At 52.8% G+C, this 141,121-nt stretch overlaps 1 protein-coding gene and 2 long non-coding RNA genes across 10 annotated transcripts; 2 read left to right on the top strand and 1 right to left on the bottom strand.

The window, feature by feature from the left end:
* The first annotated feature begins 27,622 nt into the window (after nucleotides 1–27,622).
* Nucleotides 27,623–30,095, top strand: RHOB (ras homolog family member B). Its single transcript, XM_026519441.4, has one exon. The coding sequence runs from the start codon at nucleotides 28,004–28,006 to the stop codon at nucleotides 28,592–28,594; it is 591 nt and encodes a 196-aa protein (XP_026375226.1). The 5' UTR covers nucleotides 27,623–28,003; the 3' UTR covers nucleotides 28,595–30,095.
* A 34,021-nt stretch (nucleotides 30,096–64,116) lies between these two features.
* On the top strand, nucleotides 64,117–72,551 carry LOC123000348 (uncharacterized). 2 transcript variants are annotated; one of them, XR_008958274.1, is made up of 5 exons: nucleotides 64,199–64,556; nucleotides 65,430–65,513; nucleotides 65,798–65,956; nucleotides 69,573–69,732; nucleotides 70,950–72,551. It is a non-coding gene; the product is annotated as an uncharacterized LOC123000348 (long non-coding RNA). The 2 variants fall into 2 exon arrangements; XR_008958275.1 differs by lacking the exons at nucleotides 69,573–69,732; nucleotides 70,950–72,551 and adding an exon at nucleotides 66,665–69,517 and having other exon boundaries at nucleotides 64,117–64,556.
* A 31,098-nt stretch (nucleotides 72,552–103,649) lies between these two features.
* LOC113270305 (uncharacterized) lies at nucleotides 103,650–135,950 on the bottom strand. Of its 7 annotated transcripts, XR_007190787.2 has the most exons (9): nucleotides 135,135–135,950; nucleotides 130,488–130,574; nucleotides 129,139–129,215; nucleotides 126,471–128,320; nucleotides 122,253–122,687; nucleotides 119,678–119,836; nucleotides 116,784–116,976; nucleotides 113,401–113,541; nucleotides 103,650–113,145 (listed from the first exon to the last, which is right to left on the bottom strand). It is a non-coding gene; the product is annotated as an uncharacterized LOC113270305 (long non-coding RNA). The 7 variants fall into 7 exon arrangements; XR_003321782.4 differs by having other exon boundaries at nucleotides 130,488–135,950; XR_008958177.1 differs by having other exon boundaries at nucleotides 113,401–116,976; nucleotides 121,989–122,687; nucleotides 130,488–130,577.
* Between the last annotated feature and the right edge of the window lie 5,171 nt (nucleotides 135,951–141,121).

Raw genomic sequence — 141,121 nt, 5'->3', positions numbered from 1 at the left:
AGCGCCTGGAAAGGCTGGGGGTGCAGCTTCTGTGTCCATCGGGGGGGGGGCACTCAAAAAGAGGAGGGGCGGGGACACTGCTCAGCACCTCTCCTCCAGCAGCTGCACCGAAACACCTGTGTATGGCTTTCTTTTTATTACTCTGATATGGAAAATGCTCCCACAAGCTCTTTCTGTTAAGCTTTCTTCTCATATCAATCAATTCCCCATTTTTCCAACCCCAACTGGCTGTCCAGTGATTCCGTTCAATTCTGACACTATCTGAGCGTTAATGCAGACCTCCAAAGCTGAAGGGCTCAGGCAGGTGCAGACACCAGTCTCAACTACGGGGTCCCTAGATCACCCATGCTTCTGCCCAACGTGGTTAAGCCCCTCCCTCCATGGTCGATCACTTTCTAGAATGACTCAGGACTCTGGAAAACACTTTACTATTTTCAGTTCGTTGCAAAGGATACAACTCAGGAGCAGCCCAGTGGAAGAGATGCATAGGGGAAGGGGTGTGGAACTTCCATGCTATGCTCTCTTTGGATATGTCACCCTCCTGGCAACTTGATGTGTTCACCAACCTGGAAACTCTCTGAAATCTGTCATTTAGAGGTTTTTATGGAAGTTCCATTTATGTAGGTGGATCAATCATTGGCCATGGTGATTGAATTCAATCTCCAGCCCCTTGGCCCTCTCCAGATGTCAGGGGCGGGGGTGGGGCAGAAAGTTCTAACCTGCTCATCTGTCTTGGACTTTCTGGAAACCAGCCCCCATCCAGAAGCTATCCACCAGTCATTGCATTAGCATAAAAAAGCACTCATCACTCCAGAGATTCCAGTGCTTTGGGAGCTGTGGGTAAGGAATGGGGATGAAGACCTAATATTTATTTTTTGTTATGCCATCCTTCTGAACCGTGAACTCTTTATCAGTGCTGTTCCTGAGGACACATTGCCTGTGAAATTCTAGGAAAATCTTCATATCCCTTCCCCAGCAGCACAGCCTACCTTAGAGAAAAGAAAATTATAGGAGGCTGGTTCTATCCAGTTCCTTGTCAAAGGAGACCACGGATCAGTCCCCAGGAAAAGCTCTGAACACCCAGAGGACGAATTAGTCCTTTCCTCTTCTGGGTGCCCCCAAACTATGCCTTTGTCTCTCATGAGTCTCAATGAGCCATGGACCCTAGTGCTTCGTTGCGTGTCGTGCTCCCCCCTGGGCTGTGGGTCTGGTGAGGGTGGGTTGTTCTTAGACGTGTTTGTACCTCCGTCATTTCCTATCATGCTCTTGGGCTCCTTGCTGACCAATAACGTTTGGTGAATTATATTAATGAAATATTTGTTGATCAATGAGGGAATGCATCACATTTATACTTTTTAGGGTTTGCATGCATGGTTGTCTTCCCCATAGTGCCTGCTCTGGCCTGGGCTCCCAGGCCCTGTCCTGAGAAGGTTCTCTAAGGAGGGACATTTCCCAAGTCTTGCATGGTCACATACAGCTGGCAGTGGATACATGCCTAGAGGTGGAAAGCAGAGAGAGGAGCTGAACTACCACAGGCTTGGCCTTGGATCATGCACCCCAGTTAGGCTGTGTCTCTGTGACTCGGTCTTCTCATCCTTCGCACAACCAACTGCCTTTTGGTTCACAGGCCTTTTGTGACGGTGCAAAGTGTCTTCAAGACCAGGCTCTGGGAGGGCAGCTTCCTGCTTCTTGCAATTTCCCGGGACATCTTCCCTGAGCTCCTGTTCTGCCCCAGACCCTTTCCTGGGCCCCAGAGTAGTAGCGGGGAGTGATCCTAGATGGAAATCTGAGATTTCTTAAGAAATTAGTATGTTAGGCTTCCTTGCTCTGAGTCAAGAGCATGATTTCTATTGTTACTTATCTTCTATAATCAGAGATGACATAGTAAGTGTCATGATGCTGGCCTTTGGATAGAAGAAAAAATGTTCTGAGTCTTGGGGACCAGGGTCAGAGTCCTCTTTATTCCTTCTAGAGAAGCAATAAGTTCCAGGAAATGTGTGGGGCAGGTGTTGCCTGGGTGTCTGGGGGCAGGGCAGTGTTCTTTAACCCTAGGTCCACCCAACAGCATCTGGATGTTTCTATTTGGGGCAGAGCCTGGCTACTCCCAGTCATAAGCACTCAATTCTTTGGACTTCCTTTTGACCATTTACACTGTTTTTTGCTGAATACTTAGAATGGGGGACACTGAGTCTCATCAACGAATTCATGCAAATGAATGTCATGGTTAAATTCTCAAACACTACAAAGGGTACAAAGGGAAAGTCAACATTTCTTACTCCACACTCCCCATTTCCAGCACAGTTTCCTTGCTTACTTCCAGAGAGCTTCTGCACACACATGTAAACCATGCTTTGCTCATTAGAGTAATCACAACCTCTTCAGTTCTTCCTATCGAGGGGAAACAGTTCTCTTTCCTTATCTCCGTCCCCAGGGGTCTGAGTCCCCTACTGTGGTGGTCATACATACCGTTCACTATCCTTTAGCCCTCCTTCTGACCACATGGTAGGGTTGCAGTCCCTGTGCCCTTGGAGTTAGATGTGACCATAGGACTTTTCTGGTCTATAAAATTTGAGTTGAAATGATGTACGTTCCTGCTACAGTGAGGCTTCAAGAGCCAGTGCACAATTTCTAGCATTTTCCATTTCCCTCTGCTTTGGTGTCTGACAGTGTTCTCATGGCTGCTCTGTTAGTGTGGGTCCTGATATAACAATGATATGGAAGAGGGCCAGCCCCCAGCTAACCCTACATGGGCATGTAGTGTGAGCAAAATTAACTTCTGTTGTTTAAACCACTGAGATTTGGGGGATGTTTGTTACTGCAGCATAATCTAGTCCATCCTGACTGTTCATCCCTCCTCCGTTCAGGAGTCTTACAAGTGCCCAGGACTGCTGACCAATTGAGATGGGCCTCAATTTGAGAGTTCCCAAGGAAAGCACATGTGATATGAGCTCATCCTCTCCCTGGCCTCTGGGCTGTCTCTCCTCCTCCCTCTCAGGTCATTCCTGTCATTCCTTATCTGCCTTCCCTGTCCTTCTCCTCCCGGCCACCCCTCCCCCTCCCACCCCGCTCTCCTTTTCTTCCTTACTTTCCATAGTCACACAGTCTTATTTTGCCTCTGGGGGAAGAAAAACTGGTTCTGCAAATAAGCCTAAAAGAAATTTTGCTAGTGAGGGCTTTTGAATCTTTGTTCCTGCTTGGGTGTGCACTGAAGAAAGAAAAACTGTCCAGCCCAGCCCTTGGGTACCAGTAAGAAAGACATAAGGAGATAAACACACATGTAAAAGCCAGCAGATTGTTACTTTCAGACATCATCCCAATGCACACAGGTAAGCACATACTAACACCATCCCTTTTAAAATAGCAATGGGCTATACTCTAGATTTTTCTAAAAATTCCTTAGCAGTTAATGTGGGAGAGCTTTTTTATATTAGTCTTTTCTTTTATTAGCACATCTCTTTTTAATGGATGCTTTGTATTATTGGCTTATTGTTCATGGATATTCCCTTGTTTCCACTTTAACACATTGCAAAGCAAAGCTAGAGGGACCACCTTGCTATATAAAAAAGTGATCATCCAGAAATAGGCACCCTCCTTCTTCCCGAATCATCGTTTCCTCTATGTTATAGTCATCCTCCTGAATTAGTGGTCGCCATTATTTTTTTTCTATAAATGAAATCTATGTTTTAGGTGTAGGAAGATACATATAAATCATAAAGTTATTGTGTGAGACAGACTGTGAACTTTGTTAATTACAAAGTGTCTGTGGAACACAGGTGCTCTTAAATTATCATTGTCGATTTGTTTCATTTATGTAAACTCTGCATTGAAACTTTTTGTAAAAGAAGACTCTCAGAACTTCCTCTAAAATACCTCCCACACTGACCCCCAGAGTGTGTCATGGAATCAGGACTCTTGGGAGTGATGTATAAAGCATTGGGGAACCCTTAAAATAGCCAAATAAATTAAAGAACAGAACTTTGCAAGCCATCTCTGACTATGTCCCCTTAGGAAACATCTTTTTTTGGAATAAAGTTTATATTTGTATACCTATGCTTTTCATTTTAGACCCAGAAATGCTATACAATTTTTTAGGTGGAAAATTATGTGATGTTCTATATATAAAAGAAAGGTCAGAATTTTATTGCTTTGGTCCAAAGGCCTTTTCAAGCCCTTTGGGAAAAAGGCCAGAAACAAAGCTATCTTTAAAACATAACCCAAAAGTAGAACAGAAAAGAGATTTCTGAATGTAAGAGCGTTTCCCATTCCGGGCAGTCACATCAGTCTATCACCCACGCCTGGGGATCTGGTCAGAGATGAAAAGGCAGAGAAACGGTTAGGTGGTGAGACAGGAGCCGAGTAGAAAGATAGCCATTTGTCACTGGGCCTACCAGGCACATCCTGGGCCCTCCCTCGGGCCGTGGGGGCTGGGAGAGGGACACACGAGGCTGGGTCACCCTGAGACCCTGCTCTGGGGGTCCCATGTCCACTGGGATTCATTGATCCTGGCGCTGCTCACGACGGTTAACTGTCACAGCCCAGGGAGTGGCCCCGTGAGTAGCCTCAGAGGGGAGAGATTCCACCCTGTCTGTCGGGGCCACAGGTCAGTGCTGAAGTCTGGGTCCCTGGCCTCAAGCTCCAAGACGGGGATGGGCCTCAGGCCGGCCTGCTCAGGGACTATAGCGGGGCCTGACGGGTGGCCCAGGGAGGGAAAGGCGGCGGGGCCTCTGACTCAGGTAAGGGGGCCCGAGAGAGGCATTGGGGCTCGAGTTCAGCCATGGCTTTGGAGCGAAGAGTGGTGGTCAGGAGATGGACCTGGCTCCTGGCGCTGAAAGGGTTTGAGGATGAGAGTGGCTTTGCAGGCGCCCAGGTGGCAGCAGGGGGAGTGAGGGGGCGGATGGGTGTGAGGCCCCCAGCCGGGCAAGACGGGCCTGGTCATCTGGACTGTGGGTCAGGGGAAGGGGATGTCAGCCATGACCCTCAGGGTTTGACTGGGTAACTTGGTGAACGTGTTATGGTTCATGGAAATAAGGAAGAGGGACAGATTTGGAGGAAAGGGAGGCTTTAATTTTGCTCAGCCATGGAATTTTCCTGTGGAGATAGTTGGGTGAGTTTGCATACCTGGAGCTCAAAAGCCTTGGTTAGAGAGTAAAGGTGGAAATCGAAGCCATGGGAGCAAATAAGAAGGTTGAAGACAGAAGTTTTCGATGCCACAAATAAGCTATTGACTGACCAACCTCCTAGAAATCCGCCAGGCCTGTTTTAATGGAAAAAAGTCTCTACGTCTACCACACACACACGTATGTGTACTTCTCACGTACGGGTCCCAACACTCACGCCCCATGCTGAAGAACCTCAGAGGAGCTCTTAGACAATTTCCTCTTAATATAGGGGCGGGCGCTTGGTCCATGCCACTCCCAAGCTACTCAGAGGATAGCCAGCTCCCCTGTTCGAGCCATTGCAGCCCCTCACCTGCCATGTTCAGAGTCCTGGCCCTGGGTCTGGCCTTGGTGACATGTGAACAGACCACCAGTGCTTGGAAGGCAGAAGGGGTGTTCGAGCATGTGGGTGCTTTGGTTCCCTGCCTTGGATGAGAGCTCCCCTGGCCCAGGCCCTCTGGGTTTGTCCCCACCTCCCAGGGCTCTGAGGACGCAGAGCACTGGAGGCCTCACTTCCGGGCTGTCTGGCTCTTGCTGGGAAGAGGCTGGCAGGGCAATGAACAAACAAGAAGGAGCAAGTCCCTTCTGTCCTCCTGCCTGCCAGTCTACTTCTAGAGCCCTCTGTTGGTAGGACCTGCTGACAAGGGTGACAGGGAATTTGCAGAGCTCCAGCCCCAGCGGGCGCGAAGCAGGAAGCGTGGCTCTGGAGCTGAGACACGCTAGCTTGTGGACTAACTAGCACCGTGCCCTCCCACCTTTCCTTGCTTGGCAAGCTCTTGCCCATCCCCGGGTCTTAGTCCCGGTGTGGTTTTCTCAAACCAGCTTCCTCTGGACCCAGCGTCCTCCTGGTTTCTCACAGAGTCCTGTGCCCACTTCTAACCGGCACAAGCCAACTTGGGAAAGCCCGCTTTAGTTGTCTGCCACTCACACTTGGCTGCGAGCTTCCGGAGGAGAGAGACTTTGGCAACTTGTAAACTCCCAGAAAGTCTTTGAACCATAGTTTCTAAGGTTGTAAGTGCTCCCTGGGAGAAAGCTAGGGAGTAAGTGGGGAGTGTTGGTTTTATTCCCAGTTCCCCCTCAAACAGGTTCCTCCTCAAACAGTTGGCACTTACATTTTTTTTTTCTTCGACAATAATGGTGAACATCTATCGAACACCTGGTGGGTACCAGGCACTCTTCTACACATTCCACATGTATCAACTCATTTAATCTTCATGACATTAAACTGAGGCACAGAGACATTAAGCAGCTTGCCTCAGGTCACACAGTTAGAAAGTGCTAGAACTGGGATTTGAATTACAGACAGTCTGAGTTCCAGAGCCTGGGCTCTTGGCCACTTTTTACGATAATATAGCCCAAGGATAATGGGAATTAGGAAAATGTGGTCAACTTATGCTGATGACAATGTTAAAAATCATACTCTTTAAAAAAGATTTTATTTATTTGAGAGAGAGAGAGAGAGATAATGAGCGGGGGCGGGGGGCAGAGGGCAGAGGGAGAAGCAGACTCCCTGCTGAGTGGGGAGCCTGACATGGGGCTCTATCCCAGGACCCTGAGATCACGACCTGAGCCGAAGATAGATGCTTAACTGACTGGGCCACCCAGGCACCCCAACAATCATACTCCTTATTTTTTTAAATTTTTATTATGTTATGTTAGTCACCATACAATACATAGTTCATTTTTGATGTAATGTTCCATGATTCATTGCTTGCATATTAACACCCAGTGCACCATGCGATACGTGCCCTCCTTAATACCCATCACCGGCCTAGCCCAGTCCCCCACCCCCCTCCCCTCTGAAACCCTCAGTTTGTTTCCCAGAGTCCATAGTCTCTCGAGGTTCATTCCCCCTTCTGCTTACCCCCCCTTCCTTCTTCCCTTCTCCTATCGATGTCCCTGCTATTTCTTATGTTCCATAAATGAGTGAAACCATATGATAATTGTCTTTCTCTGCTTGGCTTATTTCACTTAGCATTATCTCCTCCAGTCCTGTCCATGTTGCTGCAAATGTGGGTAATCGTTCTTTCTGATGGCTCAGTAATATTCCTTTGTATGTATGGACCACATCTTCTTTATCCATTCGTCTGTTGAAGGGCATCTTGGCTCCTTCCACAGTTTAGCTAAACAATCATACTCTTGATAAAACATTACTTCCATAGTAGATCGAGTTCCATCACATTGCTTCTCTCTAGGGAATAACATCTCTTTTCTTTTGGTGAACTGAGCCTCTCAGCTCTCCAAATACATAGATCTAGAAGAGGCCGCGGAACATCGTACTGGTATCCACCAAGTGAACGTGGGACCCAAGTGGGACCAATGAGGACTCTCTCTGGGATTTTTCAGGTTGGTCCTAATAGACGAGGGAGGTGCCTCTTGGGAGATGAGGCTGGGAGATGCTCCAGGCTTAGGGAGAAGCTAGTCTGCCAGAGAAAGAAGCCGGTTCCCAGAGAGACGCCAGCATGGGGGAAAGGAGAGTGCCTCCATCCTCTGCCCCGAGGCTCTGAGCTGGTCAAGTCCTCTTTGTCCTCATCCAGTTTGTCTGGTTTCTCACGCTTGTGAATAAAAGGGCCCTAACTAATAGCAACTTAGAGTTTCTAAAACCCTTTCACAGATATTTGATTCTTACTAGCCTGAGGAGGCAGGCAAGGTAAGAATCAGATCCCCATTTTCCAGAAGGGAAACTGAGGTTGGGAGCAGCTAAGTGAATGCCAAGCAGCAAGCAAGGGTAGAGCTGCCAAAGCACCAGGGGCGCGGGGGGTTGCCCCTCGGGCCAGGGTTCGGTCCATCCTTCCGCCTGGTGCTCCCAAGGAGCCCTAAGGAGGGGGTTTTGACGCCACACCTCTCTCAGTAACTTTGACCTGGCCTTTGCCTCCACTCATTCCTAGTCTGCCTGACGTGGGGCCGACGGGCTGGCGGCCTATCTCTGCAGGGCAGGGGCTGTCAGACTACCCTGGGCTCACAGGGCTGTGTGGGACAGAGGCACGTGGGGGGCCAGCAGCAACCTACACCCAGGGCTGGGGCGTCTACCCGCACAGGGCCTCACCCCCTCCTCGCACCTTGAGGGCCTGCAGGAAGCTCCTCTTGCCAAACGAGATTTGGGGTTCTCTCTCTGGTCTGGGCCCCAGCACGGGGAGGAAATGGGTGGAGGGGCCTCCTCTGGCCTGGGGCCTGGAAAACCCAAGGCCCCTCAGGGTCTGGAGCTTGGCGAACCAGTTTGGGATTGCCAAATGCAGCAGCGACTACTGCCCCGAATCCCAGGTTAGAATCTTCCAACCCTGGCAAGAAGAGCAGGGAGCCAGCGACTGGAGGAACTTCCTGTTTACTGTTGGTGTCAGGGATGGTCTGAGAGGGATTCTGTGGTTAATGTGGGCCCTGACATCTCCCACCCTCCCCTCAGGCTGACATCCCCCCCCCACCCCACCTGGTCCCGGCTGCGAGCCAGGCCTGTGCTCCCTTCAGCCCGGCAGGTAAGTTATGCCCAGGTTTGCTCCTTTGCTTGTGGCCTTATCTTGTGGCCTGAGGAGAGCAGCTGCGACCACGCTGACTATACAGCCTGCCCGATGCCTGCTCACATCCCCATGCCTTTGGGGCCCCCTGTTTCACAAAGAAAGAAACTAGGGTTGCCAAAGTTAGCAAAAAAATAAAATAAAAAAGAGGATGCCGAGTGAACTTTGAATTTCAGATAAACAAATCCTTTTCAGTGTAGTATGTGCTGTATTGTATGTGGGAGCTCCAGAAGAGCTCCAGCCCGGGGAGTGAGGGGGACTTCGTGGCTCCTGTGACTGGCAGGAAGGGTCCGGCCACTCAGCCAAGGGCTCCCTTCATCCCACAGCCTGCAAGCGCTCGAGCGTGGCCACCCCTGTGACTCCTGCCCCGGGGGGACACCTGCTCCCCTCTCGGTTTGAGGACGCTGGTGAGGGGGGGCTACCCATGTGAGCCTGCGGCAGCAGGGCCCAGCAGTACAGGCTCCATGACGTGAGCTTTCCGTGTCAGGCTGCCTGGGCCGGGGATGCCCGGACTTTCGGTCAAACATGATCCTGGGTGTGGCTGCGAGGGCGTATCTGGATGAGATCAGCCCTGGAGTCCGTGCCCCTGGAGCAGAGCAGATTGCAATCCCTAAGGGGGGGGGGGCTTCATTTGTCAGCTGAAGGCCTGAATAGAACGAAAAGGCTGACCTTCCCACCACTAAGAGAAATTCCTCCAGCCCGAGTGCTTTCGAGCTGGGATGCTGGTTTTCCTGCGTTTGGACTAAAACTGAAATGTTGGCTCGTCCTGGGTATCAAGTCTGCTGGCCTTCAGCCTGGAATTATGTCCTTGCTCTCCTGGCTTGCTGACTGTAGGTCTTGGAACTTCTCAGCATATATATTTCTTTTTATCATTCATATCTATCTATCTATCTATCTATCTATCTATCTATCTATCTATCATCTATATGTGAGAGAGAGGGAGAGACTTATTAGAACAAACAAGATACATATATATCTCCTATTCGTTATACATATATTTATTACAGATTTGTATCTCCTATCTGTTCTTCTCTGGAGAACCCTGACTAATACAGCATCACCTTGGACCTTGTGAGAAACGCGCATTTTCTCGGGCCCTAACGAAACCTATTGGATGGTAAGCTCTTGGTATGGAGCTTATCAGTCTGAATTTTTGAACAAACCCTCCAGGAAGTGCAGATGCTCATTGAACTTTGAGAACTGCTGCTCTAAAGACAAATGTTGGGGGTGGAAGAGCGCGCTCCAAGTCCTTGAGTGAGTTCTTTCATCTGTTCATGGGTTACTCGTGGGTGTCCCTGGGCATTCCGTTTGGTTTGATTCTCCTGTAATTGGGTCCTGGACACTGGGCTTCTAACTATCCCGGATTGGGCTATGTATGTCAGAGCCACACACGGTGAGTAGAACAGGGGCAGCGACAAGCCACTGGGGACGGAAGAGGTGCGGGCGGCGCCCAGAGCGCCCAGCAAGTAGGGGGTCCAGAAACCTCATGGCCCCCACCCAACGCGCCGGCGCGCTGCTCAGCTCCTGCCTTCGGCCGTGGGGAGGCTCCCAAGTGACACTCAGCCCTCCGATCGATCGCAGAGGAAGCCCGCGCTCGCTGTATGGTTGGTTCCCTTGGTTACTTGGGTGGAAACTGAAAATGGATGGCTGAGCGCGACAACCTCGAACCAACCAGATCGTTTAAAGCATAAAGGAGATCGCTTTACATTCATTCATTTCCTCATTTGTACGCCGATTTCATCCATTCATTCTCCGTCCCTTAAAGCACCTGTGGTTTGGCCCCGATCCCTCCGCGCCGCTCCCAGTAGGACTGGACACATTTTTCTTCTTTCTGGTGCGTCTCCAGCGCTTCCCTCTACATGACGCCCCCCCCCCCGCCCCCGCATTGAAAAATGCTTGCCTCTCTTTCAAAGAAAAAAACAAGAAAAAAGGAAAAACGTGACTCCTCTTCTCCCTGTCTCTGTTGCCTGTCTCTCTTCCCTTCCTTACAGACAGACTTCTGGAAAGAATGGACACCTGCTGTCTCCGTTTCTCACCTCCCTCCTGCTCTTCACCCCCTCCCCTCCAGCCAGGCCTCCATTGCTGTCAGTCTCTCTAAATGGCCCTTATCTCTGTCAGCCCCCTTCCGTCTATCCTGGCTGCCACAGCCGGACACAGGCCCCTCGCCTCCTCCTATAGCCGCGCTGGGGTTGACTCCTAACTTCCTTTCAGGTAACCACTTTTGTTCCTTGGGCCCGTCCCCGCAGAGCAACCAGGATGATCTCCTAAGGGCATACATCTCAGGATTCCACACGCTGTGTTGGTGGCTAGGGCTGCCCTAAAAATACCACACACTGGGTGGCTTAAACAGAAACATATTTTTTCACAGTCCTGGATCAAGGTGTTGGCAGGTTTGGCTTCTGGTGAGGCTTTTCTCCTGGGCTTGCAGGTGGTCGCCTTCGTGCTGTGTGTCCTCACACGGCGTCTCCTCTGTGCATGTGCTCTCTGGTGTCTCTTCCTCCTCTTATAGAAACGCCCGTTTCCTATGACTTGTATGACCTCATTTAACCTTAATGACCTCCTTAGGCCCCGTCTCCAAATACAGTCACACTGTGGGGCTCAAGCTTCAACATATGAAGTTGCTGGGGAAACAGTTCAGTCTAGAACGCATCAAAGTCCTCGACATGGTCTACAAGGTCCTGCCTGGTCTGGCCTTTTGCCTGTTCTCCAGTCCCGTCTGTTCAGCTCTCCTGCTTTCTCTGTGTATTTCTCAGTTCCTCAAACACACAGGCTTCTTTCCTCTCTGGGACCTCAGTACATGCTGTTTCTTCTGCTTGAAATATCCTTTTACCACCCTCCCCCATCCTTAGCCTGTGTAATGCCTCCTTATTCCTCAAACACTAGCTCACGTGTCTTCCACAAAGAGTTTTCCATGACCCCGATGTGGTCATGGTGAGGGCCCCCCACTTACGTTTTCTCTCTGTGTGCCTTACCCCTCCTGTCGCGCTGAAATCTCTGACTGCATAAATCATTGTTTAATGCCTTTTTTCCCTCTTCCACAGGATGACAGCTCTGAGATAAGAGGGTGCATACCTGTCTTGTTCGTTGCCGTATCCCCAGCAGCCAGCATAGTGTCCTGTATGTGCTAGGTGCTTTTAAAATAGTTATTTTAAGAACTAATTCAAAGAAGTGAAAGATAGGTTCTTTATTGGACTTTCAGGTGACGAGAAGAACCAGCAACATCAGAAATTTTAAAACTCTGTTTCTCTGTGAACCTCTTTCTAGCCAGGAAAGTCAGGCTGATGGGAATTATGTCATACTGACCTATTTCGGAAATTGCATGGACGACTCTAGCTAAGATCTCAGTGGTGAATGTTAAATTTCCATCTCTGCCCAAATTGCTCAGTTGTGGGAGACTGTTTCCAAAGATGGCTGTAGCAATTTGTCCTGTGCTCCTTTTCCATGTCCCGGGACTTTGCTGGGTGTCGGCTTGTCCTCCTCTTAAATTTGGACTGGCCTTGTGACTTGCTTTGGCCAACAGAATTGGACAGAAGTGATGCTATGTGAGTTGCAGGCCTTGCCCACAAGAGTCCTTACGGCATCTGCGGTGACTCTCTTGGAATGCTGCCCAAAACCACTGTGTAAGGAAGCTGGGTTCGCCTGTTGGAGGGAGAGACCAAGTGGAGGGGACTCAAGGGGACCCAGCTGTCAGCCAGCACCAATTTCCAGACATGTGAGTAGGACCCTCTTGAGCCTTCCTGCTTAGCTGATCCTCCAGCTGAAACTAACGGCCTGAGCAAGCCCAGGAGAGGCCAGCAGAGGAACCCATGTAATTGGGAGAATAGCAAATCTTTGCTGGGTGCCTTATTACACAGAAATGGCGAGCGGAACATCAGTCCTCCTGATTTCTGCATATTAATCCCATTTCCTTTTCCCTAAACAGTCATGCCCTCCCTCCTGACTCTCTCACTGTCACACTCAGTCTGAATCATCAGAACATTCCAGGGGGGCGCCTGGGTAGCGCAGTTGTTAAGCGTCTGCCTTCGGCTCAGGGCGTGATCCAGGCGTTGTGGGATCGAGCCCAGCATCAGGCTTCTCCGCTATGAGCCTGCTTCTTCCTCTCCCACTCCCCCTGCTTGTGTTCCCTCTCTCGCTGGCTGTCTCTCTGTCACATAAATAAATAAAAAATCTTTAAAAAAAAAAAAAAGAACATTCCAGAATGTCGCTATTTCCAATTATAAAATCCAAAGAGAAAACAGACAAGATAAATGATTCACAGTAGCATCTGTATGTGTGCCTTTAGCTGAGTCTGAATGTAGGGGCATTGTCAGGAACCTTATTCTTGGCAAGATGGCCACATTCACTCACCTAGGATGTGGGGCTCCCCAGGGTGGAAGCTGGAGGCAGTGTCATTGTGCACATTTCATATGCCCTCGGCTGCAATTTCTAAACTTGAAATGTAACCTAAGATTCATGTCCTACGAAAAGCTCCTTCCTGTGACAAAGGCCGATTTCCTAGAAACTCTTCTGGACAATACACACTGGCCTATCCAGTGGGCTAACATTGTTCGTGTTAAAAAAAATAAAATTCAACTGAGTGAATTTAAAGATCTAATTGGTTTTAGTCAACAATTCATGAATTGGGCAGCGTCGCATCCAGCAAATCGAAGAACGCTCTGAAGGGCTATACAAACATGGAAGGCTTTTATAGGCAGGAGGTGGCAGGAAAAGAAAGTTTCTTTTTTTTTTTTTAAGATTTTATTTATTTATTCGTCAGAGAGAGAACAAGCCCAAGCAGGAGAAACAGCAGAAAGAGAGGGAGAAGCAGACCCCCTACCGAGCAAGGAGCCCAATGTGGGACTCGATTCCCGGACCCTGGGATCATGACCTGAGCTGAAGGCAGGCACTTAACCGATTGAGCCACCCAGGTGCCCCCGTTATCTCTTTTTTTTTAAACAATTGTATCAGAAAAAACTTGGAAATAATCCAAATGCCCAAAAACAGAAGCCTGCATAAATATTTACAAAATGAAATACCGTATAGGTAAAGTGAATGAACAAGGACTACATGTATTAACATAGCCAAATCTCAAGAAAACCACTGAATAAAAACAGCAAAGTTGCAGAAGTTCTGTAAAGCATGACACTATTGGTATAAAAATTTCAAATATGCAAACACCACCATCTATCTTTAGGACACATTCGTATGTCCTACAGGAATACATATGTGCCTGGGGATATTAAACAACATATTTGAGAGAAGGAGGCCAGGGAGCAGGAATGGGGAGGGCTACACAGTGGTTTCATCTGTGCCAAAATGATTTGAAATATAGATGAGAAATTCACAGATTGGCAGAGCTGGGTAGCAGATAATTATTCTTTACATTTTTCTTATGCTTGAACCATCATATGATAAAAAATAGAAAAGTCCCCCTTTCCCTCTTCTCACTGGCCAGGTCTGCCTTTTCTTTGGTCCACTCTCTTCAACACTGGCTTTCTGGCAGCCCTCGGCCACCCCATGGGCTAGAGTCCTACAACCTGAAGAGGTCCAGGGCCTGCTTAGTTTTATTTTATGACAATAGAGCTCTAAGTCAGGGGGAGTTTCAGAGAGAAAGGAAAGAGAATGGCCTCCAGGGAGTGCTGTTTTCCCAGTGTGGGCTCAAGAACTGATCAGGACGGAGGGAGGGGATGATTTTGGCAGGACTTCCTGTACCCGCTGTGCCCTGCGAGGCCTGCCAGCCTCTCATTCGCCGTGGCAGCCACCGGCTGTAAAGTGCAAGGTCAACGCTTGATGAAGACATCAGGGAGTGTCTGATTGTGCAGACACTTGCCTGGTTGGAGAAGCTGATCCAGAGGCCGGCTTCTGGAAGGCGGGGGAGGGCTGGGTCATGGAGGGAAAGGACGATGAGGGGACAATTTGGAAAACACACTTCAAGAAAGGGAGAGAACAAAATGAAATTCACAACCCAGAGTTCTGGAGTCCCTGCTGTGTGTGATCTGGGCCACTAGAAAGCCCCTGACCCGGGTGAGCCTAGAAATAGCAGAGCGTTTGTGCTCCTCTGAACCACTGGGGTAGGTGCCAGCTGTCCATGAGCACAGATCGCTCAGTGGAATTTGGTTTTGACATTTACTGACAGTGCGACCCTCGGCCAGTTATTTAAACTCTCTAATCTCTGCTTCTTTATCTCTAAGTGGTGGGGATAATAATAGTGTAATACAAATAAAACTGGCTGGCTCCGTTCTAGCTCCCTTCTGTGTTGCTTCTAGAAGATACATAACTCCAGCTCAAACATTTTTTTGAAAAGAAATAGAAATTTGTATATCAGTCTCCCAAAGAAGTGCCTGAGAGGAGCTACAGCATGGAACCCATAATAGAAATCCCCTAAATGTCCTCTTAACCCAGAAAATTCCCCGAGCCCTGTCCTCAAGGCCGCCTCTCCCCAGATTCTCCTCTTATCCCCACTTCTCTCGTGACTGCTTTTCCGGCCTTCTGGACGAGCTGTTTTTTCCTTGGAGAAGATCCAGGGCCTTCAAAAATGTAAGTCAGCTCAGCCTTTCAGCTCCTTTCGATTCTCCTCCCCACTAATGATCCTAGGAAAGAGCCTGTGGTCCAGCAAGCAAACCCAGAATCTCCCAGAAAGGGGCGAGGGGGAGGTGGCTTCTGAATAGGCTGTCGATATTGACACCTTTTGTCCCTGTCACACTTCGCTAGGGCTTGTTGTGATGATTAGATGAAATAATGCGTGTCAAGAATTAAACAGTAGGGGCGCCTGGGTGGCACAGCGGTTAAGCATCTGCCTTCGGCTCAGGGAGTGATCCCGGCGTTGTGGGATCGAGCCCCGCATCAGGCTCCTCCGCTATGAGCCTGCTTCTTCCTCTCCCACTCCCCCTGCTTGTGTTCCCTCTCTCGATGGCTGTCTCTCTCTCAGTTGAATAAATAAATAAATAAATCTTTAAAAAAAAAAAAAAGAATTAAACAGTAGCCAACACCAAGTCCCCAAACTCTTAGTTGCGAGACCTACTGTTAATGATCATCACTGCCATTATTATTCCTCGGGGCTTCTTTGCTGTGTTTACATTTCAAGAACATCAGCCCAAAGTTTAAAAGGAAGTTCTAAATTCAACTGTGGTCAAGAGATTGCAGCTCACTGCCCATTTGAGATGCGCCGCCCTCTGGCCTCTCTTAACCGTGACTGGGGACATTGCTGGAGTTGATTCACATAGATGGGCGGGACGGTCGGGTCACCCTCTCATGAGTCTGGGAGCCACTGAAGGGCCTTGCCTTTCCCCAGGTCTCCCCCTGGGTGCTGGCCAGGAGTCCAGAGGGTTCCACATTCTCTCTGCTCCGGGCAGATCCTTCTGGGCGGCTTAGAATCTACTCCACCTGGGATAACTCGGCGGCAGCGCCTCTGGCGGGGCCTCGTCCCATGGCCATCTGACTGGCCTGCCCTGCAGCCCGGGCAGGTCTGAAGGCGCCAGGTGAGGCCATCCCTGGAGCCGTGACCTGCCCTCAGGAGGGTCCCTTAAGAAGGGCAGAGGCAAAACGCTGTGTGTTGAGAGGCGGGCGCCCAGGCGGGCAGCCAGGGCCTGCAGGGATGGGTCACAGGGGCCGGCACTGCTGGAGATGAGCTGGCTTGGAGAGGGAGTGCTTTTCCAAGAACTGAAGGGCTGGCCTAGGACAAGGGAGCAGGCTCCTTCTGTCACCTCATCCACAGCTTCCGGGAGCTACGGGAGAGGTCTTCTCCCATCAGGGCGATCCAATGAAGAATGGCTGTCCCCCGACCTGGCAGTGGGGGAGTGTGTGTGTGTGTGTGTGTGTTGATGGGGGGGGGGGGGCAGGACAAGCAGAAGCTGGATGAGCCTTCTGGAAGGACACCTAACAGTTTCCAGGGACGCGGCATGTTCTAAATACTTTACAAATATGAAGCAGGGCACACTACATCAAAAACTAAGGATGTACTGTATGGTGACTAACATAACATAATAAAAATTATTATTAAAAAAAATACACGCACTCACTCATTTAACTCGCAATAGCCTAGTGACGGAGGAGGCACTCTGAATGCCCCCTTCTTGGCTGAGAACTGACGCTGAGGAAGACGTCGCCCCGGACGGCACAGGTGGTCAGCTGCAGGCCCAGTAAAGCACACTCTCCCCTGACCGCCGCTGCCCTGCTTCCTCCAGCGCAGTCCACGGGCACAGGCTGAGGGCAGTGCTTCTCAAACTCCACTGTTCACACTGTGTGGGGCTCTGGGTTCTGATTCTGTAGAGGCCTGGGCCGGGCTGGGGCCTGAGACGCTCCGTCTCTAACAAGCTTGCGAGAAATGCTGCTGTTGCTGCTCGTGGGACCACAGCGGGAGCAGTAGGAGCCTAGGGCTCCTAGGATGGCTCTCCGCTTTGAGGTTCTCTGCGCGCCCTTGGGCCCTGCTGGCATTCCCGGCACCTCCAGCCCCGTGTGTATTGTGGTGGGAGGAGCGAGACCAGGGGTAGGGGTGGGGGACTCAGGGTTCCAGTTAGCTGACTCTACCTCCTGGATGCACACAGATCTAGCCCTCTCCTGCTTCTTCTCCTGCAGCCACAGGAGAACTGGAGTGGGAGCTGAGATGGCCCCAGCAGACAGACACAGACACACACACCCCCTTACCCTCTCTGAGGCTCTCACTGATGGGGAGGGGAGGTAACAGCCTGGAGGGGGAAACACACCTTCCACAGCTCCTGTTGTTTTCTTAAATACACCCCGTTCTCTCCATCCTGCCTCTGCCTCGTTGACTAGAGAGGTCCTCGAGTTGGAGGCCTACTTCCCTACTTGCCCCTTCTTTGGGCCCTCCCCTACATGCTGCTGGCATGGCCTTGTGAAACAAAACAGTATGTCATCCTTCTCTCTCTCCCACACGCACACCTAAAATCTTCAGTGGAATAATGTATTTACACTTAAAACAATTCAACGGCTCCCGAGTGCCTACAATGGGAACTATTATCTTCTGTACAGAAAGGAGTTAACACAGCAGCCCTGCTGCTTATTCTTACAAAGGCCTGCTCAGCAGGTTGCCCTTCATGGGCATCTGGGAACTGAGATTTTAGGAGGGTCCCCACCGTTAGCTGAGAGGAGCGGTTCACTCTGCTAAAATGTTTGTGCAAACACGATAGCCCCTGCTAAACACCTCCTTTCTTCTGGGAGTCTGGGGTTTGGGCACATGCCGGGCTGGGGCTACTTAGCACAGCTCTTCAGAGAAACAGAACCAACGGGATATACATCCATAGAGAGGGGGAGTGAGTGATTCATTTTAAGGAATTGGCTCATGCAATTGTGGGGGCTGGCGGCTTTGAAATCTGTAGGGCAGACTGGCAGCCTGGAAATTCAGAGTGGAGCCCAAATTCTGCAGGGCAGCAGGCTGGAAACACAGGCCGGGTGTCTATGCTGCAGTCTACAGGAGAATTCTCTTTCCTTTGGGACATTTCAGGCTTGTGCATAAGGTTTTCCCCTGGTTGCATGAGACCTACTCACATTGCAGAGAGTAATCAGCTTTATTTAAAATCTACTGATTTATATGTTAATCACACCTGAAAAATACCTTCACGGCAACGTCTAGATTGGTGTTTGACCAAACAACTGGGCACCGTAGCTTCGCCAGGTTGGCATAAAAAATCAAGCCTTGTGGCCCCCAGTAAAAATCCTGGGCACCGATTCTCTAGCGAGCTTCCTTGGTTGGCAATGTTTTACATACGTTGTCACAGCTCACTGCTGGGGGAAGTGAGTGTGTTCTGTGTGACTCCCTGGGAGAGGACGCAGCGGCCTCAAGAAAGACAATTTCCCTTGCACCTGGGTGTCCCCAGACTTCGGCCCAAGTGCCTTTCCTTTTGCTCATCTTGCTTGACATCCTGTTCTAATAAATCACAGCTGTGAGCCCAACTCTGCGAGTCCTGGGAGTCCTCTTAGGGAACCATTGAACCTAGGGCTGGTTTTGGAATTCCTCACCCATCTGCAGATGTTCTGCTCTGAGCCCGGCCAGTCTCCTCAGTTCCAGCAGTTGCTCCTCTCTACCTTATGCCCCATATGCTGGCCATATCACTCTGCTTAGTACCTGAGTATGTTATGCTATCTCACGCCTCATATTCTAGAATGCCCTTCTTTTCCTCTTTTGGCTTGGCTGACTTCTCTGCCACCATCAAGACTCAGCTTGTTTCGGTATCCTTTGCTGTGGAACGAAACATCCCAGCACGTAGTGGCTTACGACAGTAACAATTATTATGTCTCAGGATTCTGTGGGTCGGCTCAGGCTGTTCTTCCACTTCCCATGGTGTTGGCTGAGGTGTTAGGGAGGAAGGTTCAAATGGCCCCACCCACATAGCTGGCAGTTGGTGCCCACCACCAGCTGGAGCTTAGCTGAGGCTGTTGGTTGGGAGGGCAGTTCTCTTCCATGTGGGCTTGTCCACCTGGTAGATTGAGTTTCCTTAAAGCATGGCGGCCGGGTTCCAAGACGAATGTGTGAGTGCTTATCCAGCTGCAACTTGCAGGGCCAAACTCAGACTCATCATGGGAGGGGACCACACAAGGAGATGACTACTAAGGGGTGTGGTTCGTTGAAGGCCACCGAAGTGCCAACATACCACTTAGCTCAGGTCTTCTCTGACCGCCTCAGGCCGCTCCCCTGGGCCTAGCTGCTGTAGCGCTCACCACACCAGACTGAAGTATCAGTTTAGTTGTTCTAATTATTGGACTGTGTTGCCACCCATATTGATGGACTGGAGCTCCTTTCAGGGCAGGGGCTCTATCTGATTCCTCCTGATTGTGCCTCTGGTGGCACTGAGTATGTTCGCAGAGCAAATGACTGAATGAGAGCAGTGGCTGTCATCACTTCATATCTGCCAGGTTCGAGCCCTGCCTCTGCCTCATTTGGACACTGGCAGTTCCACGGCTGTGAGATGCCGCCTGTGCTAAGGTTCTGAGCTCCGCAGAGCTTGGCAACCCGGTCTCACACCGAGCGAGGTCCTGGCTTGCGGGAGGCAACTAGCACGTGTTGGTGCAATGAATGAAGTGCGGTCGCTTCGTCATAGGCCTATCACTGAGATTTCCAAATTCTAAACGCGTCTTTCTTCGGTGGCCAAGCTGAACAGCCACCGCACGGCTCCGTGTCTCAAGGATGAAGCAGTCCCAACGGAGCTGTCTAATGAGAGGGGCCTCCATGCTCTCCTTTCCGACTGGGGACCCTCAAGAAGAATGGCTTCTTTTGTTCAGCCATGTCCCACCCACCTGTGTGGCGGGAGTGGAAACAGAGGCCCAGGGATGGCGGGAGAAGCATATCCATCACTGACTCCTCACGATTGTGTTGTCTGCTCCCCAGATTCCGGGTCCGAGCAGTGGCACCAAATACAGGCTCTGTCTCGTGCTATAAATAGCCACAGGCACATCTTCGTTGGAGCCACATTGGAGTGTGGAAATCCATTGTGAATTCGACTCCGCCCTATTGCAAAATTCTGACATCATAAGTTAACACAAGAAGTGAATCATCTCTGTATAAATACTCTGATTAGATCATTTGCTTTCAAGACTGAAAACAGGGAAGAGAAAAAAACTTGGTGTTATTCACCTCTGGATTGACATAAGGGGGTAACACCCCCTCCCCCCTAACTGGAATGCTAACCCCCTTCCAGCTGTGAGAATATTCTATGTAAGACTACATTTCCCTTGATTCCATACTTTGGAATATTTCATCTTTTGGACCTCAGTTTAAGCAATTCAAAGAAATAAGGTCTTAGATAATAAAATTAAAATTTTTTTGCTTTATAATTTTTTTTTCACTTTATGAAAGGATCAATGATTTTATTTTCTGTAGGTGAGTGCCTTTGACTGATTAAAAATGAGATTTCTCTAGTCAGGTTCAACAAACTGGTTCTGCTGGCCAAATCTAGCCTCCTGCTTGTCCTTTTCAGGCAATGCGGTAGTTTGCTTTTCAATTCTGGACTTTGATAACTTAGATACAGCATGCTCTCCAGGTCCCCCCAGTTTCCACCACCGCCCAGTGTTACACACAGTTATGTGACCTGCGGGATCCCTGTGGACACCTGAATTTCCAGCCTTGGAGTTCTACCTCTCATGGGGAAACTGAGACCCGGAAGGGAGGGTCTGCCCAAGGCTGGGCGGCTAGGAACCGGGCGGGGGGGGGGGGGGCTCGCCAGCAGGTCTCCAGCCTCCTGGTGTGAGGCCCCCCTCCCTTTGGCTTACTTCATCTCCACACCACTTTCTTGGAACTTTTGCTAAAGTTAACAAACATATGTGCAATCTCAGCATTTGCCAAAGAACTGGCAAGAATTTGCCGGGGTGGATTTTGTAATGACAGTGGTAGATAATAGCACGTTCTTGTGACCTTTCTCTTTCCTCCCCCCCCCCCCCCCCGCCCCTTTCAGGGCAAGGCCAACAGCAGGAGGCAGCTGCCATCAGGCAAATCTCATGCATAGAAGGAGGAACATTTTTCTACTTCTGCCCATTGCTACTTCTCCCTTCTCATCAAATGGCTCTGATTGGAAGCTTTCTTCACATAATAGCTACACAGTCAGTGATTTAGATGGTGTCAATGGGCATCTCTTCCTTCTGGAAAAATCCTACTTGTTAGTCAAGGCTCTGATCAAATGTGACCTCCTGTGTGAAGTCATCTCCACCCTTCATTTACATATTAGTGATATTGCAACCCACCTCTGTGTGTGTGTGTGTGTGTGTGTGTGTGTGTGTGTGTGTCTTTACACGATGGTTCTATGCCCCACTTATCTTTTGGGCCCTTAGTTCCCCTCCACGCACCCCTCCCTGATCTGTGTTTGCTGAATTAAATTGAGAGGACTGAGGTTTAATATGAGAGTTCCAGAGAACAACCAACAGCCCCTGCTTTACTACCAAAATTGGGAAAGGACTGGATTTTGATTATTTTTTAGGAAAGGAAAATATGTCACCACGCAGAAAGGCCAAACAGCCTCTACTGTTCAAGAAAATACCTCCCGGTGTTGGGATGAGAGTTGGACATATTAGGGAGGGGGCTGCTGCTTTAGTGGGGGCAGATGAAAGGCATGGAGGTGCCTGGCCTGGAGAGCAGTGAGGGCAAAGAGGGTAGGGAGGCTCCAGATTGTCCCAACCACAGTGTTCAGCTGAGTGTCTGGGCCCTCTGAAACGAAACCCAGCCATGAGTTTGGCACAAATAAAAGGAAATCAAACTCAGAGGAAGATTGACAGGCTTCAGGGGGTTCATACAAAGTGACTCGCTGAGATGATGTTTGAGGGAGTAGCCAGGGAGCCACATGAACTTGTAGACGTTTTATTTTATTTTTTTAAGATTTTATTTATTTATTTGATATAGAGAAAAAGAGCACAAGCGGGGGGGGGGAGGGGAGCAGCAGAGGGAGAGGAAGAAGCAAGTTCCCCCACTGAGCAAGGAGCCCAATATGGAGCTCGATCCCAGGACCCCGGGATCATGACCTGAGCAGAAGGCAGACGCTTAACTGACTGAGCCACCCAGGTGCCCTGACTGGTAGACATTTTAGAGCAGTGCCATCTAAGAGATGTGTAATGTGAATCATGTGTGTGATTTTTTTTTTTTTTTAAGACTTATTTATCTGACAGAGAGACACAGAGTACAACATGGGGAGCAGCAGGCAGAGGGAGAGGGAGAAGCAGACTCCCAGCTGAGCAGGGAGCCTGATGAGGGACTCGATCCCAGGACCCTGGGATCATGACCCGAGCCAAAGGCAGACACTTAACCCACGGAGCCACCTAGGTACCCCACATGTGTGATTTTTTAAAAAGATTTTATTTATTTATCTGAGAGAGAAAGAAAGAGAGAGAGAGAGAGCACAGAAGGAGAGTGAGAGGGAGAAGCAGACTCCCTGCTGAGCAGGGCTCCATCCCAGGACCCCAAGATCATGACCTGAGCTGAAGACAGACCAGCTCTGAGCTGAGCCACCCAGGTGCCCCCATCTGTGTGATTTAAAATTTTCTAGTTGTCACATTAAAAACCATAAAGAGGTAAATTAATTTGAATTATATATCCAAGTATATCCAATATATTAATCTAATATATTTAAAAATATATTCACTATATCTAAAATATTATCATTTCAAAATGTAATTAACATAAAAATTATTAATGGACTACATTACATGTTTTTTACATGTTTACATCTTAATTCAGGTGCTAAATTTTCATTGAAAATACTCAATCTGTATTTAGACTCCATAAAATTTCCAGCAGGAAAAAGTAGATTCACATACCTAAGTTGTTTCAAACATACGTAAAAATTTCCCACTAACCCAATTAAATATCAGGTTTTTAAAAAAATTTTTTTTGTGGTCCATATCAATATTCATTCAATTCTTTCTTTTTCCGTCATTATTGAGATATAATTGACATAAAACGTGGCGTAAGTTCTTTTTTCTTTTTTTTAAGATTTTATTTATTTATTTGACAGAGATAGAGACAGTCAGCAAGAGAGGGAACACAAGCAGGGGGAGTGGGAGAGGAAGAAGCAGGCTCATAGCCGAGGAGCCTGATGTGGGGCTCGATCCCAGAACGCTGGGATCACGCCCTGAGCCGAAGGCAGCGGCTTAATGACTGCACCACCCAGGCGCCCCCGTGGCATAAGTTCTAGGTGGACAAGTTTAAAGCGTTGATATGATACACTTACATATTGCAAAATGACTACCCCCACAGCCACAGCGTTAGCTGAGCCCTTGATGACGTCACATAATTACCATCCCTTTTTTGTGGCGAGAACATTTATGCTCTACTCTCTGAGCAACTTTCAAGTATTAATACAGTATTATTAATGACTGTCACCATGCCGCACAGAAGATCCCTAGAACTTGCTCATCCTGTAACTGGAAGTTTGTACTCTTTGATCAACATCTCCCCATTTCCTCCACCCTGAATATCAGTTTTTCTATTTCAATTTCAATTAATTAAAATCAGATAACATTAAAAACTTAGCTCTTCAGCGGCGTGAGCAGCATTTCAAGGGCTCAACAGTCACACGGCTGCTGGAACGGGACACCGCACAGTTTCAGAGCGATTAGGAGCTGCCCACTGCCCACTGCCTACTCCCCTTGACCTGGCCTTGGGCTGGACAGACAGGTGTGCCTGTCTGGTCTGAGTTCAACGCCGGCATTCTGAAGTTTAACGGTTTAGCTGTGGTGGTTCTCCAGTGAGCCCAGCCCTCCCTGTCTTTGGCCTGGGTCCCATTGGACCACATGCCCAGGACGGGAGAGGGATGTTTTACCTGCTGGTGCTCATAGCTGAAGACCTCGGAAAGTAGCTGGATGGCTCAGCTACGTAACTCATGGCCGAATGGGCCCAAATGGACCAAATGGGACCACCTGGGTTTTCCCACATTGCAATTGCATGAATGGTTTTAGAAGAGCCTTTCCCTTTTCAAAACTCATTGCACTGAGATGGAAGATTGACAATAGTCCTAGAGACTTCAAGCTACTCCTTAAAGTGGAAAAAAATTTAAAAATCAGATGCTGTCAGGAATGTCTGTAGCATTGCTGATTCCCCGTAAATGCTTATTGGTAAATAAATCATTATTACTTCTAATTATACCAGAATATCCAATAATTGCTTTCTGAACTGGGGTAAAAAGAAGATGATTTTTGTAGTTAAAGTTGTTTTACATTTCTGTGTATTATATTTAGGGCAAAAGAAGTCCATTGTTATGTAAATTAGTGAGATTGCATAGCTTTTTATCTCTTTCTTCAAATCTCATTTAGAAGTTGTTATTTAGGGGCACCTGGGTGGCTCGTTCCTTAAGCTTTGGACTCCTGATCTCAGCTTAGGTCTTGATCTCAGGGTCATGAGTTCAAGCCCGGGTTTGGGCTCTGCACTGTGAAGCCTACTTGAAAAGAAAAAAAAGAAGTTACTATTTAGGAAGGAATTAATTTCTTAAGTGTATATGAAAATAGTTGTATGTGTGTATAAATATCTATGTGAAAAAATATATATAAATATGTATGTGAAGAATTTCTAAGTCTACTTGTAAAGCTCCAGGGTTTGACATCCCGTGAAAAAAATCTTAAAATAAAAATAGTCATAAAATGCATGCTTTTTAACTAGATTTTTTGTAATCATATATACACATATACTATGTGTGTGTGTATATATATATATATTTCTTTTTTAAAAAGGAAAGAAAAACCCTATTAAGATTGCCACAAGGTGGCACTAAAATCTAATGAACATTCCAGTCTCTGGTCTTGTCTGAGAGCAGTTGGGGGGGGGATTTACAGGATCTGTAGGAAACACTAGACAAGACAAAACAAAACAAAACAAAAAACACCCCAAATAAATTAAACTGAAGACTGGAGCTAGATTAACAACTTCCTTTTGGCTGAGGGATCATCTCCTTCTCTCACTGGTGTAGGTGTCTGTCATACGGTGAATCTATATGTTAATAAAGCTAATTTTTAGCGTGATTTCTTTTCATGGACCAATCCCTGCCCTTGCCCTTCAGTGGGAGTGTCCTGTGCAGGGAGAGGGGACACAGGGAGGAGCCTGTCTGGCACATCACCTAGTTTGGAAAAGTTTATCCTGTGAGTGGTGCAGTCTTCGAAGTAGTCCGTTTCCACAGAGTTTGTCAACGTGTCCTGGACATAAAAATGAACACCATGAAAAGAACTTGCTGCAGAACACGGATTTTTCTATTTGTTTACTTTGGCATATTTACCAACCGAGTATTTTTAGAAATCATTGCGATATTCAAGTTCAGGCTTGGAACACTCATATATTATGTCTGAGGGTCAGGAAATGAGTGAATTGAATCCCTCTTCCTGATTCTTTGTATTTCAGTTTTTCAAAAAATACATGGTACAAAGTTTTGTTTGATATTTTCTTAATATTTGAAGTTTAAGGGCACAGCCAAGATTCCTGAGCTATATTAAGATAAAGGAAAGCCGTGTTTTAACAATACAGCTATAAAAGATTTCAACTAAAACAAGAAAAATTTAGATAAGATTTTTCTAATAGGCTAACCAAAAAAAAAAAAAAAAAGAAAAAAGAAAGAAAGAAAGAAGAAGAAGAAGAAAAGGAAAAAAGAAAAGTTTCTAAACCAATGATTAAAAAAACCCCGTGTTTTCTCCCGTGGGATCCCACTGTGGAAAAATTATTTACTTGTTGACAATTTGGTTCCTTAGATCTGAAAACCAAAAGCAGTGAAGATTATTCCTGTATGAGTATGAGGGAAGCCCGTTTGGATGTTTCCATACGTTTCCTATAGCACAGGCTCTAGGGATTAGGGCACTACTGTCTTATTTGACTTGGCGTATCTGTGGTGTTCCTGTAGAGACCCAGACCTCAACATACGAATCACATGTGAAAACACGTCAGCTTAGTTACAGATGCCTGCATGGGCTTGGCTGGATGGCTGTTAAGGCAGAGCCTGGAATCTGAGGTAGGAGACCCCAGAAAGTTCTGAGTTCCTGAGCTTGTAGGTGAATTCCCCAGTCATTTACTGATTCTTTCATAGGGTTGGGCATTGTGCTACGTCTTCAAGATGTTGAGGTAAGACAGAATCCTGGCTCTCCACCAGCTTCCAGTCTTAGAGAGGGAGGCAGAAATATGAGGCCATAGCCACATCATAATGTGGGAGTCTCTCCTTTGCTAAAAAACCAATAAGCATCCCACTGCCTCTATGATGGATATGGCCCAATCAGCTTAGTTGGTACTTTAACCTTCCATGATTGGCCTCGACCTGAGTTTCATTTTTCTCTCTCCATCAAGTGCAGTCACACTAAGCTAGGCCCTGTTTTTAGCTTTTGTCTTATTCTTTCCCACCTCTCGCTTTTTTCACTCTTCCTTTTTGGAGCCAGGCCCCCCTCTGTCCCTCTCCTGTCTGGTGAAATCCTTTGCCTGAGGTCCTTCTAGATCCCACTCTGAGACAGATGAACCACGTTCTGGTGTGTCGAAGATCTAGCTCCCCACCAGACACTAATTTGCTATGTCCTCACCTGCAAGCTCCCAGTCCTCCCTTCTCTGTCCCCTGCCTCAGACCTCATCCTCTTCTTGCCTAGTGGGGTGGGAGGATTTTATTGTACTATTTACATCAGACAATTCGCAGCCTGACTACCAGGATCCGAATTAATCATGCAAACCAGGGCTGAAGCTGCGTTTTTCTGCCTTGTAACTTCCTCCAAGTGGACATAAAGTCCTGCAACCAGCCGCAGCCTTCCTTTTTCACGGTCCCTCCTTCCCCAAATCTTTATCTAGAGATGGGGGTGGGGGGTGTATGGAGGGGTGTGTGTGGAGGAAGACGGGAGGCGATAGGACTTGGAAGAGCTGCACGCTAGGCCCAGGACCACGCAGCTCACAGTCAGCTCTTGGCCTCAAGGCTCCAAACCTAGTGCTGTCCCAGGAAGAGTCCCCGGGTGGGGGAGTTGGGAGTGGCGGCCTAGATGAGGGAAGGGGCCTCTTCTGGAAGGAAATAACAAAAGCTTCCTTGGAAAAAAACGTGTGTCTCTGTGTGTGTGTGTGTATGCGTGTGTGCATGTGTTTATTTAAAAACAAAACCGCTTAAAGGAGCCGCTCCCTCCCCCAGAGGTCCGGCCACCGCTGGGAGTTTGCACGGAAGCGGGACATTTTTGAGTGGGAGGGAGTCGCCAACGCCCCACAAAGTGCTGCCTTCTCCCGGAACCGCTCGCCCAGGCCCGGCAGGATCCAGGCCGCCAGCTCGGGGCCTTGGCCCCGCGCGCAAAAGACGCGGCAAAGCGGGGGGAGCACTGGTGCGGCCAGAACCCCGCAGCGCCAGCGGAGGCGCAGACTCCCCAGTCGCCGCCTCTCCCAGCCCCGCGGCCTGGGCCGTCAATCAAGCTCGGCCGGCCCCGCCCCTGGGCTGCAGCGGGTGGCCAATCAGAGCCAAGCTCCGCAGCGATGAGCTCAGTCGGCTCGCTTCCCATTGGGCGGCTATATTAAGAAAGTGGCCGAACTCTTTAAATAGCAGGCGCTAGGGCCGCAGCCCGCATCTGCCACCGCAGTCTGGCCGCACTCGAGCGCTCTCCTGTACCCAGGGCGAGACCTACAGAAACTGGGGAGGGGACTAGGCCGGTTCCGCCGTTCCCGTCACCGTTTGCGCACAAAGGCGCGGACCCCGAGCCCGGGGCGAGAAGAGCGGCCACCGCTCGGGAGCAGCGCGGAGACGCACGGCGCGCCCTATGCCCCCGCGCCCCCGCCGCGGCAGCCGGAGCGCACCGAGAGAACGCGCCGCCGCGGGTCCCGGGTGCAGCTAGCGACCCTCGCTCCCAGCGCGCAGCCCGAGGTGAGCAGTGAGCGGCGAGCGGGACGGCAGCGAGGCGTTCGCGGGCCCCCTCCTGCTGCCCGGGCCCGGCCCGCTCATGGCGGCCATCCGCAAGAAGCTGGTGGTGGTGGGCGACGGCGCGTGCGGCAAGACGTGCCTGCTGATCGTGTTCAGTAAGGACGAGTTCCCCGAGGTGTACGTGCCCACCGTCTTCGAGAACTATGTGGCCGACATCGAGGTGGACGGCAAGCAGGTGGAGCTGGCGCTGTGGGACACGGCGGGTCAGGAGGACTACGACCGCCTAAGGCCGCTCTCCTACCCGGACACCGACGTGATCCTCATGTGCTTCTCAGTGGACAGCCCCGATTCGCTGGAGAACATCCCGGAGAAGTGGGTGCCCGAGGTGAAGCACTTCTGCCCCAACGTGCCCATCATCCTGGTGGCCAACAAGAAAGACCTGCGCAGCGACGAGCACGTCCGCACGGAGCTGGCCCGCATGAAGCAGGAACCCGTGCGCACGGATGACGGCCGCGCCATGGCCGTGCGCATCCAAGCCTACGACTACCTCGAGTGCTCGGCCAAGACCAAGGAGGGCGTGCGCGAGGTCTTCGAGACGGCCACGCGCGCCGCGCTGCAGAAGCGCTACGGCTCCCAGAACGGCTGCATCAACTGCTGCAAGGTGCTATGAGGGCCGCGCCCGCCCTGCCTGCCCCTGCCGGCGCGGCTCCCCTCTCGGGCCCGACCCCTCCCCCCAACCTCGAGCCCGAAGAAGGGGAGACCCGCGCCCCCCCCCAAGGACCCCACCGGACTGCCTGACGTCTGCCTTTCGGCCCGGCAGCTGTGACCCGGGCTGCTCTGGCTCTGGCGCCGAGAATCGGCGTGGGAGGCACCGGGCGCCCCCTTTCCAGTGTCTGTGTGCGTCCGGCTGTGTTGCACAGGCCCGGGCGCCTGCTGAGTGCCAAGGGTCCCCCGAGCACTCTTTTCTGAAGAGCCAAGCCCCTTCAGAGTGTGTGGCTGCGTGTTTGTTCGATCCCCCCCCCCACTTTCACCCACCCCCGCCTCTGGTCCCCGGAGAAGAGCTTGGCGCCGGGATGCTGCCGCGCCCCATCAGATGTTCGCCCAGAACCCAGCGAGCGCCTGCTGTCCCTTGTCTGTAACATAGACCGCGGGAACTGCGGGAGGGGAGGGCTGGGGAGGATGGGGTGTTATATAAATATAGATATAATTTTATTTTCGAAGGTAGGATGGTGTTATTTAATGGTGGTGGTGGGTGGAGTGACAGGGCGCCAGAAGAGCTCCGGCCCACCCTGGGTCGGGCGCCCATCCAAGCATGAACAGGACTTGGCCATCTTTCCAACCCCTGGGGAAGACATTTGCAACTGCCGTGGGCCTGAGAGGACACAGCTTCCAGACTCTCTCGCCTCCTGCGGGCCAGCCCCAGGCGAACCCCTCACCAGCCCTGGGCAGGAGGAGGGAGAGAGTGCTTTGGGTCGTTTTTTTTGCCATAAGCGAACTTTGTGCCTGTCATACAAGTGGAAATTGTTCAGTCCAAGAAACTGATGTTATTTGATTTATTTAAAAGCTAAAACTTGTTGGGTTTTTTTTTTTTTTGGAAAGACTTCTTTGCACAATTGTTTTATTGTTTGACACTTAATGCACTTGTCATTTGCATAAGACAGTAGCATTCTGACCACCCTTGTACGCTGTAACCTCATCTACTTCTGATGTTTTTTTTAAAAAGATGATGATGACTTTTAAAAAACAAGAAGAAAAAGAAACCACTAATTTTTGTTTTGTTTTCTTGAAAAAGTGGCAACACTGTTTTGCGGTTTTATTTGTGCAGGTATGCGCAGTATTTTGATAAAGGGCAGTAACAAGTATTGGGACCTATTTAACTCCCCCCTCCTTTTTTTTTTTTTTTTTCTTCACAAGGCAGTCTCGAAAGCTATGTGAAATTTTCTCTGCATCTCTGTACAGAGAATGAACCTGCCCCTAGTCTCTCCTTTCTCACCCTCCCTTCCCCACCCAGTGGTACTTCTACTAAATTGTTGTCTTGTTTTTTTATTTTTTAAATAAACTGACAAATGACAAAGTGGTGAGCTTATGATGTTTACATAAAAGTTCTATAAGCTGTGTATACAGTTTTTTATGTAAAATATTAAAAGACTATGATGATGACATTTATAAAATGGCTCCTGTGATTTAATAGCGTGTAAAAATTTATCCTCTTGAATTTGGGGCAAGGGGAGACTTATGCTAGGCAAGATACTTTCTTGTCACCACTCCATTTCCCTGATAGTGTTTGTGGTTAGATGAGGCTGAAATCCCTTGTGGGATGTGTGGGGGTTGGGTGGCCATGGGAGACCAGTCACTCCGGTCCCAGTCCCATCCCAGAGAAAGATGACTGGGGTACCCAGGCCCCCAACGCTCAAATCTTTGACCTAATGTGTACTGTCTGTATGTTTAAAACACCGTGTCTAAGTCTGTGGGGCCTTTGCTTCCTACTCCTTGAAACTTGAAAAGTTATCATCTGAGCATTTTATTTATTTTATTTTTATTTTTTTTAAAGATTTTATTTATTTATTTGACAGAGATAGAGACAGCCAGCGAGAGAGGGAACACAAGCAGGGGGAGTGGGAGAGGAAGAAGCAGGCTCATAGCAGAGGAGCCCGATGTGGGGCTCGATCCCAGAACGCCGGGACCACGCCCTGAGCTGAAGGCAGACGCTTAATGACCGCGCCACCCAGCACCCCCATCTGTGCATTTTAAATTTAGGTAACATTTTTTGTTGTTAATCACAGGTTTGGGGCCAAGCTTTCTGTGTTACATCCTCAAAGGGTTCCACAGCACCCCATAAGATTGTAGGTTGTTACTTTTGGGGCTGAAGCTCCGGGGTAGAAGTGGGGGAGAGCCGGAATCATAACCTGATTCTTCAATTATCGAACTTCCATCTGAGTGTGTCTACGGAAGCTAGAATGCTGTATTCTAACTTCAGAGAATGGCTACATCATGGACAGAACCCTGGATGTTTGGAGTGGCTGTTATTTAATGTTGGGGCAGCCACATTTTGAGATTTAATCAGGATGAGCTCCAATTTCAGACACTTAGCCAGCTGCAGGGGGTCTCAGAACCAGTGGGGGCAGGGGGCAGGGCAGAGTTTTACTTGGAGACCACATTAAAATCCTGCTCCAGGCGTTGGGGCTCAAACCTGCCAGATCTCAGCAGCTGCTAGGGAAAGTGGCTAATAATGCCCCCTTCTCCCAATGACTTAAGATGTGTGGGTTTTGTTTTTGGAATCAGCACTTTCTGGCTTTCTAGCATTCAGCTGCTCTTTCTCCCTATCTCCCCCTACACCCCCGGGCCAGACGGAGTCCTTTCCTTTTGAAGTCAGTTGCTTTAAAGCTTGAGGCTTCAATTCCCTGTCTTTCCCCAGGCTCCCGAGGGCTTCTGCTCTGTGAAGCCAACCTGGTTGCTTTCATCCACTTAAACCTGGCCAGAACAGGGCCTCCTTGGCAGCCAGGCCCATTGGCCAACAGAGGGGAATCGGCTGGGCTTCTCCCAAGTGCGGTGTGGGAGAGGGTCCACCCAGGCTGGCTTCTCCTCTGAGCCACTGCCTCCCCCCTTCCTTGGCCCCTTGGCTCCGCTCAAGCTCCATCCCCAGAACCTACTTTTTCTTCTTCGTTTTAAAGACAAAACTTCCTCTCGAAAAACAAAATGTTGATTTGCGGGTTTTACAGCTAGCAAATCCCTCTGTACCAGGGAGTGCTGGACTCTGTGGAGAAGAGCTCAGGCTTGGGCTCACTGCCCAGGACCCAGCTTTGTACCAGCCAAGAGCCTGGAGAGCCAGCCCTTTGAAAGGGCCTTTTCTGGGTTTCCTGCCTGCTCAAATCTGCCGGGTACCTATAGCTGTCTGCGTTTTTTTAATTTTTTAATTTTTATTTTGGGGAGACAACCACCCAGATGACGCATGGTGGCCTGAGTTATGCTTGTTTTAAAATGCATGGCATTTAATAATCCTGCCGGAACACACTCTTCTTGCTGCATTAGGATCCAACTGGAAAATATAAAGACGAAATGCTGGAGGCTGGAAAATCAATTAGGAAAAAGAGGTAAAACATCTGGTGTTACTCTTAGGATATGAAAATTCATTTTGCACATTTAAAATAAATGTGCTGAGTTCATCTAATTGCCTGTTGAGCTGTTTCGTAGAGAATGGTGGGGTGTTTCATTGATCCTGGGCATTTCATAGCAAGGGGCATTGGCTCGGGTTCTCGTTTAATCTTAATTTTAAATCAATCTGGATTGTATTTCCAAGTTCTTTTTCACATGTGTGTACTTTTCTCCGTGTACTTAGAATAGCGGTTTTCAAACTTAAGCCTGCCTCAGAATGACGTGGAGGGCTGGTTACAACACAGATGGCTAGGCCTAGCCCCCTGAATTTCTGATCCAGTAGGTCTGAGGTGGGGTCCAAAAACTTGAATTTCTAGCAAGGTCCTAAGTGATGCTGACGCTGCTGGTCTGGGGGCCACACTCTGACAACCACTGGCTCAGAATAAGGGAGCGTCCTTGTCCACACACAGGGGAGGGAAGTCATCTAGTAAGAAAGTAGCTAGAATTCCTCAGACTGAGGGGGATCTCTTCCTTACCCCAGCGGGTACAGCACTTTCTGGGAGCCTCCCTTCTAGGATGAACCACAGCTAACCCCTATCTTCTCTACATTCTTGTGCAAAGGGGGGTTTCAAGTCCTTCTAGAGATTTATTCTTGCCGCTCCTGAATTCAGAATGCAACAGCTCTTGGTAATTCATTCAACATGGCACCTACTTTGTCAGTGCTGCTGAGATGAGAGATACAAAAGCAAATAGGGAGAGGTCCTTGGCCTGGTGGGCCGGGCAATTCCGGGAATGCATTCACTAGTATTTTGAATACAGCATGCTCAAAATAGAGGCCTTAGGCCCAGGGCACAACAGGAGCCTGGGAAGTTGGGGAGGGCTTCATGGAGGAGGGGGCATTTGAACTCGGTTTTAAAACAGGGTCCAGTGATGGGTATGTAGGAAATACAGCTTCTTCGTATTACTGTGGGGCCTGGCCTCTGGGGAATAAAGCTCTCTTGGGTGAGAACTACCTTCTACTTCTAGGCCCTCTGGCATATATTTCTTCAGTGAAGAAAAATGATGTTACCCAGCCAAGACAAACACAGCCGCTCCCCTCCCCTCCCTGTCCACACACAGGCCAGGAGAGAAGTTTGGTGATGGTGGTTTCATTGTTTTCTCTGTGCCTTCCAGGGATGCGGGGTGGATACGAGGGCGCTTTGTGGTAACGTGCTCCTGGGAAACATACAGCCTGGGCTCCAGGAGGCTGGAATACCACCACGGGACCTTGTACTCCAGGCTGTTGGGGGACAGTCCCTTACCACTTTACTTGGTCCATCTTCTGGCTGGTGGGAGAACCTGGGCACTCAGGCTCTCCCCCCGCCCCTGCCACCCCCCAGCTCTCAGCAACCCCTTTTCTGGCCTGAGACGTAAGAGTCTGGAGGGCCCAGTTCATTCCTTCCTGCCCATTCTTTTACTCATCAGTATTTCCTGTTGATGCAAAGACTCTGTCTGTGCTTAGCATTATTCCAGGAGCTTGGGACCCAGTAGATAAATAGGCAGGTATCTTCCATCTCCTCCTGGAGCTTTCCATCTAGCAGAATGTCTGAACAAGTAATAATAATGATAATGATGACAGCTAATATTTATTGGCTCTGTATCAGGTCCTATTCTAAGCCCTTCCTCTGTATCGTTTATTTAATCTCTGTATTAGTTATCTGTTGTTGCATAACAGTTTATCTCAAAACTTAGTGGCTCAGAATATTTATTATCTCACAGTTTTTGTGAGTCAGGAATCCAGACATAGCTTCGCTGAGTCCTCTGGCTCAGGGTCTCTCTTAAAACTGTAACCAAGGTGTTGGCTGGGGCTGGATTTATCTCAAGGCGCCTCTGGGGAAGGTCTGTTCTCTGGCCCACTCACTTGGCTGCTGGCAGGATTCAGTTCTCACTGGCTGAGGTCACATTCAGCTCCTTGCCATGTAGGCCTCTCCAAAGGGCAGTCACAATACGGAAGCTTGCTTTATCAGGGCAAGTGAGAGAGAAGAGCCAGAGGGAGGGAGAGCGTGGGCAAGACAGACGTCCAAATCTTCTACAATCTAATCTCAGAGGTGACATCCCATGACTTTTGCCATATTCTATCTATTAGAAGCAAGTAACTGGGTCCAATGCACAGTCAGTGGGAGGGCATTGCCCAGGGCATGCACACCAGAAGGTGGGACCATTGGGAGCCATTTTATTTTTTTTTATTTTTTGGGGGGGCGCCATTTTAGAAGCAGTATACCACAATCTCTATGACAACACTCAGGTAGATACTGTTACCCTCACTTCCTGGTGGGATAACTGAGCCATAAAATGTTAGACAACTTATGGTCACAGAACTCATACAGATTTGAACCCAGGCTGTCTGGTTCTGGGATGACAACCTTACATAATAGTGGGATACTGATTTGAGAAAATCGCCCCGACTACCGTGTGGAGGATGGATTGGAGCAGGGAAAGCCAGAGGCAAGAAGGTCAGTGAAGAAGACTTCTTCCTGGTCCAGGTAGAGATGAGAAGGCCTGAACCAAGACACCAACGTGGGGAGGAGAGAGCAGATCGGAAAGGCACCCAGGAGATAGAAGGTATGGGAATATGAGTGGGGGGCACGGTGCTGACCCCCAGGATTCTGGCTTGGCTGACATTGAGGGTACTGATGCCATTATTTAAGACAAGAAGAGGCAGAGGATGGGCAGATTTGGAGGCAGGGCCCCGGAAGGCAGTGTGGAGTATGGCTTTATGTGCACCGGGTATGGGCTACTTTGGATAAACACCATCTTTCTGGTTTTCACCTTCCTTCTCAGACCACAGTCCATGTACGTTCTGTACAGTTAGACTAGTGTGTGCTGTTCAGGTCATGAGGAAAGGCTGCGATCTATCCGGATGAGAAAAGTCTCCCCTGAAGGGAGGGGACGTCCATCAGATCAACCTTCCTTGGAAGAAGGAAGTAGTGGGAGATAGGTCTTAGAAAGTGGCATTTAGGTAATAGAGAAAGGGGGACCCTTTGTCTCCCTGAGGAGCTGCTTTAGGTGATTTTAAGGTCTTGGCTGGGTGGTGATGCGCTGTGGGGAGGGGAGGAGACTTCTGCTCAAGTGGGTGGCCAGGTTAGGCAGAGACCCCATGAGGGCCATCCGGGTCAGTGGGCTTCAGAAGAAACCATATCCAACAGCCAGTTGTAAGTTACACCTGGTGGATTAAAAATTTCCTTCTGTTCTTTTTTTTTTTTTTTTTTAAGATTGTTATTTATTTATTGGGGGGGGTGAGTGAGTGGGGGGGAGGGCCTTAGGGAGAGGGTGAGAGAAAATCTCAAGCCGACTCTGCGCTGAGTGTGGAGCCTGACATGGGGTTCAATCTCATGACCCTGAGATCATGACCTGAGCCGAAACCAAGAGTTGGATGCTTAACTGACTGAGCCACCTCAGTGCGTGCTAGTCAGGTCGTGCTCCCCAGGGAGCATCAACTTCTAAGAGACCCAAGGAAGTGACAGAGATTGGGAACAGCTGCTGTGGGGAACAAGGGGAAGGACTGTTAAAGAATGGCTGGGCGCGTGGAGGTTCCGGGGTCCTCAGGTACTGGGGAAGAAGGAAGCAGGGAAATTGCTCTGTTTTGGCATGAGTTATGTGTGACGCAGCAGTGACGAGTAACCACCTATTTTTATCACAGGGGCTGAGTCCAGGGAGGTTAAGAAAGTGCTCCCATAAGGCAGGGCTTTGGGCCCTGACAAGAGCAACTGAGAGAAGGCCTTCTCTGGCCCCCACAGGGGGCTTGGCCCAACAAGCTCCCTGGGGAAGTACTCCCAGGGATCCCGGATGAGCAGTCAGGAGCAGGGGCCCGTTCCAAGGCTGTGGGCCACCCTCCCCAGGACCCCTGGGCGGCTGGATGTGCACAGCCGCAGTAACTTCAGGCTGGGCTTCGATGCTGGGGGCAGCTGGGTGGTTTTGGATTCTGGGTTGGGAGATTAGCATGACCGGCCCATGTTTTCCATTTTAGAAATTGTGACCTGAAAGTAGAATTCTAAGGGCTATGGAACGAGGCCTCTGGCTTTTATGACTCTAGGACCTCTGTCCCCTGGCCATCATTGAGACCTATTTTTCTTCTCTCTTGAATCCTGAAAAGGGAAGAAACAAATGTTACCAGAAGCAAGTTTCTCATCACTTTGTTAATGATTGATTTCATTTCATTCCAGAACTTGTTTGACCTTTGAATAAACAATTGAAACCTTCTGGAGGCACCTAAAAGGAATGCAGGAATGTATTTGCTATTTAATGGTAGAAAGATTATAAATGGGACTCTGACAGAATAAGAAGTATTATTTATATGAGTGCTAACAAAAAGTCACTTGTGAAATACACATTCTTCAGCAGTCGCCAAATAAGGGAAAGTGTGATATCTGGTCACATAACCAAGCTGACTCTGTGAATGGGAGCATCCGTCTATCTATCCCCCCTTCTCTAGGCTGAGCAATCTTGTGGCTACAAATTTCCTCTAAGAAAGTCTAGAATTGAGGGCCACATGGAGATCCAGACTCCATGCACGAGATAACACCAACATAAATTAGCCAGCCTGGTTTCTCGGAAGGTGTGTTTAGCTGTGCCAAGGGAGAATTGTTCAAAGTTTTTACTTCATGGGTAATGGTAGAAATCACAGACTGTAAAGTTGGTTCCCTGCCAAGTTGGAAAGAACAAATAGAGATGAACTGCAAGGCAGGCATAAACAACTCAAATGGAAAAGGGGTGCTAACCAGGCTTAGAAAGCCGTGAGTTTTCCAGCAGGCTGAGGTGGTTCAGCTTGCTTCCAGGACACGGTGACCAACTAGTAAGCAGCCTCACCAGTTAGCCAAGAAAATCAGAAGGCTCAGCACCATCAAGAGATTGACTTATGAGAGATTGAGAGAACGAGTGAGAGGAGGGACAGAGGGTAAAGCAGACTCCCTGCGGAGCAGGGAGCCTGACACAGGACTTGATCCCAGGACCCTGGGATCATGACCTGAGCCAAAGGCAGACGCTTAACCGACTAAGCCACCCAGGCGCCCGCATCTGTGCATTTTTGGGCCAATTACTTTTACTCTCTACCAGAAAACCTCAGGTTTTCTATTTGTAGGATGGAAATAATTTTGAAGATTAAATGAGATCAACCCAAATACTCAGCACAGAGCCCAGCTCATCCTAAGCCCTCCATAAATCTTGCTGACGTTCTAGTGGGTTCATCTCAGCACCTTAAGCACCAAGTGGAGTAAATGGTGCTGCATAAATGAGTGTATAACAATCTTTTGTTTGTCAAGGACTTTTTCAACTGTGAGCTCCTCGAGGCATCGCATCATACTTATTTTTGCAACCCCAGCATCTCGTGTAGGGTCTGGTACATAGTAGATGCTTGGTGAAGTTACTGAATGATAGCTTGAGTTCAGAGCGTCCTTGATAAACTGGGGATTCTCAGGATTGCATGGGATGAATGGGCACTCAGGAAGGAAGTACCCACCACGGGGGGCCCAGAGGATGTGGTAGTAGGAGCTAAGTCCCCTGAGTGCTGAGGGAGGTCGGGGAAGCAGCAGGCCTTCTTCCCAGGAGCACGGTGTTCGTGAGTCCTCAGCAGGGACTGGATGGACACTGTATCAGTCTGCTGACCCATCCACACAGGTTGAAGAGCAGGGTGGCTGGGGCACAGGGCCAGGGAGAGCCTGCCTAGCCTCACCTTGCTGACATGGATGGCCACAGATGGAAGGAGAGTTGGTAACTTTTACAGGTGAAGCAAATGCCAGGAAAAAAGCTGATCACTCCAGTGTGGTCAAGAAATGTATGCTGGAAAGATCCAGCTACTAGTAGTGTGTGTGTGTGTGTGTGTGTGTGTGTGTGTGTGTGCACGCGCGCGCGCAAGACCCAGGAATTAGCTGCTGCGTTTGTAACCTGAGAAAGCAAGTCCCTGCCTTTTATGAGCTCAGCAAAACCAACAGACCCCGCCATGGAAAGGGAAAACAAAGAAATGAGGAGACTTGATCATCTGACCACAGTGCCTCTGAGAGCAAGAGCCCAGAGCTTGGTTTCTGCAGGAATGTACCGAACTTGCATCGCCAGTGAGCTGTAATCGCTTTAAGTCTGGGCAAACTGGTTCTCCTGGCGTGCGGTGGGAGCCGGGCTTAATTAGACTGCAGGATTTGACTGCAGGAGAGGCCTTTGTTCGGGGTTGGCTCCAGGTTTGTTTTTGTTTTGTTTTTACTTTCTTGTTAAATAAGAACAAACATTGTATTGTCAGGGCAGGAGCACAGGGCAGGGGTGGGGTATGGAAATTCTCATTCAGAGGTAAACTCCCCACATTGCAGATTTTTCAGAAAGCCGACTCTGAACTTGAGTTTCTGGTAATACACGACCTTGATGGGACCTAGGGCAGTACCCTGGGGAGGGCTGGCTGGTGAATGGAGACTTGGCCCGCTCGCTTTGGCAGGTTTTCTCCAAGCGACTTGGAAATGGATGTCTGAATCGACTCAGCTGTGCCACATTCCAAGTTCTGAAGAGTCTGGGCCACACCTGGGGGTCTGCGGCCTGGTGGCCTCCAGGCTGGGGGAGACTGTGCTGTGGTGGTCAGTGGTGGGAGGCGAGGTCAGGCACGGTCCCTTGGCTTACCTTGTTTGGAAGCAGAAAGTCTGATTTCAGAGTTGGGGCTGGAGACAGGCATCTGGGATGGATCCCCGAGGGGGCTATGGACACATCCTCGTCAAACCACATGAAGGTTTGTCAGGCCCCTCCTTGGTGACTAGCCCAAGAGTTGAAATGTCAGTGGAGTTCCAGGAGATCTGAATTTGCCTCCTGCAGGGAGTGGCCCAGCCTATCAGATCCTGGGGGTCCAGGAATTGGAGAGCTAGAGGCTCAGCTGGTCAGGGCTACTGGGAATGGGGTTCAGGGCCGCAGGAAAAACTTTTTTTGGGTTCCCTCTCAAAGACAGAGAGTCTACGGGTGGGGTTTGATCCAGCTGCCATCTGGGGCCGCGGGCCTGGTAATTAGTCAGTTCCCCTGTCATCGGCAGCCCCACGACCTGCCCGTGTGCGTCTGGTGGAGGGTGCCAGAGCTCTTACAGAGTGAGGAGGCAGGTTTGGGGTGAGCACAGGAGAATGGGTTCCGGGCTCTGAGACGAGGGCATTTGAGAGCTCTTCTTCAAGGAATGGCCAGGGTTTCCTCTTTTGGGGAGACCTCCTGCCTCTTCTTATACACGGTCCTTCTGCCTTTAAGAGCCAAAGCCCATCTTGATCCAGCTCTTCCTCCTAAGCCTGTGCTGCTCGGGGTGCAGACCTGCTGGGCGGAGGAAGACAGGAAGGCATACTCTCTTCACTGCTTCCCAGAGTGAGTCTCCCGAGCCTACCCCATCTCCCCCCGTCTCTCACCTTACCCTGGTTCACCAACCTTTCCTGGCAAAGCTGGCTGGAAAGCTTCACCACGCTTGGGAAATCACCCAAAGGCTGTCTGGTCTATTCCACACACGTGGCTTACACACCTACTGTGTGTCAGGCCTGCGTGCGCAGGTGCCAGGGGACAGGAGAGCACCCAGCTAGACTCCCTGTCCCTAGGAGCTCTCTGTCATCATGTTCCTTTCTACCTCTGGGTATTTCACTGAACAGGGGCAGGGCTGCTACAATTAGAATCCTCTAGTATTTGTTTCTGGAGAATAAACATGGAATTTGAAAGGCAATAGTCTTTCCCTTTCTTGTGAGGAGTGGCTGTTTCTCTGGGCCTTTGGGGCCTAGCCGGGTGTGGTATGGCCAGGCCTCGGAGTAAGTATCATTTCCTATGGGGAGCCTCCTCTTGACCTTTCAAGACTGGGTAAGAGAGCTCCAGCACCTTGCGTTATCCTTATCTCTGCACTTATCCACTGTATTCCAGAAACCACCCACCAGCCTGTGAGTTCCTGGGGGCTAAGACGTTGCCAGCACGCTGGCCGGGACAGAGAAGGTGTTCGGTGTGCTTCCGGGGAGCGAATCAGTTATTGGTCAGGTCTGTGTGGGGCCTCGAGGGCAGAACCAACAGAAGTTCAAGAGGCAGATTTGGGCTCAAAAGAAGAAAGGAGACTAGAGCAGTCAGAACAGTCTAAAAGGTCATCAGGCAAAGGTCATGAGCTCCCTGTCATTGAACATGCTCACGCCACAGCTGGATGCCTCTGGTCCAAAACGTTGTGGGGGATTTCACGTACCAGATGGGTGGAGCTCTCAAGAAGCAAGAGCTGCCGAAGGCATTCCCAGGTGCTGGGGAAGACTAGGACGAGGGAAGGGGATCTGGACTTAGCTGGGGGTGCTCCTCACAGAGGTCCCCATGAAGGGACAGCCTGAGTTTTGTTCCCATACAGTCTTCCAAGCAGAGCTCAAATGTCATCTGGCTTTCTTGACTTCCTCAATCTCCCTCTTCTGCTCAAGACACATTGTTCCTGCCTTTCTTACCATCCCCATCCCTCTCTAGTGGAGTCTCTAATTACTTACATGGCTCCCATCTAAAAGGTGATCTCTTGGAGTCTAAGGACTCATCCTACAATTATTTGTACCCAGGGCATCTAGACCTGGGCCTGGCCCAAGCACTGAGTAAACTTTCATTGAATGACGGACTAAATGAGGACCTTCCATGTGACACCAAGAGCTGCTGGCCCTGCCGTGGAGACAACAATCAGAGTATGAAGAACCTTCAAGGAACGATTTCGTATTGAGTGGTGTGACTTTCAGGGACAGTTGTTTCATGAAGGAGCTACTGCGAAGTCTCCTGCTTGCGAGCCATCTCTGGCAGGTTTGGGGAGGACGGAAGCAACATGCTTCGTAAGTGCCACGAAGGCACAGGTCGGTGCTCAGTCGATGCCTGTAGAATGGAAGCATTGTAGCTGCGGGAGTTCGTTTTCTTCAAGCAGATAGAAATGGTGCTGGTGATTAACTTGTCCTCAAACTGTGAGGGTGAACTCCAACGGGAAGGACTTGCGCAGAATCAGAAGATCCCCACAGCCAGAGCCGGCTTCACGGGCACGCAATGCCATGGCCATCTTGAGATTTTCAATTTTTGTACAGGGAGCCCATGCTTTTTTTATGCTGAGTCCACAAGATACGTAGCTGATTCCGCCCACTGAAGTGGACACTGTCAATCCATGGCAGGGACCAGCAGAAGCAAGGAAGAATCTTTGGCTCTGGAAACTCACCTGGCAAACTGACTTGCCTTGTGGCCTCTGGGCTCTTTCTGGGGGGCTCCTGGGCAGCCATTTGCGTGCTGTCTCCCGTTTCCTGCCTGCTCTGAATTGCAGCTGTTTCTGCTGCTTAGCTCCATCTGACCTGAAGTGACTTCAGGGAGTGGCGGGGCAGCCATAGCCAGTGACCTCACACTTCTTGTCACTGCCAGCACGCTGTCACTGGCATGGGGAGGGCTCTCTCCCTACCGGCTGGACACCTGCGTGGTGGCATACTTTGTAAACAGTGGCCTCACCAACATGGTTCTCACATGACCCCCCCACCCCAACCCTTTCAAGGAATTTAGGGTATTTTGCTGGCTTGGCTGGAAGACATTAAGTGGTACCCCTAGAGTACCCTCTGCTGATGCCAATCACTTCCCAGTTCTTTAGGGCTGAATTCAAGGAATCTTCTAGCTAAGAATGATTTTACAAAGAACTTCTCAGGGTGGGGGTGATTTTTCTTTCCTTCTGGTTCAAGGAGTTTGATCTTGGTGGGCTGGAACCCAAAGCCATGTTTGTTTCTCTTAGCAAAGCCACCAAGTTTTCTGGCCTATAGGGTAGTGGGTGGCAGAGTCTCATAGGGAGAGCAACTTTCCATTCCATCCCAGGGATCTGAACCCACTGTGTGCCTGGCAGCATGGACCAGTCACTGGTAGAGTCACATCTGATCCTAAGAAAAGCCACCTTCCTGTCCCCTGGAACACAAGATAGGGAGGGTGGCCGGGCTTTGGAAAAGGGATTCCAGCCTTATCCACACTGCCCAGTTTCTGATGTTCACTGTTTCTTGCTACTCTGGGATGGAGGCCAGGATGGACCCAGCAGGGCTCATGATCTCCTTGAAAGGTGGTTTCTCTGAGTTTCCAGGTTTATTCAGGGTGTCCAGGGAGCAGTCATGATGAGTCCCTGGCATCGTTCTTCCTGGCTCAGGTAGGTCTCGCTGACAGGACAGGTGCCTATCAGGCTTTTAAAGGTGGCCCAGAGCAGTTCTTAACCTTTGCTACCACTTTTTGGAAAACGAAAAATGGGAATTCAAGTTAAGGAATAGAAAAAAGAAGGGGCGCCTGGGTGGCACAGCGGTTAAGCGTCTGCGTTCGGCTCAGGGCGTGATCCTGGCGTTATGGGATCGAGCCCCACATCAGGCTCCTCCGCTATGAGCCTGCTTCTTCCTCTCCCACTCCCACTGCTTGTGTTCCCTCTCTCGCTGGCTGTCTCTATCTCTGTCGGATAAATTAAAAAAAATAAAAGAAAAAAAGAAAAAAGAGGACTGCAAAGGTAGATTTTTACAACATCAAAGCTGATGTCATTAGAATTACTATTGTTTTCTGTAAAATAGTGTTATTTTTAATTCCATATACTACTGGATGTGGGAGGAAGACCAGAGGTCATTCAACCTGACCCCATCATTTTAAAGATGGAAAACTGAGGTCCATGGGGCTGGAGGGCTGCCCAAGGTCACACAGCTCATTTGGAGCAGAAATAAGAACCCAGACTGCTCCTGGCCCTGCTCTCTCTCCAACATCAAGTTCTTAAGCTACTTTAGTTATTAACTGAACATTCACAGTTAAAGATCTGAGGAGTAACTGGAAGGGCATACGTGTGCAACCGCCTTGTGCCAGGCCCTGTGCTCCGTACTGGGGATACCAAGTAGAATCAAATAGGGTTCGCATCCTCAAAGGCAACTTGTACTAGGAGTCCCTGTGTGTGTATGTGTGTGTGTGTGTGTGTGTGGACGTGCGCGCGCGAGCAGGCGTGCCCCTGTGTGCACACGTGCCTCCAGCCAGAAGCTCCCTCTGTAGTATCCTTCACAAGAGAGCACTTTTCCTTAGGATCAACACCTCCAGGGAGGAACTCTGCGTTGAGGGATCTGGTTCAGAGACTTTGGAAGTCCGAGGACTTAGCAGTCCCAGAGACCCATCAGGTGGAGGTGTCTTTCTCAGCTTTATTTTAAGCCAAAGCAGGAGGCGGATCGCTGCACCTGAGCACGCTGTCCAATTGGCTGATGGAGGCATCTATGCAAATGACTAGGCACGAACGTCTGTAAAATCACACCACACACACTCCCCATGCAGTGTCAGATGAGAAAATGGAGACCCAGCGCAGTTTAACCACTTGCCTAACTAGCTCAATTAGTTAATCCAGATAGCTAGTGGATTCCTCCAATGTTTAGTTTATCCGGGAACTGAAAAATGGGAAGGGGTTTCCCTTAGAAATGATGGCATCTGAAATGTCACGGCTTCTAAGATGACACCTCGCAGAGGCACCGAGATGGCATGGTCTCCTGCAGTCCTTCATAGAATCCCAGGAAGTCACGGCTCTTGTGGAGGATTTGAAGTGACTGGAGTCGAATCAGACTGTCCCAGATGCCAGCAGCTCCCCAGACAAAGGCTTGAGATGCCCCTGGTGCAGGTGTGGGGCGAGCCAGCCCGCCTCCCCCCACCTTCTAGCCCAAGCAGTCCCTGGGAGCTTGCAGGGTGGGGGGGCAGGAGCAAGGGTGTGTTCAAAGCCTGTGGCCCCAGCACAAGATGTTTTGGTTTAAGCGCTGGATTATTGTTCTCCCTTCAAAGCCCAGCAATGAAAGCTGCTCAGGATGGCCCTGCAGGGGCCGGAGGCTTTGATGCTGCAGGAAGGCCAGGACCCTCCCTCCCTCTGTCAGCAGCTCAGCCCATCCGCAGACTCAGAACACAGGGCTTCTCGAGTGGGAGAGACCTCAAGTTCAGAGAGTCCCAACTTCCCATGGACGGGTTATTTTCCAAAATATTCTGCCCCCGTTGGCATTCCTCCGGAGACAGGACATGTGCTCCTTTACAAAAGCACCGTTTCTGGCTTTGGACGGGGCTGTTGTAGGGGAAAGGCCGACTTCCCGTAATGCTTGCTGCCCCGTGGAGGCTTGAGTCTGGTGTCCCTGTGCTGCAGGCCAGTCACCCGCAGGTCAGGGCTTGGCCCTTCTTCCCAGACACGGCTGCAAAGCTCTCACCCTTCTCTGCGCAGGGGGCTCCTGAAAGGGTGAGCTGCAGAACTCCTGGAAAACCAAAAGCCAAAAACTCCAGTTCGAGACTGACCACAGCAGAGCTGAGTGCGGCTGTTTTCTCTGGTGTCTCAGACACTTCTCAGCAACAAGGAGCATGGAAACCACAAAGTATTTGGGATTTCCTACCTACTGCCTTGAAAACTGCGCCTTGCGGACATCTGCCTTCTTCCCTCGGGGGTTCAGTTAGCCGCCCCAAAGCTGGGCCCTGTTCCTCTCTGAGTCCTAAATTCTAGCTGGAGGCAGAGAATTTTCTCAGTATTTTGGAAACAGTTGGATACAGACCACCTCAGCTGTGGGCCCCAGCGTGGGGACTCAGGCCCCCAGGCTCCCTCAGTGCTATGTGCTGGTCGCAGGACCCTGTGGGTGGCTGAGCAGTGGGAGTAGACATAGATCTGTGGGTGGGGTAGGGTCCCCGGGTCGTGACACGTCAGGCTTGACCGTTAACCGTGGGCCATCTGACTTGCGTCTGGAGAAGACGCCCAGGCCGAGGCTGGGCTGGGTTGCAGGGCCGCTGGGGGAGCTCTGGGGACAGAGTGTGACCCCGATGCTCTAGAGGCGACCCTGCAGGGCTGTTCCTTAATGAGCTCTCGCAGGCACATGGCTCTGGCCTTTCAGCTCTTGGGCAGCATTCATACTCAGCACAGTAAGCCTGGAGAAAACGATTCTTCCACTGCCCGCATAACTGGACCAGCAGAGCCCCTGGGAGTTATTTGGACGAGAGTATAAATGATCTCAGGAATGTGACCTGACCTAGTAAGTGCAGGGAAAGTAAAGCAAAGCGTCGTCGAGGTCTTTGGGGGATTAAGTGGTGGGCATGACGGGTGGATGCACAGGGGAACCCTGGAATGGGTCCTGTTTCTTATGCACCAATAGGGGCACTGTCTTAAAGGAGGAAGAACAATAGGGCGCTCGCTGGCTCTGCTGGGGAATTGGGCGGGCCGGGCGCCCTTCGGAAAACGCTGTTTACACTTCCCTTCAACACACGGTAATGACTGAGAATTAATGTTTGTGCTTGGGGGATGTGCTTGGGGTGTGTGTGGGCGAGAGAGAGAGAGAGAGAGAGAGAGCGAGAGAGAGCGAGAGAGAGCGAGCAGGCGCTGATCATGACCCATCTGGTGACCTGAGAGAATGAGGAGGCTGTCTGCCCCGTACACCTGCGGAGAGGCCTAGAAAAGCCCCAAATGTTGTGCCCCTGAGCCCGAGCGCCACCTGAGTGATCCTGCTGACGGGCCGCCCAGCTGGAATTATCCTGTCAGGCCGACAATGGCGCGGGGCGGGAGCTACACGAAATAATTCAGGCTGGGAAACAGACTGCCAAGGATCGTGGCTTCTCCCAGATTCCATAACAGAGAAGAAACTGGAAGGGGCAGAGGGTCCTGGGGTCAGAGCCCTTTGTCTCTGCGCAGGGAGAGCGCTGGGGGTCTTCCTCAAGTAGGGAGGGAGATTCTCTCTGCAGACGTTGAACTGCAGAGTTGCTCTCAGGGAAAGTCGCAGATCTGAGCACAGCGCTGTGCAGCCCTGGGTCTGTGTGAAGAGGAAAAACCCCCTGAACTCTGCCTCTGCCCGAGATTAGAGTGGGGATCCTCCCCCAAACCGGGGACCTTGGTGGCAAGTGCTCTGTCTGGATCCCAGCCACTGTCAGCCCAAGGCCACAATCACCGGTCTGCCGAGACGCGGAGAGGTTGACTCCTGGCGGATGGGCCCCGCCGGAGCACTGGGTGTCTGCAGGCCTCCCACCGGCCACCGAGGGTCCGGGCCAGAGCAGAGCAAATTGAGTCACTGTGCAGCCAGAAGAAGAATTGGTTCCAGGGCTCGTTGATGGCTTTATTTCCCAACTTGTCTCCCCAGCTCCTCGAGCTGTGGCTGGTGCAGAGCTGACCCTCTGTGTATCTTTGCCCAATGGATTGATCCAACAGTACATAGTAAGTCAACTTCTTTACCTCCGTAAGCAGAGCTCAGACATCATAGACTCCCTTCCACGACTTCTAAAATTGCAGGGTCCGGGGATAACGCTCAGGAGGAAATAATGTGGAAAAGCGTTAGTTCTACCAGCGCGGAGCACTAGTTACAGCGTGACCTTTACATTTCTGCCTCTACTCTGTTTTATTTGCTGGTAAACAGAAATCATTATACAGGAACGATTTTTAAGATTTATTTATTTATTTTAGTGGCGGGAAGGGCAGAGGGAGAGAGAGAATCCTCCCTGGCGGAGAAGCAGGGGCTCCATCCTATGACCCCGAGATCACGACCTGAGCCAAAACCAAGAGTCTGGCGCCCAACTCCCTGAGCCACCCAGGTGCCCCAGAACCATTTTTATATTTTCCTGTATAATTCTTTTTTAGAGCTCTGTATGAGCTCACATGTGAATATGGCATTCGATCTTTGCAACAGTCTTGGGCGATAGGAAGGATGGTGCGGATTTGTTATTCCCATTTTCCTGCTCAGCATGTTGAGGCCGAATGTATCCCATTTCATATAGGTGAGAAGGAACTGCCCTGAGATTCCACACCTGATGCTTTTCTACTGCCCTCAACGGGAAAGCCGGGCCATCAGAGTGTGTAATTTTCCTTTTGTTCCACCAGATGAGAGGCGGCCTCCATCTGGTCCTCGTGGGAATGCCGTTAGAAGCCAGATGCAGGCCCCGAGCAACCCTGCAATTACCAGGGAGAGGGTATAATTTGGGGAACTCAGCCTGGGTGGGCTTTATTCTGGAAATCTCACTTGTGATTAACTCTACTATTATCAGACAGGATTATATGTGGGAAACAGAAGCGGTTGGTTCTGACTTTGTCCCTGGCTCAGAGTCAGGCTGCACTCCATGCCCCCTGGGGGGACACCCCGGGCTCGGTGTCTGAGGCCTCTCACCTTGAGCTCAGCAGGCAAGCTGTCCAGTGAAACGCAGGGATGATGGTCCCCATAGTGAGCCCTGCACCTGCTGGTCCCGGAGGGACCCCAGGTCCTGGTGGTGGCCACTCCCCCTCCTCCCCAGGTCCTTGGTGGTGCTCCAGGCCCGCGTAGAGCCTGGCCTGAACCCGCCAGTCTGTTTTGATCACCAGCAGTTAGTTGCTGTTGAAAGATATTCAGAAAGTACCAGCCCTGATGGGCAGAGCTGCGACTCCGAGTGGGAATCTGAGTTTCAGCCTCGGTGGATGGCTGTTTCACCTCTGATTTTCACTAGAAAATGTCCTTCTCTGTCCCTGTTTCTAACCTGTAAAAGGGGTGTTTGAGCCTCTGCCATGTGATAATCTCGTGGGGGCCGCGTGGAGCCTGACCTGCAGGGAGCTCCTGCTCTGTGCTCCATATTTATCTTCTTTATTCTTCAAAAGCACCCTCTGGGTAGATATTCATGCCCCCATTTTACAGTTGGAGGCATTTGTGCACGGGGAGAAAACAGAGCAACCCCTGACATCTGGAAGCGGGCCTTCTATTCATAGCTAGCCTGTGTTCACGAGTACTTTCACAGGATAGCAGCCGCACAAAAGGACACCCTGTGCCAGGGTAAGATGGGACCAAGCAAGGCCACTTCATTTTGTCTAAGCACAGGGACAAAGTCGCTATGCCACCCACCAGATACGACAGCCCTCAAATGAGTGCCTGCAACTTCTTTACGGCCGGATCTTCGCCATGGCCTTCCTTATAGACCGATGTACTGAGACACCCACTTGTAGACTTGTCCCCACTTTCTAACAACATCCAATCCAAAGCAAACTCCCTCTTTCTTAGACCCCCCCAAACCCACCCAACCAAACTCAGATCCTGTGATGGGTCCTTTCTAACTCCCTCTCACTGAGACATCCCTAGTGTGCGTTCCTCTTCACAGCAGTGAATAATGAGCCCAACTTATTTTATTATTATTTTTTAAAGATTTATGTATTTGACAGAAAGAGAGAGAGAGAGAGCAGGGAGAGCAGGAGAGGGAGAAGCAGCCTCCCCACAGAGCAGGGAACCCGATGTGGGACTCGATCCCAGCACCCTGGATTCATGACCTGAGCCGAAGGCAGACGCTTAACCCACTGAGCCACCCAGGCACCCCTAGCCCAACTTATTTAACCATAGGTGTGATCTTGGTGGTCTTCCTGGAGGATGTGGACACTTGGCCAGGGTTCACAGGTGATGAAAGATGACGACAGGATTCAAACTGAGGAAGCCGGCTTTTCCAGTTTCAGAGCCTGTGTTTTACCACGGGGGACCTCCTGTCTGGGAGGGCAGCGAAAACCAGTCATCTCAGCACAGGACAGTGCTCTAAGCTCCCAAGGGAGGCTCCCAGTCAGGCGAAGGCTCAGAGGCCTGGCAACCACTCATGGTGGCCTTGACCGTGGTATTACACTCTAAACTTCCCATATGCTCAGAAATCATGCCAGCTAGATGGCTTTCTACTTGCTGACTGTTTGAAAGAGGGAAGAGTGAACTCAGACACCCTAATCAGTCATGTGGTCACACCTGTCAGCCAGGCCAGCAGCATGAGGATGCCCATAGCCTGCAGAGTGACTGCCCCCTGCCCCCGGCCCAGCCTCTTGGTGCCTGGCACATGGAGCCTTCCATGTGTTCTGTTGGCAAGAACCGCTGAAACCCCTTTCCCAGTATTGTTCTTTGTTCTGCCGATGTCTCTATAGCGTAGTCCTTGGACCCAGCAGGGCACTGGCTTGAGATTTAAGGACCAGCCATTGTCACAGACCTTCTGGGGCCTGGTGGTCCATGAACCCGGTGGCTCATGACCCAGGCTTTGGCATAGCTCCCACCTGAGAGCATCTGGCACCAATACCAGGGTAGCACCCCTGTTGCCACAGCTGCTAAAATAATGACAACGACTGTGGCCATCCATTACCAGCACCGTTTGTAGTGATCGTGCTGTGCCAGGACATTGCTTATGCTTCTGTGTTCTTCCTAAAAACCCTCCAAGGTGGTTTCTTCCCATTTGACAGATGAAGAAACTGAGACTCAGAAAGCTTGATAATAATCTAAGCTGACAGATTATAAGTGGCAGAACCAAGATGTGGATCCAGATCTGTCTCCGAACCACTCTACTTCTTCCCTGTCTCTGGTCTCTGAGCACCTGGCTACACGCACCCAAGTGCCTGCACAGACCCGTCAAGACGATGGTGGATGCTGTCCTCTGGCGAGACACCCGCTCAGGACAGGAGGACTTATCTCCCAGTTGCTGGGGCTGCTGCGGCTGCTGAGCTCTCTGGGAACTGCCCTCCACTGAAGACAGCTGCCTTGCTCAAGATTACACCCCTTCTAGGGGATGGTCCACATCCAGCCACTGGTCAATGGGAGCAGGTATAAAAGTGTGACACTTGTCCCATGTGGGGACAACTCGGAAGGGTCATCCCAACTTCAAAGCTCCCTGTGGGGTCAGCTGAGACCCTGTGATTACAGCACTACCCACGTTCTCCTTCTGCCCAGTCCTGCTTCCTTCCTTCTCTCATAGGTGGTCATCCCAAAGGCGCTCCTTATGAAACTCCCTGCATACTGTCCTCTGTCACTGTCTGCTTTCTGGGGAGGGCAACAGGGATGTTTTGCAAGATTATCTGGGGCTTGCAGATTTAAACACTGGCTTCTGTCAGCAGGTGCAATATCTGGGGGAGGGTGGTGTCCCCAGCAGGAAGGACGAGCATTCCTGTGCCCTTGGCATCAGTCAGCATGGGCTGAAGGTGGAGTACCTATTCAGTGGGATCTAGGCTCTTACCTATTTCATACAAGTTCTCTGCCACAAAGCTCTGCTGAATAAATGTGTAGCAAGAAAAACTAGAGTTAACCCTTTTAAAAAAAATCCAGATCATAGGGCCCGACAGGCTTTTTTTTTAAGTAAATGAAAGATATCCATTTTTATAATTTAGCCTCTAAAACACAATAGGTCATTTACAGGGCATTGACTAGGGCAAGCAGTGTGGTAACAAAAATAGCACTACACGATTCTACAAACTCATCATCTATTTAGCTCCTTTTTTTTTTTTAAAGATTTTATTTATTTATTCGACAGAGATAGAGACAGCCAGCGAGAGAGGGAACACAAGCAGGGGGAGTGGGAGAGGAAGAAGCAGGCTTATAGCGGAGGAGCCTGATGTGGAGCTCGATCCCATAACGCCGGGATCACGCCCTGAGCCGAAGGCAGACGCTCAACCGCTGTGCCACCCAGGCGCCCCTCCTTTTTTTTTTTTTTTTTTTAAAGATTTATTTATGAGAGAGACGGTGAGCAGGGGGGAGGAGAAGAGGGAGAGGGAGAGAGAGAATCTCAAGCTGATTCTGTGCTGAGCGTGGAGCACGATGAGGGGCTGGATCCCAAGACCCCGAGATCATGACCCGAGCTGAAGGCAGATGCTCAAACATCTGAGCCCCCCAGGTGTCCCCAGCAGCCTCTGTGCTAGTTGGGTTAGGGAGACAGAGATAAAGAAAACCCAGTCTGCGTCTTGAGCTTACCATCTAGTAGACGAGGTTGACGTCCAACCAGTCATAATAAAAAATATAACGATGTGGGTGGGGGACTGGGATAGACCGGTGATGGGTAGTAAGGAGGGCACGTGTTGCATGGTGCACTGGGTGTTATACGCAACTAATGAATCATGGAACATTGCATCAAAAACTGGGGATGTACTGTATGGTGACTAACATAACAAGATAAAAATTATTTTAAAAAAATATATAATGATGATAGTTTTGAGGGTCCAGACTCTGGTTTAAAATGTTAAATGAAAAAAAAAAGTAAACAATATATTTCTATACTTAATTCAATGAAAATTGTGAATGGGCAAATAAGAAACTTCGTCATCCAGAGCGATTCCAAAGAGGAGGACGACTTAGTGATTGGCTCGTCTTTCTCTCTAGCTTCGGGCAGACCTCACCCAGCTGAACCTCCAGGGGCTGGGCTGCCCAGGACCTTTATGGAATAGCTTCCTGAGCATAACTTGCATATAATTTGTGCCCCCACCCCCGCCAATGTCCTAAGAAGTATTGCACTAAAATATTGGTTGAGCGTCTCTCCTTCCTACTCAAAAATCATAGCACCTCCCCTTCCACCCTCTTGCCTCCTAGATAAAGTTCAACCTCTCTTTTTCCACTATGCCCTAGAAAACTTTCCTTTGTGGTTGTAGAGAGCAAATGGAGTCTCTCATGTCAAGCAGGGGTCTGTGGCAAGAGATGACGCAAGTGGTTAAGGCACCAGACCTAGGAGACGTCGCTAGGACCCATGTCAGCAGACACCCCAGAACCGATAACAAGCAGAACCAGAGGTCTGCAGAGAACCAAAACTGATTAAATCCCTTTAAAAAGGGGAGGATTTGGGCAGCAAACTGTCAGACTCTTCAGACCTGCCCCCTCTCTGTCTGACCATTTTAAAAAGGCAGCTGCCACCCAAGGCTCTGCCGGATGGACGTCCGGTCAGAGCCGAGAGCCTTCCCCACTTGAACCTAAGGAGCAGTCAGTGCCGAGAGCCGAGGGCCAGACTGAGGCCTTATCTCATATCAGCCACACGCCCACAGACCATTCGCGTTTGGTGCGTCCACTTCCTGCACCCTTCTGTTATCTTGTTTGTTGTGGCTTGTCTTCTGTCCTGCTCTGTGTGCCGTGTAGGAAGCCAAGTTTCGTCACATAGTGACTTGTCATTGCGTTTGGAATCTCAAACCTGCTTTATAAACTGCGATTTAACTTTGCTTTATGATCGAATAAAGCTGACATTGTGGAAAGACACAACTCGTGTGTGCGCCTTCGTGGCGTGCTCGGGACAGTGGTCCGGTCACTGGACCCCAAACTCGGGGAAGCTTTCCGATCGGTCTGGTCCCCTTGCGTTTGTTCATGCTCACGCCCTTTCTTGGAATGCCTTCCACGCTTCTTGACCAGCCTACCTAGCGCACATCTCACAGGCCACCACCATTTTACTTCCTCTCTAAAGTCTTCCCTGGACGCTCCAACTGAAGTGACCTCTAACCTCTGAGAGGGCTTGTATTGTCCCTTTGTAGGACAACGAAGTCCTATGACCCTGCGGTGGCCCTTCACTGTGATCTTGACCTGTCATTTTAATGTGTTCTGGCACTCAGTGTTCCACGAGTCTATAAGGTCACCAGCAAGACCGTGACCTAACATGGCAGGGTCAGGCTTGGGGTCCCAAGAAGTGTCCTGGAGGACCCTTTGGGAGTGGCATTGCTTGTCCTCTGGGACGTGACTTATAGGACCAAGCTAGAAATGAGAAGCTGCTCCCTTTATCTCTTTATGAAGATCTGGTACATTTCGTGCTCCAAATATTGAACAGAACCAAGGCAGCTACTTTGGGGGAAAAAGTAGTATTTTTCACTGTTGAGAATGAGTTAGTCCAACTTTCTTTTCTTATTGAGAAAAACCATAAATCAAAAAGGAAAAAAAAAAAAGCCTCTGCGTGACCCTGTCTTGGTTCTCCGGGAACAGCGTAAAATGGCCTCAATCCCAAAAAGGGGGAAAATGTGTTTTTCAAGATGCTGATGAACCTACAGATTTGAGTTCTATTCAGTTCAGTTTTTTAACAAAATGACTCGTGATCCACGTGTACACTTGTGTGTGTCTGCGTGCAGGTGTGTGAGCGTGTCAGAGTGCCTATGTAGCCCATGTCCTGATGCGTGTCCAAATTCGGATCACGCGGCTCCTGACCTTATTATACGTTGGAAACAGACCCGGATTGGTGCAGCTGGAGCTCCGAGCAGCCCTCCGGAAGCCAGGAGGAGGCTGTCCCCAGAATCCGACCCGCAGGCGCCCTGATCGTGGACGTTCAGCCTGAGAACTCTGAGAAGTACCTTCTGTTCGAGCCACCCGGTCTGTTATGGCGGCCGGAGCTGACAGGGCATGGCCTTCCGACCTGAGTTCTGGGAAGGGTGCCGGGGCTATGAGTCCCAGCCGTGGGGAGGCGGAAGCACGGGGGAAGGTGGCTACGCTGCAGACGGGGCTGCTGGTGGGATCAGAATGCATCTGCCAGCCTGCCCCCCTCCTCCTGCCCGGGCTGGCCGAGACAGGTAACTTCCTCAGACTACCTGCTTTGGAGGAAGCAGTGATTCTGGGTCCAGACGTGCACTTTAGCTCCCACTGTGTAATTAAAGGATGAACAGCGATGGGCAGCTGGGCCCGTGGCGGGCTGGCACTCAGCTCTCTGTCTGGGGTAATGCTCGGCCTGTGTCTGGCCACGTAGCAGCTCAGCGGATCTCGAGTTCCTTCCTTCCCCTTAGGAGGGGATGCGTGCTCTCAGTCTTACTCCTAGGGAGCCTGAGTTGTGGGGAGAAATGGACTGAGTCTCCTGGGTATGTGTCAGACCTGCCTCAGGGCCTTTGTCTGGGAGCCTTCCCTGTATTCTCCAGTCGCCCCAGCCCATGATTCTTGCACAGCCGAATTTCTGGCTGATGAGTCCATTGAGGCTGAAGGGCCCAGCACCAGGGCCTCCAGGCTGTGGCATGTTTGGTCCCTCGTGGCTTCTGAGGATCAAGTTGGTCTCCAACAAAGGGTCATGGAAAGAAGCCATTTGGGCAGGGCCACCAATAAGGAGCATGGGCAGCACTGAGCCTGGGGGAGCCCCACAGGCTGGAGGGGAGGCCGCAGCAGAATTTCTGACCTGAGCGAATATGGAGATCCATCCCCTCGGCACCGCTGGGAGCCCCTGTGCTCTGCAGAACTGACTGCCATCTCCCCTTTGTCTGTCTGCTCCCCGAAGACACTTTCTGTGGCTCTGCAGGTGTGAGCAGCCTGTTTCAAGCTGCCTTTGAACAGCTGAATGGGGGTGGAGTACTGAGAAGAGGGAGAGGAGAGTAACGCAGGGAGATTCTAGAAGCTTAGATGGTGACATTTGAGAAGGACCTGGCCCAAGACTGGGGCTGTGGACACCTGGGCAGCCCCAGTTTTATGTTTTTGAGGTGGCAGCTTGGATGCCCCATATTTTTGTACCTTTTGGGAAATGGAGGGCACTCAGTCATTGGGCAAGAGGCTGAGGCTGCAGATGGGGACCTCTGTGCTGTCCCTCTGCTCAGCCCTGCAGCCCACCCGGCCTTCCTCACAAATACCCATTTCCTGTTCCCTGTTTGGTTTCTGTCAAGGGGCCACACCCAGAGGGACGGGCAGCCCAGCAGAATGCTTCCACGGGCAGGCAGGAGCTGAATCAGGTCTGAGAATCTGCTTCTCCACGCTGCCCAGCAAGTGTTGACAGATTTGGCCACACCTCAGAATGCTTGCTGCAGGGGGCACCTGGCTGGCTGGGTTGGAAGAGCACGCGCTTCATCTCAGGGTCGTCAGTTTGAGTCCCACGTTAGGGGTACAGTTTGCTTAAAAAAAAAAAAAAAAGAACGCATGGTGCAACTTCTGATGTCAGGTGAGGGGGCCCCAACAGGCCTCTCCAGACTGCCTCCCACCCTGTGTTTTGTGCAGCTAAGGAGACCAAGGCTGAGAGAGGACAAGTATTCTGCCCAGGACAACGCGTCAGGGTAGCAGCTCCCCGGCCCTGGGATCCCTGGGCTGGATGCTGGGCTTGTTGCTGCTGAAGAGGGATGTTTTGCTAGGATGGGCCTATCTCCAGGCCTGCAGGCCACCTCTAGGGTGTGGGGCTGGCCCAGCTATCTGGCCTGTGGGGCGGCCCGAGAGCCATGGATTCAGCCTTCACAACAGCTCCAGGCATACGGGGTGGCAAGGATTCTGAGTGTGAGTTGTGGGACCCTGGGACCTGGGGGCACAGGCAGCCTGCAGAATACTTCTGAGATTCGAAAGGGGCAGTACAATTGGGGGTGCAGCCCAGGGCAGCACGGGGCAACAGGGCCCTGCTCTGTCTCCATGAGTCAGCCTGCCTCTTCTCCCCCACTGCGGCCCAAGTTTCCTGTTGGCTTGGCTTAGGGGTTGAGTGGATGCCCGAGGGCCTCACACTGGGCTGTAGGACTGTGCTCTCTGTCTCTTTCTTTGTCTCTCTCTCTCTTGTCATTTTAAAACTTCTAGGCAACAGTTTGAGCAAACCAAGGAGAGCCCTAGCCCTAGTCCTTTTTATTACTTCTCTGAGGACAAAATTTGTAGGCCAAGGGGAAACCCAATTACTGTGCCCTTTTGTCTTTCTTGAATTACTCCCTAATCTATCTATTAAAAAACAACCTCGAGCAGGATCCTAAATAAATGGGCTTTAAGCAAGGGAATTATCGATGTGATTCATTCTCCCTCGGGGCAGATATGCAATTTATCTTTCAGCAAAGCACACAGTGACTTAACATATCGAGCCTAAGAACAATGGCCATCAGTCCCATCTGTCCCCAGGAGAAAGAAGCCACATTCTGAGTCAGTGCTGGGGCCCTGACCCCATTAGGGTCTTCTCTGGGGGAGCTCCCATAATGCTGACATCTTAACTAAAATAGGCTGGTAAGGGGGCACACAGTGCAGCCAGGGGCTGAGCAGAGCTGGGCGAGGGGTGACCCCCTCCTTCTCATGAGATGGTGGGAGGAGAGGAGCTTACAGACTGGCTCAACCTTGCCCTTCTTCCCCACTTGCTCCCTGCCTCCCCAGCCTCCTTCCAGATTGCTGCAAGGAGGACCCCTGCCCCACCCCCACCCCGTGCCCCAGGGTGCTTCCCTCCCTGAGTTTGCTGTGCCCTTGGTGCAGTTGAGGGTGCTGCCCTGAAGGGATGGGGGGCAGGGGTGGGGGTGGGGTTGAGGGGTAGTATTCTAATGGTTGGCATGATGTTGGCACTATGCACTTGGCCCCGTGGCAGCTGCTGCCCCGCTCCACAACCCCTGAATCATGGGCTGGAACAGGGCCAGGGACGTGGGATTGACCCCATTCTTCTTTTCTGTTTCCAGAGATGGCTGTGATTTGTTCTTCCTCAGCCGGACCTGGGAGAAGGCTGATTCCTGCTCTGGACATGTCTGCATGCTCGTAGCCCTAGCCCCAGACCCCGGCCAGGCCTGGTCAGGTGTGCCGGACCCTGTGCGCTTTCCTTTCGGGCCCAGGGCCTCACTCACTGCACCCTGCCCTGCCTGGAGGCGCCCTGCGTTCCCTACGCCCAGCCTCCAGGGCCCTGTGATATGGTGTTGGTGTTACCAGCTGAATGATGAGTAAACTTTCCCGGAATCCTAGAACCTCTTGGAAATAGAACGCCTTGGCAATTTAAAGCATTCTCAGAATCGAAGAATTAGAGATAAATAGAACCTCAAGTTCGGAAAAGATTTTTAAAGAAATCTACCTTCTTTCCAGCACAGCGGCCCTGTCTGCCTGCTTTCCTCTCCTGCTATCTCCTCGGGAGGAAGCTTTTCCTTGTGGTAGATGTTCCCAGCGCTTCTCCTTTCCTCCCTGGATCCGTGGGTGGCCCCCCTTTGCAGTCCCTTTGCAGTGAGGACGGGCAGAGTGGCATTTCTCACCTGTGACATACGAGCAAAAGCCACACGTGTCGGATTCTGCTGGGAGGCATCTCTCCCTCTCTGTGTTTCCCTCTCAGCTTTGATGCAGGCAGGTTTGTGAGGAGATAACAGAGCCGCTGGGTCATCCAGACCATCACAGAGGTCAGGGTCTGAAGAGGCCCGAGCTACACAGCAGCCTTTGCGTAAGCGCGAAAGAAACTTGACTGAGACTGGGGGGCGTGTGTTACCGTCATATACTTTCGCCTGTCCTGGCTGTGATGTTGTGATTTCTAATAAGAAATGCATGTATTTGGTCTTCGTTCCATTTCTGACACAGAGCTCCTAAATTCCGTGGAATTTCCTAAGTGATGTGAACCCGAAAGATGTTCTGTCAATGAGGCGACTTTTGGGCCACACCTAGGGGTGGGGGCTGGTTGCCAGGGGAGCCAACCCGACTACAGGCCTGGGACTTTCAGTCCTGCTCCCCAGCCTCCTGGGTGGAGGGAAGGGCTTCAGATGGAGGTCAGTCGCCAATTTAATCCGTCATGCCCATGTAACAAGGCCTCCAAGAAACCCTGAAAGAATGGGGTGCAGACAGCTTCTGCGCTGGTGAACGTGGAGGTTCAGGGAGAGCGGTGCTCCGGGACAGCATGGAGCCTCTGTACCCTTTCCCCACCCCTTGCGCAATGCATCTTTTCCATGGCTGTTCCCCAGTTACATCCTTTTGTGATAAACCGGTTATCTAGGAAGTAAAATGTTTTTCTGAGTTCTGTGAGTCACTCTACCAAATTAATTGAACCCAAAGAGGGGGTCACTAAAGCCTCCGATCTATAGGTGGTCAGTCGGAAGCACAGGTGACAGGCTGGGGCTGCAGCTGGTGTCTGAAGGCGGGACTGTCCTGTAGGACTGAGCCCTACAAGTGGACCCGATGCTGTTTTCAGGTAGATAGAATCAGAACTGAGCGGACTTGTAGGACACCCAGCTAGTGTCTGGAGATTTGCTTGTTCGTGGTAGGGGAGACCCACCCACCTTGGAATTGGTACCAGAACCCCAAATATTGGCTAATAAACCCAGCCTGTGTTCCAAACTTCCAGAAAGAGGAATTCACCGTGACCATGGCTTTTGGGTTCACTGCTGAGCAGCTGTCAGATGGAGAATTCCTTTTCCCCTCAAACGGAAATCTGTCTCCTCAAAACTCCCTGGTTGCCCACCCCAGGAAGGTGAAACTCATCTCTGCCGTTTCCTTGCAGGGCCCTGGGTCTCTCCTCTCTCTCTGTGCCAACAGTTCTCACACTTTAACATGCATCAGAATCCATTGGAGGGCTTGTTAAGATAAGTTTGCTGGGCTCCATCCTCAGTTTCTGATTCAGTAGGTTTGGGGCAGGACCCGGGAATTTGCATTTTTAATAAGTTCCCGGGGACTGCTGCTGCTGGTGGTCTGGGGACCACACCCTGAGAATAACTGCTCTGTGCTGTTAGCTCTCCCCAGGGGCCTGCCAGCCCATGTTGGTCACGTGCGGAGGTACCCTGCTCTGCCACACCCTGCAGAACGGAGCCCTGGGCTTTGATTCTCCTATACTGGGCTGGAATGGTCTGAGCCTGGCTCTGTCCTTTCCTTGGGCTGTGGGACACTCTGGGCAGGGCCCCCATGATCTATTCATCTCTATGACCCTCAGCCTGAGGGTCACAGCAGTAAGTAGGCGCTCAGTGAATGTTTTTTTGAGTGGATGGAACTCATTATCCTCACCTCTGAAATCTCTCACTAATCTCCAGGCTCTTTGTACAGAGACCCCTGTGGAACTCGAACTGTCCACCCTGTAGACATCGAGGCCCAGGCCAGCTTACGGGAGTGTTGGAGAGGGACTGGTGGGCCGGAGTGTGCGCCAAGACGTCTTCCAGTAGGAGAATGGATACATAAACTGTGGTTCATCCAGACAACGGAACACTGTTCAACACTAAAAAGAAATGAGCTCTCAAGCCATGAAAACACATGGAGGAACCCTGAGTGAGTATTACCAAGTGAAGAAAAGCCCCCCTGAAAAGGCTATACACTATATGATTTCAACCCTATGACATTCTGTAAAGGCAAAACTATGAAGACAGTAAAAAGATCAGTGGTTGCCAGGGTTTGGGTTGGGGGTGCAATGAACAGGCAGAACAGAGAGGATTTTTAGGGCTGCAAACTTACCGTGTATGATACTGTAGTGACGGATACATGTCATTCTACATCTGTGAAAACCCACAGAACGTGCACCACCAAGAATGACCCCAAGTAAACCCCGGGATTTGCGTGATACTGACGTGTCATCAACTGTAACCGGCGGATCACGCTGATCATGTTGACGGGTGGGGGGGAGGCTGGGTCTGTGTGGGGACCAGCGATCCATGAGATCTCTGTACCTTCCTCTCATTTTTGCTGCTCTAAAAAAGTAGTCTATGAAAAAAAGGTGGGCGAAGTATGTCTCATCCTCTTTCCGGGAGGCTCTAAGCCTGGGGCCTGGTGGGTGGGGGGGGACCCCAGCTTTTCCTGTAAAGACTCAGCTTGGCAAGCCTGCTTCTGTGGTGGGATCTGCAGATGACTTCCCCTGTGCTCACACGGGCCAATTCTGACCTCTGAGAAGTGTCGGGTTGTCTCAGCTTTTGCGAACACAGACAGGCTAGCTCATGCTTGGCTGCATTGCACATGGTGTAGGCTCTGCCTTCCTGGGGGGCCTGCTGGGCCAGGTCCTCCATTTCTCTGCCCCACATCGATGCCGGACAGGTGAAGGCGCCACCTCCTGTATCACGTGCCTGGCTGGGGCTGCTGGAAACAAGCAGTCGAATGGGACTGTGCTCCCATTCCTGCCGGCTGTCAGCTCTCAGACAGCCGTGGCAGGCCACTGCCAGGCGGGCCAAACGGGGAACAGCCTGTCAATACGAGGACCTCGGATCCTCAGGATGGGTGACTCTGAGGCCGACTTTGGGGTGTCCCCCTGTCTCCCCGGGAGAGTTCTGACTCTGCTGTAAGTCAGTGAGACCCTATCCCAGCTCTGCAGTCCTGGAAACTAGGCCCGTCTTGGAAGGACACTTCCAAATTCCAAGTGCTTACTCACGACATGGAGAGGAATAGGCAACCCTATCCAGAGGCTTCTTTTGATCAGCGCTGCTGTCTGAGGTTCCTGGGTGGGTTCTCACTGTGCTCAGTGACAGATGCGACCCCAGGCTCTGTGTGTGCAGCTCCAGGCTCATTCTTTCCCCTCCCACTCCCCTTTCTCTTCTTTCGATTTTCAAATTTTTATTCTGAAAACAGTTACACATACGGCAAAATCGAGAGGATGCTGTAAAAGACCCCTTGTACCTGTTCCCTAGATCACCAGTGATTAAACGGTCTGGTCTATTTGTTCCTTCTACATTTCGCTTACGTATTTCTTTCTTTCTTTTTTTTTTTTTTAAAGATTTTATTTATTTATTCGACAGAGATAGAGACAGCCAGCGAGAGAGGGAACACAAGCAGGGGGAGTGGGAGAGGACGAAGCAGGCTCATAGCAGAAGAGCCTGATGTGGGGCTCGATCCCAGATCGCCGGGATCACGCCCTGAGCCGAAGGCAGGCGCCCAACCACTGTGCCACCCAGGCGCCCCCGCTTACGTATTTCAAAGCAAACTACTGACATATATTTCACCCTGAATACTTCACTCTGCATCTCTAAAAAATAAGAGTTTTGTACATAACCAAAATATCACTGTTGCACCCAAAGAAATGAACAACTCTGTGCGATTGCCTGACAGTCTGTATTCTAACTTCTGCAGTGGTCATAACAATGTCTGCTGTGGTTGGTTTACTTAAACGAGAACTCAAGCAGGTCCACAAGTCATTGTATCTCTTAGGTCTCTTCTAAACTAGGACTATACGGTCCTTCCCGCAGTACAGACAGGTTGAAGAAACCAGGTCAGTGGTGCGGATCACATCCAGGCTCCAAACCCGCGGCTCCCCCGGGGCAGGGGTGTCAGGAGACAGGCCCTGGGAGCCCCCGCAGGCATCCTGTGGAAGAGGTGCAGGGTTACTCAATGCTCGAAATGTTTCTGTTTTGAAGCCCCGAAGCCTGGAGAAGCTGCCCCTCCTCTGGGAGCCGCTGTGACAAACAGAGGGGTCAAGGAGGATGGCCCGGAATGAGAATAAAGGCTTTGAGACACTCGTGGTCACACCAGCCCCTCAGGGAGGGGAGAATCAGAGTCTCCGGTAAGGACCCTTTGAAGATGAAGGTCAATGACTCAGAGCTCGTTGGGGCTGGGCACTCTGGTCCCTCTGATTCCTCTGTGAGGGTGGGGCCTGACCGGGGCCAGGCTGCCTCCTGCCCACATGCGGTCCCCTTTGATGGGGGGCCGGTCCTGCCCTTCAGCTCCCTCGGGGTCCTCTCTGGAGGGCCCGGGGCAGCTTTTCCTCTGCCTCGAGTTGCGGACCAGCTGTGGTCATTCACCCACAGCTGCTGTGGCAGTGACCGTGACGTTGTCCAGAGCCCTCCCCACTGCCCTGTCCCCTGCTCCCGCGTACCCCAGCACTCTGCATGCCTCAGTCTGCGGCTCTCTGCACGTTTACTGCAAACAAACAGCTTCTCCAAGCAGTCTGGCTCCGTCACCATGAGAGGCCAGGCATGACTCAGGAGGCATCGATAGAACAGTGGTGTGAATGAGGAGATAACATTTTCCCCCTAGTAGATGGGAACAGTTACTTGAAAAGTTGATAATGTTCACTGTTGCTAAGGGTGTGGGGAACAGTCTCTTCCTCTCTTGGTAGAGTATGAATTATTTTGGAAAATAACTTGGCAACACCCATCAACATTGAAAATGTACATGTCTTTTCATCCATTCCTTCCTTCAACAAATATTTATCGAGTCCTCACTCCGAGCTGGGCACTATTCTAGGTGTTGGGGATACAGCAGTAAGTCAGAAAGATAAGGTCTCTGCTCCCGTGAAGTTTTTATTTTCGTGGGAAAAGCAGAGAATACACAAATAAGTCTATCCTGGAATTAGTAGTAAATGCTATGAATGAAAATAAAGGAGGGAAAGGAGATTGAGCGTGGGGTAAGTGTGGCTCTTTCAATCCTTTGGCCTAGGAATTCCATTCCTGGGAAGCACTCACCAAAATGCTTACGCCCGTGCACAGAGACACAAACGCAAATGTTCATAAAAGTAAGACTTTGGAAACATCTAGATGCTTAACAACAGAGGAGACGCAGCACAAATTGTCCATCCACACAAATGGATAATCTGCAGCCATTAAAAGCAGGAGAAGCTCCGTGTGGACTGAAGACAGCTTGTTAGGCGCAAGTGGGATGTCCGAGAATCGTCTAGAGAGTAGGCCCCATTGCAGGAAAGTAATGCATATTTGCAAATGCATAGAAGAAAGGTCTGTAATAAAAGAGGTCTAAAATAAAATCCCTTGGGGTAAGGGAAAACAGCAGGGTATCAGAAATAGAGCCTCCCCATCACAGCATAAATGCCGTTCCTTGGGATTTTGAGATACCAGTCAAGGAAGTTAAATGGCTCTTCAGGTTTGTCTGATTGACTCTGGCTTGCGGCTTGTGATCCTGAGGGAGAAAGGGAAGTGAAATGAGTGTTCGCCCCCCAAATTCAAAACTCCTAGCAGCCTCCGCAGGCCCCAAATGACAGAGTTAAGAGGTCGGGAAAGTGGCAGGAAGAGAAGGCCCTGTTTCTGCCGAACAGGGGGTGGGGCCAGGAGTTTCCCTGGCTCCATAGGGAAGGAGTTCCTGCCTCCACTGGGAGATGGGGAAACAGGGTCAGGAAGTTCAGCAGCTCAGCCAGGGTCACAGGGCTGCTGCCAAGTGAGAGGTGCGGTTTGAAGCTACATCTACCGAGGCCCAGAGTCTGGTGTCGTTGGTGATGGTCTGGGCCACCCTTCTCGGTGACACCTACCCAGCGAGGAGGACAGACCAGTGGGCAGGTCCCTCATCTGCTCTCCTGGGAAACGAGGACCCTAGAGTCAAGCGGATGTGGCCCGTCCCTAAGACCAGGGCCAAAGCAGGCCATCGTCTTCTGGGCCCCGAAATCCTGGCTCTGGCGAAACTGGGGATCTCTACTTGTCACAACCTGCAGCCCCTGTCAGTAATCCCAGCTGAGAAATGATAATGATAGCAATAATAATGACAATAACGGGACTGTAAAAATAGCTCATAGAATACCAGGCATTGCTCTGAGCGCTTTGCAAGCATGAGCTCATCTAACCCTTTTTTAGTTAGGGTCATCCCCCTTTTACAGATGAGAAAACTGAGGCACAAAGCCTTTAATAACTGGCCCAAAGTCACGCAGCTCAAAGGGGACAGAGCCAAGATCAAAATTCTGGTAATCAGAGCCCGTGTCTTCTCTTACACTGACCCCCACCCCATGCTAGTTAACACATTGTATCTTAACTGTGTGCTGGGCATTCTAAGTACATTAAGTACTAACATGTTAATTGTTCTGAGACAACCTTAAGCGGTAGGTACTCTTAGCGTTCCCATTTTACAGATAAGGAAACTAAGCACAGAGAAGTTAAGTCACTTGCCCAACGTCACACAGCATGTGAATGTAAAATGAACCCCACATTCTGACTACTGAGTTTGTGCTCTTAAACATTACCCTGCGTTAATGGATAGGCCCTGAGACTCTAACACTCTCAACACCCACTTTCTATTTCTAGAGAGGAGTACTGAAAATCCCCACGGGGCCTTTTGGCATCTTCAGGAGCAAGAACAGCTGGTAATTCCTGATCCCTGGTCTCCTTCTGCGGTGGAGGAGCTAGTTGTCGCCCAGTGACCCGCGGTGCTGGGAATGACAGACTAATCCCTTTTGTGTCCGGCAAAGGCCGCAGTGACATGCCAGCAGGCTGCAGGCTCAGGGAGGGGCTGCTGCTCCAGGGTGAGAGGGCACATTCTAGATTTGGAGCAGCATGGCGGTAGGGGGCATTCGGGAGGCGGATACACAGAGCTCCTCTCTCCCTCACTTCCCATTCTCTTTCCACCTCATTAGGATGGCAAGACGAATGCAGTTCCAAGGGAAGATAGCAGAAGTGTCCCTCCAGCTCTGCTCATGTCCTGGCAAAAGGAGCTGATCAGGCCAGCATGTTCCAGGGCGGGACCCCCGCCAGGAGACCGAGCAGGGCCAGGGCGCCACGCACTGCTCTGGGGTCGGCAGGAAACTCGAGGGGGTCGCACGTGGGATCTGGTAGAGAAGCCAGCTGCTCCCAGGCAGCTTTGTGCATTTGGTGGCTTCCGTGGAAACTCGTCAAACAGTTGGCACAAATGCTTCCCTCCTCCAGCGACAGAGCTCACACTTCGGGAAGCACTGAACTGCTCTGAAATGTGATAACATCGTCTGTCAATTTCCGCACACAGAATGCTGTTTTCTACAGCGAGAATATTTGTCTTGGCCTTCTGGAAATTTATGGGCTTCTGGACCAATGCTCTCCACTCCCTGGCTCCCGGGAGCAAGGCTTGGTGGGTCGATAGGGTATGAGAGGGCAGGGCAATGTGGGCCGAGGCGGTGGAGAGCTCAGAGGAGCTGCTCCCTCTCCGGGCTCAACTTGTGGCCGGGCGGGGGGGTGGGGGTGGTGGTGGTTCTGGGCACATTCCTGAGCCCGGCAGTAGGCACAGCTGCTAGGCAGCAGCTGCAGAGCCCCAGAATGGGGAGAGCAGGGCCTCTCCCTCCTCGGGCCAGGCAGACTACCACCAGCCCCCCAGCTGCACTGTGGGCTATAGTTGGCGGGGGCAGGCACTCAGCCCTCCCCCTGCAGTGAGTTTTGAGCAGGTGCGGTGGGGGCGGGTGTCTGAAGAGGGGAAGGACAAGAGGAACAAAAGTGCCGAGGTGGCACTGGGCCTGGCATCTGTGGGCTCTGAGAGGAGGACCCGGTCACAGTTCTGGTGCATTTGTAATTCAAGCCCGACTTCTTCCCGCAGAAGGCATTGCTGGAATAGGGTGTGCGAGCAGGGGGCTGTGGAAGCTGAGTGCCGAGGAGACATTGAGAGGTTTGTTTTTTTTTTTTTAAAGATTTTATTTATTTATTCGACAGGATAGAGACAGCCAGCGAGAGAGGGAACACAAGCAGGGGGAGTGGGAGAGGAAGAAGCAGGCTCATAGCAGAGGAGCCTGATGTGGGGCTCGATCCCATAACGCCGGGATCACGCCCTGAGCCGAAGGCAGACGCTTAACGACTGCGCCACCCAGGCGCCCCCATTGAGAGGTTCTGACCAGGGTGAGGGTAAGATCAGGAGGCAAGTCTACCTGGAGGGTCTCGGGAAGCTGGGTGGAGCACACACACTACAAGCTGTGTGGTGACCCAGGTGGGAGACCACACGGACAAGTCCAGGAAGGAGGTGGTAGAAAGGGCGTGAGGGCAGCAATGGACGATTCAGTCTTCCATCGGCTCCCCTCTGTCCTCAGCCCTGGTGCAACAATATGCTCAAGGCTGTCCCCTCCCCTAGGAGTTGACTCCTAAGGGTCCTGGAGAACACCTGGGTTATGTGAAAAGAAGTCTAATGGAAATACCTCTCAGGATGGGAGTCTTCCTGCCCGATGCCCTGAGGCTCTGGGATGATGGAGTGCTTGAGCAAGTCATTCCTAGGCCAAAGTGCTGGGTGGGTCCCTGCCCTCAGTCTCTGTTCCTGCTGTCCCAAGACTTCCACAGCTGTCCTTTATCAGCGCTGCCAGCCATGGGTTTAGCACCTTTGGTGTGCTTTAATCTATTGTGGGTTTTCCCCCCCCATTTATGCTCAAATTATCTCATTTTCAGCTGGTGGGAGCTTGTTCAAGTTAGCTCTCGAGTCCTTCTGAAACAGTCCCAGTGATTTCGGCTTTGGTATGACAAGAAGCTTTAAGCTCTTGTGCATTTCCTTCCTCAGATCTGCAATCAGCCATTTCTCCAAGTGGCCCTCGTTCCTTTCAGTGGGAAACGGTATTCAGAGAATTCAGAAATCACAGTCGAGGTATGTTTGTAGCCTTCCTTCCTTAGATAAGCAATAGCATAATATAAACCCAGCAGTGCACCTTGCGTTTTCACTTAATCTTATGACTGACATATTACTCAATAGCAGTGGTTGGAGATACAGTCTTCATTCCTTGTTCCAGCTGCCTAATACTGCACTGGGGGGACGTACATTCAGCTAGCCCCTTGCCAAAGAATACCTGAGTCGGTTCCAGTCTCTCACTATTATGTATTGTTTTGCAAAGGAGAGCTTCATGCCCGTGTCTTTTTGTATCTTTGGAATAGGTCCCTAAGTGGGATTGCTGGAACAACGGATAAATGCACATGGAATTTTCCTAGATCTTGCCTCCATGGGGTTGTAACATTTTTCATTCCTCTAAGTCTGAAAATGCCGCAGCTTCTCCCAAATGGTGTGATGTCAAACTTACAGATTTGTGCTAATAGGTAAGAAATGGTATGTCGGGTAGTTTAAATGTGCATCTCTGATGGGTACGTTTGAGTAGTGTTTAAAAATATATATATTTAACAGCCATTCTGCCCATTTTAAAATAGGATTGTTCGTTGCTTTCTCCTTTAGTTTTAGAAGCTCCTTACTTATTAGGAGAGTAACCCCCTCTTTTAAAGAAGTTGCAAGTATTTTTTGTACTTTTGCATTTGCCTTTGTACTTTGTTTATGGTGGGTGTTGTCACTCAAAAGTTTCCGTTTTGTTTTGTAAAGATCATGACTTTGTAGCTAAGATCACAAAGATGGACTTCAAGGAGTCTGACTCCCTTGTCATTTATGCAAATTTTGGAGTGTATGAGCACATACACATTTTTCCGAGGAAGGAGTCTGTTCTCTTAGAGCCCCTTATTTAAGTGCTTGCCTCTACATTCTCAAAATCTGTCTCCTTGCCTTTAAGCTTTGGCAAATGCCTTGCCTCTGTCATCTCGGACCTCAGGTTCTCCACTGAACAGTGAGGGGACTGGGCAAATGGCCCTTTACAGCCCTCCCCACCCTGGCTTGGGCCCCAGAGCCTGGACCTGCCCAGGCTCCCCCTGCAGCACCCTCCAATCCTGACTCTTCCTGGCCCTTTGGTGGGAGGTGCCATCCCCACTTGCTACACACAGAGCCGATCCTCACCAGTTCCCTCGCCCCCCCCCCCCCCCCAGGAGATGCAGGGCTGGGATGAGTCGCCTTCCGACGGGAAAGATCGCCCCGGTTAGCCACATCGCTGCCAGAAGCTCCAGGTGAACCAAGGGTCTATAAGCGAGGTCATACCCACACTCCTGGCCCAGAATGGAGAGGATTTGGCGCCCAGGAATAAAATAGCCAGCAGGGGTTAATGAATAATTAGACACTAATTCTTTGTGAATGGGAATGAATAATGCTTCACTTGGGTGGAGAAGGAGGTGAGCTGTCAGTGGAATGAGCTGTTCTTGCCTCCCGGGGCTTAACCATCCGCTGGTGCTGGGGGGTGGGGAGCAGGATGACTGAAGTCTTTTAATAGTCTCTACAATGTAGCAAAAGCTCCCAAACCTGAGGTCCCTTCGGAAAGAACAATCCATAGATCTTTGAATTGTTCTCCTGTTTACTCTTCGCTGAGGGCCTGCTGGAGGCTGTCCGGGGAGAAGACGTCGGCTATCCCAGGAGTCACGGTGATCCCCCGCGGACAAGGGAGCAGGCCCGTCCAGACGTTGGCCATCACCGAGAGTCCCCAAACCCAAGAGGCCACTTGTCCTTCCTTGCAGACACACAAAGCTGGGAGCTCGGGTGACAGCAGCTCTTCTCTGGGCGCTGGGCCTCAGGCACAGAGCTGCTAGTGGGTTTGAGGTCTGGCTTGGGGCTGTGCTGGGCAGAACTGGCCACCCAGCCTGGCTTCCTGGCATTCACTGGGCACAGGCCGGGAGTTAGAGAGGAAACAGCAGGGGCCAGGGCGCGGGCTGACCACTCAGCAGAGGTGTGTGGATGAATGAGAGCGTAGGGGTGTGCGGGATGCCCCGTGAGCGCCCCAGAACTTCCGGTTACACAGGGCGGTGGACAGCGTGGTCCAGTGTTCCCTCTGCTACACAGAAAGCACTCAACTTCTAGAGCCACTGCATTTTCCAGAGTGATTGCGGTACTCCTCACCCCCCAAATCTATGAAAGCTCGTTTCCCTCCCTGATTAATTCCTTTACCCACTCACTCCCCTGTCTCACCAGCCCCTGGCCATTTTCAAAAGGGGCATCAACCTGGCCATGAGAGTTCATGGCCCTGAGAGACACTGGTCAGGCCTCCTGGTTTCTAGCCCTGACCTCTGCCTGGCAGACACCTCTCTGCTTCCCTTGTTCTACACCTCGTGGCACCTTAACATTCAGTCACCCAGCACCTTCACCAGCAGGAGCTATGTGTTGGGCCATGGGGGCTAGTCCGGGGCCTGGGCGCTGCTGCTCTCACCAGGCCTCTCTGGAAACACTTTCTGCTGCCACAGCCATCATCCACACAGTGAGAGGCTCCGGGGCTCCCTGAGCATGCTGCCTGCTCTCTCCGCCCTCTGTGGCCTCCCAGGCCTGCTCAGGAGCAGAAAGGGCTCCCAGGCAGGTTTCTGCAGGGCCCACTTTCTAGCTGCCCTCAGGGCTCCTCATACTCTTGGCTGTCCCTGGTTTTGGGCCGCCTCCTCCTGCAGGGGTCACGGAAGCAAAGGCCTAAGAGCAGACTTGTGCCCGCAGGGACAGGGCAGGGTGGACGCTGGGTCTCTGCACCTAGAAGACCTGCCTGTATGCCAAAGCTGCCTTTGCCCAGTGCCGCGAACTTGGCTGGTCAAGAGAGAGGGCAAGGCACAGTCTGGCAGCCCTCTGTCGATTTCCCTGTGACGTGCGGCCTCAGCTGTAGAACGGGGATATCAATGCCTTCCTCACTGAGTTTTAGTAGAGTAGATAGAAAAATTAATTATAGGAAACCCACTTCAGGGCAAGTGGCTGATGAAAATCCGGATGATTCCAGTTGTCTGGACTCTGGTCTCAGCCATCATTTAACTTCTGAGCTTTTACTATGATTTTTGGCATCTGCCTTCCCTCATTTGGGTTCTTTCTCCCTGCGGAAAACAGGGACCCTCTTTTGTGACACTGACTCCCACTGAGGTTCCCGCACCTAGGCCACCGGCTGGAGGGTGAGCTGGTGGTCAGTTTGCTCTCATACCTCCTAGAGGGTATCCCCTGTTCTGGTTCATCCTACTTCCCCCTTCCCACTCAGATAGGGAAGGGAGAGTCTACCCAGGGCGAAACAGGTGGAATCTGCAGTATTAGGCCCAGTCCTCTTACTCGGCAGGCTCTGGCCAAATCCAAACCCTGAGGACTGGCCACTCTGGGTCAGGGCTAGTATCTCAGGACCTAGGCTTACTCTGGCAGGGAATGTCTTGCTGGCAACCAACTCAAACACCAGTGGCCCAAACACGTGGCCCTGGAGGAGAGAGGGGCACCTAGATCCAGCCCGGCCTGGCGGGGAGGCTCACCGGAGGACAAGGCTCTGATGAAGCTAAATCAAGTTTCTGTTTCATCTTTCACACCAGGCCTTCTAAACATCAGCCAGGGGTGTTCGTGTCTCTGTCCCGCCCATTCTCTCAGGGGATGGCAAGAGATCAGTAAAGATGAAAAAGGTCAGCAAGGCCCCGTGTTGAGAAGTCTTGGGAAAGCGACTCACTGAAAATAGAAATCAGCTCAAGCCAAGAGGAAGGCAGTTTAGCAATAGACAGCAAAATTTAAAATGTGCACACCCTTTTACACGGTGGCTCCGATTCCAGGAATAGACTCACAATGACGTGAATATAAAGAAATCCTCTCAACGTTATCCTTGTGCACAGTTTCAAACAACCTAAATGGCAGTAGGGAAATAGCCAAGAATGTCAGTAATAGCGGGCTGATGACGTAACGGCTAAAAAGGACACTGTAGAGCTATATTCCACAATGCAGAAAAAGTCTAAGAAAGGTGGAAAAAAGGTACAAAATAATATGTATAGAATGTACAAAATAAAATGTGTAGTATATTCTATTTTTAAAAATTTTTTATTTATTTATTTAAGATTTTATTTATTTATTTGACAGGGAGAGAGACAGCCAGCGAGAGAGGGAACACAAGCAGGGGGAGTGGGAGAGGAAGAAGCAGGCTCCCAGCGGAGCAGGGAGCCCGATGCGGGGCTCGACCCCAGGACCCTGGGATCACGCCCTGAGCCGAAGGCAGATGCTTAACGACTGAGCCACCCAGGTACCCCTTATTTATTAGAGAGAGAAAAAGAGAACATGAGAGGGGGAGGGGCAGAGTGAGAAGCAGACTCCCTGCTGAGCAGGGAGCCTGACACGGGGTTCCATCCCAGGACCCCGGATCATGACCCGAGCCAAAGGCAGATGCTTCACCGACTGAGCCACCCAGGTGCCCTATTCTAATATATACGTATAGATGTTAAAAAGTACACAAATAACGGGGACACACATACTGTGCTTACAAAGACATCTAGTCGCATGTAAACCACAATGTTACCGTATACAGCACATAACAATAAGAGCACAGAACCCTGTATAATAGTACAGAGCGGACAACAGTATCCAGTCCACGGATATACAGTGTATAACATCGTACGGTACGTAATACAGTGCGCACGTCATACGGTACACCGCACCTAATAGTGTATTCAGAGTGTATAGTGTGTCCCAGTGTGTCATGCATCACAGTGCACGCTACGTAACGGCAGACGGCCTACAGCAGCACGGGTGTGTAACAGCGTCCGGGGTACAGCCGGCCGCAGTAGACGGCCTGTGACGGTACGCAGTCTATAATACACCACAGTGTATACACATTGTTAATAGTCCTTACCCCTTAGTGAGTTTTTCAGTGATTTAAACAACTTTCTTTCGTGTCAATTTAGTTATTTGAAAGGCAGTGGAGTGCCCTGGTTTAGTCCGAGGCTGTGGGACCGGCTTGCCAGACTTCACATCCCAGCTCTCTGGACTACACGCTGCTCCCTCACTGAGCCTCGCCTCCCTCACCTATAAAATAGCGGAAATAATTGTGCCTACCTCATAGGCCTGTGGTGAGGACACACGAGTAGGTTCTGACACATGTGAAGGGTCCAATAAATGTTAGTTACTAGACTTCATCCAGCAACACTTAGCGTGCACCTACGGTATACAAGGTGCTGTTTGATTATTTTTTCACCTACGCGATTGGGAGAAGAACCCAATACAGCTATTTTCTTTTTTTTTTTTAAAGATTTTATTTGTTTATTTGAGAGAGGGGGTGGGGGGAGGAGCAGAGGGAGAGGGACAAGCAGACTCTCTGCCAAACACAGAGCCCAATGTGGGGCTTGATCCCAAGACCCTGAGATCGTGACCTGAGCAGAAATCAAGAGTCAGATGCTAAATGGACTGAGCCCCCCAGGAGCCCCCTTTTTTCTTTTTCTTTCTGTTCTTTTCTTTTTTTTTAAGGCAGCAGAACCTAAAGAAATGGAGAAACATACTGTGCCCATGGATTGAACAACTTAAGCATAATAAGGGTGTCATTTTCCCTTGCACCTACTGACCTAGCGGTTAAATGCAATGTCTATGAAATTTCCAGAAAGGTTTCTTGCAGACATAGACAAATTTATTCTAAATTTTATATGGAAATGCACAAGATCCAGAATTGCTAAAATAATCTTGAAAAAGAAGAATAAAGTAGGAGGGATGACTCTACTCAATATGGAGGCTTATTACACGGCGACAGTGATCCAGAGGGTGCGGTATTGGCCAGGGATGTATCCCCAAATCAATCGAGGACCCAGATATGGACACGTCCGTCTGGCCAGCTGCTGTTTGGCAAAGGTAGAAAGGCAATCGAAGGGATGCAGGAGAGCCTCTCCGACAAATGGGGCTGGAGCAGTCTGCCCAGGTGGAATTCAACCTCAAACTCACACTTTATCTACAGTATTAACTCAAAATGGATTGTGGACTTCGAAGTAACATGTAAATCTAGACGACTTTCAGGAAAAATAAAATGGAGAAGATGTTTGCGATCTCGGGCAAGGCAAAGAGTTCTTAGACTTGGCAACAAAAGAGTGACCCATAAAAGGAAAGATAGGTAGAGTGGACCTCACCAAAATTAAAACTCTTGCTCTACCAAAAAAAAAAAAAAAAACTCTATTGAGAGGGTGAGAAAAAAAACCCTGCAAACTGGGATAAAATATTGGCAAACTACGTGTACAACCAAAGAGTAATATTTAGGCTTAAGGAACTCTTAAATGTCAATAGTTTAAAAAAAAAAGCAAGCCCCATACCCAACCCCATTAGAAATGGATGAAAGATGCGAAGAGACGAAGAGATGATTCAGAGAAGAGGATGCAGAGGTGGGAAGTGAGCAGGGAAAGAGGCGCATCACCATTAGCCTTCTGGGAAATGCAAATTAAAATGCAATGAGCCATCATGGCGCATCTAGCAGAATGGCTGGAATGACCAAGGGTGACAGCTGGTCACGTGGCCAGCAAGGGGCCTCCTGGTGTCCAGCCGGCGCTGTTCGGAAGCCAACACCGGGAAGATTCAGTCCAGAGAGTGGGCACCTCTCTGTCTGCAAGAGCCCGCCCTGTGGCCTCCGTCGGCGCCACCACACGGGCGAGGAGCCAGCCAGGGTCACGTCGCCCTCCATCCAGCTTGAAGCCAGGCTCCCTGCTCTGCCTCTCTGGACCACTCAGAACAAACTGTTTTGTTTTTTTTTTAAAGATTTTATTTATTTATTCAACAGAGACAGAGACAGCCAGCGAGAGAGGGAACACAAGCAGGGGGAGTGGGAGAGGAAGAAGCAGGCCCACAGCAGAAGAGCCTGATGTGGGGCTTGATCCCATAACACTGGGATCACGCCCTGAGCCGAAGGCAGACGCTTAACCACTGTGCCACCCAGGCGCCCCCAGAGCAAACTGTTTCTAAAATCAATTTAGTATGAATTCCCAGCCTGCTAATGTCGTCCAGGATTTCCTGGGGGGCCAAGTGATTGCTTTGCTTTCTTTTGTCTCAATTTCCACTCATGCTTTTTATGAAATAAATCATAGTCATATGGACCACCTAACCGAATTCTTCTGACCTCTTTGTGAACAGGGAGATTATTCTTTTTACAAATGGGGAAACAGGTTCAGAGAAATTAAGTAACTTTCCTGAGGTCACACAGCTTCTAAGTGGCCCCATCAACACAGGAACCCAGCCACACCTCACTCTAAATCCTCCGCACCCACACTGCCTCGCCACAGAGCAGCTAAAATGTCAGCGTCACTGGTGTTGACTCAGGACAGGCTTATTGCTGGCACAGGCACACTCACGTTTCAGTGGCAGCCATGTTATTCCGCTGGTTAGCGCTTCGTTTCACGGGCCTCACCTAACTGCAAAAGCGGGTGGGACATGTGGCCCCACGGAGTGCTGAGGACACAGGATTTGGTTAACACACAGCAGTGTCTCAGGCAAATCCACCTCCAAATATTTTTCTTCTCACTGGAGCTCATGTCCAAAGTCAGGGTCCAATCGGGGTGCACAAAGGCCCCAGTTCATATTCGTGGTAGAGCCAGTGTAAGACACCGTTCTCCATGGAGGACTTTAGAGAATAGATTTTCAGGCCCCTTTGTCCTCTGTCCGTTCTTGCCCTAACTGCTGAGAAGTTGTGCTGGCCAGGCTGGGCTGGAGGCTGGGCTGGAGGCTGGGCTGGAGGCTGCACAGGGGTGAAAGGAGCCTCCATCATGCCTTCCACCCTGGGTCCTGGGCTGAATGGGAGCCGCTCCCCTCACCACCCCCCGCCTCTGAGCTCCTTGCTCGACTTTGCCAGGCGACATGTGTGAGCAGCCAGGACCAGCTGGGCATTGGCACGGGTCTCACGGAGCCCGGCCTCTGCGCCTGCCCTGCCAACCCAGAGCACATACAGGTCCAAGCCGAGCGAAGGCCTCCGGCAGCCCAGGCAGCAGTGCCACGAGTTCTCTGCCGCTGCCTCCCTTAACCTTTGTCTTTCTGACCTGCCAAGTCAGCCTATTTCGTGGACAACTCAATTCTAAGAGACATCAGCAATTCGCACTAATGCAATTAAGCAATTAGCCTATCAAGTGGTAGGAAATGCCTGGACTATACCCTCTGTTGAATGGAGCAGGACTGTGCCCCAGCTTCTGTTTCTGGTCTTCAAAAGGCAGGCGCTTGCCCAGGGGACCGTGCCTGCCTCCCGTCAAGGTCGTATACCAGAAACAATGGCCTGTCTTTGAGGATTATCTGGTTCATATATTTTATTGGGCATGCCGTATGCACAGCTGGGAGCTAGGAAACCGAGCTCGACGGCTGGCTCAGTCATGGACTTTTTGTGACTTTGGACAAATCCTTTCTGGCTCTGGGCCTCCGTTTCCTCACCTATAAATGGAAGTGAGTAATGCCTGGTCTTCCCACCTTGCAAGGGGATCCGGAGATAACTGGGGGGGGGGGGATTCTAATAAGTAGCCAACATACACAGACGGAAGCCTCGGGGTCATGATTGTCCGTGTGGTGGACTGCTGGCTGGATGACCCGTTTCCCGTCCCCCTGCCCTGGCCATATTCGGGTCTCAAGGCTGAGAAGACAGCATCCTCATTTTCTCAGCCTCCGGAGGAGCGTGGCAAGGCGTGGCCGCATGGTGCAACCTCAGCCCCTGAACAAAGCGGAAGTGGGCTAGAGGTTCCTGGGAGGCCTTTACTCTCCTGATTAAAAAACAGAGCAGAACGGGGCGCACCTGGCTCTTCTTCCTTTCTGCTTCTTTCCACCTTGAATTCTGAAGGGATGCTGAGAGCTGCCGTGGCATCTCGGGACCATGAAGAAGACATTTAGGGGCTATCCTAATCACGTATGCGCCATCTTAATTCCATCTGCAAGGACCCTTTTCCAAATGAGGTCACAACCTGAGCTTCTGGGTGGGCATGAACTTGGGGAGAATGTTATTTAACTCACTACCACTCCCCACCTCCATTCCCTGAATCTCATCAACTGGCAAGTTCTACTAACCTGACCTCCTAAGTATACTCTGGACCTGGCGCCCTCTTACTATAGCAACCCAGCCACCCTACCCCAAGGCCTATCATCACTTACCTGCCCTGACACCTGTCTCCTGATGGGCCTTGCTGCCCACGGCAACCCTCTTAGGCAGGGAAGGCAGGTGGTGGTGGGGCAGGGGAGGTGGGGTTTCAACCCTGAGTCAGCGTGAGGTAAAATCTTCTTTATGGCTCACTGTTCTAAAGGCTTTGATGCTCTCTGCTCTCAGCCCACCCTCAGGCCATGTGACTCCCGAGGCCCTGTTGTGAGAGCCACAGCAGCACTGAGAACATGGAACCCTCAGTGATGACAAGGTCAAGGAGGGAGAGGCCAAACCTGTCCCCACGGACCTGTCAGAGAGGATGGAGCTGGGCAGATGTCCCATGTGCGTGCGGAACTGGCTGCCTCTTGGGTGTGGACTTGGATCTGGGTGGGTGGGGAGGCAGTGTGGGAAAGCGTCCCAGGTCTGTCCTGCTGGGAGCCCTGACACTGAGAAGCCGCGTGTCCTCCAGGAGGGTCCCCAGATGGAGGCCTCCCCTTCAACAAATTGACTAAGTTTCTGGGCTCCCTGGAGCTTCTTCTGTGCCCTGCCGGTGGCAAAGGTCCTGAAACTTGATGGAGGGACAAGGCTTTGAAGCTGCGGAGTGCTAATCAGTCACAGGTGACTCCAAGGAGACGGGCCAGTCCGCCGCGAAGCGCGAAGAGAGGCTTTGCGATCGGACAGGCTGGTTGGTGCGCGGGCTGATTCAGGCCACAGGGCACTGAGTAGGCGCCTGCTGTCTGCTTGGCACTGTGGGTTGGTGGGTTGGGGGGGGCAGGGCAGGGGACATGCCAGCATATCCCTGCAGAGGTTTGAGGAGACAGCCGTGGGGAGGTGGCAGGTGGGAGGATCCGAATCAGACGGGCAAAGTCTCCGAGCGCCGAGGGTGTGTCTGTTGTTAACCCGAGGTAGTCCTCGTGGGTCGTTTCTGCAGATAGAGGCTGCCACAGACCCCGGCCGCAGGATCCTAACTGAATGTGTTAGACAGAGGACAGGCCCTTCTTAGTTTTTAAGGATGGTTCCCCAGGAAGCAGAGGTCTGTCAGAAATGACTGGGGAGCCTGTGATTCTAAAAGTAGACAACTCGAGCTCTCTGGGTTTCTGCCTTCCCAGCCTTCCCTCCACCTTCCTTGGACAAAGGGGTCATGGTGGGATCTGAGGCTCATTCTTAGCTGAAAATAATATTAAGCAGAGTTTCTATTTTAAAGGGAAACACTTTCATAAGGTATCTTTCAAAACTTTCAGTTTGTTACCTATTGAGGGAAATATAAAACAAACCTTACAAACACAGCTTGGGAGAAGAGGCTTCTCTCCCCTCCCCGTACCCCTACCCCAGGTGGGTGGAATGTTTTCTGCAGCTGCACTGGCTTCTCAGAGGGACATCCTGGCAAATGCCATGAGCCTCCTCGGCCAGGGCTCGCATCCTTCTGCTCACTGCCTGTCCTCTGGCTGGGTCAGCAGCGGCCGCAGGGCACCTGCTAGAGACTCCAGAGAGGGCTGGGCACCCCCGCGGGGGCCGTCAGGAGGACCACAGCTTCTAGGTTGTGTTGATCTGGGACCTTGATTCACACCTTCTGGCTTAGATCCCATACAATTGTCTTTGCACCACAAGCTTCTTGGGGATGAGTGAATGAAAGAGAGGGAGAAATAAGAAGGAACATTCTACGAGGTTACTTTATTAAATCTTTCCCATCTCCATCACAGACACAACTTCGAAATTCCAGAAGGAAATGAAATGAAAAGAAAAATGTCACGTCTCAGACCGTCCCCTCAGTGACTCATTTCAGAAGTTGGGTTTCGTCTTTTTTAAAAACAGAATCAATACCATCTTTCATGAAAACAACCTTTCATTCATCTTCAGCTTCAACCCAGATCCACCCCTGCTGGCTCTGTGCAGAACCAGAGAAGGAAGCCAACGAGCAGCTCTGCTCATGGACCTGGCGGAAGTGTCAGGGCGGAGCCAGAGAAGGGGCTTTTAGGAGGGGGAGAAGTTGGAGGGACCTTCTGTTTTCTTCAGGAGGGGCCTCCACCATTAATAACTCCCTCCCAACCAGCTTTAGGCCCTCAACCCACACAGTAAGGCCAAACACCAAACACTGGAGGTCCCCATCTTCTTGGAGCACGCTGACCGGTGGGTTCCAGAATGGACCCTGGTACCCTGGAGAGACATTTGGGTCTCTTCTTCAGGACCCACTACTGAATGGGGTGGGTCAGTGGACAACATTGGCAATGGCTTAGGACATTGTTTATTCCAATGTCTCGATGATTTGGGGGGAGGAGAAACGCAAACGTCGGCGGCCTATGCACCGTCTCTTCCGCAATCTGATACACAGTGCAGCGCAGATAGAACGTGTGCGTGTTTGGAGCACGTTCCTCAGATCTGGGAAATTAAACACGCTTAGGTTCATTTATTTCCTCTGTTACCTTTAATAGTTTCACAGAAGGAGAGAAATGTAGCTCCAAGAGGGCTACTCCATTCTACTCACCCATGTGTTGAGGGTCCTCTCCTACATTACTGAAGAGCTATGGTTTGAGCTGTGTTTGAAGATGAAAAGACGTTTTCCAGAAAGACAAGGAGGTTAGTGCTCTGTGCAAAGCAGCATTGCAGCCAACAGGTTTGGTCTGCGTGGGATCCAGCAGTGAACCCAGCGCTGCTGGGGCCCAGGGAGCCTGTGGAATGGCAGGGTCTTGTAAGCTACGCTGAGAAGTCCAGCTGTTATTCTGGTGTGCATGGGAGCCCCTGAAATGATTTAGGGGGAAGTAAGCTTCTGAGAGCGACATTTTACAAGGAATCTTAAGTCCTCCAACCGGGAGCACATCTACAATGGTCCCCTTTCTCCAACTTACCCTGCTTCTCAGATCATAATCTGGACTAGGACTGTCCAGATGGCGAATAATGACTTACCAGTCCCCTGGGGGAAGAGCCCCTGTCCGGCCTTTGTCCCTCACAGGGCCTGGCACGAGCGGCCATCTAAGCAGATGCCACAGAGATGGGGTCCTGCCTGAACCCCCTTGTTGACTGTGGTAGCTAAGCACACTGTCTTGGCCAAGAGGGTCCCTGGGGTGATCTCAGATGTGTACAGGCCCCAGGGGAGGAGCTATCCCCATTCTCGGGCCATCAAATCTGTTGAGTTTGGACTTGGCAGGATAGAAAGCAAAGAGGAAGAGAATGAAGAAGAAAAATGACTCTGGACACTGGGGTGTGCCCAGAGTTAGTGATGCCCTTCTTGCCCCAGCTTCCTCTTCCTGTGCTCCTGAGCCTGGAGCCTTCCCTGGAGGGGCTGCAGAGCCCCAGAAGAAAACCCTTTCACTTCCAGAGCTATGGACCTACATTCGCATTTGGCCCACATAACCGACCTCCATCTGCCCAGAGGCTGGGGCTGGTGCCGTTTCCGGTATCCGGGACCCAGCACAGTGCTGACTGCAGACAGGACATATGGTGAGAGTCTGTCAAGTGCCGGATGGAAACAGGCTCCCTCTTCCTCAGCCTGAGCCCCGTGTCTCTGAGACCCCCTTACGCTACAGAGCACAGCTCTGAACACTCTCTGTGGTTGGAGGGGTCTGTCCCTGTGAGTCACCACTTGGCCAAGAGCCACTGCTGACTCCTCTTCCAAGTCCCACGTTCCTGCCATAATGTCCAATCAATCCCCTTTGTTTTCTTCCCTTCTGTCTGCTGCCAGAAACTTTCTGTGTTTTACCAGGAAGGAGATGCTCCTGTCCTTTCTGCTCCCTGCCTCCCTGATAACTTTGTTCCTTGATGAGATTCCTGGGACCCGGCCAGGAGCAAGTCCCGTCCATGCCTCCACCCCTCAGGTGCAGTCCTGGGGCAGCCAGCACCTCAGGGCCTCCCCAGGGATTAGCAGCACCAGGCTCCGCCAGGACCTGGAACCTATTTGGTTTTACGCCACCCAAGACAGAAGCCCAGGCCCATGTCTTTCTCCCCCAGATTCTGGAACCAAGCTCAGTGTGGCTGTAAGTAGCAACTGTGCTGATAAGAACACCCTCCTGTGAAAGCTGGCGGGGACCTTATGAGGCAGCCGCAGGGGAAATCTGAGTGGCAGTGGCTTGAAAGATCAAAGTCAGACACGTCTTTTGGGGGGGAGGGGAGATCAGGTTTCAAAGGGTTTCAGGAAGGAGGGATCAATCCTGCCTTTATTTTGCTGGCACCAGTTCTTTCATGGGGGTTAGTGGGGTCCTCTCCTTACAGAGGCTCCATCCCCAGATGCAGAGGAAGCCTGTTTTCTTACCGTGAGGGTGAGGAATGGGGTACTCTTCCTAGCCCCCGGGATAGGCAAGCCTCAAGGACACAGCATGTGCCTAGAGGCGCCCCCCCCCATTACTGCTGCCCCATGGTGAATGGTCAGCAACTCCTCGCAGGGCTACTGTAACCTGCTGCTTCTTATCCAAGGTGAGGCCAAGGCTGAGTTCCTCTGTTCCCAGTGGCATAACTCAAGGCCAAGTTCTGATCCTGACCTCACTCCCTGGGGCCAACAGTTGACTATTCACTCCACTTTGGGATACTGTTCACCGTCCCACCAAGGGGCCCACGGTCTCTGGGATAGATGTCAATGAGACATCAATGAGGAGCAAGCCAACAGAGTAAGGTTGAAACTACAGTGAAGGGAGTAAGAGGACAGGGTGCGGCAGGAGGGTGGCCTTTGGTGTAAGATGGACCTGAGCTTTAGTCCCGGCTCTGCCTCCTAGTAGCTGTGTGACCTTGGGCAGATCCCTTCACTTCCTGAATCACCATTGTCATCGATGTCATTTACTACGTACTGTGTGCCAAGCAACTACCGCCTCATGTAATTCTCATAACGACATTATTCCAATAGACATTATTCCTATTTTAGAGATAAAGAAACGAGTTTCTGGGCGATTACCAACCTTGCCCAAGACCAGTTTAGCCAGTGAATAGTTAAGACAGGATTTCTGCCTGGCTCTCTCTGATTCCAAAGACTGTGTATAATAGGTTGAATGGTGGCTGCCAAGAGGACATGCCCTATCCTAAGCCGCAGAACCATGACTGTGACCTTACATAGGAAAAGGGTCCTTGGAGATGTCATTAAGTCATGGCTTGAGATGAGACTGTCATGGGTTATTCAGGTAGGCCCTTAATTCAAAGACAAGTGTCCTTAGAAGAGACAGCAGAGGAGAAGATGTAGAGAAGAGAAGGCCACGTGAGGACAGAGGCGAGTTGGGAGTGATGTGGCCACAAGCCGAGGAACCCCTGGGGTTACCAGAAGCCGGAGGAGGTAAGGGCGAAGCCTCCCCCAGAGACTTTTTAGGGAGTGCAGCCCTCCCAACATCCTGATTTTGAATTCCGGCCTCTAGAACTTTGAGAGAGTACGTTTCTGCTGTTTTGAGGCATTCGGTCTGTGGTTTGTTACAGCGGCCCTAGGACTTTCACATACCGTGCAATGTATGGAATTACATTTTATTGCTATAAAATGGTCATAGAAAATCTTCTTGCTGGAGCAAACGGTGGTGGAAATGTTCATAAGGACTCTTTGATCCTCCCAGACAAGCTGCACCTGTTTGACCCCAGTCCTATGCAGCATATCCCAGCGGCCTTGAGCCATTTTACTTGGGAAGCGGCTCTCTGCAGGGACAGAGTGATTCCCAGATACGGAGTGGGCCCAGCCCCGGCCAAGGGTTCTCTTCTCCTGGCAGCTACCCTGCTTTTGTGCTGCTGTTTCAGGTGTAAGCCCCACTCTCACTGACTGAGGTGCAGGGGAAGGGTCACTGGCTGGCCATCTGGGGGGTGGGGACAGACCATGTAGGCGGGGACTGGTGTCCTCAGGTTATTAAGGAATCTGACTGAGTAACTTCCTTTGCTCAGGAACAGCCTGGGCCTTCAGAATCAAGTCCAAACTCCTGAGCCTGGAATGCCGGGCACTTCAGCATCTGGCCCTGGGCCACTGCCAGATTCCTGGCCCCTGGGGATCCCAGGTGCTGACCCCGCCCTGAGAGGCCTGGCTCTGTACCTAAGATGCCAGGCTGTGTGTCTGCACCTCCGAGCACTCGGCTGGCCCCAGCATACTCTCTGTCCATGAAGCCGGAACGAGCTGCCTGGACACGCCTTCCCCAGGGCTCCTCCTCTACTCTCATCTCACCTTGCAAATTCTTGAGCCCACTCTGCCCTGCATGACGCCCTCGGTCATTGCCTGGGTCAGCACCCAGCAAGGAACCCGGGGATGCAGGCCCCCACGGCCCCCACAATTTAGGCAGATGGCTCCTGAGTCGCACAGCCCTTAGTTACTGTCGAAGAAACCTGTAAAACTCAGGAAGTAACAAAGTTGCCACCTGCAAAGTCTGTGGGATGCTGTTCTGCCTGAGAGGACACATGCGATGCGCCATGTTTGCAAGAAAAAAATCACACCAATAGTTTGCAGCTTGATGAAAGACCTAAATGCGAGACAGGAATCCATCAAAGTCCTAGAGGAGAACACAGACAGCAAACTCTGTGACCTCGGCCGCAGCAACTTCTTGCTAGACACGTCTCCAAAGGCAAGGGAAACAAGGCAAAAATGGACTATTGGGACTTCATCAAGATAAAAAGCTTTTGCACAGCAAGGAAAAGTCTACAAAACCGAAAGATAACTGACAGAATGGGAGAAGATATTTGCAAATGACATATCAGATAAAAGGCTAGTATCCAAAATCTATGAAGAACTTACCAAACTCAACACCCAAAGAACAAATAATCCAATCAAGAAATGGGCAGAAGACATGAACAGACATTTCTCCAAAGAAGACATACAGATGGCCAACAGACACCTGAAGAGATGTTAAACATCACTCGGCATCAGGGAAATACAAATCAAAACTCCAATGAGATACCACCTCACACCAGTCAGAATGGCTAAAATTAATAGTCAGGAAAAGACAGATGTTGGCAAGGATGTGGAGAAAGGGGAACCTTCCTACACTGCTGGTGGGAATGCAAGCTGGGGCAGCTACTCTGGAAAACAGTATGGAGGTTACTCAGAAAGTTGAAAATAGAGCTACCCTATGACCCAGCAATTGCACCACTAGGGTATTTACCCAAACATACAGATGTAGTGATCCGAAGGGGCACATGCACCCCAATGTTTATAGCAGCAGTGTCCACAATAGCCAAACTATGGAAAGAGCCCAGATGTCCATCGACAGATGAATGGGTAAAGAAGATGTGGTATATATACAATGGAATACTATTCAGCCATCAAAAAAGAAAACTTGCCATTTGCAATGACATGAATAGAACTAGAGGGTATAATGTTAAGTGAAATAAGTCAATCAGAGAAAGGCAAACATCATATGATCTCACTCATGTGGAATTTAAGAAACAAAACAGAGGATCATAGGGGAAGAGAGGAAAAAATAAAACAAGATGAAATTAGAGAGGGAGACAAACCATAAGGATTCCTTAATCATAGGAAACAAACAGAGGGTTGCTGGAGGGGAGGGGGTGGAGGGATGGGGTAACTGGGCATTAAGGAGCACACGTGCTGTAATGAGCACTGGGTATTATATAAGAATGATGGGGGGTGCCTGGGTGGCTCAGTTGATCAAGCATCTGCCTTTGGCTCAGGCCACGATCTCAGGGTCCTGGGTTCGAACCCCATATCATATCGGGTTCCCTGCTCAGCAGGGAGTCTGCTTCTCCCTCTCCCTCTGCCGCTGCCCCGCTTGTGCTCTCTCTTAAATAAATAAATAAATAAATAAATAAATAAATAAATAAATAAATAAAATGTTGGGGAAAAAAGACTGATGAATCACCCACCTCTACCTCTGAAACTAATAATATATTAAATGTTAATTAATTGAATTTAAATTAAAAAAATAACAACCCCCGCTTGTAAGCCATCGGGGAGCTGGGAACCTAGGCGCGTTAGCTCCCTGTTCTCCTGGGTGGCCCCACACCAGGAAACAGCCTCGCTTTCTTCACCGCAAAAGCTTGGTGTAGGTTGTTGCCTTCCTGTACATCGGGGGGAAGGACTCTCGTCCGGTTCCGTTACAGTAATTGCTCAATGCTTGCTGACATGACCTGAGTAAATGGATTTCAGGGACCTTCCCCGGATTGAGAGCCATTCCTCTCCTTCTTGAAGGTGTATTCTGCTCCTGAGTGTGTAGCTTCTCTGCTCCGCACTTATTCTTGCCCTTGAACCCCATCTAGCCTCAGCTCTCCAAATCCTGCTTGTCGGTGCGCGCTTTAGGCGGACTGCTCTGTACAGCCGGGCAGGCTGGGTGTCGGACAGTTCCAGGGGCACCATCTGCTGAGACCGTGATGCGAACGGGACCCTCTGGAGGTTTGCGAGGTGGTGGCCCTGCTCCCGGGTGTCTTCTGTCTCCAGAGGCTGGTCCTGGCTCAGCAGGTCCAGTTTGCTTTTCCTTCCCGGTGTGTTTATCTTGCCCAGCACCTCTGGACACAGCCGGGGCTTCTGCCGGGGGCTGCAGAATCTCCACGCAGATGCGGCCAGGCCCTTGCAGCAGGGCTTTCAAGGGGACCCTTTCTTCTCTGTCCTCTCTAATCACAGAATTAGATGGGTCTCGAACCACGTTGCCCACCAGCTGCCCGGATGCTGTTCCTTCGGCCTTAGTAGGGTGAAACGCAGTGTATGGTCCTACCCGGGGCATTTTCCGAGGAAAAAGGAGCTCTGCGGTATTTTTATACCAGGACAAGAGGTGTAAACTGTGACCATCCCTGACAAGCCTGGGTTCCAACCCAGTCCTGCCTGACGCCACAGAGTGAAATCTCCCCACTACTCAGCTGAGGGGGAATACATACCAGGAGGGGTCACTGCGGGACAGAAGGAAAAGGCAGGCCCCAAGCAGGGAGAACTCTCCAGGGAAGGGTGGGGGGGGGTGTTGTCTTGCTTTCTGTGTGCTTCACTCTGCTCCCATCCTAGGCCGACCTCTGTGAGCCGAGCCAGCCGAGGCCAAGGGCCCTCAGCTGGAGGTCAGGGGCCTGGGAGTTAGTTCTGGATCCGTGTAAGTGGAGCCGGCCACCTCCCTAGCTGGGCCCCAGGTCACCCCTTTTATAAATTGGCCATAATTCCTGCCCTGCCTGCCTCCTGGGAGCCTTGGGAAGCATCTGAGGGATGGTGTGGCTGAGGGGTTTTGCGCCTTGCAAGATGTGGTCCCTGGTCCTGCCCGGTATCGGTGCTAGGTGTTCTGGACCACCTGCTGCAGGACACACAGACACAGGGGCACTTCTAGGCTCCCAACCCACACACTCACTAGGCTCTCAACCCACACTGTTGCGGACCTAACCCCAAGCACATCTCCTGGAGGGGCAAAGGGTCTATGACATTCCTTCCTCAAGAGCATTCTGGATGCAGTGGAATAATACAGCAACCGGGGTCTATTCAACAGCAAGAATGCAAGAAATTGAGAAACTTCTATGAGTGAGGAGGAAGCGGGTATGGAGTTACGGGCCAGCAGTCAGGATGGGCGGGAGGCATGGAGACTGGCTCTGTGTCGCCCGAGTGGAGGCTCATGGTGGCAGGGGCCCTGGCAAAGGCAGTGGTGGCCACAGTGGAGGAGTCCAAGCTTCCACGCCTCCCCAGAGACACACTAGTTACTGGGGATCCACGCCCTGTGTGCACATGGTGCGGAGCCAGAAGCCGCAGGTAGCTCTTCTAGAAGGAAACGGCCTCATTCTGGGCAGGCACGTGGGCCTGAATGAGGGGCTGTCATAGGCTCTCAGAAGGATGTTCTAGATGGGCCAGGGCAGGAGAAGGGCTGGGGGCAGGTTGAGGTCAGCAACACCCTGTTCAGTTTCTGGTAATTTTAGCCTCAGAGGGAGGAGGCCAGTAGTTCTTTATCTGAGACCATTGTCTTCAGATTAAATGAGCCCCAGGGAGGCTCTGGTGGGACAGGAAAGCCCGCAGAAGCCCAGAAGCCGGGAGGGCTCAGGAGGCTGACAATGGCAGTTGGGGACTCCTCCCCAGGAAGGAGCAGCCCCGGATCAGGGGTGGGGGGGTGGGGGTGGGGACGCAATCACATCCCGAGGAGGCCCCTGAGGTCACTCTCTGATCTGGAAGAGGCAAGGGATGGATCACAGGAACGGAAATATGGGAAACACGGCCAGAGTGAGCAGAGAAGTGCAGCTGGAGTCAATTGTTAGCTCATCCACTTGGGGACTTTCCACAGGACAAAACCCACGTTCTCCCTATAGAAGACGGGCTCAGGGGACCTTCGGGCAGGGGGGGGCTTTGTTTCCCCGCTGCCCTGCAGCCTCTCTGTGTGACCTCGGACGAGGCCAGCGTGCCAGGGGGACCCCTCCTTCCCCAGGGTGGGGGCCGGGGCTGAGGATGCGGCAGGAGAGAGGGCTCGGCAGACGTGCCCACCGGGCCCCTGTTCACGTGCGCGCTGTCCTTCAGGATGGTAGTCTCATAATGAAGGTGTCGACCTGTCGGACTCGGCTGTCCTCAGTAACCCTACTCCCTGGTTAGTATCTCAGTTCCGGTCCACCCGGCCCTGGTAACCACAGGTGATGGGCATCCTCCTCGTCTCAGAGGAAGTGTGGTGGGGGCCAGAGTCAGGAGTCTCTGCAGGGCCCACCTGGGCACTGCGTCACCCAGCAGATCCGAACACAAGGTCCAGATAACTGTCCAAATACTCGGCCAGGGAAGCGGGCCGGGGAGAGGCCCCCGGGAGCCCCTCGAGAGGATGTAGTCAGTAAGGGGCAGAAGGGGAGTGTGGATCCCTATCGGCCTGGTCTCAGCCTGCATTCTCTCTCCCCGGGGAATATTGTGGGAGACTGTTAGGGGCTGACCCTTGTTACGGAGGACTTGGCGCTCTCTCAAGCCCACAGCCGGGACGGTCATGTTATTTTTTCAAATGAAGCATAGGGGTTCTATACGGATTCCATTTCATGATAAAGCAGGACCATGCAATGGATAAGGCCTGGTCTTCAGAGCCAGAAAAGCCCAACTTTGTCACCTGCTTGCTATGTGACCTCGGGGCAGTCATTTAACCTTTCTGAGGCTTGTTTTTCTCATTTGGTTAAAAATCAGTAATCCTATATACCTTCGACAGTTCCCTTGAGAATCGCATGAGCTATGTTTACAAAGTGATCGAACAGGCTCTCAACCCACAAAGTTCTGGCACAAAGTTTTCAAAAAAGCACTTGTTTTAATAACACCTTCCCGCCCTCCCCCCACCATGACGGGGGAGAAGTACAGCTTGACTGATATGTCCACGCCTGTATTCACAGATCTCTCTGTGCATTGAAACCATGTCAGAATCCCGTGGGTTTCTCCAGCCTTCCTTCTACTAAAAGAGAAGAAGCAAGCCCCTGGCCCATTTCGTGGGGTTGCTTTGAAAAATTACTAATGAATGTGCTCAGAAAAACTTCTGCTGAATGTCAAATCCTTAAAGACACCATTCAAGGAGAGGAGGCTCTCTGCCAGGCTGCACACCCACCGGGGCACAGAGAAAATCAGAGTTCTTGAAGTCGAGTGTGTGCGTGGTCATTACTTCAAAACTTTACAGAAAAAGAACGGAGACACATGAGCCTCTGGCGACACGGCCCTAAACCCGACTTCTGATCCTTATGGAATCTTGTAGAAGAACGGGATCTGCGTAGACACGTTGGAAGGTTGAGAACTGATTGATCTGGGGCTTATCAGGATCCTCTCTGGGAACTCTGAGATGTTGCAAAACCAAGAATCCTGCTCGTACCCCTGAGCACCCCTGGGGAACATGGCGAAGGGGCTTTGGGGTCCATGTTGAGGCCCCTGGGATTCTGGTGTGGCGTCTTTTAAAGGGGGAGACCTCCCCACTCCCCGAGGAGCTGGCAGATGGCCAGTGAACTCACCCTCAGTAAGAAGAGCATCCTGGGATCTGCGCCTTGTGAGGACAAAGGCTCCAGGCCTGTGGGGGTGCTCTGCACGGCCCCCCCTCAACCAGGGGAGGCTGCTGGAAGTGCTTCATGTAGCCCCGCAAACCAAGCCCAGGCCAGTGTGCATCCTGACTTAATTTCCTATAACTTTCAGTCCCTATTATCCGTGATAAAATAGTTCACATGCTTAGGCACTGACTGCATAGCAAGCAGAGTTCCAAGTACTTCACAGGAACTAGCTCGCTTCAGCCCCACAATTACTCCACAGGCGCTTCATCAGCCCCCTTTTCTAGCTAAGAACACTGACCAAGGGCTGGACAAGCGTGCGGGTCACACAGGCCGGGGACCTGGCCCAGCCCTCAGGCTGTCCCGTGATAACGGGAAGTCCTACCTGCTGGGCACTTATGGCATCTCAGAGGCTGTTGTAAGGGATTAATCCACTTAATCCTCTTAACAGTCCTGTGAAGTAGGTCTTACCATCCTCAGCCCCACTGCACACATGTGGAAGCAGAAGCATGAAAGGCTTTAGAATTTGCCCTAGCCACGCCGTCCAGAAGTGTCGGCTAGAACCCGGGTGCTTAACCACCACACCCTGGCCCTTGGTGGGGGACTGCCTCTTCCCTGCTGCCCCCAACCCCACCTCTTGTTACCCAAGACTCCATGGCATTGACCTCAGGTTGGCTCGAACACCCTCTGCTCTTGGGCGTCTGGGTGGCCCACCAGGCCCATGCCTCCTGCCTTGTGGGGCTTCCTGGCATGGGCTCTGGAGACTTTCCTGGTGGGGGCTGGCAGGAAGCTGAGAGGTGTCAGGATGCTGTGGAAAGACCTGTTATTAAAGAACAGTGCACCCCTGTGAGCCTCTGAAGGTCCCCAGAGAGGAAGAGAGCTCCAGGACGGCCGAGGCCCCTCCTAGCTCTCCCAGGATGGCCAAGGCAAAGGCCTAACCAGCATTTAGTTTCCTGCCCCATCCTATAAAACCAGACCGGTAGGCTCCTGAAGGCTGCGTGCACACCAGCCCCTGCAGCCCCCTAAGTGGGCACCTAACTGGGTCCAATTCAGGTTGCAGCTCTGGCTTTGCCTAGGGGCCACCAGGGGCCGGGCAGGAGGAGCTGAGCCCCAGACTTTTTCAAGGCCACGTTGTTGCCTCTATCCCCTTGGCCTGAAACTGAGGACTCATAACCCCCCAGGGGTAATGCTTTGGAGGTCAAGATGAGATGGGAAGGACGCTGGGTTCTGTCCTGACTCTGCTAGTGTGTCTCTGGGGCTTACTTCCTCCTCTATACAATTTGAGGGCTGTGAAAATACATCTAGATCTGACAGTATTCATTACTATTTCCCAAAGTGTGTTCCATGGAAGAAGGCATCGCTTGAACCAGGGGTTCCGTGTAGTCAACTACATTTGAGAAAGGCTGCCTATCTTGGCCCACCCTTAGAGATCCGCATGCATGTCAGCACATGCCCTGAGAAGTCCCCCTTTAAAGCACCCGTTGAGCCCGACTTAAACCAGCATCTCCCGTATTTACTTGCTGACTGTCAAGCCTTCTAGAGAGGGTGTGTTCCTCTGTGTCAGGACCGTGCTATGTTCCTCTGCAGGCCTAAAGGTGAAGGAGACAGCCCTGCCCTCCAGCAGCGTGAGACCCAGCAGAGGCATGGGGCACCCACAACCTGGCCTGAGAGCCAGAAGGGAGTTCTGGGAAGGAGACTCAAACATTTCCATCCAGGCATCAGGGAAGGCTTCCTGGAGGAGGTGGCCCTAGAGTCAGGCCTGGTGGGGTTGGCTGGGGACAGGGCTGGATGAAGACATGCGTGTCTTGGCCTGACTGAAGGTGGTATGGGGGAAGGGAGGACAGGGTTCGGCGTCTCCTCTGGGATCTTGCGCACCCTGACTCTGAACCTCCGAATGCCCCTGAACAAATCAAACCCTGTCCAGTTAAATGGCTCCGCCTCCTTCGAAGACAAATGAACAGCCGTCTTCTGTGACTCGATTCACCCCACATAGCTCGCTGGCATTCCTTCTAACCGCATGCAGTTTTATTCTTCAGAAGAGTGCTACTGAGTATACATTCTCTCTGTCCCCTTCACATACTACAGATACTTCAGCGCTCCTTAAGAAACAGAACCCGTCTGGCTCATGAATCTAGCTCTGACACGGGAAGGACGTAAGGAACTGGTGTTTCAGGCAGGCAGGACTTCTGTTCATTCATTCTTTTAGTTTTTCAGTAGACAGGCATTTCCTGAGCACCTGCTCTCTTGTTCATTCATTCTCTTATTTTTTTTTTCCCCATCAACAAAGAGTTGCTGAGTGCCTACTCTGTTCCAGGTGTCGTGTTAGGTGCTAGGAACCCAGAGTGGCATCAAACATATCCTTTCCCTTAAAGAAGCCCAGAGTTGTAGGCCTCAGAAAGACATTGCTCTTGTAATAGAACCCTAAAACTTCCATGTATCACAAATAGAACATTTGTGAGAAGCTGCTGTGTCCCAGGATAAAAACGGGCCATCTACTGTGTTAGGTGCAGGGACTGAGAAGGGTACAAGCATCCTGGGTGCAGGGACAGCTCTTGGGAGAGGAGTGAAAAGGCAGTCCAGGCAGAGGGAACAGTTCATGCAAAGGCACTGTGGTCTAAAGAGCTGAATGTGGAGAGCTAGAGTTGACATAAGAAGCTAAACAGGGCCCAGATCATGAAGTGCCTCTTAAGCGGTGTTTGGGAGTCTGCACTTTGTCTTGAAAGCTGTTAGTAGGGAGGGGACTTGATAAAATGTGTGTTTTTAGGAAGATCTCTCTGGTCGTGAATGGAGTGTAGGGGCTGGCAGGACAGTAGTTGCCAGGAGGAAGGGACGCTCCTACCTAGTGAGGACCCAACACAGGAGGAGACCATTATGTTCCCAAGGGGCAGCCCAGACCCTGGGTTCAGAGGACACCTCGAAGGCAGATGGGGGCAGCTGTGCTGTGGAAATCCTGGGAGCCCCTGCCCCCGACAGGCACTGGCCTCTGCCCAGCTAGAGCCTGCCAGGCAGTGAGGACAACAAGGACGTAATTCCTGGGACACGGCATCAACAACAGACGCAGGAGCTCTCAGGACCTCTCCAGGGCCCATGTTTCTTTGAGAAAGCAGACAGGTTCTGCTCCAGGACAAAACCTTCACAGGACCCAGGCAATTAATTATTTCTTATCTCGCCAAGGAAGGGGACCACGTGGAAATCACTCCCATTCTTCTGTTCAAATTTTATGTTGCTGTTTATTCTGAACAGGAAAAGAGCAGAAAATAGAACTGTTTTCAGATGAATGCCAATGAGAGGGTTTTTTCGTTTTATTTCTGAGTGGTGGGAAGAGGGAGAAAGTGGGGGGAGGGGCCTTTTCTTTGGGGCTGTTGCGGTGAGAGCAGGCACGCCTTGGGGGTATGCTTGGGGACTGGACCCCCAGCACCACCCTGAGGGGGGCCCAAGAGTGCATACAAGCCGGAGCCCGGAATCTGCCTTAGACCCCACCTGGGAGTCCTTCTCAGGGTTATTCCATTGTGGAGAATGCTGAGAAGGAGCCTTTGTTGACAGAACACAAAGCCATTCAGGCCAGCAGAGTTACCGAGGGACTGGAAGGAGAGAAGGGAGCAGGGCACAGACCCTCCTGGCTGGTTGCCTGGTGTCCCGCAGTGAGCACTGGACTGGGAGCAGGGGCCCCCAGCTCTGGCCTCTGCCAGGCCTCCTGTGTGATGCTGATGAATTATGTTCTCCTTCTGGCCTCAGTTTCTCCCTCTGTCGAATAGGTCTTCCGCCCTCAACAAATACCCTGGAGAAAGTGTGATACGGCTCCCTAACTCCCACACACCCACAGAAAACGCATTAGAACACCCCCAAGAGCAACCGGGCTGGGAGTCCAGGTTGGATACTGTGAGGGTGGCGTGCTGGTCGGCAGGGCTGGGGGTTGTCTCTGCGCCGTAGTTTTGCTGCAATTCACATCTCCCCAGAAACTGCAGGGAAATGGCCCAGCATGGGCCTTGACATCATTGGAGTTCTGAGGAGGGTCCCCAGAACCTTGGAAGCTGGGTCGGGGGTTGACAGGCCCTGGAGGGTGGGAGGTGGAGCCCAGTCAGGACTGCCTGGCATCGGGGCAGGAAGGAGTCTCTCTGCCACGTCCTCGCTGAGGGTCCCCGGGCCCAGGCCTCTCTCTGAGCTCCCGTTCCTTCCTCTGTACGCTGGGGAGTGTCACAGGCCCGTGTGACCGGGAGACACAAGTGAGAGGACAGAGTGGTCATGTCGACAGCGGTCACCACCACATCCCTGGTGCCTAGCTGGCCTCCGGGAAATGTCTGTTTGTTGAATGAATCATGCCAGTGACGTGCATAGTACAGTGACTGGCCAAGAATCAAAGCCAGGGTAGCTGCTGCCCTCGATAGGCTGCGCCTGCTCGCTGCCTCCATTGTCTCAGTGGCGCTTACTGCCTCTGATGTTTTGCACGCTCAGGGATCCGTGCTCACCCCAGCCCTGCGGCCCTTTCCATTCAAACTTCATCAAAGAAGGATGTCAGTGTCCAGGTTACCATGCCCTGTTCTCTGCAGGCTGCTGGAAGCCTCCATTGTTTAGGTGTGTTGTTAAGGCTATCTCCCCAAAGGAAGCAGGGGTCCCTGGGCTCCATCAGGGTCAGCCACTTCTGCCCTGCCCTACTTTCTCTTCTCCTCCTGCCCGGCTCCCCTCAGTGCCGGCCTGGCCTCGTCTACCACTCCCTGACCTGCTGGATGCCAGGCTGTGGGCTGCCCCTCTGGCTTGGATCAAGAGTTCCCTTCGCACACCTGCTCCTTTCACGCCCACACCCTCCCGCCCAAAAGCCCAACTGTTGTTTTCGGGTCATCCCAGACCCGTCCCTAGCCTCTGGCTGGCCGCTCTGGGATTTGAGTAGAGCGCTCAAGTTTCTGCCACCCACTCCAAACCGACTGCTTCTGGAAGAGTGCTTAGCCAGTGTTGTTCGCAGCACTCCGGGAGGAAGAGGCGAGCACCCTCCCGGGACCCTGTGGGCCTGCTGATGGAGCCAGGCCCAGACACTCACCTGGAACTTCTTGTGCTGCCATTCCCCCAGGGGGTCTGCACCCTGCCTGGTGTCCGGGAGCCTAGAGGGCCCTGTTTCTCCCCAGAGCCCTCACCCAGCCCCCTCCTGCTCTCCATTCATTCTCCTGCTTGCCTAGGAAAGCATCGATGGCCCTGGGCCCCGAAGAGACAGCCACACCTCCCCTCATAGCATGTATCCAACAGAAGCTTGCTAACCCTTTGAATAAGGCCGGGATGGCCTGCATGTTGTTGAGAGGAGGTTGGTCCTGGTCCAGGGTTCTTAGCCTTGAGGGGTAGGGTCAGGACAGGGTGGAGTCCACCTGGGAGGTCAGTCCCCTTGCCCAGAGCCCAGGTGGCTCACTGGAGCCACCCTGACGCTGGTTCTCCTACTGAGTGCACCTGCCAGGCCAAGGCGTGAGGCTGGTGAAGCCGTGAATCGAGCTGAAGGTTGTGACCGGAGTACTGCATTTCCGGAGCACCTGTGTGTGTGTGGGGGGATGTAGCGCCAGCCGCACCTGCCCTGTGAGGAGACGGAGGTAGCCAGAGCTGCGGTGGGGCCACAGAGGGAGCCCTGGGGAATGAATGGGGGGGTTGCGACTCCAATGTGCGCATTGGGAAGCCCTCATGGAGGAGCTGGCCTTGAACTCTACATTGATTTTCAACTGGCAAAGATGAGGAAGGGCTTTCCAGGTGAAGGGAATAGCATTTGTCAAGGCCAGAGGTCAGAAGGGATGGCCATCTTGGGGGGTATGAATAATCTGGGCTTTCTGGGTGGGTGAGGGCTCTGGGAAATCCGGTGACCAACTGTCCTGCTTTCTGGGATTGAGATGCCTCCCAAGACATGGACTTTAAGTGCTAAAACCAGTTCTAGGCAAACTGGGATGAGTTGGTCATTGTACTGGGAAAGTGAACTTGAGTTCTGATAGAAACAGGCTGTGAATATACTGGTAAGAAGTTTGCGTTTCTGTTCTCTAAGCTATGAGGAGTTACAAAGTTTTTTTTTTTTTTTTTTTTTTTTTTTAAGAGGAAGGAGAGGAAGTATCTTCTACAAGCAAGCCCACTGATCCCCACATCGATAGGAATATTTATCTCCCTCTTGCAGAGGAGGGAACTGAGTATCAGAGAAGTTAGGTCACTGGCCCCAGATCATGTAGCAAATAAGCAGTTGCTGATTCCAGAACTTGCACTCTGAACCACTGAATCGTCATCTCAGCGCGAGGGTCGACAGGCCAGGCACTGGGCATGGTGGCCTGAAAGCCGAGGCTGCCTGGGATCTCTCTGAAGATGGGAACTTGCAGGCTCCTGGGAGACAGGCTTGCACTGGCCCTTGATGTCCCTGTCTGAGGCATAGGCCCCACCAGCAGGCAGCCCCAGGGCCACTCAGCCTTCCGAACTCTGTGTCCCTGTTGGCCACCCTGGGGTCTGGCCAGGGCAGGCTTCAGTGAATAATATTGAAAGAACCCCCTGTGACTGAGAGGGACCATGAGGGGCTGACCAGCTGGCAGCCCCGCTCAGCAGCGAGGAACAGCATTGCAAGGAGGCCACGGGTCCAGATGGGGACCCCGGGGGAGGAAGGCTCTCCCCTTGCTGAGCAGATGGCATACCCTCCGCTCTGGGGATCAGCAAGAGGAGGCCCAGGTCAGCTCTCCCCTGACCATGTCCAAGCTGCTTGAGATGTGGCAGCTACTCCTCCCTGACAGCCAGGCATAGACGCGTTAACGGGCTAACCCAAGGAGCCCTCACCTAGAACCAGGCGCTGGTGGACTGGGGAGAAGCAGGCAACAGGAGGAAGTCCAGCCAGACAGGTGGAGCCAGGGCTGGACGGCCCAGCAGCAGGTGTGGTGGGCAGTAAGCATGTCTGGTGGGAGAGCACGAGTGTCTGGACAGGTGGCTTGAGCCCGATGACAGGAGTCTGGCAACGACAAGCCAGGTTCCGAGCATGGCGTCTAGGGCAGGAAGCCAGGCACGCTGATGATCTAGGTGTGTTATAAGGTGGCAGAAGGTGGTCTGGGTGGCACTGGGCCCTGGCACACGTCTGGATTTTAGGCTATCCCCTGTTCAACACACCCCTGTCCGTGGAGTTACACCAGGGGGCCCGCCTGCTGAGGAGGGCAACCCAAAGTCAGGGCCGTAGTCGTGATGCTTCCCCTTGCATAGCCGCTGAGGCTGCTGGGGCAGTGGAAACTTTGCGTGGGGTACCTTGCTGGGACAGCCCCACAATGGCCCCCAAAGAGAAACACGAGTGGAGGCAGCTCGGACCTCAGCCAGAGGGTTCTTGGTGGATCTGTGGAAGGAGGCAGCTCGGCCTTTGTTAGCGAGCCAGAGAAGAAGAGGGGCAGACGGGGGTATTTGACTACTCCTCTCCATCCTTTGCAAGCACACAATTTACTACGGATCCAGGACGCACGTCCACCATGGGCACCACGAAAGGGCCACCTCCACAGGACTTTTTGTGCAGTTCTGGGGTCTAGAAGGACTAGTTCTGGTCAGGAACAACAAGGCCTCTTTCCTGGGCATGAGGCTGGGTTGGGGGGGCCCTCAGAGCCTCTCAAGGGGGTTTGGGAGAGGGGAGTGGGGGGTTATCGCTTCATGGTTTCCAAGTTTCTGTTTGGGAGATGAACGTTTTCATCTCATCAGTGTTCGGACATTGATAGTGGTGATGGTTGCACAGCACTGTGAATGTAATTAATGCCACTGAACATTTACAGCCAAAACGGCACATCTTACGTTGGATTACATGTAGTTTACCACAGCTTTAAGAAAGCAAAAAAGAAAAATTGTCAGGGTCATAGAAAACAAGGAATGACTGAGACCGTCGGAGGCGGAAGGAGACTGGGGAAGCAAAGGCAATCAGATCCTGAACGGAAGAAAAGGACCGTTCATGTTTATTAAGGAAAAATTGGTGAAATTCGATGAGTTTATAGTTTTGTTAATATTGTCCCAATGTTAATTTCTTACTTGTGACAAATGTTCCACGGTTATGTAAGATGTTAACATTAGAGGAGGCTGGGTGATGGTGTGCGGGAACTCTCTGTACTCTCTTTGCAACTTGTCTGTAAATCTAAAATTATTCCAAATAAAAAGTAAAAAAAAAGAAAAGAAAAACAAAACAAAACAAAAGCCGGACCTGGACTAGCCAGGAGAGCTGGGGCCCGGTGTGGTCCTGGGCCGCTGGCTGTGCCCAGGAGAGGCCAGGGTGGCCAGAGCTGGCTCTCAGCTCCCGGAAGGATCGGGCGCCAAGTCTGTGGAGGTGGGCCAGAGAAAGACAGACGCAGGCAAGAGGTGGGCGCACTCCCAGTGCCCGAGCCCCCACAGCCGCTGGTCTGTGAGTTTTGCTGCTTTTCTGGTGTTCCCTGTTCTCCAACAGGGGCCTTTGTGTCTTCCCTGGGCGAGAGCAGGGCCTTCGCCAGCCAGCATTGGAGGGGGGCTTGGGAACCCGCGGAGTTGGGTGGGTCCAGCAGGCAGTTGAGGCCTTTGTCTGGCTACCCCCTCCTCCAGCCACAAGCTGAAGACAAAGGGCTGGGGCCCCATTCTGGTGCTGCCCTGGCTCCATCCAGACCCCACACCAGGGGCGTCTTCCTGAAGGCAGCTCTGTTCACACCATTTTGGCGGCTTAAAGAATGAATTGCAGCTCTGTAATCCAGCACCTGGGTCTTTCTCAGCTGCCTCCAGCCTCCTTTACTGGCCGGCTTCTCCTCCACAGTCACTGCTGACCAGATACGCCAGCCCTGCCCCCCAGAGTGCCAGGCTCAGGGCCTATTGCTTATTCTTTGCTATTGTCTTCATGATATTCAAATTCAGTTTTTCTTTCTTTCTTTCTTTCTTTCTTTCTTGTTTTTAAAGATTTTTAATTTATATATTTTTGTGAAAGAAAGAATGAGAGTGAGCATGAGAGGGGGAAGGGGCAAATTGAGAAGCCGACTCTCCACTGAGCAGGGAGCCTGAACGTGGGACTCAATCCCAGGATCGTGACCAGAGCCCAAGGCAGCTGCTTAACTGACTGAGCCACCCAGACGCCCCAATTCAGTTTTTAAGGTCCACATCAAACTCCATCCTGATTTCTCACGGCGTTTGCCACTGGCCTATCAGGAGTCACTGATTTGTTCTCACACTCAGGTCCCACAGGGCTGTCAGACTGCCTTTCTGTCTCCCCAAGAGCCCAGCCCAGGGCCTGGCACCAGGAGATCTGGGGAAGGAATTACATAGGCCGAGACATTTGTGGGGCTCTGTCAGGCCTGGGCTCAGCTAAGTCATGAAGGCATCTAGAGTGCTCTGTCCCCGGGGCACCTGGGTGGCTGAGTCCGTGGAAACTCCGACTCCGGATTTCGGGGTTGTCAGTCTGAGCCCCAGACTGGGTATAGAGATTACTTAAAAATAAAATCTTAAAAAACATTTAAAAAAAAGAAAAGAGCGCTCTGCCCTCCTGCCCAGGTATCTGGCTATGCCCCTGCCTCAGTGGGTCCCTGAAGGCCTGAAATGCCTCCTGGAACAGGGCCCCAAGCCCCAGGGTGGGCAGAGAGGAGCCACTGCCCTGGGCTGGTAGCTCTCACTTTTCCAATGGCCCCGCCCAATGTGTCCTCTAGTTCTCGAACTGGGAGGGTGGAAGGCTGCCTTTCAGTCGGGAGCTTCCCAGGTGATGGCTGCAGGGAGCCTCAGGGCACAGGACACAGGGACCAGCCTGCTGTGTTGTCCTGCCTCTACCTGAGCCAGGCCCGGGATGGGGGTCCGGCAGCCCTCACACTGCATAATGTGACTTCCTTGGTCACTATTTTGCCGTTGGAGGGACCACAGACATCCTGGAAGATGTCTGCCCTGGATTCTGTCCCCCTCCCATCCTGCCATCTTCCCAGGCCCTGCTTTGGTCTTCCCACACCTCTGCCCCGCTGGCAGACACTCCCTGTAGCAAGGAGCCCCCAGAGAACCTGGGTGGTCTTCACGTCGTCTGGCCCCCACCATGACAGGCACTGGGCTCAGGCCTCTGCACGTAAGGGAGCGCAGGGCCAGGCCGAGCTTCTTTGAGGATCCTGGGCATAGACAAGTGGACCGCATGTGGGAGGTCCCCGCTGGAGTCCAGGCCAGCCCAGGACACTGCTGCTCTTCACTGAGCCTCTTCTCGGAAAGGCAGGCCCTACAGCACAAGGCCCCAGTCCAGGCGCAGACCTGCCTTGCTGCTCTGGGTACAGCCTCTACTCTGAGCTCTGCTCCCCCAGCCCAGAAAAGGGGGTGAGCCCAGAACGTTCTGTGATTAAGGCTGTGGGTGTTGGCTGTGACTGTACAAAAAAACCGGAGTGTTTCCAGTAAAACATTGAGTGATCTAGAAAGCAGTGACCACGCCCACCACAGTTATTCTTAGAAATCCCAGAAAGCTCTTGATTAGCTCACTCTTGGAAACTGGACTCTGGCAGAAGACAAGGGGGTCTGCGGGAGACAACCTCCTTGGTTCCTGCCCTGAGCCGAGAGCGGTCTGGGAGCCGTCAGGGAGGGGCGGCTCGCAGGGTCCACGGCTGTCATGAGTGTTGCAGTGACCTGGGGCCATCCTCCCCGCCTCTCAGCTGCCTTTCTGGCTCCAGAGTCCTTTGTTGATAAAGACACCTGTGTCGTGCGTTCTACTCCCTTCTCAAGGAATTCCATCCAGCATTACCTCTGCTGGAGTCTCTCTGGAGGCTAGGGGGATCACGGTTTAAAGTCCCTAACCTTGAATGCATGGTCTTTGGCTTTGGGGAAGTGTGAATCAGACTATTGCTTATTCCTTGCTTATTTCTTTGGAAAGTGTTTGTGGGGAGGGGCCTGGGGCAGTGAGACTCAGACGCTGTCTGCTGTCCGTGGCCCCCTTAGGAACTCAAGGTGGCAAAGTCAAGAGTGTGAGTAACTCTGAAACAACAAGTGTGAAAGAGCCAGAAAAGGCACCTAAGGTTACATGGTGAGGAAAGAGAGGTTTGGCCCAGCTGTGTGGACTGGGCAGGCTTCCTGGAGGAAGGGGCATTTGACTGAGACTTGAAAGAATGACTTTTTTTATCTCGAGTTTTGGAAGGAGAGTGAGGCCAGGGGAAGTCCTTGACAACAGGAGTAGGAGAGGCGAAGTGGGATGTGGCCAGGACTGTGTCAAGCGGACCCAGTCTGAATCCCGTTCCTGAGTGCGGGTCCTTTTCTCTCTGAGGGCATTCCTCACCTGAAGAGGAAGCTGGTAAGGATCCCATGCAGGAGCACAGGAGAACACGCCCGGCCCCAGGGTGGGGAACGTATGGGCCACGCTCCAGCCATGCTCTCTTAGCCCGAGTGTGGTGCTGACCTGGCCGATGCTCCAGCTTGCCTCCAGGCCGGTCTGGATGGTCTGGGGGCCTGGTTTGCAGGGAATCATTAACCATCAAACAGCCTCTGCACAGAGTAAGCTCGAGAACACTACCGGAAGAAGAGCTAAAGATTGTGACTGCCCCAGAGCCATGGGTGGGTGGCCAGCACTGTCTGTGTGTCAGTGAACACAGCCGGCAGCCTGGACTCCAGAGAGCCCCGCCCCGAAGCCCCTCTCCACAGGGAAGGGAGGCCGAGGCCTGCACCCAGTCACGCGGGGCACCAGAGGGGCTCGCCATGGGGCTCTGTCCTAACATCGCTCCCGTCCTCTTCCGGACAAGAGATCCCTCCCTGTGTCATGGCTGGAGGCGACCTCGAGCCAAGATGTCCATCAGGAGGAACGATTTACATTCAGTTAAGGGACATCTGTTTATACTTCTCTCCTCAGACCTAGTTAGTCACTCAAGGCCCTCTGCCCGTCAAAGTGGCTCAGGGCCTGGCCTCCTCGGGTGAGGAGCAGCATTGGAGAGCACAGAAGCCTTTTGCTGTCCCTGATAACCGCCAAAACTTTTGCTTGAATCCTCAAGTAGCTTCCAAAGAGCAAATAGGGGGCTGGGTCCTGACCCCCAGCTGCAGGTGGTGAGAGAGTGGGGAGAACCGAGGGAGGAGGGCTCTGACAGGGTAAGTCTTGCTCCCACCGGATGACAGCGTGCTGCCCCAGAGTGGGGACTACTGGGAGCCTAGAGCATAGAGAATTTGAAATGACCATTCCTTCCGTGGGCAGTGATGAGGCTCTAGAGAACCCTGACTCTTGCTCCCCTGCATGAGTGAGGAAACTGAGGCCCAGGGAAAGGTGCAGGGACCAGGAGTGGGGTGTAGGAGCCTGGGGCCTGAACTGAGAGTTTAGAAAACCTCCAAGCTGGGCTCGTGGTGGGGGAGGAGAAAGAGGGGGTGGGGTGGCTGTAAAAGGGCACCAGGAGGGATCCTTGTGGGGACAGAACCTTCCGTATCTTGGCTGTGTTGTCAGTATTCCAATGTCCCGGTGTGGCATGGCACTAGGGTTCTGCAAGGTGTCACCATTAGGAGAGATGGTAAAGAGGATACAGGAGCTCTCTGTATTATTTCTTATAACTGCATGTGAATCTACAATTATCTCAAAATAAAAAATGTAATTAGAAAAAAAGAAAGGAAGGAGAAAAGTTCAGAGCTGGATACGCACAGAGGTCTGAGGGGCAGGGGAGCCAGCCGGGAGTGGACGGCGGAGCCGCGTGAACACTGGGCCACGGCGCTCGGCTGGGCTGGCTCTGTGAGCACAGAGACTTCTGGGCCCAACACGGTGAGTGTCAAAGGACAGGAAGCAGAGCTGAGAGGGTGCCGGAGGGAGGGTGCTGCAGGGGGAAGGGTGAGGAAGCCACCGCAGACTGCTGATGACTGGTGAGGAGGGGCGTGGGGCAGTCGGTGGGGCAGGTGTCTGCTCTGTGGCCCGGTGTCACTGCAGTCCCAAAGGGAGTTGCCAGCCAACTGAGGACAGGAGGGCAGGGGGGCTCTGGGATCTCTCTAACCAACAGCTGTTTACATTTCCACGGGGAGAGTTCGGATGGGATGCCAGGAAGGCAGGGCCTAGCGGCAGGAAGTGCTATCAGAGGGGGTCTGATGAGCTGCTGGGCTGTGTGGCCTGCAGCCGGGTCAGATGCACGCGGACTGTCCTGATGTGTCTGCACTTGAACCCCGCTGAGCACCTGCAGGGTAGCGGGCACGGGAGGAGATGCACGAACACCGACATCCCTTCCTCAGCATGGGGCTGGTGACTGGAAAGCGGAAAGATGACTTTAGTAGATGAGCTGGAGTCTGGCAAAGGGACTGGCAGGGGCTGGGAGCTCTGTGCCATGGCGCAAGGTCTGTGGTTTGCAAATGCTTCTTCATAAATGCCTAGACAGAGCCCAATCACGGGGCTTCCCTTCTGCTCACTCAGTTGGCATCTCTGAGGCTCCTCACGCGCCCGGGGAAACCCTCAAACATTTTCAGACCTCAATCCTGTTCCCTTTTAGTCCCCCACTATACCTAACACTCCGTGCCTGGCCCAGGCAGGGAGGCCAACACGATCTGAGGGTCCCTGCCTCTGACCCCGATGCTGCGGGAGGAGCCCCTGTCCACTGGGCGGGGAGACTGACAGAGCCGATTGCCCGTGGGCCCAGAGCCCGCCCAACATTCTGAAAGCAGGCCCGCAGAATTGCCGTCAGCCCTGCTGGGGCTTGCTTTGTGCTTGATGGTCCGGCAGGCCTGGGGGACAAGGCAGACAGGAGGTGGAGGGGGAAAGACCCACGTGCTGCCCCACAGAGCTCCTGGCCATGCTAGTGCCATGTGAACTCATCTCACCGAGCCAGAGGTAATTAGCGGGTGGGGGCCCAGCCCATCTGGGCTGCGGGCTCGGGCTCGTGGGAATGTTGACATGGGCGGGTTCTTCTTCAAGGAGGAGATTTGGCCCAAGCGTTCCACAGGTTGGGGAGGTAGATGGATCAGGGAAATCTCCTGCAGAGGAAGGAAAGGAAGGGCAAGTGGGCCGGGGTGGGTACATGGTGTGTTGTACAGGATAAGCGTGGAAGATTCCATTTAAATTCCTGATCGTCTTCTGTGCTGCCTCACCAGTCAGGAGGCGGTGTTCCCTCCAATTCAGTTGATGGAAGCAAGGCCGGTGAAGATAAAGGACCACCCACGGGCTTCTCAGCTGTAGCGTACCCAGGCCAGTTCGAATGCGCTGGAAAGGAGAGAGCTCCTTGGCTTAGGCACAGAAAGGCAGCTGGGATGAAGGCTGTAGTCTGACTGCAGAAAGCCTCAGGAGTCAGACCAGGGGACCCCCACCGCGGTTGTGGCGAAACACTCCGCAGTTCCCATGGGACTGAAAGGCCCGCCCCTCCAGCAGCTCTCCCTTTGCCACCGGCTCTGGCCTGGCTTCTGGAGGGAACCTGCAGGGGCAGCTGGTACAGGGCAGGAGCACAGGCTGGGGCGCCACTCTGGGCTCCAGCACCTCTTAACTGGGTGGCCTTGAGCAATCCCGTAAGCTCTCCGATCCTCAGTTTTTCAGTGTAGCGGGATCTAATAATACCCGGCCAGCTGCTGCAGGGATTGGAGGAACCGCAGGCAAAGTGCTGGATATATGATCGCGCACAGCAATGAGGAGCTATTAATATTATGTCAGCTGCTGGCTGCGGGCCCTTCCTCCTCAGGGTCCCTCCTCAAGCACCTGCTCGCCTCCACGGGGGTTGCTCCGACCCTCGTCAATGCTGCACGATGGAGGTGCATCTCCCGAGGATTTGCGACAGAGCCCCGTGCGCTGGGAGAGGGCCCGAGCATAAGGAAATCGAGTGGCATCCGTAATCCTGCATCGCACACATTTTACCCAGCATCTGAGAGGAGCTGCCGATGGAGCAGCTGGTCCCGCAGCGTTCCCTCTCCGAGGAGCTATTAGCTGTGTCATGCATCCATTTGTAATGAAATGGAAGTGTTTTGATTTCTCTAGGAAGCCGGATTTTCTCCCAGATCCTTGCTGCTTTCATCCTTGGACATGAAACAGCCCATCCTAATCTCATATGAAGGGGAAGCAGTCGTAAGGCCCCGTGAAATGGGACCGGCAGCTCAGGTCCCGGGCGGCAGCTTTGATCGCCAGGAGGGAGCAGGGCGTCCCCAGCTTGGCGCTAATAGCCGCATGCATTATTGAAGAGCCACGGTCAGTGGCAGACACGTTCGGGGAGATACCCAGATTGCAGGCCGGAGAGTCAGCTGCTTCCCTCGCTCCGCCACCATGGAGCTTTGTCATCGAGCAGAGCCACTAAAAATAGGCACCTGACAGAGCTGTCTGCACCGCTCGCCCCACCCTTGCCACATGCGAGTTGGGGGCAGCTGACATGGAACATGCGAAGAAGGTGAAACCACCACTTTCCAATTCTCTTAATTGCTGTTCCTCTGATCCAAAGGTCTGAGGAATGAGCAGCCGCCCAGGGAGTGTCCTTAGGAAATGCACTTCTGATGCCTCAGCTGACTTCGGGCCGGGCTGTGGCCTGTGTTCTCTTGCCCTCTGTGCAGGACACAGATGCCCAGGCTTTGAGGTCTGGGGCAAGGCAAAGGTCGGGACTTCATCATCCCTGAGAATTTGCTGGAAATGCTAAGGGAGGCAGGCAGGTTCCCTCTACCCACCCTTACTTACTGTGTGGAGTGGGTAACTTCGTCAACCCCTCTTTCATTCATTCAAAACCTGTTATTTCAGTATCTGCAGCGTGAGCAAGGACAGATGGGATTCTCAGCTGTGGTAGATAGCCCTTCAAAATGGCCCCCAATGACTCCTGTATTCACATACTTCCATTTCCCCTCCCACGCTGATTGGGGCTGACCTGTGTCATCAATAGAATATTGTGGAAATGGTGGGGTTGCAAGTCTACAGCAATGTTGTAAGAGACATGGCAGCTTCTTCCTGACTCTCTTGGATCATATGTTCTCTGAAAGAAGCCAGATGCCATGTTGTGAGGGCGCTCAGCCCTATGGAGAGGCCCAACAGCCATGTTGGAAGTGAACCTTCTAGCCCCACGCAAGCCTTCAGAGGACGGCAACCCTGACACCTTGACTGCGACCTCGTGAGAGAGCGTGACTCAGAATCACCCAGCTAAGGTGCCCTCAGATTTACGACGCATAGAAACTGTGAGGTAATAAGTGTTCGCTATTGCAAGCTGCTATGTTTTGGGGAAACCTGTGGCATAACGATAGCAGATACACCGGTCTTCAGAGAATATCACGGTCTGGGTGAGAACTAGATATTGATTAATGACACCAATAGCTATAAAATGGCAACCGTGAAAGTTGCTATAAATGCCTTCACTGAGGGGCACTGACCTAGTCGGAGAAGTCAGAGAAGGCTTCTGGAAGGGAGTGATGGCTGATCTGAGGCTAGGAGGTAAGTACAGATCAAGTAGGTGAAGATGGGGCAGAGCCCTCCTGGTGGAGAAGCAGCTTGAGCCGAGGCCCTGGGTTGGGAGGGAGCCAGAGGCACAGGAATATCAGGGAGGCCGAGGGTTTGGAGGGCAGTGAGGGAGAGAGGCACCAAGTGGGCCTAGAAAGGCAGGAAGGGCCTTCTACAGCTGAAGGATTCACCACTGAGCCTAAAGGCCACGGACGCCCCTGAGGGGTTTTTAGAAAAATGAGTAAAATGTTCAGGTTTGTGTTTTCAAAGGTTCTTTTAGTTCCCCTGGAACCTGGTGGGCAGATTGTAGTAGAGGGGGCTCTGGCAGGAGCCCAGGAAGGGGATGGGGTGTCTCGAACCATTAGCGGTTGGTGTTAATGAACGCGGAGTGAGGTGGACAGATTGAGAGATATCCATGGTTGAATCGGGGGTACTTGCGATGGAATGGCCATGGGGGTAAAGGGCAGCGGGGTGCCTGGGAGGAGTTCTAGGTCATACAACCGTGGATGATCTGGGGATTGAACTGGTCTGAGAGACCCAGACAAGTACACTTCATGGGGGTGGGGGCACTGTGTGACCCTGACATTCTGTCCGAGAAGTGCCCAGCAGTCTCAAGGACATAGTTCCATCCACCCCCGGCCTCTGGGCGTGGCCCCTATCAGAGCTCACAGTCTAGGGGAGCAGATGGCACTCTTGCAGGAGACAGTGAGGAGCTAGAAGATTGGTTTGGTTCCTTCCAAAGGGCAGGTCTGTCAGGACAAGGTCTAGAGCCATGGCCCCCTTGAGGCGCTGACATTTTTTCAGGGTATTCAGGGCTAAAAATCTATTTTCATACCTGTACTAAGACATTCTTTGTCTTTTTTCACTGTCATTCTTTCTAATAAAGTGGAATATTCCAGAATCCATGTGGTACATCATTTTGCAGGAGATTGAATGTAGAAGCAGATAGAATCATCTCCCTATCACACCAGACACTAAAGACTATTCCACCTTTGTCACTAGTTATTTTTATTTTGGAAAATAGAGTTATTTTCCCAAAAATAAACATGCCAGCATATAATACATTATTGTTTTTAAATACACAACTTAAAAATTTCTTAGCTTTAATTTCTAATATGGTAAATATTGATAGCTGTCACCCATCTACATAGAGGCTCTTATGGGTCCTTCAATAATTTTTAAGAATATAAAATAGGGGTCCAGAGACCAAAAAGTTTGAGAACGCCTGATGTGGAGCAAAGAGGCCCCTCTTTCATTGGTAGCTGAGTCATTAACAAGCTGTCCAGGACAGTACACGTATGTTGGAAATATGTCCTTTGGACATGAATGGCTGTAGTAATCAGGGAAAGCCCACCTACACCCCCATCCATGGCGTTCATGACTGTTGACCTGGGCTGTAACATAAACCAAAGCATCACTTCTTGTTCGTAGGCTGAAAATGCCCTGCAAAGGCAGACGTTAGGAGGACCTATACCCCTATAAACAGAGGGTGTACATAAGAGCAACTCTTTTCTAAACCCTAGCTCATCTTCTCTCACTTGGAGAGTTTCTGGTCACCTCTCTGTCCCCTTATTTTCACCTGTTAATATAGGCATTGATCTTCCTAAAAACACTTTTGTCCTATTTCTCCCCGATCAGAAATCCTTCAACTGTTCCAAATCGACTTGCAAAATTAAATCCTAAAGTATTATTAAATCATGCAAGGTCCTCCGAGGTCTGGTCCCTCCCAGCATCACCACTTCCCACCAGCCTCCATCAGCTACTGGAAGGTTCCTGAAATCCCAGGATCTCTCTTGCTTTGACTTTTTGTCTGTGATGTCCGCCCTGCACCCCACTTGTGCCCGAAATGCCTGCCTCCTTCCTTGCTTCCTCTTGTCCTGCAAGATTCAGCTTAGAAGCATCTCATCTGGGGAGCCCCCCTGACCCCTCCTATCAGCTCCAGGGCTGAGTTCTAGCCTGTGGGAATCAGAAAATGTTGGCTGTTTATAGACAGTGTCCATTCTCATTGGTCAGTTCTTCATTCTGAGTGCTTCTCCAGTACCATCCTAGTGGTTAAATATTTTTAAGACTACCCCTTCCAAAGGCCTCGAAAGAAAGCACTCAGTAAATATTTGTTGAACGAATAAACGAAATGAACAAAGTGATCTGGGCTTCAAAGTCACAAAGTGAGTTGGTTTAAGGACCCCACACTCAGACTCCCAGTCTCAGAGCTGGTGATTAAGGCGGTTCTTCTTTACCACTGGCCTAGCATTTGAAACATCCTGCACTGGCTGGAAGCCTGAGCCCCTCAGCCAATGATAGTTTTCTCTGAACCACACAACAACAAATAATCCCTTAACAGACAATCACTTTCCAGCTTGCTAGATCTTCACACACTTGCACCGTGAGAAGCAGAGAAAACCCCCTATCCTACAAAGAAATGCACTGTATGTTTTTTGGGGGTAAGTCAGCAGACATCCTTGGTCCAAAGGCATCATTACTGAGGCCTCACCCTTTGTGATTATAATTTAACAGCTCACACTACAGGTTAAGCACCTAACCCAATGAGCTGCAAAGTGCTCCAATTACTTGAAACAATTATGCACTGGAGTATCTTCATAAATTGCTAAGAATTGTATTCTGAATCCAATCCAGTCACTGCCTCTATGTTGGAACACCCCGTACAACCCCAGTGGCTCTGGATCTGGACACTCTCACTCATTGTTCATTAAACCTACACTCTAGGGTCAGAGTATGAAATTGTTATTTGCATGTGGATGGGCTGCCTGTGGTATAAACAGGAGGCCCCCCCCACAGAGGAAGCCCAGACTCCCTTCCCAGATAATTAAGATCATTTACGCTCTCCCCTCCAGCCTTGCCTAACCAAGGCCACTCATGCCGACAGACGAAGGTCAAGGCCACCTGCTCCAGGGAGCCTGCCATCCTGGCATGACACTGTGCTGGGGCCACGTGTGCCTATATGAACACTTTCTCAATGTGTTACAGCACCTAGTGAAGACTTGGTCACCAGTTAAGGAACTAAATGCACAAAGCTCAGCTAATAAGATCGGATATTCCAAAACTGGCCCCAAATGCTGTTGGATTGATTGCTTATGGCTGGCGGGTGGCAGAGGCATTGTGGCCTCATTGTTTCCATTCATCTGACGAATGTTTACTCAGTGCCCGCTGGTGTACTAGGCTCTGTGGCTCAGGCCCCAGCACGTCGCATGTGAACACGCGCGCACACACACACAGACACGCACACACCCTTTTGCTTGGAAAATCAGGGAATGCAACTTCACAGGAATTATCACAGTGGTAAAAATTCTCCAAGAAGAAACAAGAAAGAAGCCTCCTCCTGCCCAGTTCCCTACAGACAGCTGAGCCAGCCTGGAATCCATGGTCTTCCTGAAGTCTACCTTCTGGGCCTGGGAGTGAAAGGGGCGTCTGTGCCTGATCTCTGGGGCTCAAAGGCCAGGCTCTGCACTCTCCCCTGGGTACCTCTGCTCCCTCCAAATGTGGTCAGACTGCCAGGCTGGCCAGGTGGGCAATGCCACAGGATAGCAGGCACGTTGTGCGGGCAGCCGAGATCCGGCCTGGGAGCTGCCCCCCTGCTCAGCCAGCTCCTCGGCAGCTGATAAAAAAAAAAGAAAGAAAAGCAAGCAAGCCAGCAAGTCAAGGAAGGCAGAGTCTTGGATGATCGATGGGCTGTGTGTGTCTTTCTCTTGCTCCCGCGGATTTTTTCCAATCGGAAAGAAGGGGCTTATCTCTCATTTTTAATTGATTTTAATATGGCTCAGCCAGGCTAGATCAGATCTCAACTCCTCTGTGGCCTTCGATGAATGTGTGAGGAGCTGCCTGAATGTTAATAAGACGGGTTGAGAGAAGCCAGAGAAGGTAATGAGGCCATCGTGGGCCTGCGAGGCCCCCTCCGTGGCTGTTGAGGCTGAGCTGCCAGCAGAGACCCATCCATGGATTTCAGGGGTGGTTGCGGATATGGGATTGGGGGGTAGTTTGATCTCTAGATGATGCAGACGAATATAAATGTGGTTGTGATACAGCCTGGAAGGCTTCTGGCGCATTCCATTACAAGGTTTGGGGCTCCGGCTAGCCTACCTCTCAAAACACTTACCCACCCTCCTCCTGCCAATTCCCCTCCGAAAAGCCTTCTTGGCGCTTTTGCAGATTTTAACCATAGCATACTCCGTACCTCCCGACATCAACGATTCTCTTCCCACTTCGCGTGTTGTCCCTCCTCCCCGCCAAGCCAGGCTGGGCGCTGCCTTCTCTGCATTAACTTGGACCCATTGCCGAGCTCCTCTGGTCCTCGGCTCTCTCAAGTGGGGATGACAACACCCACCACCGGGCAGTATTTGAGGGGGCAGAGAAGTTAATGCTGGGAAAGCACCCAGCGCTGTGCTCGAAACAGTACATCCTCAGGTGTTCTTTTTCCACCCAACCTCCCTCTTCACCAGGCCAAATGTGTGGAGAGATGCAAACAAAATAATTGGAAACAGGAGGGGGGGCTGAAGTGGTATCCTGTGGGGATGGACTCAGGCTCCTGTTGGAACCACATGATATGAGAGTTAATTGGTAAATGCCCTATCCTGTTTTCTTTGCTGGAAAGAGATAATAGGCACCTTAAAGGAGAGGTTCTTAAGCTTTGCTGCTAGAGAAGAGATACCCAGGGAGATTTTTAAAAACCAGTGCTGGGGCTTATGGCCCAGAGTCTGACTTAATTGACCGGGGTGGGCCAGGTGTGGATAGAGCTTGCAGAGGTCGGGGAGGTTAAGATGGGGTGGGGAGAAAGAACCCATCCCACAAAGCAGGGGCCCCTTCTCGACGACTTATTCCTGTATTTCTGCAGCCGTCCCAGGGGAAACGCAGTATTCCCTCGGGGGCCCCCAGAAGCCTAGGTGGCAGGTGGGTAGGTGGAGGGGGGACATCTGCCTCTCCATGTTCCTAATTCTCCATCTCCTTCCTATGGCTCAACGAGGAGAGCTGGGGTAGCCCATATTAAATATATGCTCCTCATTTTCCCGTATAGACTCCAACACCCAAAAGCTGGTTTCCCAGTATATATAAGCTCTGGAACCCCTTTCCTCAGACACCACAGCCCTCTAATTCTCACACGTCCATACCGATGTGGTCAAAGCCAGCCTCGCTGAAACACACGCATTTACAAACATCTCGTCAATTATGGAAGGGCTGGGGTTTTCTCTACTAGCTGGTTAGTGGGTTGGCCCGTCCGGGGTTTGTGCATGTTGGTCGAAAGCACAAGCTTCCGGAGTCAGGGGGGCAGGATGGGTTATTTCTCACAGTGATCACAGTCGCCAGAGTCACAGAACTTCGGTGCCAGTTCTCTGAGCCCTAGTGCCCACAGGGTGATGCGAAGAGGATCAAATGACACCCCACGTGCTGTGGGTTGCACTAGAGGGAGGAACTCTGAGCCCAGGGTGCCTGCGTCTTACGGTAAGCGCGAAGTGCGCCTGGCCTTTGCTCAGGAGGGAGATGTGAATTCCATCTACCAAGACTGTTTGCTCTACAATATCCTTGAAAAGATAAAACGGGGGGCTCCTGGGTGACACAGTGGGTTGAATGTAGGACTCTTGGTTGCTGCTCGGGTCATGCTCTCGGGGTTGTGGGATCGAGCCCCACGTGGGGCTCTGTGCTCAGCAGGGAGTCGGCTTGAGATTCTCTCTCTTCCTGTCCCTTATGCCCCTCCCCACCTCTAAATCTTAAAAAAAAAAAAATCCAGAGCAAAGGGTATTGGCGCTCACTTTGCAAGATGGCAGAAACCTGAGATCCGTAGAGAATGGTCTCCTGCCACTTCTATCCTCAGATATGCATCCCTACAGTTTGATACACTCCCAGCACACATTCACATGAGCATGAACTCACTTCAGTGTGCCTAGAAGTCTGCCCAGCGTCCTCCCACACCCGCAAAGCTTAGGAAGTGCCTGGGCAGGTGGGTTCACAGCGCCTTTCTTCCTTGCAAACCTGAGAACGCCTAGTTGGAGTCTCCCCCTGGAACCCGTTCTCCACATTTACCCTAAAGTGGCCCAGAAATCTTTAAAAACTATTTTTAAATTTATTTGAGACAGAGCACAAGCAGGGAGGAGGGTCAGAGAGAAACAAGAAGCAGGCTCCCCGCGGAGTCGGGAGCCTGATTCAGGGCTCAATCCTGAGACCCTGAGATCATGACCTGAGCCGAAGGCAGACACTTAACCCACTGAGCCACCCAGGTGCCCAAAGTGGCCAAGAAATCTGATGGCTTATCTCCTGTACTTAAAACCCCCTGCCTACGGGACATGGTTCCAGCTTTCTAAGGTGGCCTGTGGCCCCCCGTGGCCTCCTCTCCTTCTCCGCAGCCCAGCACCCCGGGCTTCAGCCAGTGTTCCTGCCTGCTCCTTGCTCTCCGGGGTACCCCCGCCCACTCCCAACATGCGCCCCCTCACAGATTGAGATCCACCCGGAGCCACTCATGGGCCTGCAGCGCGAACTCTTCCTCCATTCCCCCCACATCCGCGTTTGCGCCCAATGTCCCACTAAGCTCAGTGTTGTATGCCTGCCTTTTCCTTCCCTTCCTTTTCTTTTCAAGATTTTATTCATTTGACAGAGAGAGAAAGAGGGAGGACAAGCGGCGGGGAGGGGGGAAGCAGAGGGAGAGGGAAAAGCAGGCTCCCCACTGAGCAGGGAGCCTGGGGCTGGATCCCAGAACCCTGGGATCATGACCTGAGCCGAAGGCAGACACTTAACCCATGAGCCACCCAGGTGCCCCCCCCCCTTTTTAAGATTTCATGTATTTGAGAGAGAGAGAGAAAGAGCAAGCGCGCGCTGAGTGGAGTGGAAGGGCAGAGGGAGAAGGAGACTCTGCACTAAACAGGGAAGCTGATGGAGGCTCAATCCCAGGACCCTGGGATCATGACCTGAGCTGAAGGCAGATGCTTAACAGCCACCCAGGTGCCCCCTGTCGTTTGTTTTCTTGGCTTTCTCCCCATTCTAGGCTGGGAGCTGCCCTAAACCAAGGCCCTTCTTTGACTCCCCTGTGCCTTCTACCCTCCCTGTTCCCTGACACACAGCTCCAGGTAGAAACACCAGGACCGTGACCCCTCCTCTCTTCAACACACACGCAGCAGCACTGGGGAACCTTCTCAGCTTTCTACTGTGATTTCAAAAGATGCTGAGCTCTGTCAGCTGCATTAATGAATCACAGCCCAAGAGGCGCCAACCTTCCTAAAAATATCTGAGAAGCCTCAATGCAGAGAGAGCCTGCAAAGGCGTGTGCGTCCCTAACGGAGCCAGCCTGCCCTGCCCCGACGGCCCAGGCCACTTCCTCTAGCCCCCTCTCCAGCAAGGCCCCATCCCCATCTGCTCTGAGCCCCACAAGCCTGAATTGGTAGGTGCAGAGCCTCCAAGAGAGCCTTCATTCACCTCCCCCCCCCCATTATAGACAGGGAAACAGAGGCCCAGAGGGGGAAGGATCAGAGGCTGAGGCCTCTTGGTTCCCAGGGAGGGGCCCAGCAGTGTGCTGCCCTTGTGGCTAGCAGCCAGCTGAGGGTGGGGAGGAAGAAAGCTCCCGTCTAGGGTCCCGGCTGGGCTGGCCCCTGGTGGAGATGGGGCCCCAGCCGCCCCACGAATCGAGTAAAGAACCCCTTCAGGCCTAAGCAGTTCAGCAGGGACAGGTGGGGTTGGGGGGAGGTGGCACAAAGCCATGATGAAGCTATCTTCCTATAGCGGGTTCATGCTTCTCAAGCAGGGGGGACTGGGATAGGCCCCCAAGATGGAGAGTGGAGGGATGGACTTAGTTCTGCTCTAGAAAGAAGAGTCCATTCTTTTGAGATTCCTGCACTGGAGCCTTCTTAGCATTCCCCCCACCCCTCCACCGACTCCCGTCGTAGAATCTGGATGGCTCTCGCTGGCGGCTACAGCGTTGTTTCTGCACGGGCGGCCCCTGTCAGGACCAGTGGCAGCTGGGAGCTTGCTATAAATGCAGAACCTGAGGCCCCGCCCTGGACCAGCTGGATCCGATCCCCAATCATTCTTACGCCCACCAGGGTTCTGGAAGCCCTGGCCTATGGACCCACTAAGCCGCAGGCCTCACCTGGCAGTGACTCACTTGCAGGGACACCTGCAGGTAACTGCACATGAACGCCGTTATTGATTAGCACGGGGGGGGGGGGGGCTGGGATAGGAAAGGAGGGATCCTGAGGAAGGCAAATGCATGTGAAAAGGAGAAACTGCTTCCCAACTCCTCTGGAGAAATGAGGTTCACAGGATGATTCAATCTGGGAAAATAAGGGGCGAGAGATTTTGTCCTGCCCTCTTTTGAAGGCTGGGAGCTCCTTTGCAGTCTCTCTCACGGTTGCCCTCCAGGCCCCGCCTGGGCTCCCAGCCTGACGGGGAGCTCACCACCTCTCAGGCAGTCCATCGGAGGACCGCAGTGGCCCTGGTGAGGCCCCCCTGACAGGGAGCAGAGCTGCTTCCGTGGTCCTGGCCGGCCTGCTCTCCAGCCCTTGGGGCTGCTGGTAACCGGGCCTGTCTCTCCTTTGATCCTTGACACCCCACCACTTTGCTCTTTCTCTAGTTCCAGAAATAGTCTATTTGTGTGTGGAGAGTCTCTCTTCACTGCACGTGGAGGTGCTGAAGAGGCTTCTACAGAGGCAGAACTTGTGCTGCCAGGACTCGCCGCGTTGGCCTCATTCCTCCCTCCTTCCGGCCACCGGACCAGGAGGCACCAGGCAGGCTTGGGGCAGCCAGAGGCACAGGGAGGGGGCGCCTCCCCGGGTCTTTGGAAGCGGCAGACACGGGCGCACCTGGAGCGCAGAGGTGCTTAGGACGGCGGTCAGCTTGCACAACATCACCCCTTGCTACGGGCAGGGCCCCCGGGAACCCCAGTGAACGCTGTTAAAGACAGCAGACGTGCGCAGCGCTGGGGGCCCCAGCCCGCACTCTGGGGGCTCCAGCTCCTGCCCTCGGGACACCTCTGACTGCCCAGAGGCCTCAAACTCGTCCTTCTAGAGCTGAGCTCATCCTCCCCTGCCCTGCACCGTGCCGTGTCTCATCCTTCTGAGTGGTGCCTGCCATTGGTACCCAGAGTCCAAGCCACAACCTAGGGACCACCTTCAGCTCTGCCCTCCTCCTCCCTCCTTATCTCCTCCATGCTTCCTATGGAGTTCCACGAATTCTGGAATTGGCTCTGCTAATTCCATTTCCTTCTGATCTCTACTCTTTTTTCTCCTCTCTACCCCGTTGCCAGTGACCCTATCCAAGCCCTTCAACTTTTCACCTGTTGCCTCTTAATTGGTCCTACACCCCTAGCCTCTCCTACAGTCTACTGTAAACACGAACGGCAGAGTGATCTTTCTGGAACATCAACACTATCACAGAAACCTGCTTGTCTGCAATTCTCCTGTCAAACCCCAGGCCTGTGGCATCAAATCCAGTCTCTTTAGTGGGGCCCACAAGGCTCTCAGAAAGGGTTTGGGGGGTTGAGGGGGCACTATGGGCTTTGAGGCCAGACCTGCTTGGGTCCAGACCTTAGGGTTCTCTGAAGCCCTTCCTCATCCCTCTCCCTACCCCTTTTTCTCCTCTCCAGGAAGATGGCACCCACCTTTGAAATCTCTTGTGCTCCCCCAGAAACGTCCCTGTCCCACACACTGATAACCCTTGCCATTAAGGATCAGGTCCCCAAATCCTTTTGAATCTTGCAAAGTTCTCAGCTATGGGGTTAGAGGCCGATGGGGTCCCCCTGGCCAGTCACTGCTGCACTGTGGAGCGGAAGGATGGGCTCTGTCCCAGGGTCCCCCAGCTTCCTGGACGAGGCAGACAACAGTACTCACGAGATGTAGCTGGTTCTCCTCCAACTTCTATTTATTTTTATTATTTGTATTTTTCCTCCTCTAGCTTTTAAAAGTCAAACCAGTTTCCCTGTGTTTGGTCTGCTCGGGGTTCCATAACAAAATACCGCAGAAGGCGTGGCTTGGCCACGGTTTATTTCCTCACGTTTTTGCCTGCCCTGAACAAGGCCTGGCAGGGCCGGTTTCTGGTAAGGGCCCTCTTCCCGGCTTGCAGATACCCACTTTCTCACTGTATCCTCTAGGGGTGGAGAGAGCCGGCAAGTTCTCTGGTCTGTCTTTATATAAGGACACGAATCCCATGAGATCAGGGCTCCACCCCTATGATTTCATTTAATCTTGATCACTTACAGTGGTGAATGCTGACTGTGGTCCCCAGTCGAAGTCCACCGTGTGCTCTAGTGTGTCGTAGGCTGCTTGTCCATGGTGGGGCACAGCCTGCCATGTGTCCATTCCAAGCGGGCCCATCTCTACAGCTCCAGCCGGGACTGGTTGTGGACACATCGCTAGGCTCCTGTACCGCCAAGCTTAGTGTTCACACCTGGCTGCCTCCTGAGATTCCAGGGAGCCCTCTGTCCACAGAGCGATAGCATCCAGGGCCGGGTGGAGAGAGAGGCAGGGTCAGGGCCTGGGGTCGTGGTGGCAGTGCTATGCGGAGGAGAAAACATTGGCCTCAGAGCCCAGAGACTCTGGTCCCACCCTGTCCCTGATTCACATTCTGATCTCTCTCTGAACCTTTTCCCCGTCTACACAATGCCAACCTCTACGGGCCCTCTGAGCTGGGTCACTCTAGACCTGCGCTGACCGATGGAAACCACTGGCTACCTGTGGTTATTTAAATTTAAATGAACTAAAGTTAAATAAAAGTAAAAATTAAAAATCCCTCTTTCGAATCATACTCACCACATTTCAAGTGTTCGTCCAATGTGGGTTGCGTCTGTGGCATCGGGCAGGGCGAGCGTAGATCCGTTTCATCGTCACAGAAAGTCCTAGTAGCCAGTGCTGCCCCACGGCTCAGTGAATTTGAAGGAGCCTCAGAATCACCTGGATTTTATTTATGTATTTGAGAGAGACGGAGAGATTGAGAGACGAGTGGGAGGAGGGGCTGGCAAGGGAGAAGCAGTCCCGAGGTGGGACTTGATCTCAGGACCCTGGGATCATGACCTGAACCGAAGGCAGACACTTCACTGACTGAGCCACCCAGGTGCCCAGAATCCCCTGGATTCTTATTAAAATGCAGACATGGCCTCAGAGGCTGGCGGAGGGGAAGGTTCTGCATCTTTGAGAAGCTGCTGGGCCGAGCCCAGCTCTCCAAGCAGCAAAGACCCGTGGTCCCGCTCCGAGGGGTTGGGGTGTCGGCAGCATCAGTACCAGCAGCACTGGGGGTGGCTGGCAAAGCAGAGTCTCGGGCCCCACCCTGGACCTGCTCGCCCAGAGGCTCTGGGGGTCGGGCCCAGGAATCTGTGTATCCGTTGGCCCTGCAGGTCAGTCATATGCACATTTCAGTTTGAGACCTCTGATCCAGAAGGCAGAGTCCATCGGGGCTTCCACGAAATAGTTGCTGAAGTGCCACGTGTCCTAAAACATGTCCTGCTATGTCCAAACTTGCTACCCTGAAGCAAAGACACGGAACCTGTGTCCGTCCATCAGAGTTCCATCCTGCTCTCTAGGGACTCAGGACAGGGGTGGCAGCAGCCCCAGCTTATATCCACACCTTGTCCTGCCTTGAGCTCACTCTGGGGGAGCTCCCACCTCTTCCCAGCGGCAGCCAACGCTCTCTGTGGGAAAATATAGGGTTGCAGTGTCCAGCCACAGACAGGGGCTCACTTTTGAACCTTCACACCAGAGGGAGGGCAGGCCTCTCCCACCGGCTCAGCCAGCCAACAGAGAGGCCTCAGTGCCAGATGCACACGGGGCTTAAAGTGGGGGCAAGGCCATACCCAGGTCAGGATCCTGAACACTAGTGGCCTACAAATATTGCACGCTCCCCTGTGGCCCACATCTCTTGGCTGCCTCCCCGGGCCCGCAGCTTGCTCTCACCACACTGCTCCCTGCCATTCCTGTCCACTTGCCACACGGTCTAGGAATCCCTCCAAACACCCTGGCCCCCGCCGGCCGCATCTCCACAATTACTGATCTTGGGAGAGGGTTCCTCCCTGCCCATACCACGCCCGACCCAGGGGCGCTCAGGAGGCTGCCAGGACTTGACCCCTGCAGACATCTGCAGCCTGAGGCACACCCAGAATGGGCAGCAGTGGGCACCCGCTCCGTGCCGTGGGCAGGCCAGCTATGCCCCGTGGGACACTCCCAGCATGCCCTGCAGCTCGGGTGAATCTCATACCAGCAGCAGTTATGGCGCTGGAAGACGAATGTAGGACCTCTGACCCAGCTCCTCCTGCAAGCAAGACCCTCCCGGGACAAGCCAAGGCCACCAAGCAGGCCGGAGCAGGAAGTTCTGTCACTCTTCTCAGGATACAGAGGGAGAAAGAGCAGCCCAGAGAGAGCCAGAGACCAGCTGGGACCACACAGGGCTCTGGACGCCGAGCCACGGCTCACAGGCCAAGGCTTTGTGGGAGCAGCCATCACCTGTAGACAGAGCTCTGGGCTAGCGATTTCCCGGGCATTGCCACTCGGCGTAGTGGTTATGAGGCTCCTATTTTACTGATGAAGGAAGAGCTTAATGAACTTGCCAAAGTCATGCAGCTAGCACATCTCTGGGAGCTCTGAGCCCTCAGGGCTGAACATGACCCGTTGCCCAGGATGGGGACACTCTGCAGCTCCCACAGTCAGCAGCTCTGTCTCACCTGCTGCTGACTGGAAGCTCTCCCTTAGGGAGCCCTTCCTGAGGTGGCCGGACTTAGTCTCCCTGTGGTTGAGTTGACGCTGTTTCCCCGTGATGGCTATGTGCCCCTCACCCTTCGTGGCCCCCACTGTGCCTGTGTAGGGATCTCAGAGTCACAGACGGTGCCCAAGCTGACCTCCTTCCTGGCCCGGCCTCTGTGCTGCCCAGGGATCCGGAGCATGTGGACCAGCCCAGGACACCCCTGCAGCCCCTGCATTTCTGCCCCTGCTGCCCGAGCTCCGAGGCCCTGGGAGATGTTGAAGTCACACTGGGCTGTGCAGGACATCCAGGACGATGAGGTGGAGTGGGATCCCCCCTGAGCACGCCTGCACCCTGGCCTGGGGGCCGCTCCCTCAGCTCACAGCTGGGAGTCCGGTGGGGGCTGTTCCAGGTCTCCCTCTCCTCTTCCCCGAAGCCTTGCTGCCTCCCTACCCCCCAGCCCCTGAGGACAGGGCATGTGTTTCTCCAGCCCCCTCTCCCTCTCTGAGCCTCCCAACGCCATGGGATTCACAATGATTGGGTGTATGTGCCAGAAACTTCTTTTCAGTTGCATTACCTGGTGAGTCTTGCTGGCCCATTTCACAGATGAGAAAACTAAGATTTGGAGGCTGACGTCGCTGGGAGAAGGCCACCTCCTTAGTAAGCAGCAGTGCTGGGATTCAAACCCATGTGGGTGACCCCTGGGTTTGAGTTTTCTCAACAGGCCAAACTGCATCCCATTTAGGTGATACTTCTGGAACAAGGGGCAGAAGCTTGGAGCCTTCAACCAGATCCCTACTGGACTGCCTGAGGCCAGGCTTGAGCCAGCGCTGGGTGGGCAGGACCCATCAGGGCTGTGTGCCTGCAGGGCGGCAGGGGGCACCCGCAGGGCACTAGCCCCGGGACCCCTGCCCCGCCCCCACCCTCACCCCAGCTGCTCAAGTGGGCCAGACAGTGGCCCCCGAGGAAGGCAGGCAGTGCTGGCAGCCAAACAAAGGGGTCTGCAGTCAGACACTTCCTCACTGCACAAAGCCCTACTTCCCCCCCAGACGCAGACCTCTGGCCACAAGGACCCCAAAGAATGCCTGGAATGTCGTGGGGCCAGACAGCCTCCTGCAGAGGGGCAGGCTGGCTTTGTGTGCAGTTTGCCTGGACAACTGACCCCAAGTTAGAAAGGTCACTCCCTGACCTGTGACCCTGCCCCCTCGTTCCGATTCTGGGGGAGCCCGGGCTTCCCTCCTGGGAACCTCAGTGTCCCTTCCATGCCAGGGGGACCTGGCCCCACCTTTGAAGCACCTTTGGAAAGGAGAAGAGGGAGAACTGACAGCCGTGAGCACATACAGATTGTCCCCAGGAGGCTGGACTGTACCCTGAAGACGCATCTGGGTCCCTCTCCTCCCCTGGGCAGTGGCACATCCAGCCCCCACCTCCCCTGTTCCCCCAGGGCCCTCCCCCAGGGCCATACCCGTCAGGTGCCGGGTGCCGTGACAGTCCTGGGAGCAGATGTGAATCCCGTCTCACGAGCGTGTGTGCTAACGAGGGAGATGGACGATAAGGCCAGCCCTAAGGGAGTTCCAGAGCGTGAGGCGTGCTTCGGAGAGAGGGTAGTGCTGGCGCGTCGGAGGGGGGTGCAGTCTTAATCAGTGTGGCCAGGAGGTCTGAAGGGGCGAAGTTTGAGTGAAGATTTGAAGGTTGTGAGCCTTGTGGGGGGGAAGAGCATTCCAGAAAAAAGGAAGCAAGAGTGAAGTCTTCCTTGTTCAGGGCGGGACAAGAAGAGCAACATCGGCGAGGGGAGGCTCCTGGGAGCCGAGTCCGACGGCGATGGGGGGCAGAGTGAGGGCTGGGCCGTTGCCAGGCCTCAGTGCTCATTCTGGGTGAGATGGGTGTCCTTTGGGGTTTTGAGCAGAGGAGTGCTGGGATTTAACACGGCCCTCCACTGCCCATGCGGACCAGACTGGGGCGGAGGCGGGGGTCACACTAGGAGGCTCCCGGGCCCAGTCATAGCCTGGCCACACGGCCCACGTCTCTGCCTGTCCCATGGCAGCCTTTGCCCAGGGCCTGGGGCCATGCAGTTGCCGAAGCTACACCCTTTCTACGCTCAGCGGACAGACAAAGCCCTGGGTTGGAGCCCAGGACGGGTCACATAGCCACGGACACTGTCCCTCCCTATAGAGCCCCCTACTGATGGGGAAACAGGCCCAGGCAGCCTCTCCTAGTTCTGGGCCCTGGAGCTCAGGGTTGAGACCGCCTTGCGGACACACCACACTCTCTCTATATCTGGCTCGGTGCCTGCCTGCTGCCCAAGAGGCCTCTCCTAGTTCTGGGCCCTGGAGCTCAGGGTTGAGACCGCCTTGCGGACACACCACACTCTCTCTACATCTGGCTCGGTGCCTGCCTGCTGCCCAAGAGGCCTCCTTGCTACTCTAAAGCTTGGCCCCCAGTCTGGCCTGTGACCCAAGGACTCCGGCACCCACCTCCAAAGGGCACGGGGAAAGCTGGTCCAGTAGTTAGGAGAGGGACCCTCCCCGTTTGGGTCAGCGGAGTCAGGAGAGGCCTCAGGGACCCACTGAGGCGAGGAGTGGCATGGTTGGTGGGGGTTCTTGGTAAACTGAGAGTCAGGGCCCAGCCCAGCCCACCCAGGCCAGCTGGGCCTTGACGAAGGTAGCAGAATGAGTGAATATGCAAAGAAGGGAGAAAGAGGGGTCGGTGTCCACCCTACCCCCAAAGCCAGAGACATTTTCAGCTTGCCTGTGACTCACTCTTCCTCAGCAGAAGACTGTTTTTTCCTTCAAAATCACAGACTTCCACCTTCAGACAATAATGTGTTCTCAGGAAGTTACACGTTTTGTTTTTCTGAGCAAGCCCCCCCGGGGCTGGTGTTTGTTTTCGAAATGTTTTATTGTTATGGGGTCTGTGGGCCATGCTGGCCCTCAGATCAGGCTGACCCCTAAATAGAATGGCCCTATATGGCAAATAAAAATACAGGACGTGCAGCTAAATTTGAATTTCAAATGAACAAATACTTTTTTAGTCTAAGGACGTTCCATGCAATATTTGGGACATACTTAAACTAAAAAAAAATTATTCATTTATCTGAAATTCAAATTTAACTTCTATTTTACTTAGCCACCTGCCCCTCAGTCCACGGAGTGTGCCACTCCTGGCCACCAGCCCCCTCCTGAGTCCGTTGAACCTAGGGAAGAACCACTGTCTCCCAACCATTGGCTCAGCTCTGCCTGTGTCCCCGGAAGTAGGCCCCGGGGCCCTCAGGTCACAGGCCGGACTGGGGGCCGAGCTCTGGAGCAGCCACGAAGCTAGAGCCCACACAAGCCTAAGCCTTGCCGTGCTTCCCATTTGCTCCCCACCTCTCCGTTCTCCTTTCAGGAACAGCTGACAAGAGGCGCTGCCCCCTGCCCCTTATAGTCTTCCTCTCTGAGGTCGGGACCCTCAACCTGGTCCTTCAGGAGGAGCAATGCCCTGACCCCGATCCCTGCACTGGCTTTCTGGCCTCAACATGAGGGAGGCAAACCAAAATTGGGCCCCTTATAAGGGAGGCTGCCTCCCCCTGAAACAGTCCCGCATTGCTGCCCCCTGGCCACAAACCCCTCCAGGGCTCTGGACAGCCCAGAGCTGGGCCTCTTACCTCAGCACCTGCCCCGGAGGGCAGCATTTGAATGGGGAGTTTTCTCCCTCTTTGCTGGCTGACATACCCGAATCTGAAGTGCCGTTCCATTTGAAAGCATTACATCATAACCACTGAGGTACATGTATTTCCAACTTTATGGACCCCCTAGAACAGACGAAATACCTCTCTTCTATTCTACCACCTCCACAGATCACCTGCAGGTCGCTGACCCTGAGCTCTTTGGCTCACTTACCTGGAAATACCCTCTGGAAACCTGCTTTCAGCAAGGCCCAGCTTGGTCTCGGGGATAAAGACATAAAGAAGCTCCACTGTGGCCTCAAGGGGCTGAGGATGGGAGGAGAGAGAGGGGCAAATGTCTCATTACCTTATGATGATTCAAGGTATGCCATGGCGGGTGTTTGGGGGCTCCCCAAACTGAGAAAGCAGGGTGGGCTTCCCAGAGGAGGCAATGCCTGAACTGAGTCCCTAGAGGTTAGTTAATATCCTACTGGGGAAGGAGAGAAGAAATGGTGTTTCAGAAAGGGGAGCAAGGGGAGCAAAGGCCTGGAGACTTGGGAGCGAGTAGCTCTCTGAGCGAGAGTATTTGGGGGAGGTGAGGCCCAAATAGGCAGCGGGGCAGGCCTTGGATGCTGGCTGGGAGCTCGGATTTTACCCTAAAGAGCCATGGGAGGGCTAGGAAAGATTGCAGAATTTAAGGAGAAACCTTAGCTCACCTGAGCCATGATAGGAGCAGAAGGGTGTTGTCCAGGTTCTAGATGCAGGGACTATATCTCCTTCATCACTCACTCCCTTGTAGCCCAGACCTTGTATGCAGCAGGGGCCCAATGTTTGCTACGTCAACTTGGGTCTGAACAGACAGAAATCTCTGCTCCCTAAAACAGAAAAAGACAGAAACTAAGGCCCGACTCTGGAGACAGCTGTTCCTCAGCCCTTCACACTGGAAGCACCTTCCTCTGGCTGCACCCCTTTTTCTCAGGCCTTCCCCTTTCTCTGCTCCCTCAGTGTTTTTACACCTCTGGGCCCAGGCCCCCTCCCCTCCTGGCACTGCCTGAGCTCTGGGTCACCCATGCACTTCCAGACTCCTGGAGCCTAGGCCTGCCCGGGGCCCCCGGCCCTGTTCCCATCTCTTCCTGCTGAACACTCCCCACATTGTTCGCCTTTGTGTCCTTTTTCCTGTGCCTGAGCTATTCTGACTTTATTGCCCTGGTTCTCTCCAGGGGTCATTTGCCAGACTCAGACTGGCGCCACAGACGGGAGAAAACAGAGTCCCGCAAAGCCCCAGCACCTTGCCCTGCTGAAGAAGACGGCAGAGAAGCTCCCCGTCCGCTTCCTCCCCTCCGGCCCTCCCAGGCCTCCCGGGACCCCAGGGGCTTCTGCCATCCTGCCTGGACCCATGTCCACCCGCCTTCCCAAGAGAGCCTTTCTCTGGAGGAGGCCTGAGTGCCCCAGGGGCAGTGAACCCGTGAAGTCCGTGGGTCCCCAGGCAAAGCTGGTGGCTGACCCCAGTGGCAGAAGGCGTCAATTCATGAACTTGAAACGGAAACTGCTACCTCCCCGCGGCCACTCCTGGGACACCGGGACAGACCTCAAACCACTGGGTCTTGTCGTCCTGTCTGCACATCTCGTTGGCAGGGCGGGAGCAGCTGAGGGGAACAGGGCTGCAGACTCGCGACCACCTCACAGAGGCCGCACGCCTCACTCTATTATATTTCCTCACTTTATTTCCAAGCAATTGAGGCTCTGAGGGGTTTGGGTCATCCTGTAAGGCCACAGAGCTGACAAAGCCAAGACTGGCCCTCAGACCCGGACTTCTGGGTCCACACCCAGTGCTCTTTCCTCCCTGTGTCCAGGGCTGAGTTGGTCCTGAAGCTGGTTCTGCGGAGGGAAGGAGGGGGAGCGCGAGGCCCAGGGAGAGGCTGGGAAGTGTGGCTCAGGCCTGACTCTGCCCGCCAACTTCTTATGTGGTTCCCATCAGGCTTTTATCCCACTCAGCTGCCCCTTCCAGCTCTGAGCACCCAGATTTCCGGGTTGGGGCCACTTTCCTCTGACTGACATTTTCCCTTGGCTGGAACTCTCGTCGGGCTCTTCTGTGCTCTCTTCTCAACTAGGCCTTGGTTTGGGGGCTTCCATGTTTGTCTCTACATGTCCGATTTAGGAAGAATCCCGCTAAATCAGCTTCTCCAGAATTCCCCCTCCTCGATATCTGGTCACCCTCAACATCTGAGGGGGTTCCCATCACCCACCTTCCCTGGGTGATTTGTGGCCACCCTGGCCTGCCTTCAGCAGGAATCCTGTGAGGTTCTCGTAGCCAGAATCCCCTGAGCCCTGGTGTTTCCTCTTAGTACTTTCCCATCCCCACCCCACCCTTGCTTCTTGGCTATAATTCCCTTTTCCTTGTAGTCAGAGTGAGCCCAGTCTCTCTCCCCTACTGCAAAACCCCATTGCTATGGTTCCTGTACCTATTGTGACAGTCCCCTGAGTAACGTCTGCCTGACCATTCTGTAACAAGTGTTGTAATAACTGTTTTTTGAAGACTTCTGTTCCTATCAGAATCCCCTCTCACTGACCCAAGCCCCCCATGACCCAGGCCCTGGGGCTACCAAGACTCCTGATTCAGGTCTTGGTGTAGCCCCCAAGGCTTTGAAATGCTTTCCTCACATCCTCCTCCCCACCCTCCCCCATGCCTGTGATTTAGAACTCTAGGTTCCTTCCAAGGAGAGACGCGATGTTGTGAAAACACCAAGGACATTTTCCTCTAACCAGTTGGAACATGGGTGATCGGGCCCTTCCCTCTTAATGTGGGGGAGGGGGAGTTTGGGAGCCCCGACACTTGGGAAAGGGGAGACTTGTCTGGCCTTTCCCCCACCGCATCCTTCCCACAGAAAAACCCTCTCCTCTTCAGCCTTGAGACTCCCCACCCCCACCCCCAGTGCCTTGGGTCTCTCCAAGAGGTGTGTTTTATAATTGTTCTTTCGAGGGAGACCCCAAAGCCCCCATCTCATCCATGTTAATCCTGAAACCCACATTGTTCAGCAGGTTGTGAGCTGCCTTTTGTAGACTGAAAAATCTAAGATTCAGAGGTTCCCGAAAAAGGACTAGCTCAGGGTAGACCAGCAGTTCCAAAGAAGTGTTTTTGGAGGCTTCTCCAAACCTACAATTCCCAGCAGTTCACTCAGTAAGGAGCTATTGGCTTTCCCCTTCCTGTTCGGATACTGGTTTAAATGCTTTTCCTTTTTCTGGTCTGCAAGTTACAAAACCAAGAAATTTTCTCATAAGAACAACAATCACCAAAGCCAGAGTCCAGAGAGCTTCCAGTCAGAGCTGGTAACTTCAGGCTGTTCACGGGACCCAGCACTCTCACCCTCACTGGAGCAAGGAGGGCTGAGGGCTTCGCTGCACTGGCCTGAGACAGAGAGTGAGCGGGAAGACCAGTAAGAGCAGTCCACGCGTGCCCGCCGCTCCACTCGGTTTGAATGCCACAGAGAATGCCGAGCCAGGGCCTTGCCGTGTGCGTTGCCCTCAAAAATCCAGAGAAATGTCCTGTTCACAGCAGGGAAAACAATTGCGCTGATTAATTGTGCTTCTGTTGATGTCTCCGTTCTCCAGACTTCCAAGTGCATTCCAGTGAGGCCGTCTGCCAGATGGAAGTGTTGTCACACGCAACTTCTTGGTGCAAACTGCAAGGCTCGGGAGACTCGAGCAAGCCTGTTAGAATTCCTTTTCCTAAATGGCCATAATCAAAGAACAAGCTCTTAGTTATCTAGCAATGAGCTTTAGAAATAGATGAGTACGCAAAATCACAATTTAGGAGTTCAGCACTTTTTCTTTTGCTGCTAAAAATAGTAGCCTGTGAAAATCTTACAGTGTTGGAAGAGATACGGGCGATTGTTAATTGTGTGTAAGAGGTGGGTCCGTCGCTACCTTCTTCCCACCACTGCACAGGGCTCGGGGCTCGGGGAGCAGGGCTGAGCTGGCCTGGGAGGCGGCATGTGGGAGACCTCATTCTCAGACCCCCAAGGGCCAGGCCTCCAGCAGGAAGACGGGAGTACTGCCTGGCCGGGGGGCGTGTGGCTATAGCCAGGGAACCCTGTCAGCCCAGGCTGATGAGAGGACGATGGCCTGGCTGGCCCCACTGGGCAGACACCTGGCCTTCGCGCAGTGGCACTTGGCGGCAGGCAGTGTTGGGTCAGCCTGGCCTCCTGGCCACCTCACGAGAGTCTGCTTCCTCATCTGGCTCACCATGTTGGGAGGCTCAAGGGAACCAGGCATTTCCTTCAGACTGATCCTGTCCCTGGCCTCGGCTGGCTGCACTGAGCTGCATGGAGAGAAGCTGGGGCCCTGGGTTCGAGCCTCAGCTCCAGCGATCGCGACACTAGAGGCCATGGGCCTCTTGGAATGTCAGCCCCTCAGCTCTGTAAGGGGTTGCTCATATTGGCCTTGCTTGGTTTTTGCCAGGATTAGATGAGAACATGGAGGGGGTGGTGGTTGTTATTACTGGCATAAAAAGAGCCATTTCCTAGCTCATTAATGTGGAAAATGTAAACGTCTGGCTGCCTCAGGACAAAGGCTCCCTGGCCCTTTCCGTCCTCCCTCCTCACTCCCATATTGTTGAGAGTTTGTTTTGGTTGTTTTGGAACTTCCAGAACAATGGGTTCTGGGGGCTGGCTCTGCAGCTATTCACACCCCCAAAGGATGCATTTGCTGAGCTGAGGCCACATGCCAAGAGTGAGGGGCCTGGAGGGATGTTTACCTGGCTCAGTCCTGCGGCCTCGGGGGCCAGGGGCGCCACCGCGTCAGCCCCGCAGGCCTCGCCCGAGGCCTCCTGTGCCAACTAAGAAGGGTAAGAAGTGCCAGCTCCTTCCTCCAGCTCTGACGGCCTCAGCAGTCTCTAGTGACCAGAGGCGCGCTGCCTCTGCCTTGTAGGCCCCAAAGGTAGTGAGCTGCTCTTTAAGCACCCCGGGGGGCCTCACTGCAGTGTCAGCTGAGGGGCAGGGCCCTGGGGAGGAAGCCAAGCAGGCCTCCTCCCTCCTGGGCTCTCCAACATGATTTATCCGCAGGCCTGAGCTCTTCCACACGGGGGGCCGTGGTCTGTGACTCCTCCCGGTCCTCTCTGCCACCCCCTCCCTCTGACTCACTGTCTCCAGGGAGGACAGGAGCAGCTGAGGAATTCCTTTAAGGTGTGAGCGGCCCCGAGGCCCTTGATGCCCACACTCAAGGAGGGACTGCCCGTTAAACGACAGCTAGATGCAGAAGGGGTGATGCCTAAGGAGCTCCTGACCGGCTCCTGGGGAGGGGGCCTCCCATCCATCCCGCCCCATCTTCGTTCTGGCCAGACTTCTCTCCCTCCGCCTTGCTCGTGGCCTTCCTTCCACTGGGCTCCGCCTGTGCCTCTCTCTCTCCTGCCCTCTGAGTTTTACCTCCTCCAAGAAGCCTTCCACGCAGACGCTCCTGCCACTGGAGCCACGGTGCTGGCTGCCCATTTTCTATGCTTTGTATGGGGGCCTCCCTGAGCCTCGGGCCTGATTCTAGAGGCTCTGCCATTTCCAGGCCATGGGACTTTCTCTCTGGAGCGGGGACAGCATTACATCCCTCACGGTGTTGGGAGTGCCCGGCTCATAGAGGGTACCCCCATGTTCTGCAGACGGGGAGACTGGAGGGGTTCCCTCAGTGTGAGTCCAGGGCACGTGCCACAATCTGGGAGTTTTTTATTCCACAACAGAAATGGAAGCTGACCCCCTCACCCTAAGCCTGTGGGGTTTCATGGGCCTTCCCTCCTTCTGGGAAATGGAGTTTATCACCAGAGGGACAATGCAGGCTGAAGTTTCTGTTTCTGTTCTGCACCGAGTGGTTGCTTTCTATGAACCGAAGGACACACAGTCATATCCTTTTGTTCAGGGCAAAACAAGTGATAAAGTCAGAACTCCCCCTAATGGATCTGTTCCCAGGGAGATGTCCAGGATGGATGGTTTCTGGGAATTCCCAGGAGCAATTTGTTTGGGGTCTACCGTCTCTGACCAGCCCCTTTTCCTGAAGGTCTAGCTCCAGATCCGACCACTGCAGAGGAAGGCCAGGCCTGGACTGGCGCATCATGCAGTGTCCCCAAGGCTCTGCCCTGGGGCAACCCTGATTCCGGAGGGCTTTGTGCGTGGGCTCCACGTTCGGTCCGGCCGCGGCCAGTCTGACTTTGGATTAGTGTCCTGTACGTAGTAGGTGCTCTTAATAACATGGATTAGACTGGGGCTCAAAGACCCTAACTTTGTGGAGTAATCAAGCCCACAGGAGTACAGAGGAAAGGCAAAATCATGGCAGCTATGGTGGCCAGAGAGGGTGACCCGCGGGCGACTGACGGCTGACCTGGGCCTTGGAGACGGCAGTTAGGGGAGAAGAGAACATGGCAGGTGGAGAAGAGTCAGCGGTGGAGACCCAGACCTGGGGTTGAGCGTGAACTGTACAGGAGCCCCAAAGAGGCCGATAGGCCGGGAGTGGAGGGTGTATGTTAGAGGGGACAGTGGCAGGAGTGTCACAGGGGCCCTACGTGGGGGGCAGTGGGAAGAAGTGGGGCTGAGGCTCTATCTGGAAGGCGGATCCTGCCTTGAAGAAAGCGGGGGCTGGGGACTCCTGACCTGCTGCCTCTGGTACAGCTGGCGGGGGTCCAAGTAGAGAGAATTAGAACCTGGGGCACCTGGGTGGCTCAGATGGTTAAGCATCTGCCTTGGGCTCAGGATGTGATCCCAGGCCCTGGGACTGAACCCCGCATTGGGCTCCCTGCTCTGCAGGGACCCTGCTTCTCCCTCTCCTTCTGTCTCTCCACCTGTCCCCATCCCACCCCCACTCGTGCTCTCTCTCTTTCAAATGAATAAGTAAATCTTAAAAAAAAAAAAAAAAAAAGAGGGTATTGGAACCTGAATTTGGGGTCCGGCAATCAAGGGTGGGGTGAGGAGGACAGATGTGCATGGATTTGAAGACAGCAGGTGTGCTGAGCTGGCTAAGAGGCTGCTGGGGCCGGGCAGGGGTGTCTCTGGTGCGGGAGAGGGCATGAATCCGGTGTAGACACTTGAGGTGATCACATACACATGTCTCTGCACGCACCCCTACCTACGTGAGCGCATGCTGGGCTGTAAGGGGGCGTCACGCCGTGCCCATCGTTGACTCGGGGTAGGAGGCCTGCAGTCATTGCAAACACGGTGGAGAACAAAAGCCACAGCTGCCGCTGAGTCAGGTTTGCGGGGCGAGCAGGAGGGGGCTGCTGAGACGTGGGGCAGCCCTGTGCATGCTGGGGACATGGAATTGGGGACACTAGAAATTGATGTTCTTTCAATGTCGGCTTGGTGTTTATGTGTGGGGAGGGGCCGAGAGTTGAGTGGGAAGCAGAGAAAGGAGAACCCTTTCTTTGGGACCGAGCCGTTCAGCCCTCGCCCCACACGCAGCCCATTCGGAGAGACCAAAGGCCTCCTTAGAAAGCTCCCAACCGTCTCCAAGACCCAGCGTGATTCCTGGGGGTCTTACCTCCTCCCAAGCATCTTGTCCAAGACGTCCAAGAAATCGCGGGCACTGTTCTCCCCTAGAGAAGTTCAAGTTCACGTGATCTTCCCAGCTCCCCGCGTTCCCTGGGACACGTCAGTGGCTCTCATACAGCTCCGACGTGGGCAGAGGGGGCGTGGGGAAGAAAGACCCTCTGGGGGGAAGAAGGGCCCGTCTGGGAAGTGTTTCATCAAACTTAGCACTGTGACTCTTCGACTCACCTCACAGGTGCATGTTTTTGTGGCCAGGGGCGACCGCGAACTCGCAAAAGCCACGGCAAAGTGTCTAGTTTCTCATGATGATCCACCAGGCGGGGAGCCTCTGACACGGAACTCAGCGCTGTGTCATTTCCCCTTCGGTAACGTGCGCAGCCCCGGTGCGGGTACAGGACGAAGGCTGGGGAGCAGCACCCCTGCATCTCGGACAGAGGTGTAGGGCAGCCTCCTCCCTGCAGCTCTTCAGTGGCTCAGGGTGGCCCTCAGAGGTGGGATGGGTTCAGTCCGCGCAGGAGGGACCTTGGCCTCAGTGATTTCTGGGGTTGAGCTCTGGGCTCCCCACACCTGCAGGCCTGGACTCTATGCCTACGGTGCTTCCAGGTTGTCCTCAGAGCAGGATCATTCATCCTGCTACCCAGTCAGATGTGAAATGCCAGCAGAAGGCGACAATGACCCCATTCTTGCGCCTCAGACGGACTGGGGCGGTTCTCTTCTTGGAGGCTCTGGGGGTGGCCCCGCCTGTCCCCTGCGTCCAGAGGAAAGGTGGGCCGTCTAAGGAACGTGTTCAGCGGTGAGCTTCTGGAGGGCAGAACCAGAATAGAAGCCCAACCAAGAGCCTCTTCAAAGCTGTGGGGGGAGGAAGGGAAGAGAGGAGACTGCTGGTTCCTGAGGGCCAGCTGGGAGCGGGGCAGCTGGCGTCTGTGCACTCGGACCTGCCCACAACAGCCTCAGACGCGGCACCACAATCCCATTTTATTGAGGGGGAAACTGAGGCTCAGAAAGTTAGAGTGACTTGGTCAAGGCCCCACAGTAAGCGGGTGTGGGCTCTGGGACTCCGCAGCTATGCTCTGTACCAGCCAGGGAGGTGTATTTTAAACAACAACAACCATTAACAGAAATGTCCAAGTTCCAAGAATTGAAATGGCCTCAGTACCTCATGGCTCATTGTTTCTGAAGTCTCTGTTTCATCCAGCCAAAGTCCGACCCTTGTTCCCTTCCGAGCCTCACAGGCCAAGCCAGGATCGGTGGCCACCCCAGCCCTTGACTTCCTGCCAGTCCCAGGTCGGCCCTCCCTGGGGTGCTCCTCATACACTTGTCTGGGGCCTCCCCCGAGTTCAGGAAACTCCCCAGGACACATCTGGAGCTGGGCGGCCCCCACGCGCGTGCGGAGCCCAGAGAGAGCAGAGCGGGGGTTTCCCTGGACTCCATGAGCACGGGGTCTTTTCTTTCTGTTGACTCGGTCTGCCCAGCAACCCCCCACCCCCACACCCGCCTCCAGGAACTCGCTCAAGGCCGGGGGACCAGGACTCTCCTGCATTCGTGGGCGGTGAGCTTCCCGGGGCTGTCCATTGACAGGGCTTCCCCAGAACAGCCGATGAGATCATCTGCCATTCCAGGCTGGGCACAACAAAGCAGGCCCAGGAGATATCCTGCATGACTCATCGGTGGGCCACGCACCAGGGGCTTCCGGCCCTCAGGAGAAACCAGACACAGAGGACCATTGTTTGCCCCGGAAGCCCCCCTCTGGCACTGCAGGCTCAAAGGGGTCAATTGTGTTTTCTCCCTGGTTTTCTGGAACTATAGTCTGGGGGGTGGGGGTCCACCAGGCAGCCTGGGTCCCTGTAACAGGAGGAAAGGCAGTATTCAGTCACTCACCCGTATATCCCACAAGAATACCCCTGATATGGACCCCCTCTTTCTCCCTCCTGGCTTCAAAAAAAAGCAAGTGAAAAGGTTGTGGATCAGCAGGAGAGGCAGCTAGGACCTGTTCCTCTCTGCTCTCTCCAGGCGCTCACATAGGGCCCTCTGGGACACAGACCCGAGGGCTGGTGTGGAAGGCACAGGGCAGGTGGCCTGAGCTGGGGTAGCTGGGGAAGAAGGAGGCTGCCCTGGGGGACGGACCAAGCTGGGTGCCCTTAGAAATCTCAAAGGGAAAAAGCAAAAAATCTATTTTTTTTTTTTAGAGGAATCAAAGTCTATAAAAGAGAATTCACAGGAAACAAAATCCAAAAGCCTAACAAGTTCACGAAGAGGTTGTAAACCTCACTGCTTATCAAGGGAATGCAAATTAAATGCAAATTAAAACAACGAGGTACTGTTTCACACCCATGAGATTGGCAAAAATGACCAAGACAGATACTCTCAAGAGCTGGAGGCATGGGGAGGAGGGAGGCCTCAGGAGCTGCTGGTGGGAATGAACACCAGGCAGGCAAGTGATGAGTTTTCCCTGAAAATCTCTACGTAAATGCAGTGTGTATAGACCCCTGAACAGGAATCCTGTTCCTGTGGAGCTCGGCCCCAGAGAATTGGATGAGGCCCTAGAGAACCAAAGCAGAGGACCCCTCCCTAGGTAAAGCTCCCCCCCAACCCACATACTCCCCAGCATGCAGGCTTTCTCCAGCAAGACCTGGAAACCAGGCCCCAATGAGGGTCTTCACCTGCTGTCCTGCCTGGAGCCGGCCACTATCAGGTTGCGGACTCTGGTCCTTGGGGGCTTGGGTTCAGGGCTCTGACCCTAAAGAAGACAAGAAACCCCATTCTCGTTCCGAGCTCCAGGTTAACATCCCAACCCTTCCAACTCAGTATGAGCTTTCTGTCTTTGGGTAACAAAGTACCACAAACTTGGCAGCTTAAAACAGCACGCGTTTATCCTCTTATCTCACAGTTGCTGTGGGTCAGGAATCTGGGCCTGGCCTAGCTGGATCCTTTGCTCAGGGGCTCATAAGACTGTAATCTACGCGGAAGATGGCAGCGTTCTCATCGGGAGACTCAAGTGGGGAAGAGTCTGCAACTGAGTTCAAGCATTTCCTTGTAGCTGCATGACTGAGGCTCCCACTCTTTCTCTCAGCTGGAAGCCACCCCTGATCAAGAGCACCTGTGGTTCTTTGCCAGGTGGGCTTCCTTGACGGCTGCGTGTTCCATCAAGCTGGCGAGGACGGGCTCTCCACTCAGAAGGGGCCCAATCCCATGTTTAAGAGTTCTTACCCAATTAAGCCAGCCCCACACAGAATAATCTGTTTTGATTAGCTCAAAACCGACTGATTTGGGATCTTCACGACACCTGCAAAATCCCTTCATATTCTATGAGCTAGGACCAAGTCACAGGTCCTGTCCACACCCAAGGGGAGGGAATCATGGACTGAACGTGGGGCAGGAAAACATGGGGCCAGTCTAGGGTCTGTCTACCAATTTTTCTGTCTTTCTGTAGAGGAAGGCTCCACACCTGCTGAAGGGAGGTGAAGCCTCAGGCTGCACAGAGCAGCCCCGGGAGACACAGCCTTCCCCGTGCAGGGTGGGACAGGGCACCCAGCTCAGGGAGGGACAAGGCAGGGCTGTGGAGGGTGGCCGACAGGGGTGGTGCTGGGATGCTTGTCCACCTGAGGTGTGGAGGATGCTAGAGAGAGGGGTGGGTGGGAAAAGAGGTCCTGGGGAAGGCTGGCCTCTCAGGCAGCATGAGTAAGTGAGGGAGGGCTGGGGGCAGCAGGCATGGTGCACTCTGCAGGTGCCCTGGGATGACCATTTCTCCACTTCCAGCTGAGAGGGTCCCAGAGAAGGCACCTCCCTATACATGTCAGCCCCTTACATTGTAACCTCTTCTGTCCTGTCTTTGCCATCTGGGGACCTATGCCCTCCTCCACTCGGCTTTCATAGGCACCTAAGAGGTCAGCTAAGGGGCAGATGGGAGGGCACTGTATGTCCCCACAGAGGGACAGTGGGAGGATTGTCAGCCCGCTGGCCTCAGCTTAGCCTGCTCCGGGGAGGGACATTGTCAAACAGGGACAAACACCTGCTATGCTGCGGCTCCTCTCACTGCGGGGTTCAGATCCAGTGGGGACCCTCTCTGACGGCAGCCCAGGCTTCAGGACTCCATGCCCTGCTGAGAGAAAAGGCAGAAAGCACTGGTGGCCCCAGGCAGGTGTGAGTCCTTGAATCTGGGATCCTGCCCCGATTTCCTGCCCTCCTCCCAGTTCTTGAGAAGTTCTCCCTGCCCCTGCCTCTGCACCTTAACCACCTTTGATCCCTCTGTGCCTGCCAAGCTGTGAGCTGGATGGGGTGGGTACCTGCCTCCTCTGACCAGGCCAGCAAGGAGCCCCAGCCCTGTGCCACTGACTGCCTCAATTTCCCCTCACCTTCTGGCCTATCTGCCACTCTCACCCTAAGCTGAATGCTCCAGGACCAGCTCCCCCACCCAAACCCAACATCCTCAGTCACGCCCCCAGCCTCTGCTCACACCTTAATCAAGCAAGGATTCTAGAGCAAGACATATGCAATCAAAGGTGGGGCCCTGGCACTATGGATAACTCCACTGAGCTGTGCTCGCCTTGGCACACGCTGGTCTGTTGCACTTGGTCTTCATATGCAAACCACAGGAATCAGCTTTGGCTAACTTACTTAGAAAAAGATTTTTGTGGAAGAATATTGGGCTGCTCACACTGGATTATCGGGAAGGCTGGACAACAAGGGAGGTGTGCACCGTTGGACAATGTCCCCCACTGGGACAGTGTGCTAGTACCTGCCACCCCCGGATGGACCCTAGTGGATTCCCTAGTCCTGTCAGCCTCTCTTGGAAGCTTTGTATCACTCCCTCCAGATTCCAAGAGCCAGGGACAAGGGTTCGACTGGCCAGCTACCACTTTGGCTGAGGAATGAGAAGGCGACAGCAGCTCCCCGTCATCTTCTACGGTGGGAGGAGGTGGGCTCCCCTTGCTTGGGAGTCGTCCAACAGAGGAAGGGCATGGCCACGACCCTCTCAGGTTAGTTCCCTCACCTTGGCCATCGTGACCCCTGGGGCCCGGCATTGCCAGTGCTCACCAGACCATGCAGGAGGGGTTGAGGTCTCTCTGACCTGTCTCAGGGTGGCTGGAAGACAGGTCGTCCTGTGGACCTGGCCAGCACACTCTTCCACTTACAGTGATGGCAAGCAACCGTGCCTGGTGTCGTCCCAGAACTGGGTCCCCCACCATGCTGCTCAGGTGTCCGTTTCAGGCCAAAGGGCCTGTGTTTCTTATTTGTGTTCCGTTCCTTGGGGTCTCTGACTGGCCATACTTGGTACTGGACTCACAGACTTCGGCTGAACCGGTGTTTTGCTCCTCTAGCGAATGTCCGCCCTCAGAGTCATCAAATGCAGGATTTCTTCTATGATTTTAAAAGATTGCCTATACAATCGTTTGGTGGTACTGCACAAGGACGTAAAGAAGCCCTGGCCTAGGCTGGGCCAGGCAGAGCGTGAGTGACCCGGGACTGCAGCCTCCCAACTGAAGAGAGCCAGCGTCCTGCAGGACAGCGGGGAGGCCGGGAGGCTAGGACAGACTGCTCTCTCAGTCCTGCATCTAGAGGCTTCTCTCCTCTTCCACTGCTCAGGGGATGGGCCTGGGGAGGGGTGGGGTACCCATCCCCCCATGGTTCTGCTTCCAGACTCCCGCCCCTGAGACTCAGCCTGCTTGCTCCAGCGATCTGAATTCTGGCCCTGAACTTGGAATGGGGTCCCTGAGCATTCCCTTGACCCCACAACCACCTCCCACCATAAGTCTGCGGGGCGGGGGGTGGGGGGGAGGGTTTGTGAAAGCTGCTACAGAGAGAGCCTGTTCCTTTGGAGCGGGTCCAGACCAGACTCGCAGCCTCAGACCCTCCAGGGCTTCTAGGCTCGCCAGCTAGCTGCCCACCTTAGAATGAGGAATTTGCCCCCCAAGCAAGGGGATCAGATTGCACATTCCTGAGGCCTGAGTCACTCCCGGTTCCTGCTAGTCTTCAGGAATGTGTTTGTGCTAAGGCTGGGAGGAGAGCTGAGGGCCCAAGAGGGCTTGCACACGCCATAGGCAGTTCACTCTGTGTCTGGCGGGCTTGGGGCAAGGGATAAGGGGCCCACGCAAGGGCAAAGGGGACAAGGCTGTGACCTCTGCAGCTACTGAGATGTTGTTCTGCATGGGCCCCAGGGGACGCGAGAAGGAAAGGGCCAGACTCAGACTCAGGCAGGAACTGGAGCCTTTGCCTTGTGCAGAGTTGGCTTTAATTTGATCCCGTGGGACAGAGCAGAGAGGGGCCAGTCCAAGCAGGCTCCCTTGCAGCCACCCTGGGAAAGACACTTGGTCCCTCACCACCTTCTTCCGAGAAAGACAACCTCCCGGAGAGCACCGGGGGCTGGGTGAGTCTCTGGGGGCTCTTGGCTCCCCCTGAGTCGTGGCTGTGAATCCTAGCCCCTTGCCCCTGCTCCATCCAGGGCGCTCTGTTGAGATGGTTCCTTTCTGTCTCCAGCATGAGCCACCCAGCGTGGAGAGAACCCACACTCCTTGGGAAATCGGCGCTGTCGCGGCGGCCATGTTGAGTCAGGCACTGTGCCAGGCCCTTCGTGCCGGGTAGCCGTTTGCCCTGGTTTGCCTGGGGCAGTCCTGGGTTGCTGGACAATTATTAATAGCATCTCTTTGCCCCTTCAAAAGTGTCCTGGTTTGGAAGATAGGTACATATTCACCCTAATTTTATAAATATTATCTTATTTAATCCCCACCATGCCCTACAAGAGGGGCACTGCTGATAGCCCCATTTTATGATACAGAAACTAAGGCTTACAGAAGAGAAGTAACTTGCCCAAGGTCGTACAGTCGGAAGGGGCAGATCCGGAAACTGTTAGGAACTCGGCTCTTGACTTCAAAGCCCCGTGGCTTAGCCACAACACCAAATTTCCTCTCCTAAAATCCTTTGATGCTTTGAAGGACTGAGAATCTCGTATCTCCAAGTAGTAGAGAAATAACAATTGGAGTCCTGGAGTTATCTTGGCTCTCTTCCAGTCCCACACTTTGGCTATCTTTGGCATGCTGTTCCCTTCTCGAGAGAGAGCGTGCACGAATCTGGTTTGCCCACTGGCAGCAGAAGCATCATCGTCATCAGATGAACAAGCCTCACCGTGCCTACTGTGTGCCTACTGTGCGCCAGGCGTCGCCTCTAATCCTCACGCCAACCCTGCAAGCTGGTGTGATGGTCCTCCTTGCACCCTGAGTTCGTACAGCTCCAAGGAGGCAGAGCTGCGGTCAGAAGGCAGAGATTCCAGCTTTGAGCCCAGCAAACTCTCCACAGGGTGCCATTTTGGTTGCATACACCAAGCTCAGCAGCGGATCGCTGTGTGGGCTGCAAGGGAATAAGGTTCCAGTGCGCCCATGACAGAGACAAATGGCTGGACCACATTACGGACCCGAAGACCCTCAAGGCCCCCAGGCATTTTGGCTACCAGGGAGCTGGGGCAGCCTGGCTCATGAGCGCAGCCATAAGCCCTGAGAGCTGGTCTGAGGCCCACACACAGCTAGTCTTCGCTGGCAGATACAGCATATTTAAAAGGTTTTCGGACAGTGTTTTCATTTCTTTGGCGGGAAAGAGCAGACAATGTTCGGAACAGAGCATGTCCGCCTTGAAGGTGGAGAACAAGCCATTTCTGGAGCCCAGAGGCCCTCGCTCCCGTTTCTACACCCAGAGATCAGTACACTGTGAGAGCCTCTTCCCACCCCAACATGCTGGCCCCGGGGGAGGGAGAAACACGAGCAAGCACGGTCCAGATGGTCCAGGGAAAAGGGGATTTGGGAAAAGGATGTTTGTTCAAAATTCACCAAAAATAGAGAACCAAGGGGAGGAAGAGTGCACCCCTTCACCCATTTAAAAAGCTATTTCCCAGGAAGGGCTTTCTAAGTAATGGACAATGTCACAAGAGGAAAAGCCAGTGGCTTTGACTGTGTAAAAATATAAAACATTGGGAGGTTAAAAACCATCAAAAACAAAAATGAAAGGAAACAACACACTAGTAAAACACATATGCCACAAACGTCACAACAGCAATGTAGAGAGAGCTCGTAGGATGCGTTTTAAATAAGCCCATCAAAACTGTGTTAGAAAAGCTGGTGGAGAAAGCAAAGAATTGACCCCCAAAATTTAAAATGGTCGATAATTTTGAGCATTTTTGCGTCCTTGATCATCATGTAAGTTCTAATTTTGAAATAACATTATTTGCCTTTTAGATCATAGAATTTTCTTTGCTGGTATTGCCATGAGCCTGGTGCAGACCCGTGACACTGGCCCTCTCGGACCTCTGCTGGGGTCTTAGAAGTCAGCGACAACCCTTCTAGAAATACTTTGGCAGAACGTATCAAGGATGGTTAACTAGAAAACATACATGCCCTGGAATTTTCTCCGAGGGAATAATTAGAAATTCAAACAAAAAATTGTAGACAAAGATGATCCATAAAGGGAATGTGGAGTAGCAAAAAAATAGATGCCCAGCTACTCCAAAACAGGAAAAATTAAATAGATTACAATGCAGCTACATGCTTACACAGCCCTTTAAAATGGTATTTTTGAAGAATGTTCATGCAAAGCAAAAAGAATTACGAAATGTTATTGAGCAAAGTAGACTGCAAAGCAATTGTATGTTCCCAATTTTAAAAAGCATACATACATCTATGAATAACATGGCCACGTAGAAACACGACGACCGTCCGCCGGGTACATCCACGGCAGGAAGAGTAAGTCGTGTTGCTTTCCCTTCAGGCATGATCTCTAAGGCAGGAAAGCTGGCACCATCCCCTGCCCTCCAAGGGTGGTAGGCATGTCATGAGAGTACTTCATGTTCCAGAGAGGACGGAGGCGGGGCCGGGGATGGGGAAAGAGCCTGAAGGAAGGTTCAGAGCAAATGGCCTAAAGAGCAGGACGCCTAGGTGCCACCAAGAATGGTGGGTCAGAGTGGGTCAGGGCCAGTGGACCAAGAATATAACCACAATCCAAGTCCAGATGACAGCATCAAGAACCAGTCCCCAGATGGGCTCCGCGGACGCGGGCATACTCAGGGTCGGGTTGAGCTGCTGTGTGGGAAGCCGCAACTGCACTAGGAGTCAGGAGAACTGGGTCAGCCTCTGTCTCTGCCCCAAGTCACCGCATGATCCTGGTGAGACTCTGAGCTTCTCTAGCCTCCGTTAGCTCATCTCTAACACTGGTGTTAGTTCCCCCTTGGCCTGCCTGTGGTGAGGACCGAAGCAGGCCGTGGAGACCGTGCAGGGATCTGTAGATCCTTGAGGAATCTGAGGGAGGGGGCTGAATCTAGGACTTCATAGCCATGGCCTCCAAAGCCAGCCTCTTCCTGGAAGCCTTTCCTATCCTCAAGGCCCAGGCGTGTTTCTTCTGGACCCTTCCAGCACTTTTTGCCTGACCACACAGATCCTTAGTCTTTCGTTGGGTCGCCAGCAGCTTCATGTGTGAACAGCTTGTCTTTACAACTATGTTGTCAGATGGTTGGCTACGAATGCCCCCCCCCCCCCCCCCCCCCGTGCCCCAGGCTCTGTCTAGAGAACAGCATCCCTTAGTGGGAGTTGAGAAATGCTCCTTTGAGGCTGACTGCAACAGTGTCCCCTGCAATTGTGTGGCTGCCCTGCTCTGGCTCCCCCTGGAGGTGGGGGTGGGCACTGCCGCAGGTTACTCAAGGGCTTGTCTAGAGACCAGCCCCTGCACCTGCTGACCGTGGCAACCCACCAATCCACCGAGGGACAGGCTCTTCCTGGGGGAAGGTAGGGTGTTGGAGCCATTAGCTGAGGCTGTTTAACTTCCAAGTGCCCCGATGGGGATGGGCTGTGTGACTTCAAAGCTCGCTTCCAGATTCCAAAGCATCAAGTTCCAGGCCTGTAAGCACCCAGGACCTTGAGATTCAGAGGACAGAGAATTCTAAGCGGTGTAAATCCTAAGATTCTGAGACTGTGTTCTCAGGAGCAGCACCGCTGGCTGGCCGCCCTCCTCCCCAGAAAACACTCGGCCTATTCAAACCCGTGGGAGCCCTGCCTCCCCTTGGCTTTAGGCAGGTCGACTGCCCAGAAGCAGTCGACAGCAATCCTGTCACTAGAAAACCAGGGCTGAGTTCTCTAAAGGGGAGGTGCTAATTAGGCATCTAATTAGGGCCCGTATGTTCTGTCTGGAGAGCGCCCTCCCAGGATGGGTCTTAGATGTTTGCTGTGCCTGGCTGGGTGGTGGAAGTCAGAAGCTAGAGTCCTTGCCCTGGGACCGGGCCCAGATTCTGTGAAGGAGGTGTTTCCACGGGTCTCAGAGTGTTAACTGTCCTCCTCACCGTGGTGAGAAGGGTGGGGGAGGCCAGCGGGTGTGTCCCCGCATCTCTGAAGGTGAGTGGCTGTGCCACAGTCTCTGCAGGGAGGTTCGGGTTCCCTGGGGCGGAGGGGCCTTGAGAGAGGAACAGCTAGTCACAGCTGCACAGCTGCCTGCCACGTGTGGCTGCCCGAACCACAAAAGCACAGCCTGCCCACAGGCTCGGCCCTGGGAACAGCAAGGGGGTGGCTTCTCACCCTGGCCGACCTGGTGAGCTCATCGGTCGCTCTGACTAACGTGCAGGCCAGAACGTTCCCCATGCCGCAAGAACGCTCAGAACCTGTCCCCTGTCCCCACCCCTGCCTGGTACAGCAGCCTAGAGCTGCCTGGAGCAGGGCTCTATCTGCAGGGCATGGCGGGTAGGAAGCAGAATTGGGGAGTTGCCTTGACCATGAGGTTAAGCATGGGCGTGAACCTCTCTGAACTTGGCACTCGAGAACTTCCATCTGACACGGCTGCCTTCCCCAGGTTAATGTTCCACTGCCTCGGACCTCTGCTCTTCAAAGCCCAGCTGTTTCTACTTAACGCCATGGTTCAGCTCAGCCCTGAGCTGGGGCAGGAGCTGATCCTCCCCCAGCCTCAGCACAGATGCCAGCTGCCAGGTGGGGGCCCTGTCGGCTAAAATGCCACTGCGGGGGGTGGGGGGACATCCCTGGGTCCAGGAGGACTGACTCCGATCACTGAAGGGCCAGAGGAAATGATTGCTTTCCTCTAAGCCGAGAGGCCAGTGTGGATCCGGATACATTCACACACTCCGACACACAGGCACCTTGGACTTTGTACATTTGTACCTATCTCTACGGGTTTTTGTCACTAAACAAAAACCAGTGGGTCCCAGTGACTCTCAGTTCACTACTGTGTCCCAGGTGCTTAGTACAGAATTGTCACCTGCCCCCTTCCCCCACACACACTCATTAACCCCTTAGCTGCTAGGCCAGGGGCCCAGAACTAAATGTGTGGGTCCCCTTAGTGAAAGGGGTCCCATGTTGGGTCTGGAGGAGGCCCTCTGTGAGGAGTGCTGTCCTAGGGTGCCAGCATCGGGTAGTCACAGAACTGGCCACCAAGTGCTATGGCCTGTCCCCCGCCCAAGAGGGGAAGCACGGACGTGCCTCAGCAGGAAGGCTCTTCTTCCAGCCCTGTGGTCCCTGCACGAGGGGATCGATGTTGCGCTCACCAAGAGTTCTCCAACCAGATCACTCACTTCCCAGTAAAAGGCCATACAGGAAAAGCCGTGACACCTGGGCTTGGGAGCCCCAGCCAGCTCTAGGATCCAACCCCCTCACAGCTGGGGAGAATTATGGGGTCAGGGATGGTGAAGGTCTCATGCCCCGGAAGCGGGGAGAAAGGGGATGGGGGCTCCTGTGCCCCAGAACCTCTAACTGGACCGGCGGGTTCCAGCAGCTCTCCATTTACAGCTGTGTCCTGGTGCCCGGCACAGAGCTGGCACTTAGTCAACATCTGAAGGAATGAATGAATGAGGCCAATGTACTGAGGTCATGCAGGTCTCAGCAGTTCTCAGGCTGCCCCTGCTGGATTCCCCACCCCTGCCAGGTGGATAGATGCGGGTGCTGGGGCAGAGGCCAGGCAGCCCGCTGGCCCTGGCGCTTCCGTCTGAGTGGCTTGGACCTCAGGCTCCGCGTTCTGTGCATGATCTTTGGCCCCAGGCTTGAGCCTGATCCTCATTCCCTGAATCCACCTCAGGCCCAGCTTGGCTGTGGGCCTCCCTTCCCCCCAGCTGTCCAGGGTCTGGGAGACACCAGGGGCAGGTGAGTGGCATCCTCCATTTCCTCTTCACTGAAGCTGGTGGAAGGGTGTGTTGACGGCCTTTGGGGCTCTCGGTGGGCAACGGTGGATTTGGGTCATCGCAGAGGGCCTGTGGGGCCAGCCTCCCTCCTCTCCATATCTCCCTCCCCCAGGTCCCAGCTATGTCTGACTCATCGGCCCCTCATCCCACCCTTCCACACCTGACAGAGCTGACAGATAGATGGGGCCCCCCACTGTGGGTAACCGGATCAACCTGTATTTCTAGATTCAGAGTCAACGCAGGTATGGACACAGCCCTGGCACCGAGCTAGGTATCTCACCTCTACTGACTCTGGTGACCCTTGTCGGACTCTGCGAAGTGCCGTGTATTATCTCCACTTTGCATTCAAGGAGACTGAGGTGCAGACGGTTGAAGCTGCTGGCTCGGGACAAAGGGCAGAGCTGGTGTTTTCCCACACAGCCACCCGGGGCCCCACCCTGGCCCTCGCCCCCCTCCTCTGCCCTTACATGATACTCACCCTGTAGAGGCCCTGAGTGCTGGCAAGCCTGGCCTCTCCGAGCAGTGGTGAGCCCTCAGGAGGACAGCCAGGCTCCAGGCCGGGCATGGGGGCAGAGTGGTCTCACCGGGGTGGGGGGCCCGGACCAATCAGCCAGGAGCTGATACTTTCCAGCTGTCCTCACGATGCAGGGGGCAGGATCAAAGACTGTCGCAGCCGCTGAAGAGGGGCACCTCCATCTGTGCCCGTGTCCCTGTGATGCCACCAGCATCAGAGAAACCTTCCGTCATCTTCCGGGAGCAAGAAACAGCCCTCCTGCGACACTCACTGCCTGGACACCCTTCTCCTGCTTCACAGAAACAGGACCCAGTCTTGCCTGAAGCTACCCACTGCCAGGCCACAAAAAGCCTTGAACGTGAGCACGGCCACCAGGCGCCGGAAAGCCTCGGCTGCTCCGAATCAGAAGCCGCTCGCAGATTTACCGTCAGGTGTTCGTTGTCAGACTTCGGTACGGGCCGCGCAGGCGGCCTGCTGCTCCCCGGCCCTTCGGAGCCCGTGGGGTCTTGTCTGAGCTTTCTGAGCAGGAGCCCAGCCCCAGGAGGCCGGGTCGGGGAAGCAGTGAAATCCGACGGCCACTGGCCGGTCGGCGAGGGGCCGTTTCCACATCCCCTGCCACCGCCGGTCCAAGCACAGCACAGCCCGGGCATGGAGGACGGATGCCGTCTGGAGGCTCCGGGGGGGGGGGGGGGGGGGATCCTTCCGGGCCTTGTCCAGCTTCTGCGGCCCAGGCCTTCCTGGGCTTGGAGTTGCGTCCCTCCATTGTCTGGCCTTCTCCTCTGCTCTCTGTCCGTCCTCTGAGCATCTCTTGTAAGGACCCTTGTCCCTGGATGATCTCATCTCACAATCCTTAATTTAATTACATCTACAAAACCCACCTTTTCCAAATAAGGTCACACTCACGGGTTCTGGGGGATAGAATGTAGACATATCTTTTGGGGGGAACCACAATTCAACCCATGACAGGTCATTACATTACACATCGCAGGTCTACACGGGCCGGGGCCTACACTACCCAACCTCTGCACCTCCCACCTCATAGCCCCCAGACCTCAGCCCACCGCTGTCCCCTCATGCCCCCCCCACTCTGGCCCAGGGTCGCTGCCGTTTCTCTAGCATGCCAGGTGCGCTTGGGCCTGGGCTCCGCGGGCGCGGGTCCCGCTGCCTGGGAGAGCTGCGCCATGGTCCTTCCCAGAGCTGCACGCGGCTCCTATCGGTCTCCTGCTGTGTCTTCCCCCAGCGCTTACCACGCTGAACACACATGCATTTTCCTCCTTTATCTTGTGTGCTGTCTGCCCTCCCCTAGGAGGCAGGGCTGCTTCTGCCAGTTCTGCTCACTGCTGTGTCCCCGCAGCTGGATGCCTGGGGCCGGGCAGCCTTGGTGGAACGCATGAATTCGTGAATGAATGAATGAAGGAATGAGTGAATGGACAGGCCTCTGCTCAGGCTGAGTTCTGAGTTCCCAGATTTGCTTACCCCACTTCTCTGAATTCCTGGGACAACCTGGACTCCGAGGGCCCCTAGGTCAACCTGTGAGCATCCTCCTTATCAAGTGTAAGTCTAGAAGGGGGTCGTTGGTTCTGCAGACACTCCCTGAGCCTAAACCAAGTCAGCCTCAGGCCCTGCATCTTCCCTGGCCCTTCTTACTCCCACCCGGCTGATTCTTGCCCTGGTCACATTCAGACACGTGTGCCCAGGGACCAGGGTGGGAGGATAGGCGGGCCCTGCTGCCCTTGTGCCCCTCCAGAGCTGCCATGGGGGAGGGCTGCAGGGTGGGGGCAGGTCCTTCTGATGCCTAAATCATGGGATGAAGGCCTCCAGGGTGGGCATTAAAGGAACACACATGGGCAGGGCTAACTGTGGGGGGACTCCCCCAAAATACGACCCCTACATTTGGTTGAAAATCCCTAACCCCCAGAGTCTCCACTTGAGAAGAGGTGGATGTTGGCCCAGAAGAGAGAGCCCTGGGCCTGGAGGTAGC

This window comes from Ursus arctos, unplaced genomic scaffold (genome assembly GCF_023065955.2).
Source record: "Ursus arctos isolate Adak ecotype North America unplaced genomic scaffold, UrsArc2.0 scaffold_8, whole genome shotgun sequence".
Classification (NCBI taxonomy): domain Eukaryota; kingdom Metazoa; phylum Chordata; class Mammalia; order Carnivora; family Ursidae; genus Ursus; species Ursus arctos.
Note: the sequence above shows the minus strand (reverse complement) of the source record. Positions and strands in the feature narration are given on the sequence as shown.

Bases quoted from the DNA above. Each gene is read 5' to 3' on its own strand.
- RHOB (XM_026519441.4), top strand. From the start codon at position 28,004: ATGGCGGCCATCCGCAAGAAGCTGGTGGTGGTGGGCGACGGCGCGTGC.